Source organism: Nycticebus coucang, chromosome 16, assembly GCF_027406575.1.
Source record: "Nycticebus coucang isolate mNycCou1 chromosome 16, mNycCou1.pri, whole genome shotgun sequence".
Classification (NCBI taxonomy): domain Eukaryota; kingdom Metazoa; phylum Chordata; class Mammalia; order Primates; family Lorisidae; genus Nycticebus; species Nycticebus coucang.
Window position 1 is genome coordinate 29,502,344 of NC_069795.1, and position 144,179 is coordinate 29,646,522.

The window sequence follows — 144,179 nt, forward strand, 5'->3', positions numbered from 1 at the left end:
ACTACGTTGAATAGTAAAGGTGACAGAGGACAACCTTGTCTGGTTCCAGTTCTAAGAGGAAAAGCTTTCAGTTTTACTCCATTCAGTAAAATATTGGCTGTGGGTTTGTCATAGATAGCTTCAATCAGTTTTAGAAATGTGCCACCTATGCCTATACTCTTCAGAGTTCTAATTAGAAAAGGATGCTGGATTTTATCAAATGCTTTTTCTGCATCTATTGAGAGGATCATGTGATCTTTATTTTTGCCTCTGTTAATATGGTGGATAACGTTTATAGACTTGCGTATGTTAAACCAGCCTTGCATCCCTGGGATGAAGCCTACTTGATCATGATGAATGACTTTTTTGATGATAAGCTGTAGTCTATTGGCGAGGATTTTGTTGAGAATTTTTGCGTCTATGTTCATGAGTGAGATTGGTCTGAAATTCTCCTTTTTGTTTGGGTCTTTTCCTGGTTTTGGTATCAGGGTGATGTTTGCTTCATAGAATGTGTTGGGGAAGATTCCTTCTTCCTCAGTTTTTTGGAATAATTTCTGCAGTACAGGAATAAGCTCTTCCTTGAAGGTTTGATAGAATTCTGGAGTGAAGCCATCTGGACCAGGGCATTTTTTAGTTGGAAGCTTTTTTATTGTTTCTTTGATCTCAGTGCTTGAAATTGGTCTGTTCAGGAGGTCTATTTCTTCCTGGCTAAGTCTAGGGAGAGGGTGTGATTCCAAATATTGATCCATTTCCTTCACATTGTCAAATTTCTGGGCATAGAGTTTCTGGTAGTATTCAGAGATGATCTCTTGTATCTCTGTGGGATCAGTTGTTATTTCCCCTTTATCGTTTCTGATTGAGGTTATTAGAGATTTTACTTTTCTATTTCTAGTTAGTCTGGCTAATGGTTTATCTATTTTATTTATTTTTTCAAAAAACCAACTCCTTGTTTCATTAATTTTCTGAATGATTCTTTTGTTTTCAATTTCATTGATCTCTGATTTGATTTTGGATATTTCTTTTCTTCTACTGAGTTTAGGCTTAGATTGTTCTTCTTTTTCCAATTCCATAAGATCTCTTGTGAGATTGTTGATGTGCTCTCTTTCTGTTTTTCGAATGTAGGCATCTAAAGCGATGAATTTTCCTCTCAAAACTGCTTTTGCAGTATCCCACAGGTTTTGGTAGCTTGTGTCTTCATTGTTGTTATGCTCAAGGAAGTTAATGATTTCCTGTTTTATTTCTTCCTTCACCCATCTGTTATTCAACAGAAGATTGTTTAATTTCCATGCCTTTGAGTGGGCTTGAGCATTTTTGTTAGAGTTGAGTTCCACCTTTAGTGCCTTATGGTCTGAAAAGATACAAGGTAAAATTTCAATTCTTCTGATTCTGTTGATATTTGTTTTGTGTCCCAGGATATGATCAATTTTGGAGAATGTTCCATGGGGTGATGAGAAGAATGTATATTCTTTATCTTTGGGGTGGAGTGTTCTATATGCATCTATCAAGCATAGTTGTTCTAGGGTCTCATTTAAATCTCTTACATCTTTGTTTAATTTCTGTTTAGAGGATCTGTCCAGCTCTGTAAGAGGTGTGTTAAAGTCCCCTGTTATGATGGTATTATCAGATATCATATTGCTCAGACTGAGTAAGGTCTGCTTCAAGAATCTGGGAGCATTTAAATTGGGTGCATAAATATTTAGAATTGAAATGTCTTCTTGTTGTAGTTTTCCCTTGACCAATATAAAGTGACCATCTTTGTCTTTTTTGACTTTAGTTGCTTTAAATCCACATGTATCTGAAAATAAGATTGCAACTCCTCTTTTCTTCTGAATTCCGTTTGCCTGAAAAATTGTCTTCCAACCCTTGACTCGGAGCTTTAATTTGTCTTTTGAGGCCAGGTGTGTTTCTTGCAGACAGCAAATGGATGGCTTGTGTTTTTTAATCCAGTCCGCCAATCTATGTCTCTTCAGTGGGGAATTCAAGCCATTAACATTTATTGAGATAATTGATAAGTGTGGTAGTATTCTATTCGTCTTATTTGGTGAGAGTCCATTGCTTAATTTTATCTTTTGCATCAGTGTGGAGGTTAGGTTTTGTCCTTTGATTTCTGAGTTCTTACTTTGCTGCTGATCCATTGTGGTGGTCAGTGTGCAGAACAGGTTGAAGTATTTCCTGTAGAGCTGGTCTTGTTGTGGCGAATTTCCTCAATGTTTGTATATCCGTAAATGATTTGATTTCTCCGTCAATTCTGAAGCTTAGCTTAGCAGGGTACAGAATTCTGGGCTGGAAATTGTTCTGTTTAAGTAGATTAAAGGTAGATGACCATTGTCTTCTTGCTTGGAAAGTTTCATTAGAGAAGTCTGCGGTCACTCTGATGGATTTGCCCCTGTAGGTCAACTGGCGCTTACTCCTGGCAGCTTGCAGAATCTTTTCTTTTGTCTTGACTTTGGACAGGTTCATCACAATGTGTCTTGGAGAAGCTCGGTTAGAGTTGAGGCGACCTGGGGTCCGATATCCCTCTGAAAGCAGTGTGTCAGACTCTTTGGTGATGTTTGGGAAATTTTCTTTTATAATATTCTCTAGTATGGCTTCCATTCCTCTGGGGCATTCTTCTTCCCCTTCTGGAATTCCTATAACTCGTATGTTGGAACGTTTCATAAAGTCCCATAATTCTGACAGTGAACGTTCTGCTTTCTCTCTCTTCTTTTCTGCCTCTTTTACTGTCTGAGTTATCTCAAGAACTTTGTCTTCTACCTCTGAAATTCTTTCTTCTGCATGGTCTAACCTGTTGCTGATACTTTCCATTGTATCTTTAAGTTCCCTAATTGACTGTTTCAGTTCCTTCAGGTCTGCTATATCCTTTTTATATTCTTCATATCGTTCGTCTCTTATTTGATTCTGTTTTTGGATTTCCTTTTGGTTATTTTCCACTTTATTAGCAATTTCCTTCATTGTTTCCATCATTTCTTTCATTGTTTTCAACATGTGTATTCTAAATTCCCTTTCTGTCATTCCTACCATTTCTATACTGGTGGAATCATCTGCAGTAGCTACCTCATGGTCCCTTGGTGGGGTTGTTCTAGACTGGTTCTTCATGTTGCCTGGAGTTTTCTGCTGATTCTTCCTCATGAGTGATTTCTTTTATCTGTTTCCTTGCCCTAATTTTCCTTTCACTTCCTCTTGCTCTTTAAGTTCTTGTGCCTGTGGACTAAGGGTTATAGGACCAGAAGGGTGAGAAGGTTGAAGAGCAAAAAAAGGGGATGAAAGAAAGGAGGACCGAGTGATAAGAAAAAAAGAAAGATAGAGAAAGGAGAGGGGGTGGGTATAAGGAATATTGACAAAAAGAAGAGAGGCACAGAAAGAGGGAGACAGGGCAATATAGGTGTACAGTAGGGTACTTTGACACAACCTTAAAAAACCCCACCTTCTGGGGGTGCCCAGTTGCGTGGTTCCCTTGAGGTCAGCAGCTCTTTGCTAACCTGATCAGACACAGTACCCCACCTCCACCAAGTAGAGAGGAAAGACAAAAATGCTTTAAATCAAACCAAAAGAAGCAAACAGAAAACTTTACGGGGATAAAATTGGGTGAAAAACCAAATTATATCGGTAGAAACACTAGCAAAAATGAAGTTGAAGTTATTAAAAAAGGCAGCAATGGGAAATTATAATTAAACTAGGAAAATTGAGAAAGAAAAAGGGATCTGTGTGGAAAAGATTGAAATTAAAAAAACAAAAGAACATCAGCAACGTCAAAATAAACAAACAAAAAAAACAACCAAACCAAAAAAAAAAAAGAAGAAAAAAATACACAACCAAAAACAAAGCAGTTTGTATATGTTATTGAATATTGTCTGGGCAACACGTGGTCTTCTGGGGTATGAGATGTTAGTCACAGTTCTGATACGACTGGAGGCTGCTGATTTCTCAAACCCCAGCAGGTAGACACCCTAAATCTCTCTTCAGCCTACTTAAAAGGCACTTTGAACTTGTAAACTTGCTGAGCAGAAGCTTTCCCAGCTTTCTCGCTGGAATCGCTGCTGAAGTGGCTATGCACTTACTCAGTGTGCCAAAACCGATCTCACTCTGCCCCTGAGGGTTAGGGCTGCAAGACGGCTCAGACCCCACCCTTAGGCTACTTGGTTGCTGGGTTACCAGCTCCCACCCGTTTCTAGCTCTGCGACCCTGAGGGCAGAGCTTGCCGGGGCAGATCACTGACAATGGATCCGTGTGACCCACCGCCAAACACTATCAGCTCCGTCTGGCTCAGTGGCTCAGACTGGGGCCCTAGACAACGGCCAAAGTTCTCCGCACTCCCGCTCAGGCCTTCCCCAAGGCAGTTCAACTCAGTGCCAAGTCCAAGGACATCAAAACAGTTCACAGGTAAGGCCTTTCTGGTTTGCAGTCTCGCTGCTACTGAACTTACAGTTGTGGGCGGGTTTAGACGGATTGAACACACGCGACCACTTGCCGGCTTTCCACTGTTTTAGTCCTCCTCTTGGGGTCCAGAAGTCTCTCGCTGACTCCCTGTATTTTCATAGGAGTGATGATAGGCAGTTCCCACCAGCCAGAGATGCCTGGAGTCCTATCTCCCCAGACTCACGGTGCCCAGATGCAAGGAAGCTGTTACTCGGCTGCCATCTTGCTCCGCCTCCCGGCGTCCTCCTATCTTTGAACAATTTTTAGTCATTTTAATTATTTTGCTTTCTTTTTATGTAATTATATATGATAAAATTACTATAAATATATTTATTTGCAACTATGAATGCTGTCCAGAAAGTACCCATCTATTATTAATAACTATTTTTCATATTACAAGGCTGGATACTTTTAGATAGCATATATATACATATATATGTGTACACATACATACATATATATGCAGAAAACTGTATAAATCCTGTTCAAAGTGCGAGGCACTAGGGACAGAGTAAACTGGACAAAAGCCAAGCATCACTGGTGGCCCAGAGTACTGAGAATAACACTCACTATTCTACTATCCCAACCCTAAGTCATATTTAGCAGTGATAAGAAAAAGGCAAGGCAGAAGTGCAGTAAACAGAATGCGTTAAGAGTTCAATCATACAACTAAAGATAAACTCCTTGTTTTCACCTTTACCGTCCCCTTGAAGCTTTCCACTATGCTGCATCTTCTCATGCCTGAGATTTCAATAAAATCCCCTGGGAGGATCGTTGGAGGGGCCGTGCCCTGGCATCTCCGCGTGGAGGACTTATTTGGTATAGGCCTCCCAGGGTCTCTCAGTTCAATGCACACAGACTGAGCAGGTGTTACTCATTTGCATTGAGTCACACCAACAATAGCCTAAGTATGCAGTTTGGTAGTTTTCACGAACTGAACCAACACTAAGATTCAAATCAAGGAACAGAACATAACTGTGTTCCTAGAAACCCACCTTCCATGTCCTCTCTGTCATTACCCTCCTCTACCAAGGATAACCAGTATTTCAATTTCTAATATTATAAACTAGTTTTTCCTTTTTTTTGAAAAATGACTTGACTATAAACGGTATCATGAACTCCTACAATATTCATTTGTGGCCTGCTTCTATCCGTCAACATTACGCCTGTGCGATTCAGCATAGTGCCTCCCTGTAGCTGTCATATATTCATTCTTAGAGCTGTATAGAGTTCCATTATGTGAAAATACCACATTTTATCCCAGTTACTTTTGATTTCCCATTAGATTTTAAAGTGATTCAGCTTCTCTGATTTACGGAAAACCAGAGTAGAGAGCTAAAACATTTTTAACTGACATTAATGAAGTATCTTGATCCCTTTCTTAATGGAATTCGACAAATACTTATTTAATTTTTATAAAGCACTTCAGGGATTGGAAAGATAGGGCAACATTCTAAAGGGAAGAGACTTTCAGTAACGAAAGGTTTTATACTTTAAGCCGACTTTTCATGAATACCCCTAGGAAATAAAGCAAGATTATATAAGGTTGAATAGAGAAAAGAAAAAAAGATGCAAGAAATAGTTGATGGGCCTTAAAGAACTGTTTAAATATTTTATTAAAATCAACTTGAAAGAAAAATATTGCTGAAGTTTAAACAGTTTACATTTGAAGGACAATTCAGAGACATCATGTTACTTCTGTTACATAAAACTACTAAATTCAAAAGCCCTTCGAAATAGGATTAGTACTACAAATCAATGATCCCAAGAGTTTATACCATCTGATACATATCTCACTGAGCTTTTCTCACCAGCCAGAAAATGATGTTCCAAGGAAAATATCATTGTTTTACTAAAAGACAAATAGTAAGAACATTATAAAAACATTATTTTCCAATACAGCAGATCATAAAATTCAGTTAATAGAGTTATATAACTCCAAAAAGTAGCTGAATAACTTTTTTCTGTGCTTCCATCAGTTCATAAAATGTACATATAGATATATACACAAATAAATAAGTCTTTAAATTACATGACTCTAAAATCTTTAGTTATTTATTCTACAAACATTTGTTGGGTATCAGTTTTGTGAAAATTACTCTACTAGGAACCAGACATACAAAGACGATGAAAACAGAGGTCTTGCCTTCAGGGACCTTTACTTGGGGAGAGACAGACATTAAAGAATTAAAATAAAGTATGGTTTCAGCTACGACAGAGCTAGCACACGGGGCTAATGGGAATAAAGAAAAGGGGCATCTAGATCATACTGGAAGGCAGAGGGGGTGGGTGCTCAGAGGATACTTCACTGAGAAGGTGGCTCCTGAATCAAGTCAGAGTTAAAGGTTAAGTGACTCTTAGCACTTTGGCCATGCAAAGCAGGCAGACATGGATGGAGGAGGGGAGCCTGGGCACAGGCAAGAACTGTTGGCAACTGTGCTGCTTCCTGGGATGTTGGCGCCGTCCTGGAGCCAGGGTCCTGCCTTTGCGCATTTCCCCCCCACCATTTTTTGTTTTGAAGTATTAATACACTATGTTCTTTTTGAACTCAGTATAATCAACATGCAACGAAAATTAATTTTTTGTCTCTGAGTCTGATGTTATTCCAGCTTCTGTTGTCATTTCAAAGAAAAGTCCTTTCTGAGCTATCAAATTCTGTGGCATGTCAAATTCTACAATCCTTCCAGAGTCTAGAACAAGCACCCTGCAATGGGGGGAAAAAACAAACAAAAACCGTCAGGAACCTATAGTCAGTTTTCCACCCCAGCTTTTTTGATCTTGCTAATGTAAGGTTTCAATTACTCTGTGAATTATTTCAGTACAAAATATAGGCACCAGTTAATTCGGGAAATACATAAATCACGTTTTCTAATTTTTTTTTAGTATTAAATTTTTCTTCTAATTATTTTGGAAAATATTTTCTACACCATTTGGGAAAAGTGTTCCCAGCACAGATAAAACACACTAAACCGTTACTGTGTTATTTTTATGTCCCATATTTAGCTCTGTAGAAATTGTTTTTATTTCTGAAAAGAAAGAAAGCTTACCTGTCTGAGTCAATGATAGAATCCAGTCTATGAGCAATCGTCAGGATGGTGCAATCAGAAAACCCCTTCCTGATTGTGGTCTGCACCAAGTCATCTGTCTCAAAGTCAATGGAGGCTGTTGCCTCATCCAAAATGAGAATTTTTGTTTTTCGAAGCAAAGCGCGAGCAAGACAGACAAGCTGCCGTTGTCCCACACTGTTGGGGGGGGGGGAATATACATATATATAAAACACAAGTTCTAAGAAGAAGTCTAACACACAGAAGGAGGTTTCCAGTGTTGGTAGGGGGTGGACATTCTATTAATAGATAAGCAAGACCTGAAGGAAGGCTGGTGGCAGTGGCTCACGTCCATAATCTTAGCACTCTGGGAGGCCAAATTGCTTGAGCTCAGAAGTTGAAGACCAGACTGAGAAAGAGTGAGACCCTGGCTCTACTGAAAATAATAAAGCTAGCCCTCACACTTTATGGGAACAAGACATGATTGCAAGAGGGACTTTACCTAACAATTGCAATCAGTGTAACCTGGCTTATTGTACCCTCAATGAATCCCCAACAATAAAAAAAAAAAAAAAGGAAAAAAAAAAATAAAGCTAGCCCTGCAGGGTGGCCAGTGCCTGTAGTTCAAGCTGCTCGGGAGGCTGAGGCAAGAGGATTGCATAAGCCTAAGCATTTGAGGTTGCTGTGAGCTATGGCACCACAGCACTGTACTGAAGCTCAAAGTGACGCTCTGTCTCAAAATAAATAAATAAATAAATAAAAAACTGAAGGAAGAGGAGAAAGAGCCATGCAGGTTTCTAGTAGGAAACTTGTTTCAGGCAAAGGTTAACTACAAATGCAAAGTCTCTAAAGCTGCCATGACCTGGCCTGGCAGACTCATGAAACAGTAAGGAGACCAGTGTGGATGGTGGAACCATGGAGAGAGAGGTAGTGAGTTAGAAGTCCTGCCATGCAGGCCGTCAGAGGGATCTAGCAACTCACTTTCCTGGAGTCTCTGATCACAAGACGGGGACTATCTCAGTGACTGAGAGAAAGCAATCCCTTACAATATTTTTAAGTAACTAGGCTATTAGTGCAGCAGTAATGAGAAAAGAAGATTTCAATTAAACAGTGACATTCTGCAGTTTTCTTTTTCTTTTCTTTCCCTTCACCAACATTTCCCCAGCCCTTGGCTATCATTTATTCCTTGTTTCTCTTCCCTTAAGAGAATCAGCAACGTGTTTTAATCAGACCAGACAAGCTCCTTAGTGGTTCAAGAGTTCTTTGCCTTTGAGGTCAATTTCTAAAGAGCTTAGAATGTATAAGCAGGGCAAGCCTCTTCTTGGCAGACTACCTGAGGTTCTCACCACCCTCTGAAATCTCGTAGAGCAGCTTCTCAGGAAGGGACTGTACCAACTCTTTTAAGTGACACAGTTCCAGCACTTCCCACAGCTCACTATCAGAATAGTTATTTAGGGGATCCAGGTTCATTTGAAGGGTTCCAGAAAATAAAACAGGATCCTAGAAAATAAAATAGTCACCTGTAATCTTACTGTCAACTGAGGCATGCATACATTAAAAAAAGAATCAGATTCAGAAAATAAAGAAAAAGCAAAATGATCTAATAAGTCAACAAATACATTTTATATTTAAAACAAAAACAGAAAAGACTAAAAAACAAAATAAACTATAACTTATATTAAATTATCATAAGTCTCTTGATTCTCTTTCTCCTCCTCCTATTATTTACAATTATGTCATCATTATAATAATGGTGATGCCATGTAGTCAGGAATAAGATGTGATATATAATAAATATAAATGTAATATATATTATTATCACTCAGAATACCAACTCAAAAAGATAGAAGCTAATAGTCCCAATTCACAGAGAGCAAACTGGGGGTTCCAAAGTGCACTTTACAAGACCACAGAGAAGATAAGTTGTTGAGTAGAATTCAAAGCAGACTAAGTGCGTTTTATTTCCACTACACCTAGGTGATCGGTGAAACCATATTTTTACTATACTTGCATTTATTTATAGGAGAGGAATGGCTGATGTCTCTTTCTTCCAGTAAAATTGTTTTGCCTGACTGAATTCCAGATTTTATCCATTTGGGGGGGAGAATGGATAGATTCTTTCTCTGTTGCCTTGGCTAGAGTGCAGGGGTCATCATAGCTCACTGCACCCTCAAACTGCAACTGCAGGCATGCACAAGTGTGCCCAGCTAGCTTTTTATTTTTTGTAGACATGAGATCTCACTGTGTAGCTCAGTCTGGCCTCAAATTCTCAGCCTGAGGCAATCTTCCCACTTTGGCCTCCCAAAGTGCTGTAATTACATGCGTGAGCCACTATGGCCAGTCTCAAATTTGTTTTGAAGTAAATCCTCTAATACAAGTATACACTTAAAAAATATGATGAAGAGATTTTATTTTTTAAGATATTTGTAGAAAATAGTACCACAATATTTAATGAATGGTCAGAAAACATCTTATTTTATCAAACTCAACTGAATAAATCATATTTGACTTTACAGACAACATCTTCTTAAGTCAATTTGCATACTTGATAATGATCAAGTTCCTTTTATTCCACAAAGAAACTCAAAGGACTTGAGAAAAGAAATTTAACTAAATTATGAGGGGTTTTTTGCTGTTTCTAAACTTCAAGACAGAAGAATCTAACTACACTCAAACTACCAAAACAAGGCTTCACAATTTTTTTCTTCCAAAACATTCCAAGGCATTTCAGTCTGATTTATTCCCTTGAATTTTATTTGCACTTACTGTTAGGAAAGGAACTTTTTCAAAGAGATATACTAATTCTTCAAACACATAAATGCTCTTAGAAAAAATGCTTTATAGTGAGAGTGTTTAAATAGGGATCAATCAAATATCAAGTTTTCAAAACATATTTAAAATGATATGGCTTCTAAAAATGAATTTATATACTTGAAAGGAACAAATTGTAAAAACAAAAAACAAGCAAACTAACCAAAAAAACCAGTTTACTTGGAGTGAGTTAAGAAAGACTATTGGAAAACACTTTACCTGTGGAATAATATTAAGTTTGCCCCGAAGGTCATGAAGTCCAATAGTCGATATATCAATTCCATCAATGATAATTTTGCCTCCTGATCTCTCCACAATTCTAAATAAGCAATTCGATAGTGTTGATTTGCCTGCTCCAGTCCTTCCCACAATTCCCACCTGTACAGAAATGACCATCAATTATTCATGCTGTGTGCTGTGTAAGGGAGTGGGACCTCGGCACTGACAACAAATACCCTAGTTGCCAGATGAGTGGGATCTAATTTTTCATCTAGACTAACATCTCAAGTAGTAGGAAAAATGTAATGTGACTTCTAAGGGTCAGTCTTTATCCAGATATCCTCTACTCACTGGAAAAGCTCTGGCTAATGTGTATTTTTTCTCTACTTACTGATATTTAGTTATTACCTAACTAGAGAACTGCAGCAGCCCCAGGAAGAGCAGATCACCCTGAACCACCCCTGATCTAGCATCTTAGGCAAGGAAGGGCAAAGGAGGCAGTGATGATAAAATGGTTTTATTGGGATTACTTAAGGTATTGGTCTGGATGAAAAATTAGCTCCCACTCATCTTGCACAAAGGAAGTTTTTTTCCTCCCCTCTTTGCCCCCAAACAAACAAGCAAATAAACCAATAAAAAGCACTCAAACCTTTTGCTAGATGGGCTAGAAAATTTAAAGGAAGGCCAGTAAATTTCCCTGGTGTATCAAATGACTTAACATCAAAACTTGTGGGTGACCACAGATAATGTTTGAGGATTTGAATTCTGGCCAAAATAATTGGCCTGTCATAAATATTCCAGTATTAAACATGTCCCCTTGACCAGGAGAACTAAAACAATTTTTTCCATTTTCTGATGCATGTGTTAGTGTTAATGGGGACATTGGGCAGAGAGAACATGAAGGTTGTTGACTTGCTCTAATGTATAATTTTAAATCTGACAAAGATATCAGAGGGAAAAATCCCTAGGAATCTCTTGAATCAAATCAAAATTCCAAAATTATTTCAATTTTTTCTGAAGAATTTCTATTCCCAAAATACATGTCCTAATGTGTTTATCTGTTTGCTTCTTTTTTTTTTTTTTGTAGAGACAGAGTCTCACTGTACCGCCCTCGGGTAGAGTGCCGTGGCATCACACGGCTCACAGCAACCTCTAACTCTTGGGCTTGCACGATTCTCTTGCCTCAGCCTCCCAAGCAGCTGGGACTACAGGCGCCTGCCACAATGCCCAGCTACTTTTTTGTTGCAGTTTGGCCGGGGCTGGGTTTGAACCCACCACCCTCAGCATATGGGGCCGGCGCCCTACTCACTGAGCCACAGGCGCCGCCCTATCTGTTTGCTTTTTTAAAAACACAAACCTGGAATCATACTATCAACAGTTTTGTAAGTTTCCTGTATTAACTAAATTACAAGCATCTTTCCATCTCTCTAATAGTCTTAGAAACTATTGACTACACCAATAATTCATAACATGAATTTACTATCTTTCAGACAATTTTGCTTATTGTTATAAATCACTTTATAGACAAAGTAAAAATGTACACTAAAATGATGTTTCACAATAGTGCAGGAGCAATTTAAAAAATATATTTTTTCTTTAAAGAGGTAAAACTTATTCTCTACCTATGAACCACACAGATTATTACTTCTATATGAAATTTTAACAAAAGACCACTTTATATTCAATATTACATTGCACGTAATTAATGCATTCAGGAAAAAAAAAGAAAAAGAAACATAAGAAATACATGTGATACCTTCTCGTCTTCATGAGTCTTGAAAGTGATATCTTGTAATGCTAAACCAAGATCATCTCGGTATCGAGCCTGAAAATTAATAAACTCCACTATCCCTTTATTGGGCCACTGTCGTGGAGGCCTTCTAGACATTATCCAAGGTGCCTTGAACAAAGAAATCCCTTTTAAATAACAATTAAAATAAAATACACCCCCGCAAAATAATTCTCATGCATGTAAGCAACGTGGAGAAGAATGATGATAAATGAGACATTTATAGATACTATGATTTCTGAAAATAGTTTTAAATACTATCAGAATAAAACCTCTCATCTAATTATAAGAAAATCTTAGAAATAAATTTTACAGGTAAAAGATTTCCCATCATCTGTCAAGTTGTTAAGAAAAACCTTCTAAAATCCTTTAAAGACCTGAAGGCAACCTGAAATTTTAGCTGAGACGAGGACCATCTGTCAGATGCTCCTTCCCCAAATACTGAACGTTTGCTGTACCTGTCATTGTCTTAGTTGCTGGAGATTTGGCAGTGAAGAAAACAGATAACCATTCTTTCCTTTGTGGAAGGCACATGCTAATGGACAGAGGCAGAAAGAATCCCATAGCATATGCAGAATCTGAGATGATATGAAAGCTTTGGAAGACAAGAAGAAATGAGCAGTGTTGATAGAAGGAGTAGGTGTTATTTTAAATAAGGTGGCTAAGAAGAGTTTTCCTGGTCCTGGTGGAAAGCTTCTACCTGAACTTTGTGGACACTCCTGTAGAGCATTCTAGGCAATAACTAGTTGGAACTAATCACTTTTTTGCCCAGGACCCCGTGACAGGAGGCTTGTCTGGAATACGGGAGGAAACCTGAAGCAGAACATAGAGGGAGGTGTGGAGCCTGGGCAGTGGGTGAAGTGTCCCACAGGACAGGGCGTGAAGGCCAATGTCAAATGATAGGCCAGGTAAAGGCAGGACGAAGAAAGGGTCCTTCTTGATCTTGACAAGGGCAGGTTCAATGGAGCGGTAGGATTGAAAGCCTGTTGGAATCAGGTCCAAAAAGAGTGAGAGAAAAGGAAATGGAGAATCAAATATAGGCAACTTTTCAAAAAAATATTCTTCTGTAAAGGGGAGTGGAGAAACAGAGCTGTAGAGGGGTGAAAAGGGTTACTGTGTGTTGGGACAAATTTACCTCTTCTATATCAAATATTTTTGCAGAAATATTGTTCACAATTTTCATTACATTTTATAGAAGTTTTGTTTATTTTTTAAAGGCATGTGTCTATACATACACATTTTATTATCTTTTTCCAATGTGAAAGAAATATATATTAATAGCAAAAAATTTATAAAAAATATATGTATGCATATGCATTTTTACAGACAGGGTCTTGCTCTGTTGCCTAGGCTGGAGTGCAGTAGTGCCATCACATCTCACTGTAACTTCAAACACCTGGGCTCAGGTGAGCCTCCCACCTCAGCCTTCTGAGTAGCTGAAACTGCATTTGCATGCTATCATGCCTGGCTCATTTACAAATTTTTTTTTGTAGAGACAGGGTCTCAATATGTTGCCCAGACTGCTCTCGAATGCCTAGCCTCAAGCTATTATATATAATATTTCACATGAGTTATCAGATGGAAAATGACTAAATGATTTGAATGTTTGTTACTTTGGATTACTTATTTTGAAGGTAGACTAAACTTTCATGAAATTTATATGAGAAGAAAAGGTAAGACTGGGGAATAATCCAAAGAAGCATCAAAGTTTGGGTAGGAATTCGAGGATATATAAAATACTTATTGGCTGAGTGGAGCAAGAGGGTAGAAGTTGGAAGAAGTAAATAATGGGCTAGGCCCCAGAGAAGACCGGAAGTGACATTACCAAAAATACAACAGAAATGTTAGATTTTTATTTGGAGGAGGGACACCTATTCCTTAGACTTATGAGCAAAAGAGAAAAGATACTTTCATAGTTGGACTAAAAAAGATACAGGCAGTCAAGTTATCTTTACCAGATGCAGTGTTAATGAAACATCGGTTTAGAAGGAACATAGAGTAAAATACATGGCTAACTTAAATATTATGCTGTCCATGGTCAAATTCCTTGCCCCTTGAATTACAGTTCATTAAAAAGAACAAGACAGACTGATTTATTCCCCTCCTCCTTCCCATTCACAGAGTTGTTAATGATGAGTCAATGGAGCAGAAGGTATAGGCAATAAGGATATAATCGATTTAGAAACTGCAGACTCGAAATAATTATGAGACAACTAAATTAAGACACTTTTCTCAACGTAAATCTCCACAAGGTTGTAATTATATGTTGTATATTTTATCCTACACATCAGTAGAAGACAAATCACTGTGTCTTAAAAACAGGTCATTATATTCCCTTCTTATAATTCACAGAAATACGGATGTGACTTATAATTCATGAACTGTCCTAACTAATAAGAAGTGTTTTTATTTCTACTTTAGTGACATATAAAATAATGGTCCATTTTACAATATTTTTTGTTTTAATTTCATTGAAATGTTGAATATTACACGAATTTGGAAATATAGGATTTATAAATTATATTGAGTAAATAATAGTTGTATATCTTTATAGGGTACATGTGATATTTTGATACAGGCATACAATGTGAGTTAATCAAATCAGGGTAATTAGGATACCCATTATCTGAGGCATTTAACATTTCTTTTGTGTTAGTCCCATTTCAATTCTATTCTTATAGTCATGTTAAAGCATGCTCTAACTTATTATCGATTATAATCACTTCGGTGTGCTATCAAATATTGTTCACTTTCTCTAACTAACTAAATGAATTTTTGTACACATTAATTATCCCCACTTTATCCATTCCAAAATGCAGGTTTTGTCTAAAATTTATTTTTTAATTGTCAATTCAAGGTACTTTACAATATCTTAATCGTCCATTTATGTATTGGTTACTCAGGAGTGCTTACCTCTTTATCCATATTTTCATATTCACAAACTCTTTCAATGGAAACTGCATTGTTTTCAATTTCACATACCTTCCTTACCCAAGAATTCAAAGAATGAGTAATCTGGGAAGGGAGATGACGGAGATGGGAACAAGAGCTTAATGCATGATGGTTAGTCTTTTATGTGATCTAAATAATACATTATTTCTGTTAAGTTGCACTTTTTAGTGTTTTAACATACTTTCTTTTGATTATTTAACAGCTCTAGAAGTAAGCATATTTCCTCACATACACACTTGTTTCTGTAAGTATATTAAACTTATTAATATCATAAAGAATGCAATACTTTGGCAGAGGATAGAATGACCATAGTTCAGCATGTACTAAGAAAGTCCATGCTTAGAATAAGGAATGATGAATACTAAGATTGATGAGATATGCCTCAAATATGTACATCCTAAACAAAAGACAAAAAACAGTACACAAACGTTTTGCCATTCTTCACTATTTTCCATCAGAAGGAAGTTTCTCCTATCTTTCTACTTTCTCCTTTCTCTTTCCTTTTCATTTTTTTTAACCATACTTTCTTTTTTTTTTTTTATCGTTGGGGATTCATTGAGGGTACAATAAGCCAGGTTACACTGATTGCAATTGTTAGGTAAAGTCCCTCTTGCAATCATGTCTTGCCCCCATAAAGTGTGACACACACTAAGGCCCTACCCCCCTCCCTCCATCCCTCTTCCTGCTTCCCCCCCCATAACCATAATTGTCATTAATTGTCCTCATATCAAAATTGAGTACATAGGATTCATGCTTCTCCATTCTTGTGATGCTTTACTAAGAATAATGTCTTCCACTTCCATCCACGTTAATACAAAGGATGTAAAGTCTCCATTTTTTTTAATAGCTGAATAGTATTCCATGGTATACATATACCACAGCTTGTTAATCCATTCCTGGGTTGGTGGGCATTTAGGCTGCTTCCACATTTTGGTGATTGTAAATTGAGCTGCAATAAACAGTCTAGTACAAGTGTCCTTATGATAAAAGGATTTCTTTCCTTCTGGGTAGATGCCCAGTAATGGGTTTGCAGGATCAAATGGGAGGTCTAGCTAGAGTGCTTTGAGGTTTCTCCATACTTCCTTCCAGAAAGGTTGTACTAGTTTGCAGTCCCACCAGCAGTGTAAAAGCGTTCCCTTCTCTCCACATCCACGCCAGCATCTGAACTTTTGAGATTTTGTGATGTGGGCCATTCTCACTGGGGTTAGATGATATCTCAGGGTTGTTTTGATTTGCATTTCTCTAATATATAGAGAAGATGAACATTTTTTCATGTGTTTGTTAGCCATTCGTCTGTCGTCTTTAGAGAAAGTTCTATTCATGTCTCTTGCCCATCGATATATGGGATTGTTGGCTTTTTTCATGTGGATTAATTTGAGTACTCTATAGATCCTAGTTATCAAGCTTTTGTCTGATTGAAAATATGCAAATATCCTTTCCCATTGTGTAGGTTGTCTCTTTGCTTTGGTTATTGTCTCCTTAGCTGTACAGAAGCTTTTCAGTTTAATGTAGTCCCATTTGTTTATTTTTGTTGTTGTTGCAATTGCCATGGCAGTCTTCTTCATGAAGTCTTCATGAAGTGTTTTTCCTATGCTTTCTTGGAGGCTTTTTATTGTTTCATGCCTTAAATTTAAGTCCTTTATCCATCTTGAATCAATTTTTGTGAGTGGGGAAAGGTGTGGGTCCAGTTTCAGTCTTTTACATGTAGACATCCAGTTCTCCCAACACCATTTATTGAATAGGGAGTCTTTCCCCCAAGGTATGTTCTTGTTTGGTTTATCAAAGATTAGGTGGTTGTAAAATGTTAGTTTCATTTCTTGGTTTTCAATTCGATTCCAAGTGTCTATGTCTCTGTTTTTGTGCCAGTACCATGCTGTCTTGAGCACTATGGCTTTGTAGTACAGACTAAAATCTGGTATGCTCATGCCCCCAGTTTTATTTTTGTTACAGAGAACTGCCTTAGCTATACAGGGTTTTTTCCGGTTCCATACAAAACGCAGAATCATTTTTTCCAAATCTTGAAAGTACAATGTTGGTATTTTGATAGGAATGGCATTGAATAGGTAGATTGCTTTGGGAAGTATAGACATTTTAACAATGTTGATTCTTCCCATCCATGAGCATGGTATGTTCTTCCATTTGTTAATATCCTCTGCTATTTCCTTTCTGAGGATTTCATAGTTTTCTTTATAGAGGTCCTTCACCTCCTTCGTTAGGTATATTCCTAGGTATTTCATTTTCTTTGAAACTATGGTGAAGGGAGTTGTGTCCTTAATTAGCTTCTCATCTTGACTGTTATTGGTGTACACAAAGGCTACTGACTTGTGGACATTGATTTTATATCCTGAAACATTACTGTATTTTTTGATGACTTCTAGGAGTCTTGTGGTTGAGTCTTTGGGGTTCTCTAAGTATAAGATCATGTCGTCAGCAAAGAGGGAGAGTTTGACCTCCTCTGCTCCCATTTGGATTCCCTTTATTTCCTTGTCTTGCCTAATTGTATTGGCTAGAACTTCCAGCACTACGTTGAATAGTAAAGGTGACAGAGGACAACCTTGTCTGCTTCCAGTTCTAAGAGGAAAAGCTTTCAGTTTTACTCCATTCAGTAAAATATTGGCTGTGGGTTTGTCATAGATAGCTTCAATCAGTTTTAGAAATGTGCCACCTATGCCTATACTCTTCAGTGTTCTAATTAGAAAAGGATGCTGGATTTTATCAAATGCTTTTTCTGCATCTATTGAGAGGATCATATGATCTTTATTTTTGCCTCTGTTAATATGGTGGACAACATTTATAGACTTGCATATGTTAAACCAGCCTTGCATCCCTGGGATGAAGCCTACTTGATCATGATGAATGACTTTTTTGATGATAAGCTGTAATCTATTGGCTAGGATTTTGTTGAGAATTTTTGCATCTATATTCATGTGTGAGATTGGTCTGAAATTCTCCTTTTTGTTTGGGTCTTTTCCTGGTTTTGGTATCAGGGTGATGTTTGCTTCATAGAATGTGTTGGGGGAAGATTCCTTCTTCCTCAATTTTTTGGAATAATTTCTGCAGTACAGGAATAAGCTCTTCCTTGAAGGTTTGATAGAATTCTGGAGTGAAGCCATCTGGACCAGGGCAGTTTTTGGTTGGAAGATTTTTTATTGTTTCTTTGATCTCGGTGCTTGAAATTGGTCTGTTCAGGAGCTCTATTTCTTCCCGGCTGAGTCTAGGGAGAGGGTGTGATTCCAAATATTGATCCATTTCTTACACATTGTCAAATTTCTGGGCATAAAGTTTCTGGTAGTATTCAGAGATGATCTCTTGTATCTCTGCGGGATCAGTTGTTATTTCCCCTTTATCATTTCTGATTGAGGTTACTAGAGATTTTACTTTTCTATTCCTCATTAGTCTGGCCAATGGTTTATCTATTTTATTTATTTTTTCAAAAAACCAACTCCTCTTTCATTAATTTTCTGAATGATTCTTTTGTTTTCAATTTCACTGATCTCTGATTTGATTTTGGAGATTTCTTTTCTTCTACTGAGTTTAGGCTTAGATTGTTCTTCTTTTTCCAATTCCATAAGATCTCTTGTGAGGTTGTTGATGTGCTCTCTTTCTGTTGTTCGAATGTAGGCATCTAAAGCGATGAATTTTCCTCTCAAAACTGCTTTTGCAGTATCCCACAGGTTTTGGTAGCTTGTGTCTTCATTGTTGTTATGCTCAAGGAAGTTAATGATTTCCTGTTTTATTTCTTCCTTCACCCATCTGTTATTCAACAGAAGATTGTTTAATTTCCATGCCTTTGGGTGGGGTCGAGCATTTTTGGTACAGTTGAGTTCCACCTTTAGTGCCTTATGGTCTGAGAAGATACAAGGTAAAATTTCAATTCTTTTGATTCTGTTGATATTTGTTTTGTGTCCCAGGATATGATCAATTTTGGAGAATGTTCCATGGGGTGATGAGAAGAATGTATATTCTTTATCTTTGGGATGGAGTGTTCTATATGCGTCTATCAAGCACAGTTGTTCTAGGGTCTCATTTAAATCTCTTATATCCTTGTTTAATTTCTGTTCAGAGGATCTGTCCAGGTCTGTAAGAGGAGTGTTAAGGTCCCCTGTTATTATGGTATTATCAGATATCATATTGCTCAGACTGAGTAAGGTCTGTTTCAAGAATCTGGGAGCATTTAAATTGGGTGCATAAATATTTAGAATTGAAATGTCTTCATGTTGTATTTTTCCCTTGACCAATATAAAGTGACCATCTTTGTCTTTTTTGACTTTAGTTGCTTTAAATCCACATGTATCTGAAAATAAGATTGCAACTCCTCTTTTCTTCTGAATTCCATTTGCCTGAAAAATTGTCTTCCAACCCCTGACTCGGAGCTTTAATTTGTCTTTTCAAGCCAGGTGTGTTTCTTGCAGACAGCAAATGGATGGCTTGTGTTTTTTAATCCAGTCAACCAATCTATGTCTTTTCAGTGGGGAATTCAAGCATTAACATTTATTGAGATAATTGATAAGTGTGGTAGTATTCTATTCGTCTTATTTTGTGAGAGTCCATTGCTTAGTTTTATCTTTTGCATCAGTGTGGAGGTTAGGTTCTGTCCTTTAATTTCTGAGTTCTTACTTTGCTGCTGATCCATTGTGGTGGTGAGTGTGCAGAACAGGTCGAAGTATTTCCTGTAGAGCTGGTCTTGTTGTGACAAATTTCCTCAATGTTTGTATATCCGTAAATGATTTGATTTCTCCATCAATTTTTAAGCTTAGCTTAGCAGGGTACAGAATTCTGGGCTGGAAATTGTTCTGTTTAAGTAGATTAAAGGTAGATGACCATTGTCTTTTTGCTTGGAAAGTTTCATTAGAGAAGTCTGCGGTCACTCTGATGGATTTGCCCCTGTTGGTCAACTGGCACTTACTCCTGGCAGCTTGCAGAATCTTTTCTTTTGTCTTGACTTTGGACAGGTTCATCACAATGTGTCTTGGAGAAGCTCGGTTACAGTTGAGGCATCCTGGGGTCCGATAGCCCTCTGAAAGCAGTGTGTCAGAATCTTTGGTGATTTTTGGGAAATTTTCTTTTATAATATTCTCTAGTATGGCTTCCATTCCTCTGGGGCATTCTTCTTCCCCTTCTGGAATTCCTATAACTCGTATGTTGGAATGCTTCATAAAGTCCCATAATTCTGACAGTGAACGTTCTGCTTTCTCTCTCTTCTTTTCTGCCTCTTTTACTATCTGAGTTATCTCAAGAACTTTGTCTTCTACCTCTGAAATTCTTTCTTCTTCATGGTCTAACCTGTTGCTGATACTTTCCATTGCATCTTTAAGTTCCCTAATTGACTGTTTCAGTTCCTTCAGCTCTGCTATATCCTTTTTATATTCTTCATATCGTTCATCTCTTATTTGATTCTGTTTTTGGATTTCCTTTTGGTTATTTTCCACTTTATTAGCAGTTTCCTTCATTGTTTCCATCATTTCTTTCATTGTTTTCAACATGTGTATTCTAAGTTCCCTTTCTGTCATTCCTAACATTTCTTTATAGGTGGAATCCTGTGCAGTAGCTACCTCATGGTCCCTTGGCGGGGTTGTTCTGGACTGGTTCTTCATGTTGCTTGGAGTTTTCTGCTGATTCTTTCTCATGAGTGATTTCTTTTATCTGTTTCCTTGCCCTAATTTTCCTTTCACTTCCTCTTGCTCTTTAAGTTCTCGTGCCTGTGGACTAAGGGTTACAGGACCAGAAGGGTTAGAAGGTTGAAGAGCAAAAAAGAGATGAAAGAAAGGAGGAGTGAGTGATAAGAAAAAAAAAAGAAAAATAGAGAAAGGAGAGGGGGTGGGTAAAAGGAATATTGACAAAAAGAAGAGAGGCACAGAAAGAGGGAGACAGAGCAATATAGGTGTACAGTAGGGTACTTTGATACAGCCTTAAAAAAAAAAAACCATCTTCTGAGGGTGCCCAGTTGGGTGGTTCCCTTGAGGTCAGCAGCTCTTTGCTAACCTTATCAGACACAGTACCCCAGCTCCACCAAGTAGAGAGGAAAGACAAAAATGCTATAAATCAAACCAAAACAAGCAAACAGAAAACTTTACGGGATAAAATTGGGTAGAAAACCAAATAATAGCGGTAGAAACACTAACACAAATGAAGTTCTAATTATTGAAATAGGCAGCAATGGGAAATTATAATTAAACTAGAAAAATTGAGAAAGAAAAAGGATCTGTATGGAAAAGGTTGAAATTAAAAAACAAAACAACAATAAACATCATCAAAATAAACAAAAGAAACAACCAAACCAAAAAAAAAAAAAAAACACACAACCAAAAACAATGCAGTATGTATATGTCATTGAATATTGTCTGGGCAGCACGTGGTCTTCTGGGGTATGAGATGTTAATCATAGTTCTGATACGACTGGAGGCTGCTGGTTTCTCAAACCCCAGCAGGTAGATACCCTAAATCTCTCTTCAGCCCACTTAAAAGGCACTTTGAACTTGTTCACTTGCTGAGTAGAAGCTTTCCCAGGGAAGTGCTTGTCGCTGGAATCACTGCTGAAGTGGCTATCCACTTACCCTGTGTGCCAAAACTGGTCTCCCTCTGCCCCCAAGGGTTAGGGCTGCAAGGTGGCTCAGACCCCACCTTAGGCTACTTGGTCGCTGGGTTACGAGCTCCCACCCAATTCTAGCTGTGCGACCCTGAGGGCGGAGCTTGCCGGGGCAGATCGCTCACAATGGCTGCCTGTGACCCAGAGCCAAACACTATTAGCTCCGTCTGGCTCAGCGGCTCAGACTGGGGCCCCAGACAAAGGCCAAAGTTCTCTGCACTCCCGCTCAGGCTCTCCCCAAGGCAGTTCAGCTGAGTGCCAAGTCCAAAGACACCAAAACAGTTCATAGGTAAGGTCTTTCTGGTTTGCAGTCTCGCTGCTACTGAACTTACAGTTGCGGGCGGGTTTAGACAGATTGAACACACGCGACCACTTGCTGGTTTTCCACTGTTTTAGTCCTCCTCTTGGGGTCCAGAAGTCTCTCGCTGACTCCCTGTATCCTCTCAGGGGTGATGATAGGCAGATCCCACCAGCCAGAGTTGCCTGGAGTCCTATCTCCCCAGACTCACGGTGCCCAGATGCAAGGAAGCTGTTACTCGGCTGCCATCTTGCTCCGCCTCCTTTTTTAACCATACTTTCTTCTTCCCTAATCTCCATTGTACGTTCACCAAGGTTATTATTTCTTGTCTGATTCTAAAACTCAGAAAGCTTTTACAGTCTGGTTTTTTTTTTTGAGATTTGTGTCAACCCATTTGATGGCCCACCTGACATGATCTGAACATGGGATCATTAAAATGTTTATTAAACCTATTTAGGGTGATAATAGTATATTTCATTGCACAAAACAGTCCTGTTTGATTGTGGGGTTCAGCCCCAGGTCCTGCTTATAGATATGTGCCATATTCCATTTCTAGAAGCCTAAATCTGAATTCTAAAGTGCAATAGGCCTTGAGGTTTCTGGATAAGGAACTAAGGGTCTACACCAAAATCATCAAGACTTATCTTCTAAATAATGTGAAATTAAATTTAACAGTTTAAAACCCTTGCTATTTTACAAAGGGGGCATGGACACACTCATACCACTAGTTATTTGTAGTATAATAAGATAGGACTTATTAGGGGAAAACTGACAAGCAGAAGAGAAGCAGCACATATACTTGCCCCAGAGCTTGCAGTATTTTCTTGCTGGGCAAATTGGATGCACTTGCTATGGTGGAGAAGGACGATACCCCTGTAACAGGCTATCAATCTATAAAGGTAAGACAGTAGAAATTTCTGCGTAGCTATGGAACAGCAGTAATTTCCTGGTCTCTTAATGTTCAGTCTTGGGTATCAGCCTATTCTTCCTATTAGCTAACTTAAAACTGCTGAGCCAGATTTCTGCTACCATAAAATTACCCAGAGAGAAATAAGCCTCTTGGGTAATTCAGATTTGTCTCTCATTACTTAGTTAATATAATCCATAATTTATACAGGCAAAGAAAAATGTTTAATAAATAGGTTTATAAACATATTATGTCTTATGAAAATCATCAGTACTTACATTTAGGGCATAGGATATAGATAAACCAACTATGGCTGAATCTATGGTGTCTCCAGTCAGCACAGCCAGCAGTGCAGCAAAGAACACCATTGTGTTGCCAAGAAATTCAAGTCTGACAGCCAACCACCTGGGATAAACGGGATGTATGCCTTAGTCACCGACATGGAAAAGTTTCCGTGCGCTTAGTACTAACTCCCTCTGGGAAATCAAGATGTAAACATCAATGACTGCTTTTCTTTTGTTCCCCCACTTACTTGGAAGTCAGTTAAACATAGGATTGTCATATAATGATAATATAAAAAAAATCCTCTGTATAAAAATATGCTTGCAGAACTTTGATTTAAAACTTGATCAGAATTTAAAAGGAAATGAAAAGAACACTAGCTAAAATCCTATGGGAAAATCAATTATCTTTCCAATTACATGCACTTTTTATATGATAAAATTATTCTGTAAAAATTATAATGTGTCCAACTACTATTTAATATTTCATTTATTCTTCTTTAAGTGGAACTATAACTTCAGTTTGTTTTTTTTTTTTTTTTTTTGTAGAGACAGAGTCTCACTGTACCGCCCTCGGGTAGAGTGCCGTGGCGCCACACGGCTCACAGCAACCTCTAACTCTTGGGCTTACGCGATTCTCTTGCCTCAGCCTCCCAAGCAGCTGGGACTACAGGCGCCCGCCACAACGCCCGGCTATTTTTTTGTTGCAGTTTGGCCGGGGCTGGGCTTGAACCCGCCACCCTTGGCATATGGGGCCGGCGCCCTACTCACTGAGCCACAGGCGCCGCCTGGAACTATAACTTCAAATTCAAAAATTGTATAAAATGCTGTATGCAAATAAAATATATTCTAAAAATATAAAATACAATGTAGAATCATGTAATAAGTAATTCTAACAACACCCCATCTATCCTTCGACAACTTGGGACCTTGTTTCACGGCAGTAGTACGTGCCTTTTATACGAATATACATAGATACAATTTAATTGAAATGTACATTAATACCAGAAATATTTAGGACTTACGAATACTTACATTTTTAATTGCATGAAATACCATTACAAAAGACTCCTCTGTTTAGAAGTCAGTGAACAGGATAGCTAAGAAAGGTAATGTTAAGTTAGGTGTATGAATGTGACTTGCCTGTTTGAAATTACATTATTGTAGAAACAGACCAAGTTCTCATTCACCACCTCTTTGTTTTGCTGGATGAATCTGTGCTCATGGCCAAATGCTCTGATAGTGGACACACCTGCTAACGTCTCACTAAAGTGGGATATGACAGGAGAATGAGAAGCTTCTGCCATCCGCCGAATCTGCCGAGAGCTTGCCATGTAACGTCTCTAATTGGAAGACAAGAAGAGGAAGTTGCAAAGATGTACTGAAAATCACTTCAGTGTCTAAAAACAGCAAGACCCTTGGGAGGTGATTTAAAGAGTAACCTCCACAAGTCAGGTATAAATCCTAATCCCTACTACCTTTGCATTGTGACCTTATTTGGAAATAGTATCTTTGCATATATAATTAAGATAACATCTCAAGACGTGATGAATCCTAACTCCAAAGCTGAGTGTACTTATAACAGACAGAAAAGAAAACACAGACTCAGGGAGACTGTCCTGTGCAGACAAAGGCAGAGGCTGAACTGATGTGTCTGTCTCTAAGCCAGGGAAAATGCCAGGGGTTGCTGACAGTAAGCAGAAGCTAGCAGAGAAGTGTGAAACAGATTCTCCCCCAGAGCCTCCAGAAGGACCCAACCCTGCCTACGTAACTGAGTTTGGACTTCTGGCCTTTAGAACTGACAGCATACATTTCTATTGTTTTAAGCCATCTAGTTTGTGGTATTTTGTTATAGGAGCCTTAGGAAACTAACATAGTCATGTAACAACAAAAAGGCCAAATTCTGGATAGCACCTCTAGAACCTAATTGGGCAAAATTTTACTTTGACAGCACTCAAATGACCATTATTGAGTACCTACTAGGGAAAAATCTCTGTGTTCCATTTTGAAAATGGGGCAGTTAATCCACTACATGAGGGAAGAAGAGGAAGCAATAGTATTTTTGTACCTACACATAATTATAGAAAAAATATACATATTTTTTTCCACGAGACTTACTAGTGAAATCACAATTTCAATTTGGTTCCTCCTTGGCCTCAGATTGAGGACAATTGGAATGGTGGGGATGGTGGAAAGCCAGAAGGACCAGGCACTGAATGAATGGGGCCATAGTACAGCCCCAGAAAATTGCCATTAACCAAAAATGAAAATGTTAAGGGTTACCAGATCTAGAATGATTTTTAGGAAAGTCTTCAGATTTGAAACTTTGCGTAAAATTCCTGATTTTTAAATGTCTTCGATTGGTTAAAACACTGTACAAGCTAAATAAAAACATGTCTCAATCTATAAACAGCCTGTTAGCTTGCAGCTTATAAATTTGGCTCTGTGCTAAATGCTCGGAGAATATTTAGAATTGTGGCATTCTGAGGCTGCCAGGGATTTAACAGGTTGTCTAGAGCAAGGAATATGTTTCTGGGTTCATAGGCTATCAGAGTAGCTGATTAAGGATTAAACAAACCACTTTTCCATAGATAAATGTAAACACATTCAAGGCTTTTTATAATATTTGAGTGAATTGTAGAAGCCATGGAGTTCTCCCATGAAAAGTCTCCAGGAAATCGAGTTTAAGAACCTTTGATCTACATCAATGCTTCTTTTACTTCAGTAAGAATCACACAGAGGGTTCGTTAAAGTGGAGACTTCTGAGCCCTACCCTGAGGGATCCTGGCTTTGGGGTCCAGGAACCACATGTTATGCAGGTCACAGGAGAAAGACCTGGTATCAGAAAAGTGAGTATGGAAGGTAAGTAGAATTCCAGGTTCTAGAACCCAAATTCAGAGCTTACACTATACCACTCCCTGTAACGATACATGTTTTCTAGACTCTTTTCCACTACTGATCACACTGTTATGGTTTACCAACCATAGGACCATCATAGAAAATTGTATTTGTGATATGAGTGTTTATTTTGAATCCTAAGGAGATATAATTGATTCCCAGTGCCATCTCTCTGTTTACTGATTTAAAAATATATATATTCGACATAGTCTCTGTTCCCAAAGAACTTACAATCTCATTGAGGAGACAATCTGTGATTCCTAAAAAATAGCTTATAATCCTAGTAGTGTAGTAATTCCATAATACATAGGTGAGTCAGATCTTTTCCAAAATTGGTAGAGAATTCTTCACACAGAAAATGGAATATGACCTAGGCCATGAAGTGTAAATAAGATCTAGAAAGACAGAGAATATAGGGAAAACATATGAAGTAAGAGAAATAATGGTGTATAGGTGTAGAAATGAAAAATTTATTAGCATTCTAGCTTGACCAGACTAAATTTCAATATCAATTTAAAAACTTAGGTTTTTGAAAGCATTAAACTTTAATAATATTTTTTGAAAAGATCCTCAGAGTACTTTAAACATATGTTAAATTTGTTTGTTTTCCACTGTGGCCTTACAGTGACAGAATTTTGAAGATTAAATTGGCTGACCACATTTTAATATAAAGATATCATGTAAATATCATGAGAGATAAATTTAGCTCTTCCAGCAATCATGTGCTGATATGTGAGATAATGGGACACAAAGGTAGTAGCTGTTTCTCTCTTGGATATTCAGGCAAATTAATTTTCTGTTAAAATGTAAACAATATGTCGGTTTTGTAGTGGGTATAAATATGCAAGAGTCAGCTCTTCTGTTTCTGGAGCATAGTTAACTAGGATAGCCCAGAAGTTGCATCACTGTAATGCACTGTATTTGCCTGGATGCCACTTTTTCCATGGGTTGTTTGCAGCTAATGACTGAGCATGGCAGGTAGTCCTAAAGCAGAACCATTCAAAAACAAGTGGAATTCTCCCAGGGTAACTTTGAGGAATTACCAGTTGGCTTGAGTGAAGTTGTTATGAAACTGCTCTGTAGTCCAAGGCTCTCACTATCCAAACTTGCTTCTTTTTCTCCCCAACAGGGAGGGATTGGATAGGAACTTACTCAGCCCTGCCTTCCCCTGATCATTTTCCTTTATCTTTGACAGGCATTTCCCTGAAAAATCTCTAGTACATCCAATCCTTTCTTGGATTCTGCTTCTTAGAGAACTTAGACTAGCATGAAGTAGGTTTAAGTGGGTCTGAAACTACACCATATTTGACTTTGGGTTTTGGTTATTAATACAAATCAAAATCCATGTACTTACTTGTATAGAGAAATAAAAGAAAACCAAGGGAATAATCCACAGAATGAAGAGTGGCAAAGCTCCCACAATGACCAAAACTGTCCCAACAACATCCAGTGTATAATTTATCCAGGTTCGTAAATAGTAATGGAAGCGTGTGTCAATTGTATTTATGTCCTGAAAAATTTGATTATCAGGTCACTTTATTTTTAACTTTTCATGCTTTACAATGAAGGAAAAGAGAAATATATCATTCAATGAAAAAATTTAAAAATGTTTATTCAGATATCACAATCTGTTGATTAAATGAGTCCAACTACATGATCTTTGCTCACCCTGGCATATTTATCCCCTAAAGTCAACTGTAACAATTAAAAGCCTGTTCTAGTAGCCAGAGGCCTATGATCAAGCAATTTATATCTCCCAGTGATGACTACATAGCAATTAATTATATAACTAAAGTCAGACCCTAACAACAACAAAATATATATATATAAATTTATATATATATAAATTTAGTAGAGGGGCTGGCTGTGGTGGCTTGTGCCTGCAATCCTAGCACTTGTGAGGCAAAAGTAGGTGGATTGCCTGAGCTCACGGCTTGAAGACCATCCTGAGCCAGAGCAAGACCTTGTCTCTAAAAATAACCAGGCATTGTGGCAGGTGCCTACAGTCCCAGGTACTTGGGAGGCTGAGGCAAGAGGATTGCTTGAGCCCAAGAGTTAGAGGTTGCTGTGAGTATGACACCCAGTACACGACTAAGGGCAACAAAGTGAGACTGTCTCTCTCAAAAAGAAAAACAAGTAGTAGAGGAATTTTCAAGATTTGGTATTTGGGTGTGGGCTACCATTATTCACTACTCAAAAATTATAAAACACTCATGGGACACTGTTATCAACTAAAGACATTCCCAGTGGCCTTCTTGGATAGCGGGGTCCTACCTGTATCAGAAAGGCAGAAAAACAAAATAATCATCATTTCCATAATTAGAAACTGAAAGATGGAGATGGGCAATAGTTGTGAGAGAAGGATACTGGGAAGGCAATGCATTAATTCATACTCTGTTGCATATAACTTAATCAAATCTATGTTTGTGGTACAAAAAGCATGACCTAAGATAGCTCAAGGAAGACAAAGACACTGAATCTGGAATTGGATGAACTACTCAGTTTAGGACAAATTGGATGCAAAGTGTAGAGATGACATTTTATTAATTCTACCCTGCTTTGAGGTTTCCCTGAGTATTGTATATACCCCAAAGTGTAACAATATCATATTCATATGAAATTTCCTACCTATTTTTAGAGTATAATGTTCCATATTCTCATTTGTTCATTTTAAATTTTACTTTATAAAATTGATTGTTATTCAATAGGGTCATAGTAGGAAATGTCCACTGGGAAGGAAGAATACTGGTGACCAAATTCTTCTTTAAGTTTTCAAAGAACAATGTGAACATTGGTATGATTAAGCATGATTTAATACTACATGAAGAATTTATTTTATTTATTTTTTTATTTTTTTTTTGTGGTTTTTGGCCGGGGCTGGGTTTGAACCCGCCACCTCCTGCATATGGGACTGGTGCCCTACTCCTTGAGCCACAGGCGTCGCCCGACACGAAGAATTTATTATGCGAGGAATTTTCATTTTTATTTCCCTGCATTATTTTCACTTTCCCTTATACATATACCATTTTCTTGACATAGAGATATAAAAAAACTAGCATATTTTAAAGTTACAGGCCTGCACTAACACAGGAACAACTAGCAATACATGGCTACTGAGCACTTGAGATGTGGCTACTCTTAGTTGAAATGTACTGTTAAGTACATAATAAAAACCAGATTTCAAATACTTTTTACAAAAAATGTAAGATGTTTTGTATATAGAACAGTTTTAGAATAATATTTTGAATATACTTTGTTAAATAAAATGTTACTATATACAATTAGTTATTTTGACATTTTCCTCTTAACTATTTACTGTGGCTGTCAGATAATTTAAAATGTGGTCTGCATTATATTTATATTGATTGGGCAGTGCAATCGTAAGTGCTTAATAGTAAACACATTGGGGAAACTCCTATGTATGAGCAGAGACATTCTGAAAATCTCCAACCATATCCCATTTACCACAAATTATTTCATAAATTTTCTTAGAGGCAGAGCGTTTTCAAGTCCAGATATCTTCATGGTAACTTAAATTTTCACCTCCTTCTTAGCCTAAACCAGAGATTCTAAACTCAATATGTATAAGAATTAGAAACATAGACATCAAAGCTCACATGTTCCTTGCATTTTTAAGTGTCCTTTTAATTATATAAGACACGATTCTGTTACACATGAGTTATAAATTTCCCAAGGTCTAGAAATGTATCTAATAATTAAGTCTCTTCTAAATACATGATATTTTGTACAAGTGAGATCATAAGGTACTGAAATAAATGCAGGTCATCATTTTTAGGAATGCTATTTAGTAAGTTACATCTTTCCTTACCTTGGTGAAGCGACTGATGATTTGGCCTATGGGGGTAGTTTCAAAAAACTGTAGTGGGAGGTGTAGCACGTTATCCAACAGCTGCATGTACATGGACCGAGAGGCAGTCAGGGATCCTCTGGTGGTTACATAGGCTCCAGAGCAGACAAAGAGACCTAAACACACAATGTTATCAGGGTCAGATTAACATCACAAAAAGAATTTTGTACTGTTACTATCAGAAGGTTGCTTGTAATAACAGTTTTTAAAATTGAAAACCCAAATATCATACTTAAAATGTGTAACTGTGGGCTGAACTACATATACATGTATATGTGTACGAAATTTCTGATGGTGTTCTTGTTTTTTCTTTTTCCTATTTTTTCTTTTTTTTGAGACAGAGTCTTACTTTGTCATCCTCAGTACAGTGCCGTGGCAGAAGATCCTAAGGGGACCCCTTATTGCAAAGGGGAAAGTACAAATGGCAAGAGAGTATATAGCTCACAGCAACCTCAAACTCTTGGGCTCAAATGATCCTCTAGCCTCCCGAGTAGCTCTGACTCTAGGCACCCAGCTATTTTTTTTTTTTTTTTTTTTTTTAGAGACAGGGTCTCACTTTCACTCAGGCTGCTCTTGAACTGCTGAGCTCAGGCAATCCACCTGCCTCAGCCTCCCAGATTACTAGGATTACAGGTGTAAGCCACTGAGCGTGGCTACTTCTGATGGTTTTCCATGCCACCAGAGCAGAGCACTCCTCACTTATGATGCTAGGTTCTATTCAGAAATACACAGAAGATAAAAGATCAATCCACCACCTGGAATTTTCGCAACTTATTCACTTTATGAATAAGATGGCACTCACTATTGCTTTTGGCCAAATAATTTCAGTTCTCCAAACTTCTTGGTGCCTAGAAGAGTTGAACTTCCTGGCCCTCTTGTGGGTGACAAGAACAGATGAACAGTTCTAACCAAGGAATTATGAGAGAAATGACATAGGACACTTCCAGATTAGAACATGTAATTGCTGGTGGCAGACTTCCTTCTGCACAGTGCCTGCAAACATTTGAAATGGTGGTTGGATTTCCACTTGGGTCCCTAGGACAAGCAGAGTACCTTTCCCAACCCTCTGTGGACCTATGGTCTGAGTGAGGAATTAACTTCATTTGGTTAATGTTAAGCTTTTGGTGTGTTAAGCTACTAACACACCAGGAAGATTGGCAGAAAGACTGTTCTTGCAATAACTAAAAAGACAGATGATATATACAATAAACTTGTAGTTTTAGTGGAAGAATTTGGAAAACAGTTATTAGCGGTTATAAGTTGTTTGATAAAATATGATAAGAAAGAGGCAAGCTCAGAAAAGAGCTATCTGGTATGTAAGAAGAAATGGAAGAAAAAAAAAGAGCCCCCAAATTGGGCAACTTGTAGGGCTGGAAGAAGAAGTGCTTTGTAAGATTGATTGGCTCAGTGACAGAGATGTGATCTCAATTGCTTCAAGCAGAGTAATTACATAGACTTCTATAGAAAGAAGTTCTTTAGAAGATATAATTTTATCTCCATGTGAAGTCTGAAAATAAAACCATGGTAGATCTGACACATTAAAAGACTCATAGAACTTTATTTGAGCCTCTGGATCAAGTGTGTTTAAAGATTCATGCCTGGGCTTTCCAGTTTTAGTTGTCAATAAATTTCCATGTTACTTAAGCCAGTTTACTTTTAAGTCTTAATAGATACCAGATAGCTCCATTGTATACTAGTATACAGAATTGCTAATCAAATATGTATTTCTAGCCTGATCCTTGTTCTTTCATAGGCATGCCATTTAAAACAAAACAAAACAAAACAAAAATAATTGACCCTCACCACCTTATATTCTGTAAGTTTCTTTATATTTTTAAATAATATTACATTATTGCTCTTGACTGATTTCTCTGTTTTAAGTATTCTCAATAATTTTTCTTCATCCCTCCCCCCTTCTTCCCTTTCTTTCCCCCTTCCAAAAATAGGTTATTCTTTTCCTCTGAAATAAGTATTCAATGTTGGTGTTACTGCTCAACACATAGTAGTGATGAAGTCCACTAAATTTATAGTTCTTGTGTCACTATTTTTCCATATGCTTAGTTTTCTATGTAACCAGCACTAATTTATTCCCAAACACTTCAATGGCAGCAAATCTCTTCTGAATATATCCAGACTCATCAGATATCCTAGTGTTTATTTCATCCTATTTGTATCTCCCCTTTGCAACACAAGGGATCCCCTTATGATCTTCTAACTCTCTGCTCAAAATGGTATTGAAAAGGGCATTTATATTTTTTTTTTGTTATGGGAAATATTTTTAAATACTATATGCTTAATATTTTTTCTCCTCCATTTTCTGAAACTCCTTTTATATAAATGTTGAACTTCTTGAACTCTTCCTTTAATTTTTTTCTTATCTCTCATTTTCTTCTCTGTTTTTACTGTTACAAAATTGGGATAATTTCTTCTAATTTATCTTCTCACACATGTATAATATTTTTAAAATTCTTTACTTTTTTCGAAAACTTGCTTGTTCTCAAACTGGACTTATTTTAGCACATTTAGTACTTGCTTTATGGAGGCAATATTTTATATCTCTGAAGTAGCTAATTAGACCTATTTATGATCTAATCCTAGTCCAAATATCATTATTTTACTTCTGGGCTAGACTGCTGTATTTGTTCATTTTTATTTATGTGGTCGATTTTATTAAAATTTATGACCATCCAATAGTTTAAAACAGTTTAATACAGGTACCTGGTATGGTTCTTGTCTGCCCTCTCCTGCATTAGTTTTCCCCAACATTTCTCTCACCTGAATTGAAGGGTTTGGTTCAAGTTCCCTGTAAGTGGGTGGTTATACCGTGCCAGTCTCCTTACCAGGTTCTAGACATATATGTAGGCTGGGGCATCTCCAAAAGCCACAATAAGGAGGCTTTCTTTTATGTCTGTCATGCTAGAAACCTTAATTTCTTCCTTAAACATCAGCTTGCTAGTTTTCACTGCACTGCAACTGTGTCCGTGGCTGTATACATTGGTGGTGGGGGAGGGTCTCTAGGAGGGGCTGACAGACAAGGTTTTACTGATTTACTCTGATCACTTCGATGCATCCCAGTTCTGCTCCCTGTACCTGTGACGGTAGGTTTAGAGTTTTTCTGCAGCTCTGCCGACACCGCCCTCCTCTGTTCCAGCTTCTCCACTCTCTGCACCTAGCTCTAGATTTTCTTCTACTCTTCCTTTTCTATCAGTATAATCACATATATAGAAATTTATTACTTTGAAATACCCTGAAGCCCTCCCTTTTATATTTATTCACTGTCATTTCAGTGGAATTTAGTGAGGTAAGGAAAGTAAATGATCCACTCAGCCACCTTAAACTGGAAGCAGCAGTGTACTCACTCCTTAAACGTTACACTTGGAAAGTAAGGTGCCCATATTTTACACATTAGATAAAAGAAGTTCCTAACAGTGAGACATAAAACACAATAGACTAGCGATGTTCTGAATGTCCTAGAGATTCAAAAGCAAATAGCTGAGACCCAAGGAAAAAAAAATATTCAAGGCTATTTCATTTTTGGGAAATGAGGTAAGATCTTTATTATTGTCATAAAATACAGATGTAGTATTTTCTGCTTCAGTACTCAAGTTTTATTTGAATGTTAGCCTTCTAAATTATCAAAGCGGGCCTCTGATATTAACATATGAAAGTGCTGTTTATGCTTTAAAGTTCAAAAAAAAAATGTGGGCTACAAAGATGTCAGTGATTCAGCCTGTGCTTGATTGGATCAGATTTGTAAAGACTTAAGTGTGCTCTTTTGAAAAAAATCTGAAATTATAGATTTTCATTGTTTGGGGGCTCACTTACTTATAGAAGAATAACTTATAATCACATTTAATAAAGCTTGACAAATATTTAAATTTGTTTTAAATGTAGAAAATTGAAAGTGAAGAAGAAAAAATATTAGAGAAAATATATATTCTAATGAATTCAGGTCACTTCAAACAAATATCTAATCAGAAAAAAATCTTTATGATCAAACTATACATAACTTGTTGCCTTAGTTATAAAATATTCCCCATATTTACTTACAGTCAATTTAAATTAAGATTTTATGTAGTAATATGGTAGACACTAAACTTGCATGCTTTATACATTATGGAAATGATAACTGCTCACTTAAAATGTTCTTCAAAGGCTATTGAATCTACTTTAAAGTTGTAACATAAATTCATTGTGTTGGTATGAATTTAACCTTCATATGTATATGCAACGTATAGATAGATAGATGAAGAAATTCAGGTATATAGATGTTTCTATTGCTGCTAAGAGTTTTAGACCTGTACATGTATTTTTTCTCACTGTATTGAATGCTGCATGCCAATAAACTTGACTCTCTAGCTGAATCAAAAACAAGGATATCGTAAAGTCCTTTTATTTCATACAACAGAATAATAGATAATCCTTACATCTTATTTTAATTATTAACATCTCTTTCCCCCATTCTGTTTGCCAGTGCAATGACAGAGCAAACATAAATCTGTCTCACAGGTCTAAGGAGAACTACAGAGATATGGAATGTTAGAACTTGGAGGAAACGCGGACATTATCTTTTGTACGTACGCCCTTTGATTTTATAGACAAAGAAGTCTACTGTCCAGACTTTTGGATGAGTTTTAACTTGTCTACTGAAGAAAGTATCAACACTTATTAGATGTATCCATTCTTACTGATCCCTCATTTCCCTGTTCCATTAGTTAAGGCTTCCTTCTTGTTTCCTTATTTTTTTAACATTGCTCTTCCAACCTTGACCACAAAATCGTGACTGAGGGATACCCTTTTCTTACCCTCAAATCAGCAATTCTCATGTATATGTTCACTGCAGCATCTTTGCTACCCATCACTTCTATCCAACCCCATTGCAGCTCTCTGACCATTCTTGTGCTCAGAGCTCTTCTGCTTCTTACCCCCTGTTAGTATTCAACTCAGTGTTGTGGGCAGCCACACAGACATGGACCAGATCAGACATCTGCCTATATCAGCTTCCCTTCCACCCAGACTCCTGGATATATTTGATTATTTTTTTCCTGCTGTCACCAACTTCTCTCTGGACTTTCCAACTATAGTTTTCCTAATAAAAACACTTTTTAACATCACTGCTGATTTATTCTTTGCCTTAAATACAACTCCAATGATACCATTTCTTTACTCAATTTCCCAAAGATTTGCCTTTCTGTCTCCATGGTTAATCGTAGTTTCTGAACTACTTTCCCAGCTTTAGCTCCCCTACTTCCTTACTAACATGAAGACCACTTTAAGTGGCAGCCACACTTTTGCCTAAATCTCTTCTTATTTTCTGCAAACCTGCCTTTATTCACCATTCTATACTCCTCTTTACCCCCTCTTTGTGATCTCAATCTGACAAAATTCTATACATTCTTTTAGTGTCAACCTCAAATGACAAGTATACCTTAGAAATCACAATAATATCCTAACCAAATATGGCCTTCGCTGGCATCCCCATAGTGATTTTTTATCCTTACACCCCTTATAGCACTTTCTGCTGTTCATGCAGTTTGACTGTGCACCTGACCTGGCCTCCTTGGTCTTTAAACTCCTTAACACGCTCAACTCTTGGTCTTCAGATCGCTCACGACCTTCACAAATGTAGAGAGAAGTCAGGACTTTTAAATTTACAGTTTCTGCAACTGTAAAATGGGGAGAATAGCACCTTTCTCAATAATTAATGACAATATTTAATGAGACAAATATGTGAATTATTTAATGTGGGCCATGTAGCAGGTACCTGACACCTACAAATTTTGGTTTGCTCTCTCAAACAAGGTGAACTGCAAACATACACATTTGAGGGATGCCTACATATCTGAAAATTATGGCATAGATATTATTTGAAATAAGATGATACCATATGCTGTATTTAAATCAATTAGGTCAGAAAAAGAAAAGAGAAACAGCTGGATATTTTTTTACCTTGTATTAATCCCAATAAGCCATAGATAGTAAGTTTAAAGCTTCTTGTTTGCTTCCATTCTGTGAGCTCATTCGCGTGTTTGGCTTCCTTTGCCCAGGCACTAAGCCACAGATTCTGTCCAATGTCCATCAAATTCTGCCCTAGGTAAGTGGCCACAACCAGCCATACCCAGGGCCAGTTGCAGGCACGGAGATACTTCAGAATGACTGAGAACTTCACCTGAAGGCAAAATTGGTATAATATCAGGTTACTGAGACATATGAGAATGTGACCTGCCTTTTCTGAGGGAGTTTCATTACATCCATTAAATAAATAATATGATACAGGACCTCAGAACTGTATTTTAAAGTCAAGCTAGATTTAAACTCTCTCTGTTCCTAAGCTTTGTGATCTTGGTCAAGTGACTAACTTCTCTAACTCTCAGATTACTCATTTATAAATCTCAATATTATCAGTAACTATGTGATACATACATATACAGTGTCAAGTACAGCCCTGAACACTTAAACATGCTCAAAAAATGTTAGGTACTATCATTAGTTAAAAATATATGTACATGCAAAATAACATGTAAAACTAACTAAATATGACCACATTATCCAACAAACCATTTAATTTAGTATCATAAAACTATGACATAGCAACCCCCCTCAAATTCAATGAGAAACATATAGTATTTATAGATGATGCAAGGTAATCTTTTTTTTTTTTTTTTTTGGTTTTTGGCCAAGGCTGGGTTTGAACCCACCACCTCCGGCATGTGGGACCGGCGCCCTACTCCTTGAGCCACAGGCACCGCCCAGCAAGGTAATCTTTTAAATTGGGGTGGGAAAAACAAATAAATTCTTCTGGTGCTTACCCCATCAATAGGAATATTTTCTTTTTTCATTGAAAATTGTTTTCCTTGATCCAAAGAAGGCCTGATAAAGTAATAAAATGTTTGCTTTTAGATTTTAGGAGGACAAAACATTTTTTAAAGCATACACATTGTTGCCCTTTCAGTGAACCCCCCTCTTCTTACTTTAATGCACCTTGGCTTCCCCATTGTCATGAGGATGACATTGGTCCTACAGTCTTATCCAAGAGAGTTTGTTTATTTTCTCTTATCCATTTGTGGCTATAGCATGTTGTCTGAGTTTTTCACTGTTTCTTTTAAATAATTATCTTTCAAATTTGAATCAACTCCCTGGATTATTGAAGCTGTACCCTCTGACCGTATCATAATCTATCCCTTCTCACCCACTCACTTCTGGACATGACACAAGAGTAGCATTATGCTTAGTGTTCCCACTTTGCTCCCACCATTCTGGGTGATTTTTTATTTTTTATTTATTTATTTATTTTTTTTGGATTTTTTTTTTTTTTTTTTATTGTTGGGGATTCATTGAGGGTACAATAAGCCAGTTACACTGATTGCAATTGTTAGGTAAAGTCCCTCTTGCAATCATGTCTTGCCCCCATAAAATGTGACACACACTAAGGCCCCACCCTCCTCCCTCCATCCCTCTTTCTGCTTCCCCCCCCATAACCTTAATTGTCATTAATTGTCCTCATATCAAGATTGAGTACATAGGATTCATGCTTCTCCATTTTTGTGATGCTTTACTAAGAATAATGTCTTCCACTTCCATCCAGGTTAATACGAAGGATGTAAAGTCTCCATTTTTTTTAATGGCTGAATAGTATTCCATGGTATACATATACCACAGCTTGTTAATCCATTCCTGGGTTGGTGGGCATTTAGGCTCTTTCCACATTTTGGCAATGGTAAATTGAGCTGCAATAAACAGTCTAGTACAAGTGTCCTTATGATAAAAGGATTTTTTTCCTTCTGGGTAGATGCCCAGTAATGGGATTGCAGGATCGAATGGGAGGTCTAGGTTGAGTGCTTTGAGGTTTCTCCATACTTCCTTCCAGAAAGGTTGTACTAGTTTGCAGTCCCACCAGCAGTGTAAAAGTGTTCCCTTCTCTCCACATCCACGCCAGCATCTGCAGTTTTGAGATTTTGTGATGTGGGCCATTCTCACTGGGGTTAGATGATATCTCAGGGTTGTTTTGATTTGCATTTCTCTAATATATAGAGATGATGCACATTTTTTCATGCGTTTGTTAGCCATTCGTCTGTCGTCTTTAGAGAAAGTTCTATTCATGTCTCTTGCCCATTGATATAAGGGATTGTTGGCTTTTTTCATGTGGATTAATTTGAGTTCTCTATAGATCCTGGTTATCAAGCTTTTGTCTGATTGAAAATATGCAAATATCCTTTCCCATTGTGTAGGTTGTCTCTTTGCTTTGGTTATTGTCTCCTTAGCTGTACAGAAGCTTGTCAGTTTAATGAGGTCCCATTTGTTTATTTTTGTTGTTGTTGCCATTGCCATGGCAGTCTTCTTCATGAAGTCTTCCCCCAGGCCAATATCTTCCAGTGTTTTTCCTATGCTTTCTTGGAGGATTTTTATTGTTTCATGCCTTAAATTTAAGTCCTTTATCCATCTTGAATCAATTTTTGTGAGTGGGGAAAGGTGTGGGTCCAGTTTCAGTCTTTTACATGTAGACATCCAGTTCTCCCAACACCATTTATTGAATAGGGAGTCTTTCCCCCAAGGTAAGTTCTTGTTTGGTTTATCAAAGATTAGGTGGTTGTAAGATGTTAGTTTCATTTCTTGGTGTTCAATTCGATTCCAAGTGTCTATGTCTCTGTTTTTGTGCCAGTAGCATGCTGTCTTGAGCACTAGGGCTTTGTAGTACAGACTAAAATCTGGTATGCTGATGCCCCCAGCTTTATTTTTGTTACTAAGAACTGCCTTAGCTATACGGGGTTTTTTCCGGTTCCATACAAAACGCAGAATCATTTTTTCCAAATCTTGAAAGTACGATGTAGGTACTTTGATAGGAATGGCATTGAATAGGTAGATTGCTTTGGGAAGTATAGACATTTTAACAATGTTGATTCTTCCCATCCATGAGCATGGTATGTTCTTCCATTTGTTAATATCCTCTGCTATTTCCTTTCTGAGGATTTCATAGTTTTCTTTATAGAGGTCCTTCACCTCCTTCGTTAGGTATATTCCTAGGTATTTCATTTTCTTTGAAACTATGGTGAAGGGAGTTGTGTCCTTAATTAGCTTCTCATCTTGACTGTTATTGGTGTATACAAAGGCTACTGACTTGTGGACATTGATTTTATATCCTGAAACATTACTGTATTTTCTGATGACTTCTAGGAGTCTTGTGGTTGACTCTTTGGGGTTCTCTAAGTATAAGATCATGTCGTCAGCAAAGAGGGAGAGTTTGACCTCCTCTGCTCCCATTTGGATTCCCTTTATTTCCTTGTCTTGCCTAATTGTATTGGCTAGAACTTCCAGCACTACGTTGAATAGTAAAGGTGACAGAGGACAACCTTGTCTGCTTCCAGTTCTAAGAGGAAAAGCTTTCAGTTTTACTCCATTCAGTAAAATATTGGCTGTGGGTTTGTCATAGATAGCTTCAATCAGTTTTAGAAATGTGCCACCTATGCCTATACTCTTCAGTGTTCTAATTAGAAAAGGATGCTGGATTTTATCAAATGCTTTTTCTGCATCTATTGAGAGGATCATGTGATCTTTATTTTTGCCTCTGTTAATATGGTGGATAACGTTTATGGACTTACGTATGTTAAACCAGCCTTGCATCCCTGGGATGAAGCCTACTTGATCATGATGAATGACTTTTTTGATGATAAGCTGTAATCTATTGGCTAGGATTTTGTTGAGAATTTTTCCATCTATATTCATGAGTGAGATTGGTCTGAAATTCTCCTTTTTGCTTGGGTCTTTTCCTGGTTTTGGTATCAGGGTGATGTTTGCTTCATAGAATGTGTTGGGGAAGATTCCTTCTTCCTCAATTTTTTGGAATAATTTCTGCAGTACAGGAATAAGCTCTTCCTTGAAGGTTTGATAGAATTCTGGAGTGAAGCCATCTGGACCAGGGCATTTTTTAGTTGGAAGCTTTTTTATTGTTTCTTTGATCTCAGTGCTTGAAATTGGTCTGTTCAGGAGGTCTATTTCTTCCTGGCTAAGTCTAGGGAGAGGGTGTGATTCCAAATATTGATCCATTTCCTTCACATTGTCAAATTTCTGGGCATAGAGTTTCTGGTAGTATTCAGAGATGATCTCTTGTATCTCTGTGGGATCAGTTGTTATTTCCCCTTTATCGTTTCTGATTGAGGTTATTAGAGATTTTACTTTTCTATTTCTAGTTAGTCTGGCCAATGGTTTATCTATTTTATTTATTTTTTCAAAAAACCAACTCCTTGTTTCATTAATTTTCTGAATGATTCTTTTGTTTTCAATTTCATTGATCTCTGATTTGATTTTGGATATTTCTTTTCTTCTACTGGGTTTAGGCTTAGATTGTTCTTCTTTTTCCAATTCCATAAGATCTCTTGTGAGATTGTTGATGTGCTCTCTTTCTGTTTTTTGAATGTAGGCATCTAAAGCGATGAATTTTCCTCTCAAAACTGCTTTTGCAGTATCCCACAGGTTTTGGTAGCTTGTGTCTTCATTGTTGTTATGCTCAAGGAAGTAAATGATTTCCTGTTTTATTTCTTCCTTCACCCATCTGTTATTCAACAGAAGATTGTTTAATTTCCATGCCTTTGGGTGGGGTTGAGCATTTTTGTTAGAGTTGAGTTCCATCTTTAGTGCCTTATGGTCTGAAAAGATACAAGGTAAAATTTCAATTCTTTTGATTCTGTTGATATTTGTTTTGTGTCCCAGGATATGATCAATTTTGGAGAATGTTCCATGGGGTGATGAGAAGAATGTATATTCTTTATCTTTGGGGTGGAGTGTTCTATACATGTCTATCAAGCATAGTTGGTCTAGGGTCTCATTTAATTCTCTTACATCTTTGTTTAATTTCTGTTTAGAGGATCTGTCCAGCTCTGTAAGAGGTGTGTTAAAGTCCCCTGTTATGATGGTATTATCAGATATCATATTGCTCAGACTGAGTAAGGTCTGCTTCAAGAATCTGGGAGCATTTAAATTGGGTGCATAAATATTTAGAATGGAAATGTCTTCTTGTTGTAGTTTTCCCTTGACCAATATAAAGTGACCATCTTTGTCTTTTTTGACTTTAGTTGCTTTAAATCCACATGTATCTGAAAATAAGATTGCAACTCCTCTTTTCTTCTGAATTCCATTTGCCTGAAAAATTGTCTTCCAACCCTTGACTCGGAGCTTTAATTTGTCTTTTGAAGCCAGGTGTGTTTCTTGCAGACAGCAAATGGATGGCTTGTGTTTTTTAATCCAGTCAGCCAATCTATGTCTCTTCAGTGGGGAATTCAAGCCATTAACATTTATTGAGATAATGGATAAGTGTGGTAGTATTCTATTCGTCTTATTTGGTGAGATTCCATTGCTTAGTTTTATCTTTTGCATCAGTGTGGAGGTTAGGTTCTGTCCTTTGGTTTCTGAGTTCTTACTTTGCTGCTGATCCATTGTGGTGGTCAGTGTGCAGAACAGGTTGAAGTATTTCCTGTAGAGCTGGTCTTGTTGTGGCGAATTTCCTCAATGTTTGTATATCCGTAAATGATTTGATTTCTCCGTCAATTTTGAAGCTTAGCTTAGCAGGGTACAGAATTCTGGGCTGAAAATTGTTCTGTTTAAGTAGATTAAAGGTAGATGACCATTGTCTTCTTGCTTGGAAAGTTTCATTAGAGAAGTCTGTGGTAACTCTGATGGATTTGCCCCTGTAGGTCAACTGGCGCTTACTCCTGGCAGCTTGCAGAATCTTTTCTTTTGTCTTGACTTTGGACAGGTTCATCACAATGTGTCTTGGAGAAGCTCGGTTAGAGTTGAGGCGACCCGGGGTCCGATATCCCTCTGAAAGCAGTGTGTCAGAATCTTTGGTGATGTTTGGGAAATTTTCTTTTATAATATTCTCTAGTATGGCTTCCATTCCTCTGGGGCATTCTTCTTCCCCTTCTGGAATTCCTATAACTCGTATGTTGGAACGCTTCATAAAGTCCCATAATTCTGACAGTGAACGTTCTGCTTTCTCTCTCTTCTTTTCTGCCTCTTTTACTGTCTGAGTTATCTCAAGAACTTTGTCTTCTACCTCTGAAATTCTTTCTTCTGCATGGTCTAACTTGTTGCTGATACTTTCCATTGCATCTTTAAGTTCCCTAATTGACTGTTTCAGTTCCTTCAGGTCTGCTATATCCTTTTTATATTCTTCATATCGTTCATCTCTTATTTGATTCTGTTTTTGGATTTCCTTTTGGTTATTTTCCACTTTATTAGCAATTTCCTTCATTGTTTCCATCATTTCTTTCATTGTTTTCAACATGTGTATTCTAAATTCCCTTTCTGTCATTCCTAACATTTCTATACTGGTGGAATCATCTGCAGTAGCTACCTCATGGTCCCTTGGTGGGGTTGTTCTAGACTGGTTCTTCATGTTGCCTGGAGTTTTCTGCTGATTCTTCCTCATGAGTGATTTCTTTTATCTGTTTGCTTGCCCTAATTTTCCTTTCACTTCCTCTTGCTCTTTAAGTTCTTGTGCCTGTGGAAGTTGTGGGCGGGTTTAGACGGATTGAACACACGCGACCACTTGCCGATTTTCCACGGATTTAGTCCTCCTCTTGGGGTCCAGAAGTCTCTCGCTGACTCCCTGTATCCTCATAGGAGTGATGATAGGCAGTTCTCACCAGCCAGAGACGCCTGGAGTCCTATCTCCCCAGACTCACGGTGCCCAGATGCAAGGAAGCTGTTACTCGGCTGCCATCTTGCTCCCTGTTCTCTCTGGGTGATTTTTTAAATTACATGGATAAGTGTGTTAAATTTAGTCTCTTTCCAACTTCGTACTTTCAGAGCCCTTCATCTGTATTCTGTTTTGATCATCAACTTTCATGACCTTAAACCATAAATCTTATTAAATAGAACTAACTTACCTCAGAAAATCCAACTCTAAATATTTCAATCTCTGGCAGTAACTTCTATTGTAATTTGGAAATGCAGTTACCCTCCTTACATTTGTTTCTCATTTCATCTAGGTTCTCAGTTCCAAAATACAACTTTCTATCATCTTTCCCCTTTTGCTAGTTATTTATTTAGACAGAGTCTCACTCAGTCATCCTGGGGTTGAATGCTATGGTGTCACAGCTCGGCAACCTTAAACTCTTGGTCTCAAGCCATTCTCTTGCCTCAGATTCTCAAGTAGCTGGGACTACATGCGCCCACCACAACACTCAGCTAGTTTTTTTTCAGAGATGGGGTTTTGCTCTTTCTCAGGCTGGTCTCAAACTCCTGAGCTCAGGCAATCCACCCACTTCAGCCTCCCAGAGTGCTAGGAGTAACCATGTGTGGCCTCATCTTTCCCCTCTTGGATAATCAGTGATCCTTGTTTACCTAGAATTTTCTTGGTTTTAATATTTACTGTCCCAGATTCTGGGGAATTCCTTAGTTCCAGGCAAACTTATACCCTCTCTCTTTTCCCTTCAAAAGTGGTGAATCGACCTATTCACCATCATTATCATTTCATCCATCCAAACCGGAGTAATATTCTGAACACTCATCCCCTGTTTTCTTCCCATTAAACCTCTCTGTTAGAACTCATGTGTCAATCTTGGTCATATCTATTCTTGTGGATTGTTGCTTCAAAAAATTATGTAGACCTCAAAATTGGTTTCTTTATAAATTAATATATTCCTTCCACCTGGGCATTGCTAGTGCCTAGAAATCCTTGCATCACTCTCAGAAGGGACTCACTTTCTCCTTCATCCAGAAAATAGAAGCAGAGAGGACATCTGTCATCAAACATTTACATCTATCTGTGTTTCTACCGGTCTTTTCCAATGCTTTTTTTTGTAACAAACACAGGTAGTTAAAATACAGGTTATAAGAGTTCTCCTCTAGAAATATTCCTTTTAAACAAATGTCTATTAAATTTCAGACAAGACTAAAAAACACTGGATTGTTCTCTCTTTTCTAATCTTCCTCTTCTTCACTTTTATGGGCTCCTTCCCATCAGCCCATCAGAGAACAATACATTCTTCTCATTTTAAAACTTTTACCTCAAAACAATCCTACTCTCAATTCTATGTCCTCCTTTAGTTCCTATCTCTTGCTTTACTATTAAACCTTCTTTATCTCCTTAAGATTTTTGGCACCTAGCTTAACTATTTTCATCAAGGATACTAGCAAACTACTTTTTGCTATATCCATTAGGTATTTTGAAAATCACTTAATCTCTTCATGACATTTAACACTTAATGTGTCTAAAGGACTCTTCCTTTCATATCCTCTCACCACCAACCTTTGATATTTTAGCCCATCTCTATGGCCCTCCATTAGTTTCTTTTTCTATGTCTTCTTTTTAATATTCATGTTTCCTCAGGCCCAGGCCTACTCCTTATTTCCTTTGTATTCCTTACATTCTCCTAAGCAATCTCATCACTCCTACAGTTTCATAGATCTTCTTTGTGGATGACTCTCAAAGTGATATCTCTAATCCACATCTTTTCCCTAGGCTCCAAATCCATGTCAAATGCCTGCTTGACATCTTCTTTATCTTTCTGCTTGTCTGTCTCATACACATCCTGAACTGAGCCAGTCATCCACCCATCTCCTCTCACATTTTCTCAGGCTTCACAAACAGCTGTAACACGTCCTCTGTCTTAATCATGGCACATTTCTAACCAATCAACAAATAATGGTCAACTCCATCTTCTAAAAATCTCTGCAATATTATTTGAGAAGTATCTGTGATATGCCAAAAAAGCATGAAAAAGAGTAAGAAGAAAGGAAGAGGAGAAGATGAAGGAGAAAACAAGAAGGTTTACAACCCTGTGTTTCAGAGACAACCTGTGCTAGCACGCTGGCCTAGTCTTCTCACTACCTGTGTGTGATACAATCACAGAAACGCTGTTCTATAATTAAAAACGCTGGTCTTTAATTTTCTTTTTTTTTTTCATTATTAAAAAATCTTTTATTTATAAAGGGAAGAGTTAGAAATTAGTCAAAGTAAACTTTCCTTTTTAAAGGACAATTCCTAGAATATTTTATTATAAAGTATAACTTCCAGTCTCACAATAGCCATTTTCCCTATAGACTTGTGGTTTTGTAAACCAGTCAGGGACATATTTTAGATTCTTGCTATTTCTGAAAATACAAACTGTAATAAAATCATATAAATTAATAATTACATCAATGCTAATGTTAATATTTTATATGTCCCCTAAAATCTATTCATTTATTATCTATAAATAATTATCACCTTTTCTTAATTTTTTTCTTTCTTTTTTTATTAAATCATAGATGTGTACATAAATATGATCATGGGGCATCATTCACTAGCTTCACTAATTTTCAAAAGTAATTATACATGATTTTTGTAACTCAATATGTAATGAGCAAATATTCTCCTGTAATAGCATTGTATTTTATAATATAACATTATATCATTTTATCTTAATATGATTTGCTTAACAAAGTCCATGCTTACACTGATTACAGTTATTTTTTTACCTTAATTTTTACTGTAATGACTGTTCTTTTTAAACATCTCTCATTGTCCCTTGTAATAAATTCCCACACAAAGAGTATGGAGTATGCTAAAGTGCGAGTCATTTGACATATCTACTATTAAACTGACTTTGTGAGTTACTGAACTGATGTGCACACCTTCAGCAGATTATAAGAAGCTCTTACTTCTGTATGGTTCCATTTTATTTATCAGAACAAGAAACGCCTTATTTGGTGAGCCTAGTGCTTCTTCTCTCCCTGTCTCTGGCACTAGTATCAAGAAATCTTCTAGGAGAGGTTGAGTGCATGTCCTTTGTAGGGTCAGCATCAGCATCAGGGAAAGATATACTGTTTAACAGACACTTTCATTGGAATGGCTCCTGGTATATGGCTTGGGTTAATTATTGTCATCATCCTTCTAGCCTTTGGCATGGCTTGTGTTTGGATAAGCAAATTTAGCATTGGTATCAAGCCAAAAAATGAATTCTTAATGTAGCTGGACATAAAATGCTGTGAAATCCAACTGTTAAAAGGGAATTAGAGCTTTCTAATTAGACATAACTAACAAATACCAATAATTTTTTGGACACTGTACAGAAAGGTACTACTTTTTCAAACTAAAGTGTTATTTACTCATTTTTCCACAAAAACACTACATTTGGTTCTGGGCATCTTGTTGTCAATAACAGGTTTTATCTGAGTCCCTTAAAAGAGGAAATTATTTTATGCTAGTTGAGAAGTTTTGAAAATACTAATCTGCATATTTTTGTATAAAAGATAGAAAAGTAATAAATTGCAACCATTATCTCTGAGCTGAGCACATATCACCTGTGTATGGAGTCTTAAATTAAGAATGTTTGGCATGAGAGCCAGAAGGGGGCAGTCTAGGTACTACAATAACATTTCCAATTTATTCAGGGAAGATAGTACTAAAGATTTAAGAAAGTAATTAAATAGCATAATATAGATTTAGACAAAAATATAAAAACAGTTCAAAATATTTCAGTCCTTGTTAGAATACTAATATCATTAAACTAACTCTAATTCTTAAATTTCAAAGAAAGGAAATTTCAGAAATTATTTCATCCAGTTCCCTTCTTTTTCATCTCATTCCCCATTAGCAGTTAGCCAGTTTTTCTCATGAATTTTTCCATTAGGAAGACTTATTGTATTCCATACTACTACATCTAATTGTGGAGAGACTCTAGCTGCAGAAAATGTCTTGCCTGCTTATATCTTCCTATCTTGAGTCTACTGTAATTCTGCACTAATTGGAAATAAGTGAGTAATTCTAAGAAAGACAAAAGTAGATCAAAAAGTCAGAAAGATTCTCTTCATGTATTTTTACCAAATAGGAAAGTAGATTAAACAACTGAAAGTGAGAACAGAAGATGGCATAGAAAGTAATAAATTTCACTAGCCATTTTCCATTTTTAAATTTGGAAAAATTAAAAAATGGTGCTCAAATATAAAATTTAAAAATTATTGACTTATTTGAAATTACTTGTCCAGAAAAACAAGAAAAGGTCATCATGGATGGATTTATAGACTGTTGATAAGGTTAGAACCAATTAGTGTTTTATCACACTCCTTAAAAAACAAACTTGCTTCTGGGTTATGCTGATAAGAATGTGACATTGAAAGTGCTTCCCAGTGTATTATTCATTGAAGAAGTAAGTTTCAGAATTCTGGTTCCAGTTTGAGCCTCTAATACTTAGAAATTTTTAGAATACAATTGTGCAAACAAGTCTTTATAGAGACTAGTGTTCTTTTTTCAAGAAAAAAAGGGGAGATTGGTTCCCCCAAAGTGGTTCACTGATACTTTAAGGGGTTCAATTTAGATGATCAACAGTGATTTTAAAAGTAAGGAAAATTAATTTGTTGTAAAGAAAAGTGGTGATTAAATTTATAGCAATACTTATTGGGTTTAAGTTTTAAGCTTTTATAAAGCTATTTACTGAATGCATGGTGAGGCTAAACATAGCTACAAACCCTTTTTATAATATAGACATGTATTTACCCCATGGAAAATGAATTTCAAGGCATGTACTTTTAGATTAGCTTTTTTTGGACATCTTTTAAAACTGATATTCATTGAAACAAAAGATATTACCTTATTATGGCCAAAAAATAAAAATAAAATAAACAATGAAGGAGAAGACTTTTGAGTGTTCTTTGTCTAGTTATTTATTAATCCATTCAACAAATATTTTTTAATGTTAATTTATGTGCCATTCAGTGTTCTAGTTGATGGCAGTAGAATAGTGAATAAACAGACAAAAATTCCTGCTCTTATAAAAGCTTATAACCCAGAGGCAAGAGAAAGACCAAAAAAAAAAAAAAAAAGTAAATAAACAAATTTTCCATTGCGGTGGATAGTGGCAAGGCTTGTGAAAGAAAAATAAGCTGGGGAAAAAGGGAGGAGGTGTTGAGATAGAAAATAGGGTGGCTAAGCAAGTCTTCATTGATGAGAAGCTATCTGAGTAAAAACTATCAATATGCTGTTAAGCAAGCCATGTGGTTATCTGGGAAAAAGTATATCCTAAGTAGTGGATCAGAAAGTGCAAAGGCCCTGGGCTAGGCTCCAAAGAGTCAGTGTTTCTAAAGCAGAATAGTAGGGAAGGGGGACTTCAGAAAGTTCTGAGATCAGATAGATAAAAAGGTTCAGGCACTGTAGGGCTTACAGGTCATTATGAGCCCCTGGGGTTTTACTCTGAGATGTGAATCTTTTGGATGTTTTGAGCAGAAGAGTGATATAATATGACTTGTATTTTCAAAAGAAATAACTCTGGATACTATGTTATGAACAGCCTCTATGGGACAAGGGTGGCACCAGGAAGTCCTGTAAGAAGGGAAATTATGAGAATACAGGCAGAAAGAATAGTGATTTGGACAAAGATGGCAGTTGGGAAGGTGATGTGTAGTAGTTGGATTCTGGATTACTGGATATATTTTGAAGGTATAGCTAATGGAGTTGGATGATGGATTGAATGAATGTAGAGGTCAAGGATAACTGCAATATATTTTTCCTGAGCAATGAGAAGAATGGTGTTCCTGTTAGCTGAAATGCAGAAGACTGAATACAGGGCAGGTTTATGTGTGGTGGGGGGGAATCAAGAATCCTGTTTTTGACACATAGGTTGGAGGTGTCATTTAGACACTGAAGGAGAGACACTGAGAGGGTCAGTTGCCTATCCATTGTTGGAGTTCAGAGGACAGATCCAGACTAGAGATAGTAACTTGAAGGTTAGTATATGGAAAGTATTCTTAAAGTCATGAGATAGGATGGGAACCCAAGAGATAAAACACCAGGATAGCAGATAAAGGGAGTAGTCCAAGTTCCTTATGATCAACAAGAAATGCTATTGGATCCTAAAATGCCTGCTTCCCTTTAATCCATCCCAGTTATCTATTTTACCAATTTTGACCAGTGGCTGTTCCCTATAACTCTATCCATTTTTTTGTTAATACCTATATTCCTATTATTTCCTTTGTCTTTCAGGTCCCTGTTTAGACAAGTACTGGGTGAAAAATTGGAGGGGGACACTGATTAGGTGACTTTGCCACAGTTAGTACTCACATAGTCACAAAAAAAGTGAAACATAACAAAATCCAATCAAGGCCAAAATTTATCCATTTTTAAATTTCTCTCCCTCCCTCCCCCTTCCTTTTCTCCCTCTTTCCAACTTTCCATTCCTTTCCTTTTTCCTTTCTTTCTACCACTTGTTTACTAAGCAGATTCTTAGGTCCTATACCAAGTCCATATTTCTCGGTCACATATCTTGTTTTGATGAGGATCTCAGTACATTGCAAAACTTTCATGTCCAAAGCCTATTTTCACATTATTATCTGTACAGTGTATGAAAGCTATGGCCTGGGGATATTTTTGGCACAAAAACAATCAGATTAGATTTCTACTACCAGAATTTGGCTAGCAATAGCTGAGAGTTTAATGAGCATATGTTTCCAAAACTAAGTCTCATTCATCTCACTTATAATTTTAGACATATCCATTTCACTTATAGTTCAGAATAGGAAACCACTAAATACATTTATATTCAGTATAATGTATGTGCATTTTTTATAGAATACATTTTAAATGCTTAAAACCATAATTAATTAGTCCATAATCCCAGTTAGCCTGCTATTATATTATACTAATACTCACCTATGTTTTTGCTCCAGGATTTGGTCTTTCAGCATAGTTCTTGAGTTGATTATACTGACTTGGTTTAGAGCATGAGCTGGAGAAGAAGATGATGAGTGCTTACATAAACAATTCACAAAGTAGAGAAAAATTATGACAGATTACATAATTGCAAATATATTTGAGGTTTGGATCTATAGGTAAGTTGGGAGCACATTTGTGTTCCCCACTATTTCCACTTACCCTGAGATATGTTGACATGTCTTAGTAAAACTATGAAGCCATAATGAAAAGGCTTGTAATTTTTTTATATATTAGAGGGTTGATAACTTATTTGGGATCTTCCATAGAAGAGTTAACTATTACTTAAAGGAGCACAACTCTAGCCTCTAAAAGAAATATGTAATTTCACCAAGCCTTATATACAGATGTGATTATGTGAAGATTAGTAAGGAAACATAAAGGCAAATTCCTCAAATTTGCCCTCTTATATATGTTACTAATAGTAATAATAGCTTCCTTTATGGTAGGCACTGTTCTAACTATTTTAATTTTTAAGAACTGCCCCTATGAGAAAGTTGCTACAGTTATTCTTACCCTTATCTCACAGATATAAAGACTGAGGCATTGAGAGCTTAAGCAGGTCACATAAACCAAGGTCACAAACCTAGAACTAGTAGAGACTGAGGTTCAAGTAATTGTTAGTGAATTTGATGGTAAACATCTCAGAGCTAGAAGATTGTCTTTTTTTTTTTTTTACAATATTATAAACTTGAATTTCAGACATCATATTTCCAAAACAGGAGGAATTGGATTTGAAGGGTTGGGCACTCTGTGGCCTTAAAACGACACATAGCCTTCTAAGTCCTTAAGTGCAGCCTTTTAACTGCATCCACATTTTACAGAACAAATCTTTTTGTTGAAAGGGTGCAGCAGAGAAAGATGGAGCTTTTCTTATCTGCTTTGGTGCTTACAAAAGAACAATCTTACAATCAGAAGGCCACAAGTTCTCCACCCTCAATTCAGCCTCTCCTCCTAAGGCACACTCTCATCTTCATAACTTCTCATAATATTTAAGTGTACATTATGATTTAAAGAGTACTTTCATATGAATTATATAAATTGAGCCCACAAAAGAGCTGATAAGACAAAGGGAATGGGAAAACTCTCCTGCATCTTACAGGGAAAAAAATGTAGAGAGGATAAGTGACTTTCTTGAAATTTGGAATCTTCAAAGAGAGAATGGGGTAAGTGGGAGTCAGGTCAAGTGGGACATGTGAAGGGGAAAAAGTAAGTGCAAACAAACAAAAAAGAGTGAGAGGGGCCCCCAACCCTGTCTCTTCACATTAAGTCAATATTCAGTCAATTTATAATACTTGTTTACACATTTAGTATGATGTTTGAGAGCTAGGTTGTTCTCTACCATGAATCAGGCAGCATGGATTCAAATTCTGATGCTTACCATCTGCCTTAACTTGAGTAAGATACTTCATATTGTTGTAAAATTAGGAAGTTTTGGAAAGAATTAAGTAAATACAAAACTCATGAATATATTTAGTTAATACACAAAACATACTAGCTATTATCACTGTTATTAGTGTGTATAAGAATTAGCTTAGACTAAATCTTCAAATACGTAAAATTTATCTTTAGTTTTCTTACAGCTTTCTTTCTAAACCCCTTTCTCACCCCTAATTTATTATCTTATGTAACACTCCCAGAAAGTAAGACATGCAAATTTTTTAGGCTAGATGGAATATTAGAGATATACTGCAATCTACTATTTAGATCTATCTAAACTTAAATTGTGCTATAGAAAGTACTTTTTGCTGCTGTCTCTCAGTTATCTGTTATCAACTTCAACAATGAGAACGCTTGGGAAAGAAGAAAGAGTGGCTGAGTCATAAGCAGTTTGGGGGGCAAGGGAGAGAAAATAACATGCATCGTTCATTTCCATGTTTGCCACTAGCAAAAAATGAGCTAGTTCATGCCCTGTATTTCATAAATGAGGAAGAATCAAAGAAGTTAAGTCATTTCTGTGAAGGCTGAAATAATAGGTATTACTTGTGAAAACTAGATTCTAGGCCCCCTGACAATTAGCCCACTGTTTTTTCCCCACAATGTTGTGTTGACTTTTACTGTAATTACCCGCTTACCTGAAATTCTGCTTCCCAAGGTTTCAGGAACCTGCAGTCGACCTTGGTCCAAAAATATTAAAAGGAAAATTCCAGAGAAAATAATTCTTAAGTTTTAAATTGTGCACTAGTTTGAGTAGTAAGAGAAATCATGCACCATTCAGCTCTGGCCTGCCTGGGACCTGAATAATCTTTTGTACAATGAGTCCCCATTTTAGATGTTCCCACCCCTTAGTCACTTGGGAGCCCTCTGGGTGATCAGATCCACTTTTGTGATATCATGGTTCTTGTGTTGAAGTTACCTTTATTTTACTTCATGATGGCCCCAGAATGCAAGAGTAGGGATGCTAGCATATCATTATAATTATTCAATTTTATTATTAGTTATTATTGTTAATCTCTTACTGTGTCTAATTTATAAATTAAACTTTATCATAGGTATGTATGTATAGGAAAAAATATAACACATTTATAATTTGCTGTTATCTGTGGTTATATACATCCACAGAGGTTCCTGGAACATCACATACCCTGCAGTAAGGGTTGGAGGAATTACTGCATCCCCATTGTAATGTCACATAAATTAACAAGAATGTTTAATGACAGAATTTTGTATATGTGAAGGAATCTTTGAATATACTCAAGAGCCAAAAAAAAAATGTATTATAAAGTAAATTACAGATTACAGCATGCTTTTACAATGGGAAACAATACCTCTCATATCCCACTCCCGACAGGGAATTCCTTGCCCTTAAATCTTAGCAAAAATGCCCTCAAACAGAATTTAATCTTCTGCTATTACCCATGCAAATAAGAAAAATAAATTCCCCACAGGGACAAGCTTGCACCTAACATCTGTGGAACCAGGGAAAGAGGACAACATCTATTAATACATGCTGTATTTCTAATTATTTTTAAAAGTTATAGATGGAACTAACAGACTCTTAAATAAGTTCTGTTGCTTATTCTGACAAATATGGCTTCACAACTACCTGGAAGACAAGGCTTAGAGGAGAATGCTTGGATTCCTAAGGCTTCCTTTGGGGCTTCCTCTGGGCTCATGGAGCCCTTAGTGAGGTGGTTCCAGTCAAGGCCTGAGAACCCCTCCTCTCCCACCCCAAACCCACACTGCCCAGTGACAGGCTCTGCACATGTGTGGACACATCATCACACATGTCCATGCTCTGCTCATCACCCACCTTGGGAGGGTAGACCTGAAAATTTGCAGTGGTCAAAAAGTGATGGTGAGGGAGGATACTGCGGATGGAGAGGGCACAAGCCCTTGGACTCTAAGCCAGAGAGTCAGGCAGAGAAGGCCAGAGTGGGGACTCTCTAAAGCATGGAGTGTAGGACCAGCTTAGGCTGGCCCAGATCTAAGGAACTGCAAGAATGTTACACTGAATCTTACCCAATTTAATGCTATTGTTTAATAGGGTGTTTTAGATCACCAAATCCTATGTTTCCTTTCCTCTCCATGGTGGCTAAAGAAATTACACTATATAATGCTAACCTTTTACAGATCACTGTCATCTATCTATCTGGTGTTTATTGTGAGTAAAGTAAAGTTTATTGTGGGGCTGATTTTTAAAGTCCTATATGTTTTTTGAACCTAGCATTCAAAACTTCAAAATCCCAGAAATAATTTAGTTTCAAAAACATATTTTATTTCTCATATAAATTTTTCTGTACTTTCCATCTTCCAGAATTTTAACAGAAAGACAGAAATATTGAAGTCATTAGAAAAAAGTTCAAGGTAAACATTTTTCTAATTCTGGCACATTTCTGATGGTAACGTAGGAACATCTTTTACTGTCAGTCCAACTTCAAAAATATTATTACTTTTGATCTGTTACAGTAGAGGGCATGTGTACATAAGAAGTTATATAAATGTAAGAAAGGTGGGATTTGTTTCTCAAACAGGGATTTAAACAATAGTAAATTCTACAACTTTCAAAAGATAAAGTGTTCATATTTTATGGTAAACAAAATATTAAATTTAAAACTTACATGCCTCCTGTTTTGGGAGCTGTATTTTTTCCAAAATAATGCAATCTGTATTTCACATTTCCTTTAAAATAAATGGCCAAGAAAAGGCCATTCTTCTTTTTTTTTTTTTCGTAGAGACAGAGTCTCACTGTACCGCCCTTGGGTAGAGTGCCATGGCGTCACACGGCTCACAGCAACCTCTAACTCTTGGGCTTACGCGATTCTCTTGCCTCAGCCTCATGAGCAGCTGGGACTACAGGCGCCCGCCACAATGCCCGTCTAGAAAAGGCCATTCTAAATCATCCTGTTACCCCTGAAGAGACACACTTCTAGATTCACCTGATTAAAAAACATCTACTGAGCACCTGTTATCTTTCCTTTTTTTTTTTTTTTAGAGACAGAGCCTCACTTTATTGCCCTCAGTAGAGTGCTGTGGCATCACACAGATCACAGCAGCCTCCATCTCCTGGGCTTAGGTGATTCTCTTGCCTCAGCCAGTAGTTGGGACTACAGGCCCCCGCCACATTGCCTGACTATTTTTAGTTGCTGTTTGGCCAGGGTCAGGTTTGAACCCGCCACCCTCCGTATATGGGGCCGGTGCACCACCCAGTGAGCCACAGGTGCCACCCAAGCACCTGTTATCTTTCTAGGATGAGACTTCATAAGTGCTGGAGATAGAGACAGTGGCAGACTCCATGCTCTCTCTAGTCCTAGGAGACACTCCCAGCTATCTCTTTCCCACATGGGAAGCATGAATTATTATTAACAATTAACCTGTGTGAGAAGGCAAGGAATCATCTCCAAAGTTGCTAGCTATTGAGAAAAGAGGAGGTGCTTCCTTTACTAAGAATGGTTACTGTCACTTGAGGATGCATTGTGTATTTTTGGAGGTAACTACAAATAGAATATTTATAAGAAAGGAGTGAAAATAAGGAATAATAAATAGTAGTATACAACTAATGTGTGTGACCTTAGGTTCCAAAAAGAAACAGATCAGTAAAATAACTTTGTTTTTAAGATCTCATGACATCGAAGTAATCAGTTGCCCTGAGCTTGGTATAGACTAATTTCATATTTTTATGACCTTTACATCCAGGTACAGTATAAAGTGAGTTAACAGTACATGTAGGAAATGCTGAGACATAGATCTATGTTTCTTCTTTCATCCTGACATTACAAAATGGTTAACTGCTTTTAGAGTAAGTTCACAAAAGTATTCTGGAAAGGTGTGAGAAAAAAATTGTGATTTAATGGTCTACTTGAGAAGACCTCTATATTTGTGAAGAAGTGACGGTGCATCATCCAACGTTCAGAGCAGAAAAGGAACATTCTCTGTGGAATATTTAGATGATGCAGATTTCAAACATCCCTTTGTCCTATATATCAGGTAAAGACAAAACCATTTTATTTATTTTAAAAAGTCTATGAATCTTAATTTAAAATTCTAGGACTATGATAACAAAAATTAATAAATAAAACCAATTGTTAATGTTTTAAATTCGGGCAGTTATTTTCCCCTGTGCCTTTTCCCCAGGTAGTTTTTTCTTATTTCTTTTCTTCAACTCACTGTATGAACTTATATGTTTAAAATATGTATTGTAATATTTATTGCCCATGGATTTATGCTCCCACTTCTTAATTTAAAAGTAGGTAGAATGGGGCGGCACCTGTGGCTCAAAGGATAGGGCACGGGCCCCATATGCCGGAGGTGGCGGGTTCAAACCAGGCCCTGGCCAAAAAAAAAAAAAAAAGTAGGTAGAATGTTGAGATCCATTATATTCTAGGCCTGGAATAGAGTTTAAAAATCATCTGATCTCTTATTTCATAGATGAAGAAACATATTTGGGGCGTTCGAAACTTAAAAAAAAACATAAATGAGCTAGATTTTTAGCTGATGCATCACAAGGCAATTGTTTCTTTCCTGTTGAAAGGCAGATACCCAGCCCTTGACTTTAGCAGGATAAATGAAAATTTATAGCAAGAGGAAAGGCAGTTAGTGGACTTTCAAAATGGTTAGGCATAATGGGTAGGTTTGTTTTTCTTTGTGTCCTTACTTTGTTCATGTTCACTGAAGACCTGAAGCAAATTAGTGAAGCTTTTGGTCTTAGAGAGCAGCTCCTGGTAGGTTCCCATTTGCTCTATCCTCCCACTTTCCATTACAACAATAAGATCCATTTGTGGCAGAAGTGTGAGGTTGTTTGTCACTAAAACGCGGGTCTGTAAAATAAAGTGTTTTATTCCGTAGGTTACAAAAGATATCGCAAATAATCTGTTTTAAAGAAAGTTGCAGTCCTTTTTTTTTTTTTTTTTTATCTTTACTCTTTCAGTGTGTAATTTTGGGCAAATGCCAGTGTAAGGCAGCATCTATATATTTCACAATGAATGACAAATGACCTGAGGATAGAGGAAAATATAGTTTGCAAATGTGATTTAAAACCTTGCTTCAGGTATTTTTCATTCATTAGAAATAAATTAATTTCATAGCAAATTCAAGATAGGCCCACATATGTAATTCTTGCCAATTTTTTAGAATTGTATGGTTCCATTACAAAAGTGTTTGATCCAAGTTGTAACTCATAATCTTTATTTTATTTATTTTATTTTTTTGCAGTTTTTGGCCAGGGCTGGGTTTGAACCCAGCACCTCCGGCATATGGGGCTGGTGCCCTACTCCTTTGAGCCACAGGCGCCATCCCTTCTTTATTTTTAACTCACTCATATTATTTTATACATGCAAGGAGACATTTGTAACCTTAGATTCATCTCAGTAAGTTAAGACAAGTGAATATTATTTACTGAGGCACACATTTTATAATTATATACACTAATTTTTTCCAGAGTGCTTGATATCAGTAAATTCATAAACCTAAAGGAATGAGTATGGCTTCTTTGTCATACTATTAAAAAAATCTCTGCTGTTCTTAAGTTGAGCAGCCAATATCAAGTGATTTTGTTCCTCAACTCCTTCAAATGTAAAAGAATAATGATTTGCTGTAAGAACTAAATGAACTAATTTAAGGTGTTGAATATGGCATGCTGTTGGTAAATATTAATTCCTATCTTCTTGGCCCCTTCATAAAGCAGTTGAATCCTTATTACTGCTATATTAACAGTAGCAGATTTTAAGTAATCAATAAGATGATTCTATTTTTTTAGAAAGCAGTGTGCCTTGAATATAACTTCCAAAAAGATCAGGTAAATTATAAACAATTCATTATGACACATAAGTCACCTGAGGGTATGGTATCAGTCAATGAGGTAATAATCATATAAAATTTAACCAGAGTCAACTTATAGGTAAAACTTTACAAAATATTCATAGAAAATTTTCTATAAATAAGCAATATAAGCATCCTATTTTTAATGTGAAATTTGACTACTTAGCTTAAACAAATGAAAAAAATAGACTTTTAGGCACAAAGCTAGGCAGAGTATCTCCCCTGGACCTCCAACAAAGCAAAAATGGTACTTTGGCTACCTTATCTTTCAAAAGGCCTAAGGACCCTATCACTTTTTCAAAAAGCTGCTTTCCAACATGAACATCCACGGCAGATAAGGGATCATCCAGGAGGTAGATGTCAGCCCCACTGTAGACAGCTCTGGCCAGACTGACTCGATGCTTCTGGCCCCCACTTACAGTCACACCCTGAAAATGGAGCAGGAGAAAAACAAGACAGAAGGAGAGTTTGTAAATATCAAAACACACGTGGTTACATTCAAATGCTACCCACACTTCATAGCAGGCATAGAAAACAACCCGAAATGAACGCTCTAACTTGTCTTTATTCCTGATTTCCTGGACCTACTCCCTTTCCACTTCTTAGCACTATTAATTTGTACAGATTAGCAGATATATCTGCTTTCTCTTGACTGCTTACTGTCAAAACAAGATGCTAACAATTAGGGAGAAAAGAATTTCCAAATCCCAAACTCTGAAAAGTCATGCCTGTGGAATATTAAACAAGACTTTGGCTGCCAACCTTATTCTGACACTGACACTTGTGATTATTTTTAAATCGACACATAGGAAATTGAGAATAATAGCTAAATTACCGAAGCAGTAATAAACATGTCCTATTTTCTCCTGTAGAAAGATTAGTACAAGTCTTGTTGGCAAAAGTACAGCACTGAAAAGTAAGAATAGGGAATATTCATCACTCCATGTGGGAATTAAAGTTGACATGTACAGCCATGTATGGAGAATTATGGGTCCAGGCCCAATTTGCTTGATTTATTTTATATTTAATGTTTACAGATCTGGCTTAAAAGCTCTCAGTGCAGCACAGAACTTAGCCAATGACTTATAATTGTAAAATACCATTGCTTCTTTGCATTTTTCACCCTCTTCCTACTCAACAAACATCTCCCGAGTATGACTATATTCTTGGTGCTATACTGGCACTTGGGATTCAAAGATAAGTGAAGCAGAGTCTGTGTCACGAGGAGGTTTAGCAAAGGAGAGAGGCATAGATATGTTTGTGTGTTATGCATATGAATCAATAAAGAAATGGGATGTGTGTGTGATTGTAATAGCATCCAACTCATAGGTCTGTTGAGAGCATTTAATCTGTTTCCAAATAGTCAGTTATATAAAATTATTTGTCCTTAATACTACTGTCTCTTTTGTATAGTGTAGCAAAGTTATACAGTTCCCCAAGACCTCAGTAAAAGGACTAGAAACATTTGATTAGAGCAGCTGAATGGAATCTTATTCCTGCACATGATAAACTGTATTCTCCTCACTCTTTCTCCAATCTCAGTTTGATCTCCATTTGGTAACTGCTCCAAATCGGGAAGGAGAGCACAGGCTTCCAATACTCGCTCATAAAACTGCTTCTGCATGATGGAGCCAAAGAGAATGTTTTCTTGCAAACTGCAATTCTGAATCCAGGCCTGCTGAGAAACATAAGCCACAGAGCCCTAAAAGAGAAAGAGTAAGAGAAAAAAAATTCTTAACAAGAGACAAAGAGAAGCTGCATGCGCTTACTATATGGAAGGAACATGTTTAGTCTCTAGTTTGCCTTCTTTAATATTGAAACAGAATTTTTAGGTAAGGTCATCATGATGCAATGGTACATTTCAAAACTATTAAGAAATGAGTATAATTGTGATAGATGTGTTACTTAGTTATATATAAACATTTCACATTGTATATCAAAGCAGTACCCTGAACCCCATAAATGCATCAGTGTACAAAGTTATGATTTAATAAAAATAATTAATTAAAAAAAGAAATTTAAAAAAATAAACAGAATTTTTAACTAAAAAAATATAGACCATGGTATTCTATTTTAATTTTATATATGTTTATTCGAGTTTCCTTCAAATAAGTTAATTTGTGCTTTTTATTTACTTTCATTATAGCATCTATCAAATTTATCTACGTCTGGCAGTGTTCTCTGGAAGCAGGTGCTGAGTGTATCAGTTTACTGGGGCTGCAATAACTTTTGGGTGGGTGGCTAAAATAGAAGAAATTTATTTTCTTATAGTTCTGAAGGCTAGAAGTCTGAAATTAGGGTATCGGCAGGGCTGATTTTGTCTGAGGCTGCTCTTCTCAGCTTGTAGATGTTTGTCAGCTGCCCGTTTTTCACATGGTCTTCCCTCTGTGTGAGCATCTGTGTCCTAATTTCCTTTTCTCTTAAGAACACCAGTCATACAGGGTTGGGCCCTATTCTAATGAGCTTATTTTAACTTAACTCTATAAAGACCCTATCTTCAAATACAGTTACAGTCTGAGGTACTGGGGATTAGAACTTAATATATAAGTTTTGGGGGAACGCGATTCAGTCTATAGCATTGAGACAGAGTTTGGGGTGCAGGTTATTTATTGGGAATCGATGAAGGAAAGGAGGAAGATTAGGTAGAAGGAAAAGTAACACTGTGATGTAGACCCAACAGGGCTTTGGCCATCCCTCCAGAGAACCATGGAAGAATATCACCCATCAGAATTGTCCTGTGTTAGGCTAAACAAAAGCAGGACCCCGGTTGTTGTCTTCAGCAAAAGCCAATCTTTAAGAGGGTGACTTGCTGCTGATTGTACTGCTATAGTTGGGTGGCAAGTCCTTAATAGAAGAGGGATTGGATGGTACTTCCTGTATCTTCTATATTAATCACTGCTCCCAAATTCATTATTTGATGATTTTCTGGCTCGAAATGATTACTCAATATGTGACAGTCAGCTGCATAAACTATCCTCTTAACTAACCCTTCTTTCCCTGAGAAGAACCTATGGTACTTTAACTAGAGCCCTACTTCTCCATAGGCCCCACAGACTACACCCAAATATTGAATGAGGAGCATGTTCCCTACTCTGTAACAATACCAGACATTTAAAGTACTTCCTGATGTAGGCATGTATGTAAGAATTATTAACACTTTGATTTGAATACTTTAAAGATCAAAGATTAACTTTCCATTCTTCTTTGTTGAGTATGTAAGACACAGAATGGCTTCTGATCAAAAACAATATAATTCTGATCTGACCTCATCTTGAACGCAAAAGTAATTGCCCTTGAATTGCCTTGTGAAGTGAATGATCTAACCTTTGCTTAAAATCACATATTAAATCAGTCCAGGGTTGATACATATTTTGAATACTAGCTACATATTAAGCAAGTTAAGCAGAATAAAGGAGAAAGAACACAGGCAGAAAAGACTGAAGAATATGATATATGACATAAATGATACACAATATAAAACAGAAACTAAATACTATGTTGAGAGTGATAGCCTTGTATTGGTATTATCTGAGTTGAAAAAAAGCTGATCAATTTTCACAGAGATGTATTTGTTTCTTTTGTTATTATTATTACAATTATTATTTGCCTTTCACATACAAATGAAAATATGTTTTTGTTGCATTCTTAACAATGAAATGACAATAGAAGTGTTGCTAGTCCAAAAATGCTGTCCAGGGCGGCACCTGTGGCTCAAAGGAGTAGGGCGCTGGCCCCATATGCTGGAGGTGGCAGGTTCAAACCCAGCCCCGGCCAAAAACTGCAAAAAAAAAAAAAAAAAACCAAAACCAAAACAAACAAAAAACCACGCCAAAAATGCTGTCCAAATCTATGATGTTCTATCACAGAACACTGATTACTGAACACTTTTTATAAATAATGCCTAGTCTCAGCCCTTGATATTAAGAGCAAGCGGTCCTTAGAGAAAGCTTAGGGAAAATAGGCAGTCGTAGAGTGTAAACACTGTGATACAAACTATACCTCAAAAAATGATCATCTGAAACATTGAAAAACAGGAAGATGTGCACACAACCACCTAAAAAACTTTAAATGTGAAGTTGGTCATGCCATTGTTATGATAACTTAACTAGGGATGTTATGGATGACATAATTTCTGGATAAAAAATATTTGGTGAAACAAATGAGAATGTGATACTTCAAATCCTGCCACTGATCTAGCAAAAGCTTTCCTGAAGGTCAAAGTGATCAGTAATAGAGACAGTTAATGTCTTCTGACTTAGACATCTATAATTTTAACATAAAGAAAGGGTGTTCGCTCTGCTTTTTACCATTAGCAATGGAATTGTTATGGTTCCTTTCATGACTGTGAACACTTTCTTACTTATAAACATTCAAAGATATAAAAAATGATTTCTAAACCTTACCATGAGAGCCTCAGCAATCAGAATAAAGATGGTGATAATCATGCATATTCATAGGCAGCTAGCTAACTCGGTGCCAGGAACTAGGCGAGGTCTTTGTGCATTATCTTACGCGATCCTCACCCCAGCCTCTTCAGCTCATTACCATTATTAATGCATCAAGGCATCTCTAGAACTGACATCATTTTTATCTTTACAGATTCCTAATTATTTTTCAAGATCAAATAAAAGGCTATCTCCTTTCTGAATCATTTTCTAACTACTCAAAGCAAAATTTATGTTTTATCCTTTAATTTTTCATGTATGATTTAAACATTTCTCATAATTGATCTTGATATTCTTTCACTAGATTATAAAAGGGGAGGAGCATATTTTATGCATGTTTGTTTTTTTGCTAAATATTAGGCACATAGTATGTGTGCAATAATTGCTTTGTGAAAATAGCTGAAAAAATTTAGTGAAAATAAAAATATGCTATGACTCTTACTAGGTTTTTAAAGGATATTCACTGGTCTAGGGAAAGTTACAGTCATCTTCAGTGATAGAGAAATGTCTGATTGCAATCATTATGAACAACATAGAGATACAAAGACAGTATATTTTAGGTTAAAAAGTACTGGTTTTCATCAAGTGTAATCTCATCAGAAAAAGTCATAGGAGTGATATTTGTGTACTTGATCTTAAACTAGGTATCAGTAGTGCTGAAAAAAAATAATAAATCACAAAAGGATTGGTATCAGGAAAGATATAAGGGTATAAGGAAACATATATCCTAAGAAAAGAAAAAGGAAGTTAGAGTTGATTTTTCCCAAAAAGTTGGGTAAAGGAAATTGGTTGCAGATACATAGAGCTGCTTAATTTTGCCACTAGTGAGAAGGATGGATTGGACTCTAAGGAAAAACTCATTGGGTAGCCTAGTGGTTCAAAAAGGAAACACTTTTATATTAAGAAATTGTTGAATTTTTATTCTTATTAATATTTAAGAAAAGGACAATTAACTAACAGTAGACCTCCCCACAGTCCAAAGGCTCATTCTTAAATGTAAGTCATTAATACTATTATTTTTGAGATTTCTTCTAGGTTGAAGATCCTACCTGTGAGCAGTTCTAAGACTTCTTAGAAATGAAATGACTGTAATTAACAAGGGAACCTTGCTGACTGACAATTAGAAACCCAATGAAATTACAATATAAATCACCTTTGTTTCTTTGTTATTAATTGGTTGAAATTCAGTTAATAACATCAAACAATTACCATAAGCATTCATAAATGATTTGCCGAAGCATTTGGCAGACAGAATTCTGTTCTTAATCCATCTGTAGTTAATTGATTCTATGGAATTGAAATGCTTGTTATAAACTAAAAATGCCCATTAAATTCTTGCATTTTCAGTTTAATTTGATAAATTTTTATTGGCACTAATGATGAGTTGGCTACAGCCTCTAACAGTAGGAAATCTTGAAGGAACGTATTGTTGTTTTTACCTTTCTTTGGACAACTCCTGTAAGCTTCTCCATTTCTCCCAGAATGGCAGAAAGAAAAGATGATTTTCCAGACCCAACTTGCCCTACAATAGCCACTAAAGCTCCTTCTGGAATCTTTATGTTCAATCTGTGTGACAAAAAAGAGAGAGATGATAGTGGAAATTTTTGTTATGGTTGTTTTTAATGTGTGTTCCTAGGTAAGTCACTGTACACAGCAATGAGTGTCATCCCTGAAATTGTTGCTTTTCGCATTTTTCTACAAACACGTAGCCTTCAAAAACGCAAACAAATGCCCAGTCTAGTGCTGCAGATAGTAGAAATGAAAATCTTTTTCATTTACTATCACTCAGTGCCAGGAAATAAGCTAGGTCTTTGCACGTTATCTTATTCAATCCTCAGCTGGTGACAATAAAATCACCAGGAAAACAAAAGATACAGTGAGAGGTTTAAAATAAAACAGTCTTACTAATGTAAATATATTCATCTTATTTAAAAATGCAAAACATAAAAATATGAAATATTATAGAACCAATATTAAAAGTTTAAAAAAATTCACTAATTCACAACTTACTCTTTTAGTGCTAGAATCCCTGTTTTATCCCAGGAGAAAGATGCATTTGTGAACCCAATGGCATAATCTAGGAAGCAGAAAAAATACAAAGATGCATTTTAGAAGCAATTACCTTCAACTCCGAAGTGAAATAAATATTGAATGCAAAGGGCTGACCTCCTATGTAGTTCATTTCAGTGTTTTGAGGAAGAAGCTCCTCAGCATTGAGAAAGCCTTCCAAACGACCCAACGATATTCTTGTCTATGAAAATAAACACAGATGGAATTTATTTGGAGTTCACGTAGAAATTACTTGACCTTTTAAACCCATCTTAAAAGCATCACATCAATAGTCTTCCATGCCCTCTGTTGGTTATTATAAGTTAAAAAAAAAAAAAAGTGTGATGTAAAAAAAAGGCTTAATTTCTTTTTACTGATCTATTATGTTCTGATTAAAACTTTTTATGAAAACTAAAGATATTTGTATAAAGACATGTCTAATAGGTATAGTCGAAATTGTTTTAATGTTATGAATAAGTTTATTCCTAAAGAGAAAGAGCAGTTTTAAGATCAAAACTAATGTCATCTATGCTGGGAACTATGAGAAGAAACAAAAATTCCTTGTTATCCTAGAAAAAACATAATAACTGCTTAATTGATAATTATAGGAAGATTAGTTTTTACAGTTTTAGTGAGGTATCCTTGACAAAATTGCCTATATTTAAGGTGTACAATATATTTTGATGTATATTTTGAAACAATGTTTACAAACAATTAACATATCATCACCTCACATAGCTATCTTTTGTTCCTTGTGTGTGGTGAGAATGTTTAACATTTACTTTCTTAGGTATTTTTAAGTGTACAGCACATTATTACTAACTACAGTCACCATGATATATATTAAGTCTCCTGAACTTACAACTGAAATTTGTGCTATTTGATCAATATCTCTCCATTTCCTCTAACTTCCGAGCTACTCTTTCCCTGTTTCTATGACTTTAGACATTTTTAGATTCCCTATGTAAGTATTTTTCTTTCTCTGTCTGAATTACTTCACTTAGTTTAATATTCTGCCATTTGTCACACATGGCGGGATATCCTTTATGGAGGCTGAAACATTGTGTGTGTGTGTTTACATTTTCTTTATTCACTTGTCTGTTAACGGACACAGGTTGATTTTATATGCTGGTTACTGAATAATGTTGTAGTGAGCATCAGACAACATATATCTTTTCAAGATAGTGAATTTATTACCATTATATATACACCCAGAAGTGGGATTGCTGGATCATATAGTACTGCTATTTTAAATTTTTTGAGGAACACTGATACTTTTTCCATAAATGACTGTACCAATTTACATTTACCCACAGAATATAAAAATTCCCAGGTTCCCTTCTCTTCATTTCCTTGCCAGCACTTGTGATCTTTTGACTTCTTGATATAGCCATCCTATTAGCAGATACAATGTGATATATTACTGTAATTTAGAAGGATTAGGCTTTAAAAGCAATTTTGAGATTGAGGAATGAATTATGCTGCTAATGATAAACAGAATTAACGATTTTAGTAAGAAAAATATTAACTTAAAATAGCTATAAAATGTTTAACTACTATTAGGATAAATAAAATCACACTTATTTTGCTGAAACTGACTTATAAGAAAGTTATAGTACATTTCTATTTACTTTGAACTGGGAGATTTTTATTGTTAACAAAAAAGACGTAATTAGTTTGTAGTTTTTTATCAAGTGTGTCATTCATATTAGTACAGCTTATTCCTTTTTTTTTTTCATTTAGGAAAATTGGCCTCATCATTTATTAAGTGAAGGCAGCAGTATATCAGTGGGAGTTGAGAAACACTTTCAGAAACCAGACCTTTACCTGGATTCTAATTAAAACAAACAACAACAAAAAAAACCCCTCCTAACTGACATTTTTGGGAGAAGTGTTCTGTGAAAACAAGTGTTAAAAGCATCACATGAATAGTTCTTCCACGCCCTCTGTTGGTTATTATAAGTAAAAAAAAAAAAAAAAAGGAAGTGTGATGTAACAAAATGGCTTAGTTTGTTTTTACTGTTCAATTATGTTTTATGTTCAATTATGTTATTATTCAAATAATAACAATAAGACAAAGGCAAAGATCTTAGATCAAAAAACTGAATCATAAGCAAAGATTCACTTTGTTCATGAATCTAGACTTGAGGAAAAGGACTCAGTGGCGAATGCCCAGACAACTGTTATAAAACTTGCCATCCAAGAAATTTAACTATGTAGATCTCAGGACAAAAGTATCAACAAAATAGCTTTTTTTGATTCTCTGTGGCTTTACAGCCATCCAATTATTGTATATAGATTGGAGATTATAGCTATAAGCAGGCATGGTACAGGTGATTTGCTGGCAGTCTGATTTTATCAAGGCTCTTTTCTCCCTGCTTATTTATTCAGTAGAAATGAAATGCTGCTGGATCAAATGGGAGGTCTAGCTAGAGTGCTTTGAGGTTTCTCCATACTTCCTTCCAGAAAGGTTGTACTAGTTTGCAGTCCCACCAGCAGTGTAAAAGTGTTCCCTTCTCTCCACATCCACGCCAGCATCTGAACTTTTGAGATTTTGTGATGTGGGCCATTCTCACTGGGGTTAGATGATATCTCAGGGTTGTTTTGATTTGCATTTCTCTAATATATAGAGATGATGAACATTTTTTCATGTGTTTGTTAGCCATTCGTCTGTCGTCTTTAGAGAAAGTTCTATTCATGTCTCTTGCCCATCGATATATGGGATTGTTGGCTTTTTTCATGTGGATTAATTTGAGTTCTCTATAGATCCTACTTATCAAGCTTTTGTCTGATTGAAAATATGCAAATATCCTTTCCCATTGTGTAGGTTGTCTCTTTCCTTTGTTATTGTCTCCTTAGGTGTACAGAAGCTTTTCAGTTTAATGAAGTCCCATTTGTTTATTTTTGTTGTTGTTGCAATGGCCATGGCAGTCTTCTTCATGAAGTCTTTCCCCAGGCCAATATCTTCCAGTGTTTTTCCTATGCTTTCTTGGAGGATTTTTATTGTTTCATGCCTTAAATTTAAGTCCTTTATCCATCTTGAATCAATTTTTGTGAGTGGGGAAAGGTGTGGGTCCAGTTTCAGTCTTTTACATGTAGACATCCAGTTCTCCCAACACCATTTATTGAATAGGGAGTCTTTCCCCCAAGGTACGTTCTTATTTGTCCTGCAATCCCATTACTGGGCATCTACCCAGAAGGAAAAAAATCCTTTTATCATAAGGACACTTGTACTAGACTGTTTATTGCAGCTCAATTTACAATCGCCAAAATGTGGAAACAGCCTAAAGGCCCACCAACCCAGGAACGGATTAACAAGCTATGGTATATGTATACAATGGAATACTATTCAGCCATTAAAAAAAATGGAGACTTTACATCCTTCGTATTAACCTGGATGGACGTGGAAGACATTATTCTTAGTAAAGCATCACAAGAATGGAGAAGCGTGAATTCTATGTACTCAATTTTGATATGAGGACAATTAATGACAATTATGGTTATGGGGGGGAAACAGAAAGAGGGAAGGAGGGAGGGGGGTGGGGCCTTGGTGTGTGTCACACTTTATGGGGGCAACACATGATTGCAAGAGGGACTTTACCTAACAATTGCAATCAGTGTAACCTGGCTTATTGTACCCTCAATGAATCCCCAACAATAAAAAAAAAAGTTAAAAAAAAATGCATTCTCTGTGCCCAGGAAGAACCTGTATAAATATTCTCAATAAATAAATAACAGTTGTCATTTTCAGAAAAAAAAGAAAAAAAAGAAATGAAATGCTGCTGAAGTTTGGGGAAATATTCAATCCAGTTTTGTACAAATTTCCTAATTATAAATGTTTAGCTGAAAACAGAAAATGAATCTTGTGATGGCATAGTTGTTAACACCAACTTTTAAAAAACTAAGTAAAAAAAAAATAAAACTTAACAAGCAAAGCAATAGAACATATTGAAATATTTAAAAGACACATTGATGGGGAAAAAAGCATAAGCATGGAAGACAAGATTCCTTCCATTCTATACTGTTCTTTATTACTCATTAATTCAGGGAGACTGACTTTCCAGGCAGCATTAAATAACCACAAAAGGTGAAATAAGTAAAGAACCAAGGCAAAGAAATATCCAAAACATAGATTTCCTCAAAGGAATGATCCTTAGTTTAAGGAAACTCAGTATGTACCTGGGCCACCGTTGAGATCACCCCTGGCAATTCAAACAGAGGAATCCTTAAAATATTAAACAAAGACACAGATGTAAACACTTTTGTGGCTGTTAAAATATTTTCTTCATCCAGGAATAAATAAACCTGAAAGATCACCAGAGACACCTGAAAAATAGAGATATTTTTCAAATATTGACTGACAATAATGAGTTACAGTCCTCCACATTAGAAAAGAATCTTAATATGATTGTTTTATTTACTGAGATTCAGTATTCTTATTGAAGAACATAAAATATATGTGTAGTACAGACCATAAAATTGTGGACAATGACATCCTTGAGTCTATGTGGGCCAGCTCTTTTCTATAAGATGTGTCATATTTTTACTTGAATTAGTATTCCCATTTAAATGCATATCAGTTTGTTTTTCTTTAAAATGCAGAAGTTTTAGGTAAACTTATTTTCCTGTTGTGTGTGCATACATTCTAACTTATATATAATAATTATGCTTTCCTTGTGTCATTATATTAACTGAAGTAGATCTGAATACATCACGGCTTATAAGAGTTAGACTTGCTCTTATAAGTTTCATTTAGAAAAGACAGAAAAATTCACTCATGCACGGGAGTATATAACTATCGTGTAACTGGCTTAAGCTAACACTTCTTGGACATTTTTACCACATTGTTCCAAATGCAAATGTTGCTTTTACTTCAACAATACTCAATGTTTGGTTAAATGAAAAAAATATATATAATGATATTTGAAATTATCAAGGGAGACATAGAGGACTTTCCGTGACTCCCATCATCTCCTGGAGTGATAATTTTGATTAGAAATGACACTGTAGTTATATGTGGCTTGCCTGTCCTTTGGTTTTTGCCCAGGGCTTCATATCCTAAGGTGATTCATACTCTAAACTACATGGGATTCTCGATGTCAACATGGTGGAGTAGAAAGAGAATAAGCTTATTTCATATCAATTTATCTCTAAATCCTAATTCTTTAACTGTGAACATGTTTTTAGACTAGTGTGGACTTCCTTTTGCTCTCGTGAAATGAGAAAAATAATGCCTTATTATTGTGAGAATGAAATGAGACAATGTTGATAACTTGTCTGATATGCAGTGAAAACAATAAATGTTATTTCTCTTCCCAATTCCATATAATGCAGACTTGACCACCGCTTAAAGGGGATTTATTAAATTTTAGAGCTGGAATTAAACTCTGAAATATTCTTAATATTTTTAAGAAATATATATGTTCAATCTGTGAGAAAATTACAAAGAAGAAAAATCTTACTATATACAAAAAATACACACCAATGAAAACATACATATTTCCTCTTCTTTAAAGCTTTTGTTCTCTAATCTACATAAATAAATAAATGTATTTCCTGAAAATTTCAATTCATATATAGAAAACTTCACTTTGTATACCTTAATCCCAGATCATTTGGAAGTGAATCTGTAAATCAAAGTTGAAAATGAAAACAGGAAATACATATACTCACCAAGAATGGAATGCAAGTTAATGCCATCCTAGAAAATACGGCAAGATACCCAGCGGATTTTTGAAATTCCAATTCCTGATCTCGAATTTTAATAATCTTATTTTGATAGAAGGGTTCCCAAACATAAAGCTTGAGGATCTGTAAAAAATTCAGACAATGATTCTTTGGCAGTCCATACCATAGAAGAAAAAAATGCACAAATATATACACCACACATACACGTGAAGGTAAAAAATAATGGTGCACTCATAAATAGGAGTAAACTGCTTCTACTATAAGTCAGAATATCCCCTTGAATTACAGATTTTGGAGCTTGAGGGTAGGACAGGAGGAAGGAATCATCCCTCTCCAGCCTTATGCCCCTCAAACCCTTCAGTAACTTATTTCTGAGCGGGACTCTGGTAACATTCTAGCTCTAGGCACGAGCTCCATAGCAGTTTCTGCCTAGCCCAATTCTGTCACTCTTCCTCCTAGTGCAATCCCCCATTGCTGTCTACTTCCCATTTCTTCATAGCTACACTTTTCCCCTGGCATCCCAATTTCTTCAAGACAGATGCCTTGGGACCTTAAACTATTCTCGGAAAGGTGACTGGTGTTTTGAGATTGTGAACTGTTGTCTGAGACAAAAAAATGTCAGGGAGCAGGATCATCTACTGGCTACCACATGTATTTTAGAATGAGATAGACTATATTCAACTTCCAGCTCTAGTGACTGGACTCTGGTGGCCAGTTGTTTGGTCAAGCAATAGTCTAGATGTGGCCGTGAGGTATTTCTTTGATGTAATTAACATTTAAACCAGTAAATTCTGAATTAAGCTGATTTACCTACCATCTGTAATACGGATGAGCTTTGTCAGATCAGGTGAAGGTCTTAAGAAGAAAGATGGAGGGCCCTTACGGAGGAAGTAATTCTGCCTTTAGACTCAAGACTGCAGCATCAATTCCTGAAGAATCTCCCGTTGGCAAGAATAGAGTCTGAATTTTGCTACTTTCACACTTGCCAGCCCCCTCAATCAGATGAGCCAATTCCTTAAAATAAATCTCTCTCCCAAATCTTAATATACTCTCACTGTCTCTGTACACTTAGTCCTGAGGCTCAACTGTTTTGTGTCTCTGTTGCCTAATTTGTTAAATGGGAATGAGAAATATTTTTCTTGGGAATTATGAGAATTATATGAAAAATAGATATAAAATGATAAGTATAGTATTTCAAAAAAATTGATAAATAATAGCAATTATCAGTATTACCCAAGAGATAATTATGACAGATGTTATCAAACCCCAAGGATGCCAACTCTTTGCACTTTCAAAGTATCCTAATTGCCATTTGGACCACCTCTAACAATTTTCTGGTCTATTCCCCAATGAGACTACTACTATTTCAAGTCTTGGACTTTGCTCAGATCTTGAAGAAACGTTCTGCTATTTTACAGACAATGTATGTCCTACTAATAATACAAATTTTCTTTTATGAATATAAGTATTTAAAATCTATAAACATTGCATTTTTGTACTTTTTCCATGCAAGGTCTATCAACTAACCACTGAGAGTTGCATTAGAATTATATTACTTTGGAGTGTGTGACCTCGTTAAATCATTGAAGTTAAATTTCAGAGCTATGTTATGGAATTTCATATAAATAAGTGGCTACCAGTCCCTTCTTAAGGCTTCTTTAATGTAACAATTTCTTTCACTTCAGTAATTTATAATTTTGTGAAAGTTCTACATAGCACTACAAAAGAGCCATTGTTGATTATAAGGTGAATCAAAGCGTACACATGATTGGTGTATACAGTGCTACTGACAAATCCGCAAAGAAATTGCACATGGGCTTTGTAAACGTTGCCTCTTAGAAAAATCTGATAAAGCATAATCTAAGTGCAGTAGAATTTGAAATTAAGGATACGAAAGTTCATGAGGTTTCATTCATTTTGCTACAGAGAAAATATTAGTGGCATGGATAAGGTCACTTTCCCATGGAAAATAACGATTTGAACCATATTTGTAGAATAGCATTTATAGGATCATTTGTATCTCACATAAATTAGCTAACTGACATCACTTCTCCCTTAGACATCTGCCTTTACATGCATGGTAAGATTATTGTCACTTTCGCCTGTCCCAGCTCTTCCATATTATTCCTTAAAATGAGAAATATTTTGTGTCTTTTAAGTATTTATTTTTAATTTTGGGGCAAGAAACAAAAAGAAAATGTCTACATTTTATTTGGCTTTACATTTAAATTTATAATTTAAATGCTTTACATTTATTTGGCTTTACATTTAAATTTATAATTTAAATGCTATTTTAGCAAAAAGGATTCCTACAGATCTGGAATCTGAAACTCCCTCCCAATAATTATACATACATCATCACTTTGAGATACTGAACATCGTACAAACTTCATTTATTAACTAACTTATTACTGGACTCTAAATAGTCAATTCAAAAACATATCCTTTTTACATGTATTACCTTAATTCCATGTAAGATTTCTTTGAGTAGTTTTATCTGTTTATCTTTGCTCTCTTTTTGGCTTTTCTATATAATGGAAAGAAAATAAGAACATATTTGACAAAATTGATAGTACTTATATGCCATAGCCACTTCTTCAATATAGTCTATTTTCTCTATTTTATATAAGACTTAGTTGAGAAAACCATCTTATAAAACATATACAATATTGGAAATAATGCTGGAAAATAGTTGTAAGGAGGTAACGTAAAAGAAACCAGCAGTAATCAAAAGCAGCATAAAAATAGTAAAGGGTGGCACCCGTGGCTCAAAGGAGTAGGGCACCGGCCCCATATGCTGGAGGTGGTGGGTTCAAACCCAGCCCCAGCCAAAAACTGCGAAAAAAAAAAATAGTAGAAAATATTTATTTAAATCCAATGTGTTTAAAAAACACCACCATCCACATACATACTATTAAAATGTAATAATTTCCCAATACTTTATCAGCTGTCTCTATATCTATATATACATGAATATATACACACACACATATGGTTACATACATACATGTATATGTATACACACATATATTTATAACAAAAACGTTCCAGGAATAAAAATGAAGCTCTCCATAAGTTAGATTAATTATTTGGAATTAGAGTAAGTAAAATGTGTATTTTTAAATACCAGCTCTTTTCTTTTTATAAATACTATGTAATTGTTCCGTGTTTATTCAAATATTTAACTATTATCATATTCATATTGTTTGGGTATTGCTTATTAAGCATATCTTCCTCCGACATTGTCAATCAATATTATATGTCAAGTGTTTGTATATCTTGTGAAGAACACAGGGATGAGTTAAGACTCGTAACATTAGTTGCATAATTTAAAGGCATATTTTCTGTTTCATATCTTTGCGCATAATCTTGAAATCTCTAGGAAAGTTCTGGGACTCTAAAACTCAGAAAATGTATTTCCATTTTTCATAATTATACTTTAGGTGACATTATTTAAAACCAGAATATTTTTTTAAAAACTGGTTTGAAAAAGTATTCATTATAGTTATAACCAAAACTGTTATTTTAAACACTAGCATCTTTAATACTTCTCCTTCATAATCATATGCTATTTTCTAGTTTTTATCTTTAAAGATCAGTCATCTTTGAAAATTTTAGAAAAATATAACAAAGGTGTCATTTTTCTCACTTAAATGTATTTGAATAATGAGTAAAAATCTCCCTTCTAATTCCATTCTACAGATAACTATTCTTAAAAGACTGCTATTATCTCTAGATTACTTCTATGTGCCTATGAGCACATTTATAGCTGGATATTTTTATTATTTATATCATACACATGTACATAGGTATAGCTACAATAAAAAATGGGATTAATTATATACATACATACATGCATGACACACATAGATGTACATATGTGCTTTTTCCTCTAATATATGATTAATACATTCCTAGATGAGTACATAGATATTGTCAATATTTGATTGCTTGAAAATAATGAAATAGAGTTTCATAGACAATGCATCTGTGTCTGTGCATGTTGATTTAATGTGTGAAGTCCTGTGTCATTGTAGTGGGCCCATCTCCTTCAGAACCGAGTGCTATTCTGTTTCTCCATCCCTACAGCACAGCATTGTGCACACTGACACATGGTGAGAGGTCAAAACACATCCACAGTATTGATAGTAAGATGAATGACTGAACGTAAAGGAAGAATGTTAAAAATTATTCTGTGAAGCATCTACCACCCACTGGCTGCATGCAGTCCAAATACCCTGCAGACATCCCAGCACACCCCACCTTTGGCTGCATGTGGACTGTTCTCTCAGCTTGAAATACATTTTTTTCAGACACCCACCTTTACCCTGTTGTTATACATTTCCTTTCTTTCCCTTGTATGTAACATGGCACCCTTTCCTCCTCTATCAACATATCCTTACTTATTTTTCTTCAGATACAAATTGCCACAAAGTATAATGTTATGTATCTGTTTATTTGATGCCGGTGTCCCCCACCGGCCCCCAGAGAGGTGGAATTTGTGAGTTCTCCTCACTGCTGTATTTCTTTGCCTAGAGCAATGACTATACAGGATAGATGCCCAGTCATTGCACTCATTAAATGCGTACACTAATGGTAAATTTGGATGATTTCCATTTTCAACCTCTATTTTCCATGTAGAGAGAGTTAGCTAGATGTTATTGTTGACAAGTCAGAAAACTCAGCTTCAGTTTGAAACATGTAACGTGAGGCAGTCATTTTCTTACCTTCAGCTTTTTAATTTTAGTAGCAGCTAAAGTATTTATTGGTATGACAAACACAAGGACTGCCACCCCTGCTAATACTGCTGAACCCAGCTCTTGCCAAAGGAGAACTATGGCCAACAGGATTCGAACAGGGCCTGACCAGAGGAGACTGAGGTTTTCCGTCAAGTCCATGAGCTGCGGGGCATCTGCTGACATCAAGTTAATAATTTCCCCAGTAGAAAACTTTTTTCGAGAGACATTTGATAAAAGCAGAGACTGTAAAAAGAGAAGCAAAATATTTAAGACTTCCATAGCTTATGGAGCATCTTTTAATCAAACAATAGTAAATTTTAATGTCAACTTTTAATAAGTTTGTGAAAATATACAAGGTTATTTATGTATTGGGATGATAAAATATCAAGAGAGGTAAATTTTACGTGAGAAACATAATGACTCATCAAAGTACATAGTTTTGGAATTCCCTGCATATTGGTAGAAAGTAATGTTTTAGTTTCCAAGCAAATAACACTTCATAATCTGTTAATTACAAACTTGCAAAAATAAATCTATTCTAGTTAGATTAAGGCTTTCCTCCATTTGTATCCACATAATACTCAATTGTCTCAGTTTTATCAGCACAAAAATACATGAATGAATCAACGCACATCAAGTGCATGCTGATGAACAGCACCATGCAAAAAATTTATGGAAAATTAAAAAAGGACATGGTTCCCATTCTTGAGGTGATTACAGTCTGCCTGTGGAGCTACACACACAAACAGGCCAATTCTAAGTGCAGAAGCAACTAATAAGGGCCATGGGAACTTAGTATGGGAAAGGTCTCATGGAGCAGATGGAAATAGATCTTTTGTTCCAGGGTCCAATTCTCACTTTTTACTTGTGCTCACTATTTAATATTTATATTTTCAACCCAACAGTCCCTAAAATATGTATTGTAAGTTCTTACTGATTATGCTGAAAGAAATCCATTTATTCAATTCTCTATCCATTTAACATTTCCAGTGAAACATATACTATTCCACTGTATGTATATGGCACATATCTTTATCATTCATCTGTTGATTGATTAGGTTATTTCTACATCTTAGATATTATGGATAGGGGTGCAAAGCATAGAGTGCAGGTATCTCTTCCAGATCCTGATATTAATTCTTTTGTGTATATACCCAGAAATAGGACTTCTGGATCTTATAGTAGTTCTATTTTTAATTTTTTGAGGCACCCCCATATTGTTTTCCAAGTGGCTGCACTATTTTGCAATCCTACCAACAGTGTGCAAGGATTCTGTTTTCCCCATGTTCTTGTCAAGACTTGTCCTTTGTTTTTTTTGATAATAGCCATCTTGGCAGGTGCGAGGTGATAGCTCACAACTTTGATTTAAATTCCATGATGATTAGTGATAATGGGTATTTTTTTCATCTATATATATACCTGTTGGCCATTTGTGTATCTTCTTTGGAGAAATAAGCATTCAGTTTAAAAAAAGAAGGAAATTCTGTAATATGTGACACTAAGGTAGATGAAATAATCCAGACACAGACAAATTTTGCACGAGTTTACTGAAAGAAGGTATCTAAAATGGTAAAATTCATAAAATGAAATACTGGAATGGTGGTTACCAGGGGCTGAAGAGGAAGGAAAATCGGGGAGTTATTAATCAATAGGTACGAAGTTTCAATTAACCACATAAGATGAATAAGGTTTAGAAATCTGCTGTATAATATTTTACCTACAATCAACAACAATGTATTTTACCCTTATAATGTGTTAAGAAGTGTCCTGACAATAAAAGAAAAAAATTACTTCAGAATATTAAAGAAAAGACTAAAAATCACCATATAATTGAATATATTTTACATGGCATTTCTAATGTTAGGAGAACCGATTTTTGTTTTTAGTTTTTTTCTGACCAATAAACCTTTCCATTTTTGTAAAAGACAAAATTCACAATTCATGAAGGGTACCTTAGTTCCCATTTATTGCTAAATTGTACAATCGAACTGCCTTTGTTATATGCAGCAATTTGACAGAATACTGCAAAAGGCAGCAAGATTACAGGGGATGGCGCAACCTGTGTACAATTGTCTGACAGGGAGTGTTTTCATCTGATAAAAGAGAAACTGTAACTTGGATGAAAAGAAAACACCCATCTTTAAAATCTTAAATGATGGGAAAAGTTTGGGAGTTTTTAAATACTCTAAGATATATTGTTACCTCAATCGTTTTTCTAAGAAACATAAAGTTCTATCCAAGTTTGAGATTTCCTTTCCACGGTATTTTCATAGAAGCCCTCGTCTTCTCACATGCACAATGTATAACTGTGTGACTCATCCATTGTTTTCGAAACTTAATTCGTTTCACTTACTGAATTAGGCTCTGAGAAGATCCTGATGAACCAGGTACAGTGCCAAGCCTCAACTCCTCCCACTGACTGGAAACACCTTGATTATCACTGAGTTCAATGCACTATTACTTCATTTTATTGATCATAAGATTTGATTCACTTCTTCACATTCTCCCTGACATGTATTTGTTTGTTTCTAGACTCATGCCTTGATGCTAGTTCATATCTTTATTTCCCAAAGTACTGCACAGCTGCTTCTCCTTTCCAGCTTCACTTGTTTTCAAACTTTTTGTTCTGATCATCCACCCTTTGTCTCAACTGGATCCCAATTGCCTATAGCATTAAAGTACCTTTTTACAATATATCCTTCAAGGTTCTTTAAAAAAAAAAAAAACTGAAGACGCAATCTCTTCCGTCTCTACTATCACTCCTCACCATCCTGCACATGAAATATTGTTTCTCGTCAGACAGAATCTACTCAGGATTTTCTGAGCAGGCTTTGTAGGAATTTTTGTACTTTTTTTCTCATTATTCCAATAGCAGAGACTTTGCCTCATGCTATTCATCCGTCAGCCCCACACTGTGCAGTATTAACAGTGGAACTTTCCTGACCACTCAGCTGGAAGCCGTGCACTTCATGAATGTAGAGCTGGAAGGGTCATAAATTCCCAATCCTGATGATTGGTGAGCCCGACGGTGGGGTCATAAAACATTTACAAAAACATTTTTTAATTTCTCCTTGTGTGCCGAGAAGTGTTACAGGATTCACATTTCTATAAGGCTCTCCATTTTTTATCAAACCTAAGCGTAAAAATGGACAGTTTTCCTAGGGCTTTGGGGTCTTTATCTCTAAAGGCTCCTGTATCAGGTAAAACTTAGATTAAATACACTTGTTAAATCTGTATTGAGTCTCACATATTTATTACATATGCTGACACTTTCCCGTAATTTCTTAAAGGCAAGAGCTCATTCATTTATTCACTCATTCATCCAAATGTTAACAAAAATTTTAAAAAGCCACTGTCTTGAATGGTAAGGATACAGTAAGTAAACAAGTTCCTGTTTTGTTTGTTTGTTTTTGTTGCTTTTAGTTTTGTTTTTCAGACAGAATCTCACTCTTTCGCCCTGAGTAGAGTGCCATGGTGTCATAGCTCACAACAACCTGAAACTCTTGGGCCAAAGCCATCCTCTTGCCTCAGTCTCCTAAATAGCCAGGCGTACAGGCACTAGGCCACCACATTGGCTAGTTTTTCTATTTTTGGTAGAGATGGGTCTTGCTTTTGCTCAGGCTGGTCTCAAATGCTTGAGCTCTATCAATCCACCTGCCTCAGCCTCCCAAAGTGTTAGGGTTACAGGACTGCGCCAGCATGCCTGGCTTAAGTTCCTAACTATTCTGAATCTTGAAGAACCTACAAGGTACAGAGGAGCACAAAGTAAGAACATGATACTCATATTAATTAAATAACTAGTTGATAAGTAGGGGAAGAAGGAAATTCTTTAACTGTTAATAATTAGGATGTAAATAAAAGGCTGTGGATGGTAAAGAGGTGCCATTTAAAATTGTATTTTAAGGAAAGGACAAAGTAAAGTTTAAGGTTACATAAGGAATAAGGATTAGTCCAGTTTGGAGTACAAGGCTTAGAATGAAAGAAAAGCTCATAATGATTGAATAGAAAAGGATGGCTTTGTTGCATGAAAAAATAAGGTAGTTTGAGCAGAGGGAGATGGAAAACGTAGTATGTGGAATGAAAATGACTGTTGAAAAGAGGAAATTTTACTGATACATCAAGATAGACAACCATTTAGACATTCAATTCCATTCAGTTTCTGAAGGTCAGATAAATGACATAACGTAAGACAAGGATCATCATTTAATTTCATGTATTAGGGCTGAAGGGACTATAGAGAAATTAATGTAGCCAATATGGAGTCAAAGTTCTTCTAAAGTAAAGTGAACCCATATGCAAAGACACCTTAATAACTTTTTAGTATACTATCCTATCTTTCTAGTCCCCTTCTTTTTTCTTTTTTTCTTTCTTTCTTTCTTTTTTTTGAGACAGAGTCTCACTTTGTCTCCCTTGGTAGAGTGCTGTGGCATCACAGCTCACAGCAACTGCCAACTCTTGGGCTCAAGCAATTCTCTTGGCTCAGCCTCCCAAGTAGCTGGGACTCCAGGTGCCTGCCACAAGACCTGGCTGGTTTTTTTTTTTTTGTGTGTGTGGGGGTGGGGTGGGGGGAGTGATGGGGTCTTGCTCTGGCTTAAGCTAGCCTTCAACCTGTGATCTCAGGCAATCCACCTGCCTCGGCCTCCTAAGTGCTGGGATTACAGGCATGAACCACCGAGTCCAGCTAGTCCCCTTATTTTAAAGTACATAAGGAAACATTCCATTTAGAAATTGGGAATTACTTACATTTTTTTTTTTTTACCTTTTTGTAGATCAGTCCAATTATAGCTGTTTTAATTTTTGCTGAGGTGAGCATGTTAAAACGTTGATATTGCTGAAGGATCAGGGTTTGCAAAAAGACTACAACAAAAAGTGCCACCGCATAACCATAGCCAATCCAGCCAAAATCTAAACTGTGTTCACATAAAATGATAATTTGCCTGAATATCATAAAAATTGAGAAAGGGGAAGACAGGTTAAACATCTGAAGTAGTTAAAGGCTTATGAGAGTCGAGTATTGCCAAAATGTTGCACATGCACACACACACACACACACACAGATACAGCCTGCACTCTCACATGCATATAACCCCACCTCTTCATTTTCCGTATTTGTTCAATTTAACAACTTTACACCCCTACCCCATTTATTTTAACTTAAGCATTAGATGATAAAGTAAATAAGCCAACAATTATTTTCATAGACTTGTGGGTAAGAAATTATTTTCTGGTTTTCAGATGCAATCTCATCAAAAATAAACTGTCCTAGTTAACTTCATCAGAAAAGCTGAGACATGGAGACATATAAAACCATTTTTGTTTTCTTTTCTTCTGGGCACAAGTTCCAGCTACTTGAGAGCCTCAGGCAGGAGGATTGCATTAGTTGAGGAGCTGGAGACTGCAGTGTGACATGGTTGATCACACCTGTGAATAGCCACTGCACTCCAGCGGGGGCAACATAGTGAGACCCAATTTCTTTAAAAGAAAAAAACCCAAAACAAAACCCACAACTTTTTTCTCAAAATTATGCACTTTTGTCAAATGTAAAGAAATACAACAATCAGAACTGAAGTAGGGGATCTATTAAGATGGCAAATTGATATCATTTTTAAAGGCTTAATTTCTATCTCATCTTTTTATTGCACTTTTATTCATAAGCAATTTCCCCATTTTCTACCTTTGCATATTTCCTCTTAAGTTTGGTGTCAGCACAGTTATAATGATGAGGGTCACTGCTGGGGTACAGGACAACCGTGAGGATGGTTCTGAACATAACTATCTTGGCTGCTTATTGTCTCTCAGCTCTGAACATCGATTAAAACTCAGTGCCTGATGTTCACTGTTAATAACAATTTACATGTGATCTCACCCTTTTATACACTGCATCTCAGCGAAATCATACTTTTAAAGAACTATATGTATGGTGCAAAAGGATGAAAAAATAAGCATATACTCAGAGATACTATAAATTTGTATGTCATTTATTTTTGCATGCATACGGTTCTTGGCTTATTTAAGTAGTTTTTTTTTCTATTTCATCAGTGACAGGTATAGTAATAGAGGCTTTATAAATGGGCCTTTTTCATTGTGAACTCTGGAGATGCAAAAATGTTCTATGTCATTATAAATGGCCGTTATGAGTCAATTTGGTTGTAAGAACAAGTAGGCAATCCTATGTAATTAGGTATGACAATATCACTATCATTTTCCCCAAAGGATACTGACTTTACAAACTCATTCTTATTGCAGTCATGTCACACTGCAGCCTCCAACTCCTCAGCCAAAGCAATCCTCCTGCCTTAGGCTCCCAAGTAGCTGGAACTTTGTGCCCAGAGGAAAAGAAAATAAAAAAGGTTTATATGTCTCCATTTTTCAACTTTTCTGATGACGTTAAACTAGAACAGTTAATTTTTGGTGAAATTGCTATCTGAAATTTAAACATATATGTTTAAATTTTTAAGTGATGACTAAAACATAGATTTCTAGGCTTTGATCTATTTTATAGATGGCTTAGCTAATATGTGAACCACTTAAAGCAATTTGTATTGCCCAAATGTATATGTAGGGTATGGAATGTGGAGTAACGTGTACGTGGACTATCACCAGGTACTATAGTGGTTCTACACATATTAATCAAGAATTATTAAAAATAATTCATAGTCAAGGCATAGTAAAGACTGTAAAATAACATGTAGAATATGTAATATAAACATTCATTTATTTGTTTGATTTTACAATAAGGTATATAAATGGAAGAAAAGAGCAAACAATGATCAATAAGAGACATATCTGGTCAATATCCAAAGTATTATTCTACTAGTAAATTAATAAAAACAATATTTTATATGCTTTATAACACATGTGAGTCAGAATAATAGGATAATGCATATTCATCCCTTTAACTCCTTCCCTAATACCTTTCTTTTGCATTTTGGCTTAGAGATTTGCTTAGCTAAAATAATTTGGCACAAGTGACATTCTAAGATTTACAAGCCTAGGTCACAAAACAACTTGTCTGAGACTCCTGAATGTTCGCTCTGAGGAAACACAGCTTCCATAAAAGAAGTGCAACTATCTGAGACCTGTATGCTCAAACGAACTATTCAGAGAAGGTGTGTGTGTATGTGTGTGTGTGAAAGACAGAAAGAGAGATTTCTTATATTATGATGGCATTTTAGCCATCATTATAGGCATCAGACATATAATTAAAAAGCTGTCTCGGACAATGCAGCAGCAGCACACATGGAGAAGAACCAAGGTGACCAGTTAACAGCCAGAACCCGAGCAGCAGCCACACATCTCACACCAGCCGGACGAGATGGCTCCAGCTGGACCTATCTCCAGCTTTCCCACATACTCAGCTGAGGTCCCAAACATTGTGCAGCAGAGAAAAGCAATCTGTGTGAAGTTCTGCCCCTCCAAACTGTGAAGGTAATAGAAGTGTTTTATTTCTATAAATTTTGACATGGCTAATTTTACAGAATTAGATAATCAGAATATAGTGAGGTGGGGGGTAGAAGCAAGGGGTGGGATGGTTCTGAGATTTCATTTAGGCTCATGCCTGTAATCCTAGCACTTTGGGAGGCCGAGGTGGATGGATTGATTGATCTCACAGGTTCGAGACCAGCCTGAGCAAGAGCGAGACCCCATTGCTATTAAAAATAGAAAAACTGAGGTAAGAGGATCACTTGAGCTCATGAGTTAGAGGTTACTGTGAGCTATGATGCCACAGCACTCTACCCAATGTGAAAGCTTGAGACTCTGTCTCAAAAAAAAAAAAAAAAAAAGATGAAACAACAAAAAAACATTCCAACAGCTTGGAAATATTTTCGATAATAAAATAATATGTTTCTCTGTATTTCCTTCACACGAGAGTTAAAGATAAGGCTACATGTCCTTGAAAAAACAGCACACAGTCAAGACCACAATTTCATTGTCTTCCTGCAGCCCTCTTGCAGATAAATATTACAAAAATGCTTCAAGTCACTTTAATATATATATACATATATATGTATTTTATATATGTATATATGTGTATGTATATTTTTATTTTACAGACATCTATACATAATTATAACATATTTTAATATGCATCATATATAGTAATTTATTTATTTAGTTACATTGGCTGATAAAGTTTAATTCTCAAAAGATCACAGCTAATAAACATAATGAATATATCTATCATTTCCTTTTCTAAACATAACATTTGAGCAAGATATCCTAAATTTCAGTCATGACTCTTGGTTCTTTTCTAGCCATGTAACCTTGGGAAAATTACTTCAACTTCTCTGTCTCTGTATCTGCATTATAATAATGAGTGTCATAATGTTCCTACTTCATGGCAATGTTGTAAAGATTAAATAAGGTAACTAATGTGATGATTAATTTTATGTGTCAAATTAACTGGGTGAAGATATCCAAGACACCTGGTAAAACATAACTTCTGGGTATGTCTGTGGGGGTGTTTTTAGAAGAGATTAGCATTTTAATTAGTAGACTGAGGAAAGAAGATCCCAGGGCATAGAGGCCTATCCAATCTGTTGAGGGCCTGGATAGAATAAAATAGTGGAGAATAATTGATCCTATTTATTCTGGAGCTGTGATATCCATCTTCTCCTGCTTTTAGACATCAGAGTGCCACATTCTCTGGTTGTGAGACTCAGGCTGAATTACACCATTAGCCTTCCTGGGTCTCCAATTTGCTGACAATATGATTATGGGACTTCTCGGCCTGAGCCAATTCATAATAAATTGTCTCTACATACCTATAAATATTCTATTGGTTCTGCTTGTCTGGAGAATACTGATTTTATATAATTATCATACAATTTTAGAACACTGCTTAATACTTAGTTGGCTTCATCAAATATTATCCATGTTACCATAATTCCCATTTGTATTACAGACAACCTTGATAGAATGCCCATCCACTAAATAAAATTCACAAGAAGCACATTATCCACTCTTTTTTAGTAGAACTTTTATAGTAGAACAATTGCTTGCTGTTTACCTATAGGAAGGAAAGCAAACACATAAGACCAACTTACTTCATTATGAATGGGCTAGTGAAAAATAAAACATCAGCAAACACTTTGAATAAAGCCACTTGAACCAGGGCAGACTTAAAGGTGTTCCACAATGCATAGAGGAGAGATGGTTTCCCAACATGTGCCTCTTTGTGAGAAGACACCTTTATAATTAAAGAAAATAAAAACAATTAAAATTGGATAGAATTTATATTAGTACAAATGCTATATATGTACACACACACACATATATATATATCATGAAGTTAATGTACTCCAAAGACAGTAAAAAGAAAGGAATAACAAAGGAATAAATTCAGTTAAACTTTAAATTATGACCCATGTTATTGTCATGGTTTGTACTCAGACTAGTTGCTGATTTTTATACCACATAGCATAAATGGTAAGAGTAATAATCATATTTTATAACTTTTGCAAGTTTTGAAATGATTTCATTAATATAAATATACTTTTTATCTCCAAATTATATTTCTTGTTTCTAGAAAAGGTATTCATTTGTGTGTGTGTGTTTACGGGGTGAACATAAAGTTCATGTAAAATTTCACACTATTTTAAATTGCATGCAAACTTTTGGCCACCCTATTTACGATGCTGGATGTAGAGTATCTCTCCCTCTTCTCTTAGGCTTTGGCCTTGGCCACCATAAAGTTAACTTGGACCAATACTATGTAGATGCAGATTTTGAGATGTAGAAGTTACCTCAGTCACCATTTATTGAGAAGCCAAGGATATACGTATATGTCAACACTAAAGAGATCTTGCTGTATTGATCATTTCCCAGAACTGTACAGATCAAAGGAAAAATGGATATGACATGTCTAGGTACACTTAAGCAATAACATAATAACTTCAATTCAACTTTGAAAAGTATTACAGAGAAAATGTCTCTTAAAATGTATGTAAACTTTTTGGCTTCATATTTGCTCTTGAATATTGAAAGGAAGTGATGAAGTAATACTGAATAATCTGAAGACAGGAAGAGTTCCAATAACAACCAAATGTACTTAGAGAAATGGGTTGTCATTTCACATTTCTTAGGGATTTTCTGTAGTAAAATAAACATAATATCTCATATTTGGAAAAAGTCTTATTGAGTTGTAGGTAGTAATTAACTACTTTAGGATTTAAAAATCAATTACCTTGATTTTTTGCTTCTCTTGATTCCTCAAAATTTCTTTCCTCCATTGTTTTTCAAAGATGGGACATACAATGTAGGAGGAATCACTTTCATTCAGTTCAAAAAGATCTTCTCTTTCCAAAGATTTCTTATAGCCTAAAGTAATTAGTCTAAAAATGAAAGAGTAAGTTAAACAAAATAGTAAAACAATTAATCAACTTGAAAAGAATTGTGTATGCATTTGTTTCTTAATTTATAAATTATTTTATTGATCGGTATATAATGGCTAGATTTTGTTTGAAAAATCATAAAACTTAATTCTGGAGTTCAATATTGCATAATAATCATTTGTGGAAAGTCTGTTTAGACATCCAATTATTCAGTGAAACACTAACTTCATTTCTTCATCTCTTTAGAGAAAGTACTACTCACCTATCTCACTTCACTTACTGAAATTTAAATAGCAAAATTCACAGTAATATATTCACTCAACCACCCAAAAACCCACCTTTGCTTTTAGACTTGTATCAAATGAAAAATAGATCCAGCTCTTGTATTTGCAACTTTTCTTCTGTTGCACTAGGACGTTAGATACTGCTTTTTCCTTTGCCACTTGACTTTAGAGATAGTCCAACTAGATGTAGAGTGCTGTCCTTACCCCATCAACTTTAGCTTGGGTCAGATGACCTATTATCATCAATACGCAATAAAATAAGAGGTAACATGACAGTGCCATTTCTGAGTTGATTTCTTAAGAGCTATGGAAAGTTTCTGCCAGCTTTTTTGTTGTTTCCACCCTCCTCCATTTAAAGAGCTTGACGCAGGGGACATTGTGAGTAATTATGCCAAGAACAATGAGTCCAAACAGAGAGACAAACTCATATGCATGGTCTACTTATACCACAAAAGCTATTGAGGTAGGCAATGGATTGTATTTACCCACAACTATCACTCTGCCTATCATGTTCTTTCTGATAAGAATCTGATATTTATTCAGTTGAAACTCTCTTAGACTCAGGTAAGCCCTTATCCGAAGCACAGAGCTATGGCTTGCGACTGGTCCAAACCAGCCCTGGGAATCTCATTATCCTTTGCTTGGAATCAAGCACATAATTCAGAGATGGCTCATGATACCTAACAATAATCTGCTAAGAGAACTTTCTTTTTCAAATGAAAGCACAAAACTTCAAAAGGTGAGAACATTCAATTTCCCACATTTTCCTGCTCTTCCTTCCTGCATTACAGGAGGGCAGGATGCTCTGATAAAAGCCATTTGCCACCATGGATGAAAAGTCAAAGAATAAGTATCAGAAATAGAAGGAAAAAGGACTCTTTATAACATTTCTGATTCATCACTATATTCTCAGGCCTCTTCCCAATAACTTAAGAAAATAGAAACGTTTGTTTAAGCTAATATTATTTGTCTATTTCCTTACTTGAAGCTAAACACTCCCAAGGGATAGAGTTCAGATATATGATATATTCTGTGAACTTGGTGACATGATTTGTTCAGTGGGAAATTAAACTCATATTTAAACTCATGTCTTCTGACTCTATAGTCTCAGTTCTTTCCATTACAAATAATAAGAGTATTATACTACTCCAAATTTTGGGAGTATTGTTATTGTTACTGAATAATCTCAATTGATTGACCATGGGGTGAATTTTAAACCCTTTGGTAAATTTTACTTTTATTGTAATAAATGATATCCTACACAATTCTTATTTTAAAAAAAGTCTTTAAGGTAATAAGAAAAGACCTTCAGTAATTATGTATCAGTTGGCTCAAATAAGCTGGATATTTTCCTGCAGTGCACTTTAAAAAACATATTGATCAATAAATGACTTACGTGTGTCATATTAAGTCTTTCCATTTAATTTCATAAAATAAATATTCACCTTCAAAATAAGACTGCATTGATTTCCACAAAAGCATTTTTAATAACATTTCCTACCTCAGCATTTTGAGTTAGAACTGTGCAAAACTCAGCGGTTTTGGTTCAGGGTAAGACCCCTGGCTTTCATGCTGAGTCTCCAAATAATGTAGCATCTGAAAGTGACACTTAAGCTGAATTGATTGTGATTCCCATGGCTTGGTGGTTTACCTCCCTTGACTTTTCTTTTCCCAGGTGTGAGCTCCCTCCTCTACCTTTTGTTCTCTTCTGGTAGACTCTGATCATAGGGGCTGGTTTATCTTCTCACATAAAAGTTTTAAAAAAGAGGAAGCAAGGAAATGGTATTTCTTTAAATCAAAAGTTGATTTAAATAACTAAGATCAACAGTTGACCCTTCCAATAAATAAAATATACCACATGTACCAGGTCCCATTAACTTACAGACTATTCCTAAAGTAATCATAAGGTTCATACATGAATTTCACTTTTTAGAATGCTATTAATTTTCAAAGGACATTCACTTTAATTAATTTGATCCTAATAACACCCTAAAGAAGGGAAAGCAGTATTACTTTCTCATTGTTACAAGCAGTTAAACACCAAAAATTCCAGAGACTGGTCACTTGTTTAAATTCATGATGTAAACCACTGCAAACTTAACAAACGTCAGATAGTGCCTGAAATAAAATACTTCCACTTTGTTTTTAGTTTTTGTTGTCTTAGAATTTTGAATATATTTAGTACTGACAAGTGTGCATGAATATGTCATCTAGCTGATGTGAAGAGAGTAGAAGATGAAATCAGTCTCCAAAAATTGTAGTTTAGTTAATGTATAAATTTTATTAATATGGGAGGAAAAGTTAGGACATAATGAGAAGTGTATATCTGATTAAAATAATGATTCAACTGTGATTTATACAAATTTTAACTAAACTTTTTCATGTATCAAGGGAATCATTCTATGACCATGATCATTATACACTGATGGGAGATTATATTTTCTAATAAAGACTCGGTAATTTTTGATCATCAAAATAATCTAGATAGGTACTATCTTAGGAATTAAATCTCATAAGCATATAATTTTCTAATTATTCTCTCATCTGAACACATTTAATTGAATTATTCATATAATTATGGTTGCTTGAATTTGGCCTAGGAAATAATTTCTGACTTCACTCTGCAACTCCAAAAACAGATCTAAGAATACAATTAACTACTATCTTCAAAGGGACATTGTCTTAAACAATAGTTATGTTTCAATTGCATTGTTTAATCACCCCATCAGAAATCAAATTAGATTCATGCCAATGACAGTGCCCATAACAACATGCTATGAAATCCTTTATATCTAGTTTTGAGATGTTATATTTAAACATAAAATAAAAATGATATTTATCAATTAATACTTGATACTTTGTTTGATTGACCTAAGACACAGATTTGAAGATAGTAGGTTGTCATATTTTTAAATTTACTAGTAATAACAGGAATCTGCATACTCATACAAAAACATGGAAACTGAGGAGGGGCAAGATGGCCTACTGGATGCAGCCTCTGACATAAGCTCCTGTCCAGAGAGAAGGATAATGTCTTGAGGGTATCCAATTGAGCTGAAGACAGGAAGCCCAACCGAGAGAGAAGAGAGATAACTACAGGTCACCCTTGCTGAGGCAAGCTGCAATTCCAAGACAACAATCTCCAGGTACAAAACTCAACCGAAAAGAAAAATGCCCAACCCGTCCCCCAAGAAAGCTGTGGGTTCTTTTTTTCCTTTTCCTTTTGCTCTTCGTTTGCTCCTGTGGGATTTCTACAGGCAAGTAGTGAACTGAGGATCTCTTGTCTCAACCCATGGGTGAGAGCAGTAAGAAGTGGGGACTTCTTCCTCCAGAGGGACCCTGTGGTGACTCTGATCATTCTCTTACCAGGCAGAAAAACTGAACTTACATTTTCCCTGCCATTCTGAACTTTCAGTTCACCCTTCCCCACTAACCGGATAAACCAGATCCCTAACCACTGCAGAGACTGAGGGAGGAGGCTCATGAGCAGCGCCTTTCCCCAGACTACCTGAACGAGTACCCCACCAGCTGGCTGGTCAGTCCCCCATTCCCTCCCTGCCACTGTGCAGCTCTCCGCCACCTAGAGACCTCGGAGGCTGGCACCGTGCCCCGCCCACCCAGAGACCCCTGAGGTGGCTCACTGTACCCCACCCACCTGGACCACTGAGGTGCACGCAGCACCCTGCCTGCCGGGAGTCTGCGGAGGCCGCGGGCTGTGCCACGCCCATCAGGAGACCACTGAAGCTGTGCTGCTGCCCTGCCTCCACACCAGGTCCCTGCCCAACCAGAATCGCCAGGGGAGTAGTGTTCTTGCTGAAGTCACTGGGCACTGGATATTGCCAGAATCTGTGCAGTGTACCCTGCCCTGCTGCCAGATCCATGTGCAGCATGCTCCTAGAGCTGCTCCTACAGCCAGAATTCTCTGGATTTGGCAATAGTAGTGGAACTGTGCAGGGGCACATCCCACAAAGATCCAGCAACAATAGAGTGATCATGCAGGGGTCCAATCTTGGAGAAACACCCCCTCACTTCTGCGCACTGCCAGAGGAAACTACAAGTCACTCTATAGAGATACTGGTGCTGTAGAGCAGCAGGGACAAAGGCGTAGTGGCTGAGGGAGATAAGCATTTGCAGGCCTGGTACCCCCAGGATTAGACTGAGCCCAAGTGGAACACTCACCAGTGGAAATTGAACACCCAAGATAGGCAGGCCTCAGCTCCCAGAGCTGGCTGGTAGCCAAGGGCAGTGGCCAAGACTTGGGGGGCATTGACCTTCCTTTCACTCTGACAGGTGCTAAGCCGTGGCACTTTGCATTATTGGAGGAAACAGGACTGCAGCCCTATGGGGTCACCAGTGATTAGGTGTGAAAAAGGAACAAAGTGGAGAAAGAGACTCAGCCCCCTGGTCCTACTGTGCTACTGGGAGGGCCTTTCTGACTCTGTAGAACACCAGAGAGAGCCAAATCTGAGCAGCCAGTAGACCTCTGCTATCTAGCTGCTGGAGGCCTTTCAAACTCTCCCAACCTGAGAGTTCGTACTGACAGAGTCAATTGTTAGGAACCCCTAACTTGGGACAATCACCCAAGCACCCTCTAGGGGGATACCCTGGTTGTGTAGTAACAGGAAGGGTCGATTTTCCCATTCCAGTTGTTGTCTGGGGAGGTGGGGTTTCTTAATTGCTTGTATTTCTTCACAGCTAAAACTTCACCAGAGTCACTGATCCACCAAGATAAAACAAAAACCAGTTGAATACAAGACTAACCCACCTAACCCCACCACACCAAGCAGGTTTCCCCAGCATTAAACTGTAATAATGTACAGGTCCTTTGCAAAGCTAAAGGGGGAAAAGCTGCAGTCATCAGTCCTATATCCTTAACAAAGGGCTGGTTAACCACAACCCCAGGAAACCCCGATCCAATCTCACCTTACCAGACCACCTAGGCAACAGTGAAAAACAATCATGAGGTGGAATCAGCAGAAAAACTCTGGCAACATGAACAATCAGAACAGATCAACTTACCCAAGAAACAATAAAGCAGATACAGTACAAGATCCTATTCCCTAACAAATGGCTGAGATGACAGAAATCAAGTTGAGAATTTGGATAGCAAATAGGATCAACAACATGGAGGAAATGATGGAATTAGAATTTAAAGCAGAAATTCAAAAGATGTCTCAAGAATTTAATGAATTTGAAGACAAAATGACCAAAGACTTTGACACATTAAAGCAAGAATTTGCAACCCTCAAAGATCTAAAAAATATGGTAGAATCCCTCAGTAACAGAATTGAGCAGGCAGAAGAAAGAATCTCCGATATCAAAGATAAAACTTTTGAATGCTCCCAAACACTCAAAGAGGAAAAAAAGTGGAGAACAAAAACGGATCATTCTCTCAGAGAGCTCTGGGATAATTTGAAGAGGTCTAATATCCGCCTTATAGGAATATCTGAAAGTGATGAGGTTGCTGCAAAGAATACATATCCTTTGCTTCATGAAATAATTAAAGAGAATTTTCCAGACATGCCCAGAGATTCTGAAATTCAGATAGCAGACAGTTTCAGAACACTGGCACAACTCAACCTATAAAAATTCTCATAGACACATTATAATTAATTTCGCTAAAGTTAATATGAAAGAGAAAATTCTGAAAGCTGGAAAAAGTAAGAAAACCATTACATACAAGGGGAAGAGCATTAGAATGACTGCAGATCTCTCCACTGAAACCTTTCAAGCTAGAAGAGGGTGGTCATCGACCTTTTTTTTTTTTTTTTTTTGTAGAGACAGAGTCTCACTTTATGGCCCTCGGTAGAGTGCCGTGGCCTCACGCAGCTCACAGCAACCTCCAACTCCTGGGCGTAAGTGATTCTCTTGCCTCAGCCTCCCGAGCAGCTGGGACTACAGGCGCCCGCCACAACGCCCGGCTATTTTTTGGTTGCAGTTTGGCCAGGGCCGGGTTTGAACCCACCACCCTTGGTACATGGGGCCGGCACCCTACCGACTGAGCCACAGGCGCCGCCCAGGAAGAGGGTGGTCATCGACCTTTAATCTCCTTAAACAAAATAAATTTCAATCCAGGATCCTGTATCCAGCCAAACTGAGTTTCATATATGATGGAGAAATTAAATACTTTAATGACATTCACATGTTGAAGAAATTTGCCATAACTAAACCAGCTCTTCAGGAAATTCTCAGACCTATCCTCCATAATGAACAACACAATCCTCCACCACCAAAGTAAAATCACTCAGAAACTTGATCAAATTCTAACTTCCATAGTGGCAAAAGGATTAAAAATGTCCGCTGGTCTTTCGAAAAACTCGATACCCAAAACTCTGTCGGGTTTATCATTACTCTCAATTAATATGAATGGCTTAAATTGCCCTCTAAAGAGACACAGGGTGGCTGAATGGATACAAAAACTCAGGCCAGACATCTGTTGCATTCAAGAATCTCACCTTACCTTAAAAGTTAAATATAGACTCAGGGTGAAGGGATGGCCATCTATAATTCAGGCAAATGGAAATCAGAAAAAAGCAGGTGTTGCAATTTGATTCACAGATACAATAGGCTTTAAACCAATCAAAGTAAGAAAAGACAATGATGGTCACTTCTTATTTGCTAAGGGCAACACTCAAAATGATGAGATTTCAATTATCAACATCTATGCATACAACCAGAATGCGCCTCAATTTATAAGAGAAACTAACTGACATGAGCAATTTGATTTCCCCCAGCACCATAATTGTTGGAGACTTTAACACTCCTCTGGCAGTGTTGGATAGATCCTCAAAAAAGAAGCTAAGCAAAGAAATTTTAGAATTAAACTTAACCATTCAACATTTGCATCCAATAGACATCTATAGAACATTCATCCTAACAAAACTGGATACACATTCTTCTCATCAGCCCATGGATCATCCTCCAAAATTAATCACATCTTAGGTCACAAGTCTAACCTCAGCAAATTTAAAAGAAAAGAAATCATTCCTTGTATTTTCTTGGACCACCATGGAATAAAAGTTGAACTCAGTAACAACAGGAATTTCCTCACACATATAAAAACATGGAAACTAAATAACCTCATGCTGAATGATAGCTGGATCATAGACAAGATTAAGAAGGAAATTACAAAATTTTTGGAACAAAACAATAATGAAGAAACAAACCATCAGAACCTCCCCTTTCGGGATACAGCAAAAGCAGTCCTAAGAGGAAAATTTATAGCATTGTAAGCCTTCCTCAAGAGAACGGAAAGAGAGGAAGTCAATAACTTAATGGGTCATCTCAAGCAGCTGGAAAAGGAAAAATCTTTCCAACCCTAAATCCAGCAGAAGAAAAGAAATAACTAAAATTAGAGCAGAACTTAATGAAATTGAAAACTAAAGAATCATACAACAGATCAACCAATCAAAGAGTTGGTTTTTTGAAAAGGTCTATAAAATAGATAAACCATTAGCTAACCTAACCAAAAGTAGAAGAGTAAAATCCCTAATTTCATCAATCAGAAATGATAAAGGCAAAATAACAACAGACTTCTCAGAAATTCAGCAAATACTTAATGAATACTACATAAAACTCTACTCTCAGAAGTATGAAAATCTGAAGGAAATAGATCAATACTTGGAAACATGTTACCCACCCAGACTTAGCCAGAAAGAAGTGGAAATGTTGAACAAGCCTATAACAAGCTCTGAAATAGCATCAACTATAAAATATCTCCCCCAAAAGAAAAGCCCGGGACCAGATGGCTTCACATCAGAATTCCACCAAACCTTTAAAGAGGAACTAGTACCTATAGTACTTAATCTTTTCCAAACATAGAAAAAGAAGGAATATTTTCCAACTAATTCTATGAAGCAAATATCACCCTGATACCCAAACCAGGAAAAGACCCAACAAGAAAAGAAAATTATAGACCAATATCTCTAATGAATATTGATGCAAAAATATTCAATAAGATCCTAGCAAACAGAATCCAACAACACATCAAACAAATTATACACCACGACCAGGTGGGTTTCATCCCAGGATCCCAAGGATGATTCAATATACATAAATCTATAAATATAATACATCACATAAACAAATTAAAAAACAAAGACCATATGATTCTTTCAATTGATGAAGAAAAAGCTTTTGACAATATCCAGCATCGTTTCTTGATCAGAACACTTAAGAAAATAGGTATAGAAAGAACATTTCTTAAACTGATAGAGGCCATCTACAGCAAACCCACAGCCAATATCATAGTGAATGGAGTAAAATTGAAAACATTTCCACTCAGTTCAGGAACCAGGCAAGGATGCCCACTGTCTCCACTGCTTTTTAACATTGTAATGGAAGTCTTAGCCACCACAATCAGGCAAGAAAAGGCAATCAAGGGGATCCAAATAGGACCAGAGGAGATCAAATTGTCACTCTTCTCAGATGATATGATTATAGATCTGGAAAATCCCAGGGAATCAACCACAAAACTCCTGGAAGTGATCAAGGAATATAGTAACGTCTCAGGATACAAAATTAACACTCATAAATCTGTAGCCTTTATATACACCAACAATAGTCAAGGGGAAAAAACAATCAAAGATTCTATTCCCTTTACAATTGTGCCAAAGAAGATGAAATATCTGGGAGTGTATCTAACTAAGGACGTGAAAGATCTCTATAAAGAGAACTATGAAACTCTGAGAAAAGAAATAGCTGAAGATGTTAACAAATGGAAAAATACACCATGCTCATGGCTGGGAAGAATCAACATTGTTAAAATGTCCATACTACCTAAAGCATTTTACAGATTTAACACGATCCCTATTAAAGCACCTCTCTCATATTTTAAAGACCTGGAAAAATTAGTACTCCATTTTATATGGAAACAGGAAAAACCTCGAATAGCCAATACATTACTCAGAAATAAAAACAAATTGGGAGGAATCATGCTTCCACACTTCAGACTTTATTATAAATTGATAGTGATCAAAACAGCATGGTACTTTTTTTTTTTTATTGTTGGGGATTCAATGAGGGTACAATAAGCCAGGTTACACTAATTGCAATTGTTAGGTACTGTTTTGATGAAGGAGGGAAGGAGGGGGAGGGATGGGAAGGGGGTGGGAGGGATAGTAGGGGATAGTAGGGGGACCACAACTATGGAGCACATTGCAAGTAAAAGTTGGCTCTATCAAGTCAGAACACAAATGTCCTAATGCTATAATTGGGTAAATGAGATGAAAGGTATGCTGATTAGTATGATGTAAGCACTCCAATTTGGACAAATAATCAACACACTGAAATGGGCATAAATGTATTTATGATCTATGTACAAAAGACAATAAAAAATAAAATTATTAAAAAACAAAAACATGGAAATTAAATAACCTTATGCTGAATAATAGCTGGGTCATAGATGAGATAAGAAGGAAATTACCAAATTTGGGGGACAAAACAATAATGAAAACACAAATTACAAGAACATCTGGGATAATGCAAAAGCATTCCTAAGAGGGAAATTTATAGCATTGCAAGCCTTCCTCAAGAGAACACAAAGAGAGGAAGTTAACAACTTAATGGGACATCTCAAGCAACAGGAAAAGGAAGAACATTCCAATCCCAAACCCAGCAGAAGAAAAGAAATAACCAAAATTAAAGCAGAATTAAATAAAATTGAAAACAAAAGGATTATACAACTGATTAATGAATCAAAAAGTTGGTTTTTTGAAAAGGTCAATAACATAGATAAAAATTTGGAAAACCTAATCAGAAATAAAAGATTAAAATCTCTAATTTCATCAATCAAAAATGACAAAGACGAAATAACAACAGACTCCTCAGAAATTCAAAAAACCCTTAATGAATATTATAAGAAACTCTATTCTCAGAAATGTGAAAATCTGAAGGAAATAAACCAATACTTGGAAGCAAACTACCCTCCTAGACTTAGTCAGAATGAAGTGGAAATGTTGAACAGGCCTATATCAAGCTCTGAAATAGCATCAACTATCCAAAATCTCCCCAAAAAGAAAAGTCTGGGACCAGATGGCTTCACATCAGAATTCTACTAAACCTTTAAAGAGGAACTAGTACATATATTACTTAACCTTTTCCAAAACATAGAAAAAGAAGGAAAACTACCCAACACATTCTATAAAGCAAACATCACCTTAATCCCCAAACCAGGAAAAGACCCAACAAGAAAAGAAAATTATAGACCAATATCTCTAATGAATGTTGATGCAAAAATATTCAATAAGATCCTAGCAAACAAAATCCAGCAACACATCAGACAAATTATACACCATGACCAAGTGGGTTTTATCCCAGGGTCTCAAGGCTGGTTTAATATACATCAATCTGTAAATATAATTTATCACATAAACAAAATAAAAAACAAAGACCATATGATTCTCTCAATTGATGCAGAAAAAGCTTTTGATGATATACAGCATCTTTTCATGATCAAAACACTTAAGAAAATAGGTATAGAAGGGACATTTCTTAAACTGATAGAGTCCATCTACAGCAAACCCACAACCAATATTGTATTGAATGGAGTTAAATTGAAATCATTTCCACTCAGATCAGGAACCAGGCAAGGTTGCCCATTGTCTCCACTGCTTTTTAACATTGTAATGGAAGTCTTAGCCATTGCAATTAGGCAGGAAGTCGATCAAGGGTATCCATATAGGGGCAGAGGAGATCAAACTTTCAGTCTTTGCTGATGACACAACTGTATATTTGGAAACCCCCAGGGATTCAACTACAAAACTCTTAGAGGTGATCAAGAAATACAGCAACGTCTCAGGTTACAAAATCAATACCACAAATCTGTAGCTTTTATACATAACAATAGTCAAGCTAAAAAAAAACAGTCAAGGACTCTATTCTTTTTACAGTAGTGCTAAAGAAGATGAAATATTTGGGAGTTTACCTAACAAAGGATGTGAAAGATCTCTATAAAGAGAACTATGAAACTCTAAGAAAAGAAATAGCTAAAGATGTTAACAAATGGAAAAACATACCATGCTCATGGCTGGGAAGAATCAACATTGTTAAAATGTCCATAATGCCCAAAGCAATATACAATTTTAATGCAATCCCTATTAAAGCACCACTGTCATACTTTACAGACCTTGAAAAAGTAATACTTTGTTTTATATGGAATAAAAAAAAACCTTGACTAGCCAAGACATTACTCAGAAATAAAATCAAAACAGGAGGAATCACACTACCGGACCTCACCAGTATGGTACTGGTACAAAAGCAGAGAGGTGGATGTATGGAGCAGAATAGAGAACCAAGAGATGAACTCAGCTACTCACCATCATTTGATCTTTGATAAGCCAATTAAAAACATTCACTGTTTTTAAAAGATTCTGATTGTAAAAGATTCCCTATTTAACAAGTGGTGCTGGGTGAACTGGCTGGCGACCTGTAGAAGACTGAAACTGGACCCACATTTTTCACTATTAACTAAGATAGACTCTCACTGGATTAAAGATTTAAATTTAAGACTTGAAACTATAAAAATACTAGAAGAAAGTACAGGAAAAACACTTGCAGAAATTGGCCTGGGCGAATATTTTATGAGCAGGACCCCCCGGGCAATTGAAACAACACCAAAAATCATTACTGGGACCTGATCAAACTAAAAAGCTTCTGCACAGCCAAGAACATAGTAAGTAAAGCAAGCAGACAACCCTCAGAATGGGAGAAGATATGTGCAGGTTATGTCTCTGATAAAGGTTTAATAACCAGAATCTACAGAGAACTCAAACGTATTAGCAAGAAAAGAACAAGTAATCCCATCTCAGTGTGGGCAAGGGACTTGAAGAGAAACTTCTTCTGTAGAAGACAGGCGCACAGCCTACGGACACATGAAAAAAATGCTCTTCATCCTTAATCATCAGAGAAATGCAAATCAAAACCACTTTGAGATATCATCTAACTTCAGTAAAATTAGTCCACATCACAAAATCCCCAAACCATAGATGTTGGTGTGGATGTGGAGAAAAGGGAACACTTTTGCACTGCTGGTAGGAATGCAAACTAATACATTCCTTTTGGAAAGATGTTTAGAGATCACTTAGGAATCTAAAAATAAACCTGCCATTCCATCTTTCAATCCGTCTATTAGTTATATATCCAGAGGACCAAAAATCACATTATAACGAAGACATTTGCACCAGAATGTTTATTGCAGCTCAATTCATAATTGCTAAGTCATGGAAGAAACCCAAGTGCCCATCCACCCATGAAGGGATTAATAAATTGTGGTATATGTGATGCAGGACAAGGCAGCACCACCACCTGCTGCCTTAACCCTGAAGGTATTGATGCTCTTGCAGATGGAGGAACCAGCTTCCTGGAAGGGCGGACACCTGCAGGGGAGATGCTGGTACCTTGCTGTCTCCTCTATGTGGACTTCTGAGTGGATGGTGCCTTCCTGTCTCTTTCAAGTGGACTTTGGACTGGTCAATTTCATGGATGGCACCTTGCTGTCTCCTCCATTGGCACTTCTGACTGGTAAATTTCCTGTCAGTTTCCAAGGCCTGAGAGTTCACTGGACAGCTGGCTGTAACTGACAAGATTCACATCCTAGCAGAACAACCCCCTGCCACTATATAAATCCCTGAGCAGATAGCCAAAGACAGACCTCAAAGAGGGAGCAGGAGAGCTTGTTCCCCTCCTGGGTTCTCTCTGCCCGGAGGTCTGGTTTTTGTAGTTGTTGTAATTTTGTTTCTGTAAATAAATCCTGACCTACCACTGATCCTGTGGTCCATCGATTTATTCTTCAAATCGCAGAGACCAAGAACCTGAAATTCCAGTATCATATGTACACCGTGGAATATTATGCAGACTTAAAGCAAAATATCTCAAGAATAGAAGAAAAAATATCCAATATACTCAGCCCTACTATGAAACTAATTTATAAGCACCTACACTTTTATATGAAAGCTAAAACCCAACTATACCCCAAGAGAAGGGGAAAGAGTAAAGGGAGGGTTAGGGAGGAGAGAGGATGGTTGAAGGGAGGGTAATAGGTGGGACCACACCTATGGTGCATTTTACAAGGGTATGTGTTAAATCTACTAAGGGTAGAATATAAATATCTTAACACAGTAACTAAGAAAATGTGGTGAAGGCTATGTTAACCAATTTGATGAAAGTATTTCAAATTGTATATAAATCCAGCACATTGTACCCCATAATTGCATTAATGTACACAGCTATGACTTAATAAAAAATATGTATATTTACTATGCTTTATCTTGCTTATTAAAGTTAATTTCAACATCTTATGTTAAGACACCTAACAAGATGTTGGCAATATTTAATACATATATATGTTGTATTTATAGTTTGATTATCAAAGCCTTAAAATGACATTTATTTAAAATTAATTTCATTTGCATTATTTAAATTCCATGACTTTAAAATGTCACCGAAATTTCTTAAAGCCAGAGCAAACCTCACTCTCATCTTGTGTATGAAGCAAAAGGAATTTACCTACCAAATTCAATCAATATAATATAATTCTTTGAACCCTCAATGAATCCCAAACAATGATAAAAATAAATAAATAAAAATGAATGAATAAATAAAAAGAAAATATTTCTATACAAATTTGAAGAATCAAAATAATTAACTATAAATAGCTCAGATTTACATAATTTCTAGCCAAGCTTTCTTTTTTCTAGTGTGAAGCTTAAGGTTACATGGTAGCATAAAATTTTCGTCATCCTCCTTAAGTGATTACTAGATTTGTGTAACTTGGAAATCTTATCATATCTCAGCTTCTCTGCCCAAGAATTTGCTCAAAAGTATGTAAATTTTCTATTTAAGTCACTTTCATAAAACCCACTAATGATCTTCATGTTGCCAAATTTAATGAAGAATATTTAGCTCTTATTTCAATTTACCCCTTTTTAGTATTTGCTCCTATTAACCATTTTATTTTTCTTTTTTCTTGACAGTTTCTCTTTTCTTAGCTGTCAATTACTGCTTTCCTTGGCTATTTCTCTTAAATTCTGAACACCTTTATATCTTGTTGACTCCAACTTTTGCCATTTAAATATCGATTCTTATTGTTCCACTTGTTTAATCTAGTCAATGGACTTTTCTTCTGGGTTGTTTTATTCATATTCATGGCTTCAATTACTGACTTCAACTATTGACTATAGTCAATGAGTTCCAAATACATAGGTTGGGGATTCATTCTAAGCCCAAGAACCACATATCCAAACACTCATTCACGTGATACTTCACAGGCATCTCATAATAAATCTTTTCCAAAGTGAACCCACAACTTTTTTTACTTCAGAAATAAAATTTAATGACTTAATTTTGTTTTTACTAGTACAAACTAGGTTAACAGTTTAAATATAATATACTCTGGACAATGATATATAGGTTCTATTTTTAGCAGAAGCTTAAAGAAAATGTTTAATAAGGTACAGATTTATTCAACCCTATAGTTTGCACAAATACAAAAGCAGAGTCATGATTAAAAGTAAAAATTGTGTAACAGTTCTGCATACTAAAATATTAATAATGCAGTTTCTGAGAACTAAAATATCATCTGGCTGATTTTGCTCTTATGATATATATATATTAATAACTTCTTCTACCATGACAAGGCCACTAACAAAATGTTCACTATTCTTCCAATACCTTTGATTCCCAACATGCTTACCAGTTGGCAAATTCATTTTAGTGGCAGCAAGATAAGAATTCAGAATACAAAGAGCAAAGATTCAAGATTCATTTTGATGAGCTATTTTATCATAAAACATGCAGCAATGAATTTTCAATTCATAAACTATTTCTATCATTCAGTGAATGTACACAGCTATAATTTAATAATAAAAAAAGCATTCACCATTACCATTAGATCAGCTCTGGCATGCAAGAGATCCAGTAACTCTGATAAGAGTATGGCAATAACCTCACCAGCGTGATTGGTTCATATATTACTGGCTGCCTTGATTAAGCTTCAACACGAAACATCACACACTTCTAGAAAACACATCTCCACAGAACCTCTGATCTTCTTCACCAGCTCACCAGACACAGGTTGTCCATCATTGCCTAGCCTGACTTCTTCCTTCAACAGCAGGTTCATCACAACCTTTTTCAAGTAGCTGCATGGACCTCTTTTCCTCAGCAGGGGAGTGTTGTAAAAGGAAGTCACATCATCTTGTTTTTCAGTTTCCTTTAGCTGACTCTCATTTTTTTGAAATTCATGAAAAGTGTCTTTTACCAGTCTGTCTAGATCCACTTGGTCTTGAAATTCTAGCTCAGGGTTTATTTCCAGTATGATGGATATAACCATTAATAACTCCACAACCATCTGTCTGTACTTCAGCTGGTCAATATTTCCCAAAGTGTCTTCAACAAGAAGAGAGAAATTCATCTCATACCTGGTCATATCTGACAGTGTTGCTTGCCCACCATGATGCCACTGGTTTGTGCTCAAGGATCAACCATACTATTGAGGCTGGAGAATATCCAACAGAGTTGTTTAACTTCACTGGGTACAGCTGATATAAGTCCATGGTTAGCTTGTCTCCACTACAGATCTATAGCTCATATTCTTTAGCATGAATGATCCACACAATTTGTATTTTCAGCATGACCCTGAATAATTCAGGGCTATTGGAGATAATCCAGCCAATGTGGATGACCAATTCTTGCTGGAGGACTGCCTCCCTCTCATCATGAATATTATACTTGTAATAGATAATGTTCTTAATCATGCTTGAAGACAAAGGATTAGAGATAACCTCTTCTTCTTGGCCAAAGGCACTCAGAGTTACCTGTTTGCCCTGCATTAAAACATTAGTAATGTTGGGGCCAGGCTGTCCACTACTTTACTTAAAAGACTCGCTGCTTGGTGCACAACTGACCAAAGTTTTTTGCTATCAGCTCTTCTATAGACTCTCTCAATGTGATCAGAAATGGTACTCCCTTTGTTGAAGTTGGGGCCTTCTCTTTTGAGTTGTATACCCAGAAGGATGGCTTGCCTTGCAAGACACCTGCAGTCATTCAGCTTTTGAAGAGTATCATGGATGAGTTTGTCTTTCCCCAGCCATGTTGACATCTGGTTGCTGTTCCAGCTTAGGAGCATCAGAGCTGCTGCTTTAACATTTGACTTTTGAATGTTTGAGAAGTTCTAGTTCCTCAAAACTCTTAAATTCTGGAAGGTCTTTTGGGTCACTGATTCATAGGAAGTCCAGTTGTTCTACTACAGCTCCAGATATTAGTGTCTGTAGACAATTAACATGAACTTTGACTCCTCCGATCATTCCTTTTTTAAAGGCTGCCAGCATATATAATATACGGTTGAACTGTTTCCCTCTTTCCTTGTATTCCCGGATGAGAACAAGGAAAAGTGGACATCCAGGCATTTTCCAATATTGCTTCGTGAACTGTAGTGAGTTCTTTATGTTATCTATCAGCAGCAAAACATCTTGAGACATGTAGAAATCACTAAGGTCAAAGATAATAGGTTAACAAACCAGGCTTTCCTAGAATATGTTGAATCTTTGATGTACTGAGGCAGCCAATGGGCCTATTTGGTCTTTCAGAGAGTCTTAACTTTTCACTGATACCCAGGTAAAAATACACTTTCACAAGCTCCTGCTGAGCCCAAATCTGAATGGGCTCTACTTGCTCAGGAGTTTGAGTCTGGATACTATATGTGTTGAGAAAAACTTAAAGGTGCTGGCTTTCTCTACAAGTATACATGAAGTACCAGATCATTTACCAGCAGGCCTGATTGGAAAACCTCATGCTCACTAATGCTGACTCTTTAGTGGGGCATAGCTGGACAGCATCAATATCTTTAGGACTGATTAGTTCATCAGCTGAGAGTTTTGCAGTGATATGGGGTTGACCCCAAATAAATAGTTTTCCATCACAGCCACAGTTGCTAGAAGTTTCTTTTGACTATCTTTTTTTTTTTTTCATATTCTATAAAATCAGCTTACACACAATAGTACTTTGGTATGACAGGACAGCCTTCTGTGGTCTGAGGCAGCACTATAGTCAAAAGATTCTGATACTCCTTTACTTGTTGGGATTCTCTCTAAAAATTCCATTGATCATCATGTAAAGGAAAAATATAGAAAATTCACATTCAATGCCATCAAATAGCTTAATTTTAGCTAGCTTGTAGCATTTATTGGAATCTTCAAATGATGTTATATACCTGTCTCATCAAGAAATGCCTAAATCATATTTTCCTTTTAATTTTATAATCACTTTGTGAAGTGTCTGGCTAAACAGAACATCATCCATGTGTGATCTTGACTTGGTAACAGCGAGCACAAAGTTTGCCTGTTTGTGTCAGACAGATAAGGTCCAGCATTTTTAAGCAGGACCTGTGCCCAAAAACATCTCTTCATTCTGTTTTCAATGTGCACCTGGGAGTGAGTCTCTCTCCTATAATAAATGCAATGTCATTGTATCTCCTTTACCTTGTGGAGATGAGTTCTTCAGGACTCCAGATTATCTAAAACACTTATGAGGTCCCTTTTATTCAAAACCTTGTATTTGGCAGAGAAAGGGTTTACTGGATTCCTGACTTTGGTATCTGGGAAAGAGAAAGCAAATATAATAATGGCAGCACAGAGCTACATTCAAGCTCTGTCGGCTTGGCTAAAGTAATGGATGAGGTGAGGCTATCCATTATTTTACTTAAAAGAGTAGAAACCATTAATGGATTTGACGTCTTTGGCAACCAGGGCTATTCTTGGTTAGTTATATTTGTGGATCTCAATGCTCACAATTGCGACAGGCAAACTTTGTGCTCGCTGTTACCAAGTCAAGATCACACAATACAGATGCTGCCATCCTTCCCTACATCAGTTATCTTGCATTTGCCATAAAAATGATGGAGACTTTACATCTTTTATGTTTACCCGGATGGAGTTGGAACATATTCTTCTTCGTAAAGTATCTCAAGACTGGGGGGGAAAAGTATCCAATGTACTCAATACTATTATGAAACCAATATATAGTCACATACACATTCATACAAATGATAAATCACAATTATACTTCAGCTGGAGGAGGGAGGGCATTTGGAAGGTTCTTGCTTAATGTGCACAAAGCAAGGGTGCACTTCAAAACAACTAAGAGTAAATTATACATGTTCCAGCACAAAAAATAAGTGAATTTATGGTTATATCAATCAGTTTGATTTAAGCATTCCACATACTACATTGTACCCTATAAATGTATATAGTTGTGATTTAACAAGAAATTAAATAAAAAAAAATCTTTGCTTAAAAAAATGGATACTAAATACTCTAAATTCTGATAACCTTTAAAAATGTGGAGATAAATGACTTCCTTTCTGTTGTTCAGGCATTCATAGTTAATTCCTGGATGTGGAGAAAAAGGAACATTTCTACACTGCTAGTAGGGTTTTAAGTTGTACATCTACTCTTAAGAGCATATCTGTAGATCAAATTGGGGAATTTTGTTTCTACCATCTGTAGAAGAAAAATCATAAAGGTAAGAAGACAGACTTAATTGCCATTATCATGAACTTTCTGTTATGGGAGCATTTCCAAAGAAAGCTTCTGAATCTCTAAAATAAGAAAAAGTCAACTCTTCACATTTACTATGATTTAATTCCTATGTTAAAGTCAGAGGTCACATTGGCATCTTCTTTAGGAGAACATCTGAGCTTTCACTGTAAATTATAGATGAGTGATTCTATGCGATAAACCATAATATATCTTATTAAAATGATTAGTTGTGTGTATGTGTGGATATGTATATGCTTTAATACTAGCATATTAAGTATATATAAGAGCATTCCTTGTAAAGAGTAGAATGAAATAGGAAAAAAGAAAGAAAGAAAGAAAAAATCATGAAATATAGACTCATCAGAAATTGGTTTACAACATTTATTTGTTTCTACCTGGGTATCAATGGACAGATTCTTTCTCTCCCTTAGACTAAATTTGCTAATCTGTGAATACCTATGTCATAGTGCTTGGAGAATTGAATGAAAGAATAGACATAAAGTGGGTAGCATATACTTGATGCTAAAAAAGAAGATCATTTTTCGGTTCCTCCCTAGTTCTCAGTACACTTTCTATAAGATATTTAGTACATTTCTGAAGGTATTTACCCTTTCTGTGGAAACTAGTATGTTATTACCTGTGATTTCTGTGCAACAAATAATATAACAAATCTTTACAATGTCATTTTGCAAAAATATTCATATTGAGAGTAAAAGAATATCATTCAGAAGTTATTTCCCTTGGAGTCTTCCTCAGTATAGTATGCTACAAATAAATTGGTAAAATTCTTACCTGGTGAACCAGGAATATGTCATCTTACTGAAGAATGAAGCATTTTTTTCTGAACTGTATTTCTGGAAAAGAAAACATATACCAAACAGTATATAAAGAAAATGTCTTTAATTTACATTTGAAATGCTTTTGTCAGTAGACAGAAAAGTAAACATGAAATAAATTTTTCTACTAATAGTTACAGATGTGTTGATACTATAATCATTAAGAAAGATAAGTGGATATTCTTGGATGGTGAACTAGAGGAATTTTAAGATTTCTCCCAATATTACAACTGGACACATAGCAATAAATCATATTGGAAAGAAAAATCATTCCTTAAGTTCCTATTTGTTTTTTTTCCTCTGTGTGTGTGTGTGTGTGTATGTATGTGTATGTATGTGCAGGTATTTATATGTATAAGCTAAATTTAAAACGTTTTAATTGCTAAATAAAAGACAGTTTTGCCTTTTTTCTGAAAAATACGAGATACTATCAGAGGTATTTGGTGTATGTCTGTGTGTTTACATAATTTCCCAAATATATATTTTCATAATTACATATTATTTGGAGGTAAATTATAATATTTTATAAAATTCTTCCTATTTCTTGGTTGGGTTCAACCAAGAAAAGAAAAGTTTTAAAAAGGAAGGCCTCAAAAATTATCATTTTACATTTTTATAATCATTGTCACTCTCTTTGCATTTTAAAAAGAACGGACGGAGTCAAATTTGATTTTTAGAAACTCTCCTGAATTTAACAACTTTTGCACTGGTCTTCTCTAACTCATTTCTGATTCCATACTCAAAAAGTGTTTACTACATGTTAAAAATTCTCAAACTATGCTGCAAAATATCCAAAGTATAGAAGAAAACAGTATGGTATTGACTCCAAATCTGTTTTCTGCAGTATATAGCAAATGGTATAATGTAAGTCATTTAAGATACATGTACTTTACCAAAACAAATTTACCCCTGCAAGATTGTTGTAAGAACTAAGCACAGTGACAGATGACACCTGCGCTCAATGTTTACTGCAGCATTCCAAAGCTGCGGACTCAACCCAAGTGCCCATCAATTCATGAGTGGATTAATAAAATGTAGTACACATATATTACGGAATATGTACTACTAGGTCACGAAGAAGGATGATTAAGGCCTTTTGCAACAATGTGGATGAAACTAGAGATCATTATTCTAAGTAAAGTATCTAAAGAATGGGGAGAGTACATCCCACATGTACTCACTATTAAAGTGGAACTAACTGATGAGCTCACATGTGCACAAAGGGAAGTAAATCTCAGTGGAAATCAAGCATGGGGAGTGGGGAGGTGGGGATGGGAGAAACCTACCCAATGGATGCAATGAACACTATTTGGATGCTGGGCACACTTGCAACCTTGCCTCAAGCATAACAGAATTGATACATGTAATCAAAATCAATTGTGCCCCCAGAATATTTTGAAATAAAAGAAACATTAAAAAAAATTATCAGGGTGGCGCCTGTGGCTCAGTGAGTATGGTGCCGGCCCTGTATACTGAGGGTGGTGGGTTCAAACTCAGCCCCAGCCAAACTGCAACAAAAAAACAGCTGGGCATTGTGGCAGGTGCCTGTAGTCCCAGCTACTGGGGAGGCTGAGGTAAGAGAATCACCTAAGCCCAAGAGCTGGAGGTTGCTTTGAGCTGTGATGCCATGGCACTCTACTGAGGGTGGACAAAGTGATACTCTGTCTCTTAAAAAAAAGAAAAAATTTATCAAACCATGAGCCCCAAACTACAACTCAAATATGTGAGCAATAATATCATCACCACCATTGTTACAGAACATATTATTTGAAAAACAAGTATACAAATTATTTGGGGAAATATTCTAAAATCCTATAATTAACATGGAGGTTATATTTTACTACATATGTTTCAATTATATAGGGAATTGCCAATTTGATAATTTGCCATCAATGAAAGAATCTTATTCATACTCAAAACACATATATTTCTGTGGCAGACTGCAAATGGCTACAAATTCTTTGCAGCTTTTCCCATCAGGAGATACAATCTACTTCTTACCCCTTGAAACTAAGGTGGCATTGTATTTTGATCACGGATATGCAACAGGAGTAGCATTGAAAGAACCCCAATAGTACTTCCATTCTTGCTGTGCTCGAAAACCAGAGTGGGCCATGTGACTGAGGCTCCAAGCCAGGCTGCTGGAGGATGGCAGATGCTGTGGAGAAGTGAGGCACTCATCTGACAGTCTGTCAGGGTGGCCAAGAACTTGAAAATTGCCAGACACATGAGTAAAGTGGCTCTATGTTATCCAGCTCCTGGCCCACCTGCCGGATAATTGTAGATTCATAAAAGACCTCAATAGGTACCATGAACCAAGCGTACCCAAACACGACACAGTCCAACTAATCTACGGAATCATGAATTAAATACAATGGCTGTTGTTTTAAGCACCTAAGTCTTGCAAAGCTAGTATAGATGCCTAATTCAGTAGACCTAGAACTCAATATTTGATTTGACATTCCCTCTAGGACTATCCACTTGAAAACATCTTATATAAAGCCCATGTGCATTCTCTGATAAATAGTTTCCTTAGATGTGGGCCACGCATCTTATAATGAATATATCACAGTAAAGCCAAAGCATATTTTATCTCCCAGAAGGAATAGCAGCCAGGTTTTAAAAAGTAAATAAATAAATATGATGAAGGTAATTAATCCTTTACCAAGCATTAAGAATGTAAAAATGACTTCTCAATGAAGAGGTAATTACTGAATTCATATTATGGATTTCACTGAGTTTATCATTTATGTGTTGTTGCATAGTAATTTCTATGTAAAAAATTACAATCTGAGATTATCTTTCAATGGTATAATTTACTCCTATCTTCTCCATTAAATATTTCTCATCTTTCTAACTCATTCATTCTCATTCTGACCTAAGTGACCCCGGGTGAGTTACTCATTTCTCTGTCTCCCCACATCTATTACAGGCTTTGTTCTCCAAACTAGTTTATCATCTATTGAACTTTTCTACCATTGTGCTTATAGTATGAATTATGCAATCATACATCGACATGGACGATTTAAGAGCAATTTTCATTAGTGTAGAGGTCCTGTTATTTCTAGATTAGCGTAGAGCAGCAGAAGTAGAGCACCAGACCACCACACAGCCAGGGGTTCGTGACTTAGAGAAGTGTGTTGCTTTCAATTTCCCTTGGGTCCAGCCTGAGCTGTGGCCTCAAGGCCTAGCTCAATTGCATGACCGATTATTATGTTTAATATCTCATAACCCGATTTCAGGTGCTTCCTTTGTGAAGGAGTTTGGGAATACTGAAGTTATGAGAAAGTGAAAGTATATGCTCATAAAGAAGGAAAAGCTTTTAGATATCAAAAAGAACTTTTGTTTTCTAATCACTTCAAACGTGCCAGATTTTGTACTACATATATTATCTTTAGGTGTATAAAATAACCTACCTTTAGGATGAAACCATTTCTGTCATCCCAATTTGTAGATATGGAAACTAAGGCCCAGCACTTAAGAAACACCTAAGATCTTCCAACTAAGAAGTTTGAGGGACTAAATCTAATCCAGTTAGTTCATTCTATCTTCCAACCACAGTCCCATACTCTCAACTTTATACCTGTTCGATACTGTTTCCCATAACTTAGAAAGATCTTTTCTCTTGTCCACTTTCTTATACTTCACTTCTCCTGGTTTTGGCTCTTCAATCTTTCTCAGGATTTATTGCCTCTGGTAGTTCTTTCCCTCCCACTGCAGCCTCCAAGGCTCTGACAGATTCTTCACTGCAGCCTCCAAAGCTCAGATACAGGTTCTTATCACGACAGAACTTTCAGCAAATGCCTCAGGGAGTTTCAGGACTCCCCCAGATCTGCACTCACTGAATTTCCCCTCACCTTCCCCAACTATCTCATGATTTTGTGACATCTTCTCTTCTATTAAACTCAGTGTATCTGGAGGACAGAAGCTATATCTATTGCTGTATTTCCTGTTTCAGCCCAAGGCCTAGCTCATAGTAAACAAGTTTTGCATGAATAAATGAATAACTGAATTTATAGGTGGGTGCAAATGACTACCAAAAAATATTGATAAGCATCTATTCTTAGGTCATCATGCCAATCTAGAAACTCAATCAGAAAAGTATATTCTTAGCTGATGGGTTAGGTAGGCATTTTTCCCTGAGCTCTATCCTAGCGAAAATATACTGTAAAATGTAATCACATAAATTTTTGGATATACTTTGAAATGATAAATTTTAAATAATTTTTTTTGACATCGAAGCAGATAGAGAATGCAATTAAAATGAGTATTTTAAACCTGAGCAGATTCAAGCTGGAAAATAATCAAAAATGAAACATTGTTCAAATACTAGAAGAACTGACTAGAATTTGGGGTGACAAAATAGAGTTTGGTAATTTTTCAATCTACAAGTTTGAGATTCACTGCCTTTTGTCACCTGTGTTGTTATACTAATGATATTAAACCAGTTTTACTGATTAAGCCTGTCATCTCTACTGTCTGGTAAAAAGGGGCTATTGTCCTGATGGGGCTTTTTCACATGTTCAAGTCACTTATTTCGCCCCCCTATTTAAGAGGCTTTTAAGAGAGTATTTTACTTTAAAAGAAATTTATAGCTTTGTATATGTGATCAGAAGAATAGCTGTAGTATTCATTTGACTTTTGGGAGTTACTAAAAAAGCAAGGATTCGAACAACTTCCCCTGAATCTGAAATCTTTTTTTTTTTTCCTTCTCTTTGTTAGCACTACGGAATCACTTGCATTAAGAGCTGTTTCTAAACTCCTGTCTTGTATAAAGATAAGTGAAACACAGGGAACTTTTGCTCTGGAAATTGCTCCTAACACACACCTGTGGGGTTCATTGCTTTGACTACTGCCTCAGCAGGTGACTCCAATTGTGCAAAAAGCAGGTGTAAGTAATCAAGGGGCAGGGTTAAGTCTCTGCAGTTTCTGAATTTGCCTCAGACCTCAACTTCCCCAAACCCATGTCAGTTAACACACCGAGTACACTTTATCCTGAATCGCTCCTGAGGTTTTACCGGGATCACCCACTGGTTGTAGAATTCGACCCCAACTTGCACCCCTTCCGTGATGAAGACAGCTCTACTCATTCTCCCCAATGCTCATTTCTGGTTACAGTGGAGTTACTGATCTCTTTGAACAAAGATGCCTCTTCCCTGCTCCAGCACCACCAAGGCTGAGAGCTCCATTGCTCACATTTCACAACATCCTGGAGATTGATCTGGCTCTCCAGATTGAGTGTGTATGTCTATCTGTGCCTGGGTGTGATTCCTACTACAACAAGGTCCTAAGACATCAGCCTCCGTTCAGGGTCCAAGGACGCGGCTCTCGGCACTACCACTTCCCCCCCGACCCCCAGAGGGGCCCAAAGACTTGCCGCGCCTCTCCCCCCCCCCCCTCCCGGGACCAAGGCACTTTACCTGCGTGTCCAGCCTACCCGGGACCTGCTCGTAAGAGTCGCTGGCGCCCCAGCTCCGCAGGCTGGAAAACATGGTACGGGGATCGCCCCGCCACTGGGAAAGAGGTGCTACCGCTGTGACTTCCCCAGCAGGAGAGTGACAGTTCACACTCAGCACCGGAAGGTGGGGAGGAGGACCTGCTTTCAGGGCCGGCCAGTCAGCTGTTCCCTAGTTGGCAGCCTGCCCTTGCCGGGGGTGCGCCTGGGGCGGGGTGGGGTGGAGCCCGCTGCAGGACAGTGCGGAGGGAGAGGGACCCTCTGCAGAATCGGAGATCCCTGCCCTGGACTCAGGAGCTCTCAGCTTCTCCATCTCCCTGGGTAGGTAAGGTGCTCTGTAGAAAACGTGTGCCACTTTTATGACCAGCAAAAAACTTGCTCCTTCCTGTGATGACATTTCCAGCACAACGTTACAGAAAGTTGTGGAATTTAGGGGTGCAAATTAATTGCAATGCCCTTAAGAGTAAAACAAATGAAATGTTCCCCTTAGCATTAGAAAATCCTAACAATACGCCACATCTAAATTTTACTCTTCAAATTAATTATAAAACAAGTAATATATGAAAAACTTCATAGTAATTAGGATTAGCAAAGAACTAACAGGACATAGGCATACAGGCCGATATGAAAACTAAAGATGACATTTTGATTTTTAAAAGGGAATCCAATATTAAGAAACTATGAGTCTTATAGAAAGAAGTGCAGGGATATGCAACAAGTTACTCTAAGGCAGATACTTGATACACGCAGGGGTCACTGGTCTGATGAAGCATTTTATTTCACTTAGAACCTGAAACAACAGAAAAGGAAGGAATCTTAGGATTTCCTACAGTGGGGACAGAGATAAAGCAATGTAATATTTTGCAAGAATAAGCATTACGTTTCAGGACCAAGGAACATCCTTCTGCCTCTTAGGATTGATGTCACAGGTAGATGAGGGGTTAAAACAAGTTCCTGGAGAAACAGGCCCAAAGATGAAACCTGGGTAAGTTTGGGGTAGGCCATAGAATGGGTCAAACTGTGAGGAATCGGTTAGTTTCTGCATAAGAAATAGACCAAATGATACCTCATGGAACTGAAACCCTGGAGAATGCTTAGAATATAATTTATTTGTCTTTGTCTATTTAGACCATATTTATTTGGCCCTATGCAAGGATGAACCTGTAGATTTAATTTTAAAATACGTGTGTCAGTGAGGAGTTGAGAAATAGTCTCAGATCTTCTTTTCATACCTTTCTAGTCTACGTACCAGTTTGGGAACGTCTCACAGTCAGCAACCGCAGCCTGAGTGACCCTCTCAGAATCTATACTGTCAGGCTATTCACTCTATGGAGTTTACATAGAGTAGAAAAGACAAGATCTTGTAGTGATGTTGCTTGCTTTTCAGATATAGTTTCAAAGAAAGAAGAAAAATTGAACCTGTCCCATAGAGATGGAAGCCAGGAAAAACAGAAAGCCTAAAAATAGTTCAGGCTCTAAAACTCACTTTTGTCTTCCTTCCACCTCAGGGAATCAGTCGCCTTTGGAAAGGCTGGATCTAGAACCGGCAGCAGGACTGTTTCTACAGTCCCTCAGCTCTACAGAGATACCTGGCTCTTTGGCTGGCAGGAACGTCTAAGGGAACTGCTTGTGTAGAAGTTGAGGAGCACCATATGTGAGTTGGGGACTTGGTGTGATGGGGCTTTACTCAAAGGGATTAGGGGAAAAATCTCTGGAAAGCTCACACAATACAATAAAAATTAAATTTTACTGTCAAATTTTCCACTTTGCAGCAGGTACACACGAGAAGGAAGATAATAAATAAGATTGTGCAGATGAGAGGGAAGGCACAAAGCTTTGAAAGAAAAACCTTAGTTCAAAATGCTCAAAAATGCTCAATTAAGGAGAACAGGGTAAAATATTCAGATTTTCCTAGGAAATAGAAAGTATATATATAAAAAAAATACCTGACATACGCAAAACCTTACCTCAAAGTTAGCCACTCTGACTCACTGATTTCGCATGTGATCTGGACTGTGAAAAAAATAGTTTCGTTTTCCAGGAAAAAGAAAATCATCGGGTCTGGGAGGGGTGGAATAAAAGTGCATAGAGATTAAATAATGGGTGGGGTGTATTTTATGCCTCAATGGTCAATGTTTCAACTTGTTGGAAAGATTCACGATATCCTCCCAGAGATTCTGTGATGCTTCCCAAGTTCTCTAGCCACAGCCGGTCGTATTTTCTTATTTACGAGTTGTTCGTGAAAAGGGACCGAATCTCTGAGACTGATTAGAAGGCTGAAAGAAACAGCTGACTTTTTTCTACAGTTAGTTGGGCATATTCTTGTCACTAAGGTAGAGAAAGAAGAATCCTTTCATCAGCACAATTATAGGTTATATTTTTATGGGTGGTGAGAGATTGATCAGATGCCATTTTCATTGTTCTTGTTAACTTTGGTATAAAAATTTAACTTAACAATATTATTAAATGCATGGCATACGATCATTGTAATTTTGTGTAGGGCCTTTTAGAATTTTATTTTGTACTATTTATTTATATTTATTTTTCAATACATTTTTTTCTACCATAAGTCATTTATCTGGAGCAACTAATAAGTATCTTTCCAATTTAACTTCTATACATTTATGGAGATACTTGTTTATCCTTGAAAAAGATATAGTGCAATTTTATGTGTTTTTAAAATTTACACAAATAGCATTTTGCTATAAAGTCATGGCAATATGATTTCCTCCTGTCATGTGGCTTTGAAATGATTCCAAACACATGGCTTGCTATGTGAGTGACACATGTTTTGCTGAGATAAGAATGAACGTAGAGTGTGTCCCTCCTTCCCTTGAAAATGTAACATCTTCTCAGACCCCATATGTGAGAATTTGGAGTGAACTCTCGTCCCTCGTGAATATGACATCACACCTTGTCAGATACCATCTGTGAGTTACTGATTTCCACTACTGGGCTTCTAAACTGTGTGTACACTGGAGTTTGACAAACAGTCTGAGAGCTTAGGCTGTGGCAGGCTACACTTTAGGAGCCATCTCTTCTCATGCTACGACAGAGCTATAATGTCAGGGCTTTCCTACAGACTCAGAGCTCGGCCTCCACAGGGACACACTCTGTTAGTGTTCAAGACTAACCTCTGAAGCCCTGCCAACACTGCTCTAGGGAACTTAGATCTCACAACTCTGCTGGGCTAGTCATGCCGTTCTCTCTTGAGAACTATTTCTATCAAAGTACACCTCAAACTTTAGTTAGACTTTATCTTCTAGAGAGACCTGCTTCCATCCTAACTGAGCAACCAGACCTGAGTCATTTTGGAACTGACTTGCCAATGTCCCTCATCTATCAAGTGAATTCCTTGTCGGATTTATTTTCATTCTTTCCCCCTTTTTTCTGAAGTTAAGGGCAAAAAATTCTCCTTGTATGCTGTTTTAGCATATCTTGTGCTGTTATGACAGAATACCACAGCCTGGGTAACGTAGAAACAGATTTGGGGGGTCACAGTTCCAAAGATGGGCACCCAATATCAAGACACTACTAGCAAGTTGGCCAATTTCTGATTTCAAGGTGGTACTTTGAACCTTGTGTCCCCTGGAAGGGAGAAATACCACCATGTCCCCATAAGGTAGAAGGGCAAAGAGACAAAAGGGGGCTGAACTTCTCTTGATAACCACATTAATCCCACCAAGCAAGCAGAAAGTCCTCATAGACTCATTAAATCTTAAAGATCCCGCCTCTTCATACCAGTACACTGAAAATTAGATTTCAACTTGGGCTTTGGAGGGGCAAACATAAATCAATAAACTGTGTGATTCATGATATCCTACTTTGGTCTCCTTATTTCAACCATGCAGAACACCTCCCTTTCCCCATTCTTTTAATTTAGCATTATTTGTAAGGTATCTACCTATATGAGAGGCTATACAGGCCTCACTATCTTGTTCCTGCCTGCTGCAGGGTGCTGTGTTCTATGCTAATACTGCATTCTATAGCAATTCCCATAGCAGAGTGAAAAAGCACATAGATTCTAAGGTCAGATTGTGGATTTAAGTTTTGGGCTTCATTATTTACCATCAAGTCATTAACTCTGGGATTGCTTTCTCATTTGTAAGATAAAAGGAATAGTGCCTTCCTCATAGATTTGCTGTAAGGATTACGTGACTAAACCATGTAATGAGTAAAGCACTTAGAACACCAAGGGCGTATGGTAAATGCTGCAAAATTACTGCGATTATTACTGATCTACTCACCTCATGATCAACATGTAGGCTAACTTTAAAGTTAGTGCTGTGTGTGTATGTGTATTCATTTTAGATGAAGGGTCCTCAATATTTTGGATGTCATCCCCCGTTTCATTCTTGTTCTTGTTCTTCGTTTTTTTGTTTTTTTGTTTTCTTTTTGAGACAGAGTCTCACTGTGTTACCCAGACTAGAGTACAATGACATCAGCCTAGCTCACAGTAACCTCAGACTTCTGGCTTTAAGGAATCCTCTTGCCTCAGCCTCCCAAGTAGGTGGGACTACAGGTGCCTGCCACCATGCACCTGGCTAATTATTCAAATTTAGTAGAGATGGGGTCTTGCTCTTGGTCAGGCTGGTCTTGAGCTCCTGAGCTCCAGGGATCCTCCCACCTCAGCCTCCCCAGGTACTAGGATTACAGGCATGAGCCACAACACCTGGCTTTAAGGCCTACATTCTTCAATATTGTCAAGGACCCAAACAACTTTAGTTTATGTGCTCTATCTATATTTATAATTACTGTATTAGAAATTTTAATTTCAATTTGAAATATTCATTTGTTCACTTATTTAAAGATATTAATAATCCCATTACATGTGTTCATAAATGATAGATTATGTATGAAAAATAGCTGTATTTTCCAAAATCGGGCAGTGCCTGTGGCTCAGTGAGTAGGGTGCCGGCCCCATATGTCGAGGGTGGCGCGTTCAAACCCAGCCCCGGCCAAACTGCAACAAAAAAATAGCCGGGCGTTGTGGCGGGCGCCTGTAGTCCCAGCTGCTGGGGAGGCTGAGGCAAGAGAATCATGTAAGCCCAAGAGTAGAGGTTGCTGTGAGCCGTGTGACGCCACGGCACTCTACCCGAGGGCGGTACAGTGAGACTCTCTCTCTACAAAAAGAAAAAAAATTTTTAGAAGATTAGCATGGTTTTATATATTAATGTCTGGTTTAGTAAAAGATAGCTATGTTCCCAATATCTGCTTCTGTATTCAGTCTGTTGAAATATTTTGTTTTGATTGAAGTAGATGAAGAAAATCTGGCTTTATATATATAAATGGTCTTAGAGGTGGATGAGTTTATTATTTTCCATGTAATTCTGTATATTTTTTTGACATAATACTAAAACTCTAGTAGTTTCTTATTTGTAATGTGGAATCTGAAACCATATCATCAAATTTTTTGCGCTCTGTTACATTAAAATCTATTGGCCTAACTTGTATTTCAAAGACTTTTTTATCCTTGTATGATTTTGCAAGTCCGATATTGGTTATTTGGAAAGTATTGGTTCCCTAAGTTATGAATAATTTCTAAATGTTTGTATTCTTATGCAATATCAAAGATGTATGGGGAATCCTCAAAGAACTTTAATTAGACCTCCCATTTGATCCTGCAGTCCCATTCATTACCAGGCATCTACCCAGAAGAAAAAACATTCTTTAGTCATAGGACATTTGCATGAGACTTTTTATCGCAGCTGAATTTACAATCTCCAAAATGTGGAAATGGCCTAAATGCCCACCAACCCAGGAATGGATTATCAAGTTATGGTATATGTATACCATAGAATACTATTCAGCCATTAAAAAGATGGAGACTTTACATCTTTTGTATTAAACTGGAGGGAAGTGGAACACATTCTCAGTAAAGCATCACAATAATGGAGAAGCAAGAATCCTATATACTCAATTCTGATACGAGGATAATTGATGACCTAGTACATGGTGGGGGTGGGGAAAAGGAGATTCAGGGAGAGGGAAGGAGTGAAGGGAGTCTGGGGTCACAGGGTGTAACACACCTCTTGGAGATGGTTCACAATTATAAGAGGGACTTCACCTAACAAATGTAATCAGTGTAACTTGATTCTTTGTACCTTCAACAAATTCCCAACACTAAAAAAAAAATTAAAAATATTTATTAGTATTTATTATTATCATCACAATATTAATAGAAAAGTCTTTATTGGGAAGCTATCAGGTACATGATGGTGGACACCAATATTCCAAAATTGTAATTTTCTATACAAGCTAAAATTTTTTATTGGAAACAAACACTGCCAGTTGTATTTCTTGAAGTTACGGAAGCACTTGCTTACTTTTGAGAAAACACCTAGCAGATGTCCAGATCTGAACAATCACAGTTTGTTTTCAGTCATGTGAAAATGATATTATACGAAATATCAGCTAATTCAGCTCACAACTCAATCATACGATTGCTTTTCCTCAAGACAACTATTAGACTTCATTATGCAGCAGAAGGGCTATGTGTGTAGTCCCATACCATAAAACAGTGAAAACATAGACTTAAGAGTGAAAATTTAATATTTGTAAGCACACACATGCACACACATTTTAGTTTACTGCGAATATTCAGTAGTGAAGAATATAATGATTACTGGTATCTAGTGCTATTGCATTTTTTTATTCTAAGGAGCCAGTAGTTTCAGACATCATGGCTTTGGTACTATCAGTGAAAATATTAACAAAGTGTGAAAGACAAGTAAAAAAAAGGTGAGGTATGATGTTTGTCCATAGTAAATAATAAGTAAAAAGTAAAGACAAGTAAAAAAAAGGTGAGGTAGATGTTTGCCCATAGTAAATAATAAGACCATCATCCAGGAAACTTTTGAAGAGGATATAAATTAAGTTTACATGTAAATTTAAAATATAATTTTAAATAAAATAATTAACCATTCACTCATATCTATCCACAAGGACATGAATAAAGTTTTATTTTTATTGATACTTTCATTGGATTATTATTTATAATAATTGGAATCATAAATTGAATTTTAAAAATAGAAAAAACGTTTGTGTGTTATATATACATCTGAATGATGGGATATTATCATAAAATTGATTTACAATAAAAGTTAATGACCTCTGACAAGGCTAACAGTATAATGATATAGTTTTTAAAAGGATGTAGCTTTTATATTTGATATATAAATTATGTAAATAAAAATAATTTTTTGTTAAAACATGTCAAGTTAAAGACCTTAAATTATTTAACACTGCAAATAATCAGACATTAATCATAGTCCCCTTTAGGTAGTGAAATGATAAATAATTTTTATTTACTTCTTTGTATATTTTCAGAAATTTCTATAATTAACATATATTTGTTTCAAAAGTAGACAAAAATAACTGGAAAATGACGTTTCTGGATTAGGCTTATGTGTTTTAAAATAGATACGTAATTCTTCAACACATGGTTGAAATTCCTTTGCCAGTACCTTCACACCCCCACTCTGCCAAGCATCTTAGCGGAGCTGATCAAGGGCTTGATTGAAAGCAGGGGCTTGGGTGTGAGAGGCCAGAGACTCTCACTTGGCATTTGCTGTCTGTGTGTAACTAGGCAGAGTACCTAACCTCTTCCTTCTGATCCTGTATTTCCTCAGCCTGGCCTCCTTTTTACTTCACAGGGCATCCAAAGTATCAAATTAGACTTTTTTTTTTCCTTTGAGACAGGGTCTACACAGGCTAGAGTACCATGGTGTCATCATAGCTCAAAACAACTTCAACCTCCTGGTCCCAAGTAGCTGGGACTACAGGCCCAGCCAGAATGCCCAGCTAATTTTTGTCTTTTTAATGGAGATGGTCTCATTCTTCCTCATGCTGGTCTCAAACTTCTGAGCTCAAGTAATCTTCCTACCTCATTCTCCCAGAGTGCTAGGATTATGGACATCGTGCCTGTCCCTAAATTAGATATTGAATGTAATATGCTGAGCACAGCCCCTGCCATGTTGTAGGTACTTAGTAAATACTGCAATCATTACTACATTTACAGCCATATCTTAAATTGTCTAAAGGTTCAGTTTCAGTGGAGGCTGGAAACCACAAATGTAGAGCATACCTGGTAGGCATAAATGTGAGGCTGTCATCCCAGATCTGCTTATAAACATGGGAATAGCAGTAAAAAAAGGAATGATTGGACTTACTCAGCATAGAGACTTTATAAAAGTAAAAAAAAAAAAAAGATGCAGGAATGAAGAGTGCTTATGAGGTCATTTAATTTGGATAGAGATAAAGTTGAAGCTGAGAAACAGATAGCCAACTGGAGACCAGGAGTCAAAGTACTAAACATTCCTGGGAGGGTAGACCTTTATGAATTGTATTTACACAATTAGTCAACAGATTCTAAGTCCAAATATACCCTTAGTGTGACAGGCCTGGCAATGTTCTGCTGTCTCTGCCAACAGAATGTGGCAGGCATGGTAAAGGTGAACTCAGCTTTCTTTTACTGGTCATAAAAAGGGCTTTACGGGCAACCACATGCAGGTCTGTCATCTGGCATTGACAGCTGACTCTTTTATTGAGCATAGCAGCCTATTCTTTCCCCAGTAACAAGTATAACCCCATCTTTTCAGAACTTCCAGCTTCATCATAATAATGGCATTTAGTAGCAAAAGGGCAGGTGCTGATTTCTAGAGGGAAACTCAAACATGTTTTTTAACTTCTTGGTTTATTTCCATTTCATAGGCATGGGCTACTCTCTGCAAAGTCCAGGCATCAGGATTTGGCAGTGTTGGGAAAATCTCCAACTTTTTAACTGTCTATTCCTCCTAAGATGAGCCCTGATAGAAAATGGAGTTAGAAGGGTATTAGCAGCAGTAGCAAAGTCACTTGCTTGATACATTTATTAAAAACAAGTGCAAGTTTGCTGTTTTGGACTCCATGCCAGAAGTTACAAATGAGCACTAGAGAAATAAAAAACAAATAGGAGAGAAACTACAGAATTCTCAGGATTGATGTCAAACCTACCATGTCACAGGGTAGAGGAGACCTAGACAGTTCAATGGTTGCCAACATTATAGATAGAAGAAAGGCCAGAGAGAAATATCAGGTTTCCTTGAGTCTAGGATATTTTGGTGTTTGTGCTAATCTAATAATCTTTTCTTTTGTGTAGAATAATGATTTGCAAATGTGAGAGAGTATATAAAGTCTGCTCATTTTTATAGTAACAATATATTTATGATCATTTTTGTTGTAAACCCAGAGTTGCATTCACATGATTTAGGAAATGGAAATTTCCAAATATTTTTCATAGAATTTCTATAGGTCTCCATTTTGGGGAATCTGGTTCTTTTTTTGTTTGTTTTTTGCAGTTTTTTTTTTTTTTTGGCCAAGGCCGAGTTTGAACTCACCACCTCCAGTATATGGGGCTGGCGCCCTGCTCTTTTGAGCCACAAGTGCCTCCCCAGGGGAATCCGGTTCTTTATATAACTGATGTATCTAACAAGTATTAATTGAATATCTTCTGTGTGTCAAGTCTCTTTTGAGGGTGCTGTAAATGTGATTTGTTCCTGTCCTCATTGAAAGAAACAAGTAAACCAAAATAATAGTAATAATAAATGTACAATGCTCTAAAGAAAATGAGTAGGTTGTAGTATTAGAAAAAGAGTTTGTCAAGCCTCAACCTTCCAGATTAATTAGGGAGGGCTCACTGGAAAGGATATAACATGATGAATAAAGTACAGCGAGCCATAGAATATTCAGAGGCAAACCATTTTGGGTATAGGAATAATATGGGCAGAAGCCTGAAGACTTCTTTTTTGTTTTTCAATTCTTTTTGTGATGTACGTTACTTGAAAACGTATGATCTATCCATGGCTAAATATTGCTAACCCTGCAGCAGACTCTCTATCTCTATCCATTTTGAATCATTATGTGCTTTCCAAGGATAAATAAAGTCCACATTTAAACCATTTAATAGAACATTGATTGAGCCCTGCCCCATGAATCTGTGTGTGCTCCTTTCTCTACATGATGCATTTCAAATAGATCTGAAGACTGGTGATCAAACTAATGTAGGACATGAGAACCAGACCCCAAGGACTTCAAGGACAAAACTTAATAAGGGCTAATACTTACAATGCATGTGGTAAGTGTCAGATGGCATACCAAGCTATTTACATTAGTATCTAATTGAATTCACACAAGCAAATTCATGAGAAATTAAATAACTTGAAAAGAGTCATGTGGGTGATAATCCAAGAGTTGACTATAAGAAGTTTTACAGTCCAGCCATTCAGAGTGGAGGGAGATGGTGCACTCTCAGCCCAGGAGCTGTGGAAGGTTTCATGCATGTCAGTAGTGACACAGCTACAGAGAGAGTCAACTGAAAGTGTTAGCATAGAACAGAGGTCAGAGAGAAATACACGTCCTCAGTGTGAGCACCCTGCCTTTGGAAGGGAGGGAAGTTGCTGTGAATTAGGAATAGTTTTCTGAATTTTCTGTAGTTTAGGTAAGTAGTCATTTATTCATGAATCAGGTGTTTATTATATTCTTATTACGTGATAGGCACTGTGGGAAGTGCTGGGAGAAAAGGAAAAACAGGAAGAGCAATCCTTCCCATATAAAACTTACTGTCTGTCGTATTTGGGGGAATGGAATACGCACACTTAAATAATGAAGTATTTTGAGGTCACAAACCAATAAGTGCAATGGAGAAAATTAATGAGGGGAAGAGGGATAGGAATATGGGTGATGTTACCACAGTTTATATATCGTGGTCAGGAAAGGACTCACTGCAAGGGTTGAAGGCAGAAAAGACTTTCCCTCTAGGGCCCTAGGAGTGACTGCTGGGATTACAAAATAAACTGACAACAGGCAGATTAACAGGAGGAAAGGTATCAGCATTTCTTAATTTTTTACATAATGGGCACAGGGACATTTCAAGAAAAAAGAGAATATAAAAAAAAGCAGTAAGACTTAAGGGCTTCTAGGAGTTTATAGGGAAGAGGAGGAAGGACATAGGCAAGTTGGGGAAGGGTGAATGATTTTTAGGGAAGATGAGTGGACTCTCAGAAGAACAGGGGGGAGATATAATAGTGACAAAGTTTATCTGCCTGTAAGGTCAACTTCTAGTCTTCTATTGCATGAGTCAATCTTTCCTGGTTGATGAAACTCACAGGGAAGGGATTGATGATAATTGAGTTTCTCCTGGAGTATTTGTCTTTAGGCAGATAAAGGGAGTTCAGCAAAACTTTTTTTTTTTTTTTTTGAATTGCTGTTTATCAAGAGACTTCAGCTCAAAATAATCAATATACTAAAATAGAGTATTTTGTGACAGCATGTTCTAAATTTCTTTTTTTTTTTCATTTTCTAAATTTCTTGAGGGTCTTTCAGCAAATAACTAAGAAAGAAAGGGAGCAAGAAATGTGGTTATTTGGTAATTTTCAAGGAAACCCTGGCATCAAAACTTCTAGAACAGGTATTAGCAATTTGGAAGAAACCCACAACAACAATGCTTGTTTAGACTTCAGAATTATTCTGTCTAAAATCTAAATAAGCACTCTTAACAAGTATAAATAATGTGTATACAAGCAAAATATTTTTCATCATTCAATTTGTACTATATTTTTTCGTAGTGGTCCATTAAATAATGCTACAGTGTACAATCATTAACATCTTAGATGCAATGAATTGCAGTATTAGGGACAGCAGATGGTGGAATTCAGTCAAGGTTAAAGATTCGCAAGAGCCTTCTCATTAAGAAATCAGTTCGAAATAAGGCTTATATAATTTAAGTACCTAGAAGTAGACAAAATAAAATTATGTGAACTTTAAAGCTTTACACAAAGGTTATAGCAAGTTGGTGCATGATTTCCATTTCATTTCCGGCATCCTTTTTGGCCAATATTCTTATCCTTAGAATCACCATCAATCTTCATGTATTAAAATAAGGATGGCGGTTATGACACAAGAGTATAGTCATTATCTTCTCATTAGTATTAAGGAAGATGAATTTATGCGAAAAGGAAGAGCTACACAAGGAAAAGTTTCATAAATTTGGCTTTTAAAATGGTGCATTAATGAGCAGAGGAAAGACAGAAAAGCCTTTAGTTTCTTCACAATGTACTAAAGTGATTGGCTGTAATTACAGTAGATTCCTATAAAAATAAGACGTGGTTTCTCCCCACCCCCACCATTGCTATTAATGTGGAACTAATTTAAAGATTAAAAAGGAACAAATCTTTCCAAATTTGGACAAAGAGGAAGAGGAATATGAATATTATTTAACATGTTAAACTTCTCTCATTATAATAGTTAAAACCATCTAATTAAAGCTCATATTCCTTAACTTTAAGTAATAAAAGTATTTATGTTTATATTTAGAAATAATAGTTATACTCATGATTAAGCAAATTATCTATATGCGTTATCTCTTATTTTATAAATTTAAAAACATGAAAATGATAATTAAAAAGAGAAAAGAAAAGAGTTACCTGAATTCCACCCCTAGACTCAACTCATGGCAACTCTATGTGTGATTTTCTTTGCTCTAGTTTTCCTATAACCCCTGTCGTTGTAGTCACAATTTGATTATGATTACCTTTATTTCATCCTTTTTAGATTTCATAATGGTTTTCCTTTGCTGTATTACTTCCATAATTGTCATTTTTCAAATAAATACCTATTGTGCTATTGTAGTGTAATTTAAGTAATCAATCTTGATTCTTCAACATTTTATTATTTCCAAATTTTTACTGTCGCATAAACATCTTTGTGCAAAAATGTCTTTTACCCACTTCTTTCTACTACACTGAAATGAATTACAAAGAATTGTTATCTCAGGAGGTTTAAACATTTTAAAGATTCCAGCTAACTTTTGGCAACATTACCCAAAGAATGCTACATATTTACATTGTAATTTATTTGTTTCTAAATGGTATTTATTTATAATTGATTTCAATTATAAATTGATTATAATCCTACACCCCTCCTCCTGCTCTGTGGATAATGATAGTAACGGTTACATCACCATCAACAATAATAAACTTACATACTCCAATACATACAAGGCATAATTCTAAGCAATTTATATAGAATTTTAATGGACAATTATAGACTCTGTATTCACATGAACTTGTATTTGATTCCTTGCTCTTGTACTAATTAACACTGAGACCTTGCACATATTACTTAACCTCCTTCAGATAAACTTTTCCAATCATACTATGCAAATAGGGCTACAAATCTTGCAGGATTTTTGAGAGGATTGATTTCCTTAGCACTTCCATTTAAAAAAATAGTTTCCCCTTTAATATTTCTGGACTACTTTTTAGCATGTTAAATTGTGTGCTTTTCTATACAACATTACTTACTGAATATTATCCTGCTTAATATTTAGTGATATGTACTTTCTTATAGTCTAAATTATAATAGTCAATTATATCTAATTCTGAACTCTCTATTCTTTTTCATTGTTGAATTTTCAGGACAATACAATAAATAATAATTATTGAATTAAATCATGTTTCTTTCTTTGGTAAATTATACTTTTTCCTGAATTTATGTTTTTTTGTGTCTTTATTTTACTATATTCTTTTATAGTCTCGATGATTTATTTTTGTCAGAAAATTTTAGAATTACCTTGTTGAATTGCAAATAAGTGTACAGTGCTAGATTTTGTTAATTTCAGGAGTATTCATGCCTTTCAATATAGGAAATTGTTTATGCTTTGTATGTAACATTGTCTCAATATAACACAGGTACAGCAACCTTCATAAAAGGGAGTGTTAGGAAGTTAGGAAGAGAGGATTACTTTTCAGGGGTTCCATTAGAGTTAGCTTAAACAAACTTTTGTAATGAGAACAAAACATGTGTCTGATTATAGCAGCAAAATCAACTAATCTATTAATTCCAAGACCTTATTTGAAATACATAAGATGTGAGTTCTAAAATATTTATTACATTTCAATATAAAATTTACAAGTGTACTTTAATTGTCAGTAATATGAATATTTGTCTATGGAACCAGAATGTGTCATTCATAGAAAAGAATGGGCAAATTATATGACTAATAAATTAAATCCCATTTTAATTGAAATCTATTCAAATTTAATTAAATGTATCCTGAGTGTCATGATATTTAAGCTGCAGATAATGTTTCATTCTGTAAAAAAAATAGATGATTTACATAAATATTTAAGTAAGAAAAGAAAAGAACAAATTTGCCTTAAATTAATGGTCCAGATTACACAGGAAAATTTTAAACTGTGTTTAACATTTGTTAAATAATAATGGTAATTAATATTTGTAACATTTAGCACTTCCTATATGCTAGACACGTTCCAAATGTTTTATTTGTACTCATGTTATATCAAAGCAAACCTATGAGGAAGAAACTTTTACCATCTCCATTTTATAGCTGAGGATACAAAGGTTCAGAAAGAAATCTAAGAACTTTGGAGCAAATGATATAAAGCAAGTGTTTGAACCTTGGTTGTCTCAGAGTATTTGTTCTCAATCATTTTGCCAAAAACAATTAAATCCTTTTATATCATAACCTTTCATCAGTTTTGCTTAGCAAATGTTTTTGATTATCTATAGCTTTGTACATTTAAGTTGAAAACACTTTATAGCATCTTGACTATTTCAGCTAATGAGGGATTCCCTATAAAAGATCAACAAGACTTGATAAATTTTCTTACTTATGATTAAAAGGTAACTCTAGAAACTGTGTATAGTATGAATTAAAAATATAGCACACTTTTCAAATCTCATTTTTCAATTAAAAGTGCTATACATGATTATACATTATTGCCCTCATGTTCACTTTTTTATTTCATTTCAAGAATTTATTTTATGGTTCTATAGAGACTGTATCAGTAAAGGTCTATATAGGCTATAAGATAATGGTTTGACCTTTATTCTTTCAAAACCAAAAGTAAAACAAGCAATAATTTCCACTTAGTACATAGGCAGGAGGCTGTCCAGCTGGCTTTCGCAATTGTGAACACGGACTTAACCTTTCCACGGTAAGGAAGGATGGTTGGCAGTGGAAACAAATCTTCATTTGGGGGAGCCTAGAGGAGCCATCAAGTTAACTGTACATGTTACTCGGGCACCACCTACTGGAAATAACAAGCAACTCACTGTTGATTTGTGAATATACCAGATATTCCAGAGAACCCCAGCAATTCAGATTTACTTCTTGTTAAGGCCTTCAAGTAGTAGAAATTCCTTTCTTCTTCCTAATCAGAATTAATCACCCAACTAGCGCATTCTCTCCCTTATTTGCCTGTTGATTTACTAGCAAGTGGCCAGGTGTGGGCTCAATTTTCCATTTGATGGAACAGTATTACTATGTCCCTGGTATGAGCAATATTCCTTTGGGAACCAAGATCACTAAATTAGCAGAACCCCAAATCCCGGGGACCATGAGTTCTCTGCCATTGTAAAGTGAAAGCAACCATAGATGATAGTAGCTTAATGAATATGGCTGTATTATTATGGTAAAGTTTACTTAAACAATAGGCAGCAGGCTGGAGGTGGCCTATGGTTCATAGTTTATGGACCCCTGATAAATACATGACTTAAAACTTTACAGTTGTTAATAACTTGCTTTATGGTGTAATATAAATTCGGCTTTCTGTTAAGTGCTCTTGGATACTAGATTGATGGACATATAGAGGGATAAACAGAGAAAGATAGTTACATTTGATAATTGTGTGATTAGTCCAATTTCTTTATTGTTTTGTGTTTCTGCTTATTCTTTCTATTATAATATAAAGAGGGGTATGTGAATTTTCTCCTTGTAGTTGTAAGTTTTTTTTACTTATAAAAGATTTTAAGTATGTTTTTCATATTTTTGAAAAACACAGCTTTTCTAAAAAGACATTATCTGTCAACGAAGAATATCAGATAAAAATATCCTCTGATAGCTTGATTGACCTTGTCATCTTTCATCGTGATTCATCCTGTTTTATGAAATAATCAATATTAGAAGTTTTAAGGGAGCTGTATTGAGGTTTTTGTGGTTTTTATTTGTTTTGTTTGTGCTAGGAACTGACTTTTACAAGCCATGTGTAAAATTCTGTGGGCCTTAGATGCTGCTTCTACCCTCTATTACAATCAACATAAAATACGCGCGGAAAGGCACAAGTAGGCTCTTGTGAATAGGGGAACAGTATTCAGGGCAAGCTCGGGAATGGAGTAGGGACACAGGCGTGATTCACAGAGATGACGGGTGAGATGACAGTCAGCCACGGCCTAATGATGTTTCCATCAGTGAGGGACTATATATGTGGTGGTAATCCTTTAAGATCATAATACCATATTGTTAATGTTTTTTTCTATGTTTAGATATGCAAACACTACTGTGTTACATTACCTACAATATTCAGTTGAGCAACATGCGTAGAGGTTTGTAGCCCAGGAGCATTTAGTGTAGGGCTGTGGTAGGCCATTAATATTTAGGTCTGTGTAAGTTCAATCTATGATATTCACGCAACATATCTCATTGTTAAGTGAAGCACAACTTTACTTTGACATAGAGCATAGGGAGAGAAGGGAACTAGGACAAGGAGACTTATTGATCAGTCTTTACCACAAGCTTAATGTTCACAGCTCCTTGATTAAGGTTGTCAGAGTGAAGTTTGATTTTGCTTAATAGTTAACTGCTTGTTACTCTACACAGGATTTGATAATTTGGAACAAAAAGAAATTTTCCACACAAGAATTAGATGGATTAATAGCCAAATTTTATTTTTAAGTTTTTTTTTTTTTTTTATAAAATCCTAAAGGTAAGCCAATGGTTGAAATTCAAGATGAAGAGTCATGCTTTTTGGAAGCAGTTTTTAGTTTGTCTTTATAGTTCTTAGGACTGGAATGATTTCCTGAGCCTTCTTTTGAAGTCTTCTAAGAAGGACTGATAGTTCTATATAACCATTCTGTACTCACTTCCACCATTTTTCCTCTCAGAAAGCTGCAGGATTGCAATGTTACAACCCTCAGACACATGCAAAATATATATTTGCCTTTTTTATTTCTCATTACAAAAATGAATTTTGGGAGCTATTTTACACATTGTTATATTCGTGGTAGCAAAGGGGATGACAGATCAAAGCATTTATGTTGTTTTTGCCTAGAGAAAACTGTAGAATAAAGTAACATAGTCCATTGAACACTGGAGCATGTATCCCTCCACCATTGCTGCATGCTATGATATGAAGATAGTTCCTTTGGGTTTTCTAAGAAGGATTTTCATTATCCCTGTGGCCAACTGTCCCTGAAGACTGTAAGGAATATATTGCTATAATAAACAGATAGCCCTTACAATCTGAATATGCTGGTTTGATAATGGATACGCAGTTTAAGAAAATGATATATATTTATTTTCTCCTAATCATGTTTTCTACAGGGCAAAATATATGAAAACTCATGCTTGCACAGATATTCTGAACTGGAGAATTACATGTATATCAATTATCTGTCCAATGGACAAACACAGGCACAGAGATATGAAACAATGAACATAGCTATAGAATATCCTTGCTCTAACATCAAAAACTGTTGAACTGTGCTGCTGTGTTGAATGTTTTCTCATTCTTGAGGAACAGAGATTCGCCTTAAGTGTTTGTACTTACTGAATGTCAGTCTGTACGTATACTTTCATAATTACAACTATGACTCTTGCAATGCATGTGGCCTGTCAGAAGTTTTTGTAGTCCAGAGGGAAAATAATATTTATTCAGCATTTACAAAGTGTTGAGAATAACCTCACTACCTTAACCTTAATATGTGAGATAGATCATTGTTTCCCATGTTGCATATGAAATTGTACAAATTTCGCTGGTCTATGATTCTATATTTAATATTGATTGAATGTAGATTTCAGACATTTAGTTTCACAGGAAAAAATGTTAAAGGATCTATTATATAGAGAATTTAGGAGAGCTAGCGTATTGGTAATTTCTGAAAATATTTTAAGTAATAATGTAAGTCAAATTAAATCCTTGCGGTCACATGATTTATCATTACACATTTGACTTAGGTATTACATATTAATAATCTTTATTATAAATTAATAATTTATATCTTCAACTTAGTGTTAGGAAGAATCAATATCAAGTCTACTTGATTCAAACGTACTATATCACCCCCAGAAATTATAGTAATTGAACAGATGAGTTTATTTCAAAATATAAGGCTGCCATTACATCACTAATGTGATCTTTATAAGATGTTTAGATTTTCTTTGGTGGTATTTTGAAAACAAAATAAATCTTTTATGTGGTATTTTTTCCTCCACCTTCTTGCTTTGGTTTCCTTTTTTACATGTCATGAATAAAAAAGTGTTACTTAATGGTCTCTTGTCTTTTGAAGAAAATAACTCTAGTTAATCAGCCTCACTTAACTTTTAAGATAACCAATAGTAGAAACAGAAGAAAATAAAACTGAAAACGCCCATGCCAGTAAATTTGTCTGAATCTGGAAAAATGTATTACAAACTGCCAAGCTGAGGGAAGTGAGGGGTCAATTGGGCTAGCTGTGGAAAGGGGCAAGTCATCCTCTCTCAATCCATTGCTATTTTCTTCCTGTTTCAGAATCTGAAGATCTTTATCAGATAGAAAACTTGACAGCCATTCTTCTATTTCCTAGACATTACATTGCCATGTTAACTTCTACATCCCAGCTCAATTCTTTCCACATTGAATTAGAGACTGATATTTCTATCTTATTTGTATGAAGATACATATAAGATAGAAACAGGAATTACCCCCAAACCAAACTGGTGGGCTGAGCGCAGTGGTTCACGCCTGTAATCCTAGCACTCTGAGAGGCCAAGGCAGGTGGATTGCCTGAGCTCTGGAGTTTGAGACCAGCTTGAGCAAAGTGAGACACCCTCTCTACTAACTCCCTCCCCACCCTTCCCCCCCAAAAACTGGCTGAGCCTCATGGCGGCCACCTATCGTCCCAGCTATTTACGAGGCTGAGGCAAGAGAATTGCTTGAGCCCAAGAGTTTGAGGTTGCTGTGAGCTATGACATCACAGCATTCTACCTAGGACGACTGAGTTAGATTCTGTCTCAAAAACAAAAAATAAAAACAAACTGGTGGTGGTAGCTGTTACATTACATCTTTTCTGCAAGATGTAATGCCTACAAGTAAAGCAGTAGAAACAGGAATGGGTGAACACAGGGGATTTCACAGATCCACAGACATTATCTGGTCAGAATGTTAAAAAACACAGATGGTGAATGTAGAAAGAGCTCATCTCACTTTTCCAGAACCCAAATTGATAAAAGCCTTCTATATAAGGAAAAAGTCAGCCTGTGCTCTTGACACAGCATTCTACACTTTTTTTTTTTTTTTTTTTTTTTGAGTCAGTCTTACTCTGTTGTTGCCCTGGGTAGAGCACCATGGCATCATAGCCCACAGCAACCTCAAACTTTTGGGCTTGAGCAATCCTCTTGCCTCAGCCTCCTGAGTAACTGAGACTATAGGCACCCACCATGACACTTAGCTAGTTTTTCTATTTTTAGTAGAGACAGGGTCTTATCTTGCTCAGTCTGGTCTCGAACTCCTGAGCTCAAGGGACCCTCACCTCAGCATCCCAGAGTGCTAGGACTACAGGCGTGAGTCACCATGCTTGGCCAAGCTAACCACTTTCAAATAATGACTGGGAACACCAAAAGAGTTCATCCTTCTAAATCCATTAACTCTTGGAAATGTATGTTATTACATAATTCATTAACTACCAGTAATGTGCACAAAGGTGTCTAGAACAGTACTATTTACAAAAGTGAAAAATGTTCAGATTCCTAACAATGCAGTAATGAAGCAATATCATGAAATGTATTTCCTTAGCCTGCATTAGCCCACAGCTCTCACAATTTCTATCTTGCTCTTTACAGCAGTTGGTCAGTAAAAAGTGAGATTTTTGAAATTGAAATAGAGGGTGGACATAAAGTTTATGTGCAATTTAAAATAGTTTAACATAGTAAACTGCACACTAACCCTGTATGGAGACAGTAACTTTTGGTAATGAGGCATTTTTTTTTTTTTTTCATTTATTAAGATAGTCTCACTCTGTTACCCTGGGTAGAGTGCTGTGGTATCATAGCTCACAGAAACCTCGAACTTTTGGGCTCAAGAAATCATCTTGCCTCAGCCTCCTCAGTAGCTGGGACTAAAAGTGTGGGCCACCAAGCACAGTTAGTTTTTCTATTTTTAGTAGAAACCAGGTCTCACTCTTGCTTAGGCTCATCTTGAACACTTGATCCTAAGCAATCCACTTGCCTCAGCCTCCCACAATGCTAAAATTACAGGCAAAAGCCACTGAACCAGGCCAAGGACAAAGTCTTAGACATGACCTTTGGGGTGTTGCCAGACCAAGGAGTCCTTCCACCTGTCACCCAAGCCAATCAACAGAGAAGTAAATGAGAGATTCAGGAGTATGAGGGCTGAGCAATTTGGAAGGAACAGTACAAATTGAAATCACTGAGAATTTTGGCAGTGACAGTGCTGAAAAGACTGAAAAGACTGACAGGGAGTTGTGAGTCAAATTCAAGAAATGGGAGCTCTGCAAATGATACAACTGGGAGGCGTGGCAGGTGATCCTTTCCAAGGGCAGGGAGAAGGAAGAAGGATCTGAAGGTGGCAATGTTGAGTAAAAGGCAAGGCCTCCTCCAGGCTGTGTTGAATGGGGCAGAGGAGGGATGCAGGAGAAAATGACCAGCACTTGAGAGTTACAAGGGAACCAGTGCCATCAGGAGAGAATGTAATTTGAGTAAGAGTAGGAAGGTAAGGGAGCAGAGAAAGGAAATAGAAGATTTTGCTGTTGAGTGACTGTTAAGTTCTGAAAGCACAGCAGGGAAGGTCCAGAAATTGGATGGATCAGAGTAGGGATCCCCCATATCTTATGTTGCCCATGTTCTAGGAGATGGGGGATGACCTAATGTGTTTTTAGAAATAACTAAAGTATAATAAAAACAAATACCAGAATAAGATTGATCTTAATGGTCTTAAGGGAAATCACAAGGGAGAGGCTTTGAGTACAAGGGTTGGAGTTGCCGGGAAGGAGTGGTGAGTCTTTTGCCAGGCACAGAGATTCAGAGCTTCTTTACTCCTGTTCACAGAGGCCAGATGAGGAAGGGTTGTTTTGCAGTCTTGAAAAAATAGAGTACTTGGATTTAACCACATAACAGTTATAGGTTCCAGCCATCCACCTAGATTCTTATTTAATAATTTTAGGAAGTATCGGAGAGCCTGATATCACTTGGACATTTGGAGTTAGAAAGCCTGAGAATACAAGGCTGGATCTGTGTGATAGTCATTGTGCATAAACAGGGGGGATTTAGAAGGAGGATGGAGAGAAAAATAAAAGCTATTTTGTCTGCCTGAAATGTTAAAAAAAAAAGGTATTTATTGAGATAAACAGCGCTTTTGTGTTTTTATTTGACTTGAGAAGATTAAACAAGGTTTGAAGGTTTCTAGGTTATGAAGGTTTCTAGGTTATGCAGCTTTTGGGAGCTGGAGTTTAGGTGTGAGGGAAAAAGTCCAGGAGAGAGCGAGCACACAGATGGGCAAGTCAGAGAGGCCCAAAGCCAAGGGTAAGCAGAATGTGCCAATTCTCAAGAGCAGCTTTAATGTAAATCATTTCCTATGGCTTTTTTAGAGCAAGTTTTAAACATAATCTGTTTATAGATTTAGCATGTTATTAAATTGTTTTTTTTTGTGTTTCAAATCAAATGAGAAGTAAAAATCTTACAGAATAACTCTAAATATTAAAGTTCTGTAATTTTACTCACTCTCTAACCTTAAGGGGGGATAGGTATCCATGTAGATCTAAGCCTCCCAAGTAACAGATAAGTTTCAAAAAGATTAAAGGCAGGTCAATTTGTAGAAGTGCACTTAAATCCTTTAGGAGGCATTTGGAAATTTATCTGAGTTCATTAATCAAACGTGGCAAACAAATGGGTTCTTTCCTTTCCATCTTACTGGTCTTTAAAAGCAAATAAAACCAATCTGATTGCATTACAATTCTGAAAGGTGGGCTTGGCGGAAATATACACATCAATGAAGGGATGAAAAAAAACTCCTTCCTTCATTCCCATATCTCCTTGATTTCTGAAGATAACAGAAATAGGCCTCGTTGCCTACTTTCCATGGCAATGGCATATGCATCTTGTGTCGTAAACTTTCTTACTCTGTAAGCCTCCCTTTCTCATCCTCAATAACCTTTTTTCATACTTGCCTTTAAAAGAGAGAGAGAGAAATAACACGAAAGGGTGGTGGATGAAAGCCAAAACATAGCAATTATTACCAATAAAGCTTGGGAGGAAGATGTAGTTGATATGAGATCCAGATGACATCTACTTACTAGACTTCAAAACTGAAAAAATCTTACTAACTCAGTCAGGATGGTGCTGGTAAGATTTATGGTGTGGGGTGCAGAGAATCCCTATAGACTTTTCCAGAGTTAAATGATAAGGATACGTTTTCTGTATTCTAGCAGCTGGAGCCTGGGATGTGTCACCCCGAAATGTTGTTTCAGTTATCTGTTGTGGTGTAGTACATTATCTGCAAGTAAACATTTTCTCTCATCTCATGAATCTGTTCCTTCTGGTGTTGACTTGGGTCGGTGATATTCAGCTGTGGGGCTGAGTCACAGGATTCACCCACATGCTTGGCCCGAGCAGGGATTGTTGGAAGGCTCAACTCATCTGGCCTCTTCTCTCTCCATGTAGACTCAAGACCTCTCCAATTGGTTCTTCTAGCAAGGTAACTGAATTAATTGTATTTCTTACATGAAGACTTAAGGCTCAAGACTCCAAACTATTCCAAAGTACAAGAAATGCTAATGTTAGTTTCTTAAAGTCTGTGGCCAGGGACTGGCACACCATCATGTTGGTCATATTTTATTTGCTAAAGCTTTCAAAGAATCCATTTGGATTCAAGGTGGGGGTGGGAGGGACGCAAACCCGGTAACTACATGGAAGGAATATCAAGGAATTCACGGCCATCTTTATTGGGCCACAGTCTGACCTCTTCCCACACACAAAATACAATATCCAACCTGTCACAAGACCCCTCCAGAGTTCTCATTGCATTACAGCATCAGCCTAGGCCAGCTTTCAAGTCGTCTAAGTCAGTCACAGGCATGCACGAGCTCTCTGGCTTCCCTCGTGTCTATGGTTCTTCTGTATATGACGAGCTATGAATTAAGGGCAACTTTTTCTACTTTCACACAATGGTGAGAGAAAAGACCCATGCAGCAGAAACTCCAGAGCCAAAGTGGAGGTGTAAGAGGCCCAGCAGTTCCTGGGCATCAGCAGTTCTGCAATCCAGGATTGGGAACCATTCTGCTTCCAGGGTCAGTTGTCTTTGTCTCCTGTCAATGCCTTTTGTGATGTTGGTTCTGCGCTCTGGGTCCTTATCAACAGGGAATGGCCAATTTCTGTAACCAAGTAGCTGCCTTACCCTGCTTCCCACCCTACTAGGTTCCATAGTAATGACAGAGGGTTTGGATCCTAGAATTCTTTCCATTTAGTTTGTAATTTAAAAATCCACGTCGTTAGCATAAACTATACACTTGTCTTTACTGACATGGTCCTTCTCTACTGTGGGTCAAGAATAAGGATGTTGTGTGACCTCATATTCATAAGATTCTTTAAAACCCCAGAATTCATGTCCATACTTTTTTTGAGACCCAAAAAGAGAGTTCCAGCAGCTGCACCCTTGTGATCTTTACCCTGAGCTTCTTTTAGTGTGCTGGATTTTGTATTTGCTGAAGCTATTTCTTTCTTTGAGAATCCTTTGCTTGGAATAATTGGGGATGAAAAGTAATTTTCTTTTCAAACCCACCAATCCCTAGATCCTTTATCTAATTCCTAAAATCTGAATAAAAATGGAACAATTTCTTCTTTAGTTTCTCCTGTCCTTAACCTCTCTCCTGCCACCTATGTTATATTTAAGTACAGAAAACTGGAAGAAGCCTGATGGCATTTTCCCCATCCTGGGTTTTCTGAATATTCTACTCAATTTCTACATTATAATAGGAAGCAAGTGGTGTGACCAAACATCCCAATAACAATTTCTTCACTGTTTTATTTGTACTGTCCTGTCAGGCCCCTCCTACTTCCTTCCTACCATCTTGTCCTGGAGACATTGTCACCGGTTCCAGGTTTTTATTTGTTGTGGCACCTCTCTGCTAGACACCAAACTTTATGGGATACAACCAGGGGAGAACTACCATGACTGCAAAAGAATCGGAATTTATTATAGGGTAGATGTCCACAATTTTTTATCCTGGTAAAGAAGTCTATAGAACAATGTTACCACTGCATTTGGCAGTGAACCTGAAGCTGCTATTGCTCAAAAGGGCCAGAAGTAGGAAAAAGAAAGAAGAACATGAAGTGGAGTGACCTAGGACAAAGTGGAACCCACATCCACTTCTTAATATGTCCAACCATGATAATGTGGGTGACTTGAGCACATAGGTGCTGCCGTCGCTACAGAACTGTGCACGAGTCCACCTCAGGACTCAGAAAAGCTGAAGAGATCCATGGAACATGGAAGGGCTGTGGGTTTGGCTGCTATGCCAATACCACAAGACCAGCAGACCACTAACAAAGGTATGTGAGGTGCAACAGTGTCCGATGTCCTATGTAGAAATTTACAGCCCCATGGCAGCTGCTTCAGGGCTGGCATCCTGATGTTGTTTCCCATGTTGGTGACAGGGAAGAGAATTCTGGAAAATTTAATTTCAGCTTAGTTAAGTTTACCACTACAATACACTGTGTATTTACGCTATGGCCCAAGGTAGCTCTTGTTCTTGCAATGTGTGGCAGAAAAGAACAAGGTTGGACACCCTGACAGAGACTGTCTTAGTTCAGGCTGCTGTAACAAATACATCACAGTTTGGGTAGCTTAAATAATAAATGTTTATTTCTTAGCATGCCAAATGCTGTGAAATCTGAGATCAAGGGGCTGTTAGACCTGCTATCTTATGAAAGCCTGGTTCCTAGTTTGCAGTGTTTTTATATTCTCACTTGGCAGCGAGCAAAGAGAGAGGAAACAAAGTCTGCTTGTGTCTTTTCTTATAAGGACCTAATCCTATTCAGGAGGGTTCCATCTTCATGACCTAATTACCTTCCCAAAACCTCACTTCTAAATACCATCATGTTGGCAATTAGGCTTCAGTGAATGAATGTGGGGGGCATAAACATTCAGCCCACAGCAGACTGGATGCTCCTGAATGGACCAAGTTTCAGCTGGACAAACTCCTCAGCACATTTCTCACGTGAGGCTGCTGTCGATGTTTCTGATGGTCGTGAACCCAGCAGCCTAGAGAGAACCAACACCTCCACAATATGCTCTCACTATGAGTTCTTCTCCATTTTCAAGTCCAGAACTTTCATGCATATGCTCACTTAAGACCTAATTTCTATATGTGAATACACCTGCAATAAATGGGCTACCTTGATTCTCTGCACTAAACACTTAACATTTCCACTTTTTAGCCAAAGGTCATGCTATATATGAATTTCAGAGCAGTCTCTCCCTAGTTTCTGGATACCTGGTTTCTACTCCAATGAAGCTGTCTTCATGATGAAACACTTCTTCAACACAGATAGTGCTGTTCACTAACTATGCAATGTTTAGTCCTTCTGTAAGCATTATGTGTCAATGCCACTGAAAATAGGGTTAAGACTTTTATTATGGGGAAATAATTTAAAAAAAAAATGTTTCCATGGTCCAAGAGCTGTCATTTGAACAAAATGAGAAAGAGAAGAAAAAAGTGAGGGAAGAAAAAAGAAAGCAATTTGGTTTGTTCATCCTCTTTTGTTATTTATTTCTAATGATATATTCACATAAATTTTCAAAAGAACTTATCCTGTTTCATCCTTTTTACCCCCAAAGACTTATTGAGACCTTTTATTAATGGGTAAAACTACTTAATTATAAATTATATTATCACAAAATTTAAAGTATATTGTCACAAGAGGGCAGCCTTTTACATATTTTTAAAATAAGTTGCCAATACTTAAAACAACTCTATATATCTTTTAGTTTAAATTAGAAAAGAGGAGAAATGAATTCAAAACAAAATTAACCCTTAAAGGTGATTATTTTCCTAGGCTCTTTTAAAAATTATTGGTATGAAGTTCTTGAATTTAAAATATTTTACATGAATAAAATAAAACAAGTAGAAAAACACATTTTAATTCTAATACAATTTTTATTATTTTAAATGTTCTATGGAGATGCAAAAGACTGTGAAAATAATACATTATAATGTGGATCCAGAGTAATTGAAATAATGTACAATTGTTGTAAAGCCAGATAGGTTAATGGAATAGAATAAAAAGTACAAAATAGATGTAGGTAATTATTTTATTACAGAAGAGTCATTTTAACTAAATTTTTGAAGAATAAATAAGGATAAATCCTTAACTAATACCATACAATAATGTTAATTCTAATAGACTATACATTTAAATATTAAATGTGAAATGAAATGCCAGACAAAATGCTAGAAATAGTCACATGATTTAATAATAAAAAAGCCTTCTTGAGAAAGTCATGCATATTGTACATCAAAATGTAGAAAATAGACTTAAGTACAACTTAAATTTTCCAATTCAAAGATAAATGAACAAAACTGAAATCAATTGACAAATATGAAAAGTATATTTGCAATAATTATAAATGTCAATCATTATAACGCCTTTTACAAAAGGACTTCTTAAAAATATTTGAGAAAAGTATGAGCCCCCAATAGAAACAATGGACAAAGACATCAATTCACATAGATCGGCAAATAAAAAATAAATAAGAAAAAATATTAACCTTCTTTTTCCTCATAAATTTCATTTATAATGTATGAAAATTTAAACATCAACAAAATAATGTACTTGGCTTATTAGATTGGTGATTGGCAAATATTAAAGAGAATAAATATTTAGTTAAGGTGAGATTGTTGAAAAGTAAGCTGTCTCGTATAGCATGTAGAAACGTAAATTACTATGATATTTCTGAAGTGAAAACCCAGAGAAAAAAATGTTATGCAATTTACACTTCAGATTGGAAGTACTAGAACATATCTTTTAACGGAGATCTTTACCAGCTGGACCCATGATCTTTACAAAAAAAGTTTGTATGTGAGAAGTGTTTTATCTACAACCTGGATCAAAGTCCTAAGGAAAAAGAGAGAATTTACCATAAAATGTCTGGGTCTTCGGAAGATTTTGAACCAGGATCTTAAATGCCTTTACTACAATCTTTTATTTCTGCTTTCCCTACATATCTATGCTAATCTATTCTGTAAAGGATTCCGTTTGTTTCACTTAGTCATAATATGAAAACATAACTATAGAAAGTTCCTGAATTTACATTTTATGAATATAGCCATTCATTCTCTTCCCCTTTTATATTCTCCAACAGAATCAACCACGACTGGCCCACCTTGGCTTGGGTGCCACTCCTGACTAATTACTTTTCATGTGTATTTAGCTGCCTCAAACACCTGTGACCTAAGGACGCTGTGACCTTTTATCAAAATAGTTGTTATACATATGGATCGTGGTGAGATGAGGATTGGTCTTGAAATGAGATTATTTTGTATGAGGCTATTCATAATAAATGGGGAGATATAATCATGTTTCTGAAGTTCAAACTTGAGGACTTCTTGCTAAACCATACTGAATTCAACAATTCTCTCTTGTAAGGCCTCTTGTAAGTAGCTGGCTATGTAGTCTGGGCAACAGTCCTGTCTTTATTTCAAGTTTTAGTACAGTCATGGCTCAATTTTAAATTTCTTTGAGCAAGAGACACAAATTTTATCAAGTAAAAATTTAAGAAGTGAAATGTTTAAAAATTAAGAATGTAGCCTTTCATTAGCACTTATCATTGTAAGTGATAGTTTTTGTGCTCTTAGAATTCATTTAAGTTCTGTTTGTTTTGCTTTGTTTAACTTTACTTGTTTTGTTTCTTTTGATTTTACTTCTGAAGCCTCTCAAAATATACACACACAACCAGTTCTTTTAAAATTGTCTGTGTTTATATGGAACACAAATAGGATGATTAAGTGATCAAAGAACAAAACAATCAGTCTTATAATAAAATGGTTCTTTTGCAGAAAAGTTGTAGGAACACCTCCATTTAATTTACCCAAAGTTAAGTTTAATATATTTGAAATTTACACTAAGCTAAGGCAGAGCCTTTAAACAAGAGCTTCATTCTTAGTCACATTGAATAGTAGGCATAGGTTTATACCTACCCCATTTCCCTGAAAATAAGACATCCTCCAAAAATAAGACCTACTCACAGGAAAGATAAGACATCCCCTGAAAATAAGACCTAGCGCATCTTTGGGAGCACACCTTAATATAAGACACTGTCTTATTTTCAGGGAAACAGGGTAGAAGTGACAATTAAACCAATTCTAGCAAGACCTAATCATATATGTTAAACAAATTTCCATTGAAAAGCATTGTCTAGTTAGCATCCTGTATATAAATCTTTAGTACCACTGGTGTGGTAATATACTAAGGGTACAGGAACAAGTTCCATGAGAGTCATATTCTAGCTTTTGTTTGTATTTTTAGGCAAGTGAACTTCAGGTTCCTTATCTCTATAGTGTTATTCTCAGGACCAATGTCTGGTATTAAGTACCCTGAATAAATCATTAGTGTGATTATTAACTTCTTACAGTTTTAATCCCTCATTTGTCCATTCTTTCATTCATTCATTTCTACTCCCTAAATTGAGTAATGACCATGTCCAGAAGTAAGGAAAGTTTGATTCATGTTCTTTTCCTGCAATTACCTAAAAATTTAGTTCTTTGAAGCAGTTCAGTGAATTTATCTCCAGTGTTCCCCAGAAAAGGACATTGTGGTTTCCTAAACAAATTCTTTCATTTGGTTCCCAATTACTCCTGGAGTACAGTGAATAAGAATGATTGGCTAAGTTATACTTTGATAGGCATTGAAGGAGAAATTAGCTGATGCCCAGGCAACTGGATGGTCTGTGGGTAGAAGGCGGAGGTGGTACCAGTTAGACAGACAGGCTTGAGATTTTCATCAAAGTGATGGCTATCTCAAAGGAGTAGAACACTGGCCCCATATGACAGAGGTGGTGGGTTCAAACCCAGCGCCAGCCAAAAGCTGCAAAAGAAAAAAAAAAGTGATGGCTATAACTGCCTCTCTTCAATTTTTATGCACAATCCACAAGTTGATCTTTCGGAGCTTCTTATATCATGATTAAATATGATATTTAATTGAACCAGATTTTACTTGTGTGCACATATTTAGAGGGTAGAACTAGAGGCAAATAGTTGGTTTGATTCACACTCAAAATCTTGTGACATGAGCTTTGCCATCACCTAAGGATTTATATATATATATATATATATTTTTAAGAATAAATGTTTATTTATTTATCTCAAATTTTGAACTTTAGGTCTCCAGAGGCAAATAATTTTAAGCCAGAAGATTTGAATTGAATCTTAAAGCAACAGAATTACTAATTTAAGAATATCTGTTTAAAGAAACACATCAATTTTTCAGATCAAAGTATTGTACAGGTATTTGAACAATTAAATAGAGTATGATGCATGCCTGTTTATCCACAGCACCATATATTAGTTGAACCCAAATGCCTTATCTCATAATATATGCAGGTTAAGGACACTAAAATTTTACCAATAACAAAAATTTCATTTAAAAAATATAGCACTAAATTATTTGCAGAAATATAAACACATAACTGTAGAACTGGTCTCAAACTATAAAACTGTAGAAATGGTTTTCAAACCTGGAAAAATGTCTTATTAGATACCTCATTAGACAACCCAGACTTAATTCTATTTTGTGATAATCATTGAAAATGAAATTCTCAGGGAAACATTATGTGATGGTTAATTTTATGTCAGTTTGACTGGCTAAAGGATGCCCAGATTACTGGTAAAATATTATTTGTGGGTGTGTCTGTTAGAGCATTTCTGGAAGAGATTAGCATTTAGACCAGCATTTAGGCTGAGAAAACAGCTGGGCCTCATTGATGACTGATGTGGATTTCATGATAGGAAATCCATTTGTGTATTGCAGCACCAAGTTCCATTCCGTAATCTGAATGTTTTTTGCGAAGGGTTTTTAAAATACTACGATTGAAAAAGAACAATTCTAGGCATTTGCAAAGTAATAGAATAAGTATTCAAGGTCACAGTGTAGTTCTTGGAAGTACACCAATCAAAAGTTTATAGTTTCACTTTTGTTATGCCCCCCAAAGCATTACATCTTGGATTCACGGACAATCCAACAAGGAGGTATTTGTAATCGGTGGTTTGTAAAGTAATCAGTGTTTTTGTAAACCGGACAGGGAGCATAGTGTTTTATCTACACCATATATCCAGAATATGACAATTACTTACACTTCTATTCCTGCCATTTTCTTAACTGGATAACTTCAAGAGTCTGAATATTTTTGCCCTTGTCACATCCTCACTACCTACCCTTTTCCCCTTCACAAAGTCACCTTCACTAAGACAATATGTTGTGGTTTTTAATCCTTAAACATTTCCCTCCATTTTTTCTTAGCAATTATCAGTTATTAAAATCTAACTTTATATTTTATCATTCTTCCACAATAAGCTACACTTCATGAGAGCAAGAATTTTTATCTTTTTATTGCCATACCCCTATCCTTAATATTCTTAAGTGGTTGGGGTGGTCACTAACAAGTGGCAAGCCATTTTCCTCATATATCCTTGACATTTAAAGACACCCATCCAAGGAGGGATGAAGGGCATGGCTGCGGGAGCAGTTGAGAGTCAGTATAGAAGATTTTGAACTCCTAGAACTTCTCTTTTATTCCATATAGTCAGATGATTCCTCTCAGAATTTATTTTCTTGAGGAATGGAGCCTCAACGCACTTCCCTTGTACTCTGTGTTTTCTTCTCTTATGTCATAGGATTATCCTGAAATAATTTATCTTTCCACCAATGCCAGTAGACCAGAAGTTTCTTGAATGCTGAGGCTGCAGCCTCAGTACCAAAACTGGTATTTAGGATGATATTCATTCATGTCGATTAACTTGTTTAATAAATATGCTATGCAGGAAATAAAGAGAGCCTGAGCATGGTCACAATGAGCAGCTACTGACTTCTTAAGAAAAGGAGTAATGGGAAGTTTTCTAGAATAACTCCCAGGATTCTGATTGAAAAGCTTTGATCGATGACTGTATCTGCAATGTTTCTCTTGGTATTAAATTTGGAGGTTGGAATAAAATCACTTAGGATGTTGTCATCCTGGAATAGGCAGCTGGGGTGAGGGCTATTTTTCTATCTAGGATATTACCACTTTTCTCATAGGGAAATAAAAGCAAAAGCCTCATGAGGACTTTCATGAGTATTGGAGTGATCAACACTATTCATTTAAAGTGTTAGTGTCTTAAACAAGGTCAAGTACTTGTGCCAATTATTGATACCTAGATTCTTTGAAATACTTTAACATAGGCTGTTGAACTCAATCATTCTCAAAATTTGGAACACAGAGTACACTGGTTTGCATCCTTACATACTGGTTATATTACCAATTACAATGTAAATATATATATTTCTTAATTTTTCTATACCCTGTTGATAATATAGGAGAATGGCATTAGAAGCTCTACAGGAAATTTTATCAGGAACCAGGTAATAAACCATCTGTCCTTACTTGCTATGGCAGTTTTTACATGCACGTGAAGTAATTTATATGGGCTGGGCATGATTGATTGTGACCAAAAAACCTTAGCCCATAATTTGAGCATTACATGATCTTGTAGAACTAATTCTCAGCAGGGAGAACTGAATCATCATCAACACCTGAGCAAATCTCAAGGCAAACTGGAGAGACTGTTCTCACCAAACGTCCCTTGGTTGGAGGTATGGAAGAAAATATTATCCTTTGTTTAAAAGAGGAATGGTGGGATCACACCTAGGATGTAAGGGTACATGTCGGATCTATTAGTATAGAGTATAAATGTCTTAACACAATAATTAAGTAAACGAGATGAGGTATATAATTAAAAAAATGTTTTTTGAGTTTTCCGATGTGAAATACAATTTCCATATTTACATATTAGTGCTCTTTTTCACCACATCAAAGTCAAATAATTAGTTGATTTTTTAAAATGAGAAATAAATTAATGAGAGACTGATTTACTTTCGATGTAGCTTTAGTGGGATGGTTGTAACAGAATGTGGACACTGTAAAGGCCTGAACTTTGAGCAGAGACCAGAGTGGCGGCAGCTTTTATCCTGTCAGTTACTTAAGATGATATTCCAGGAGCCAAGAGTACTCCTCCAGCCTTCCTTCCTAGGTGCAGGGAGTTAGGGAACCAAATAGCCAAACCATCTTTCAGGAGTAGCCATTTAAACCACATCTCCTGAGTTATCTCTACTGGAAAGAACACAGCCAGCCCTCAGACCCTTCACTGGAGAAGGAGCTGGGCAATTGGTGTCACTGCTGTCTTTTCATCCTGTTCATATTCCCAGTAAATGGGCCCATTTTTTTTTTTTTTTTTTTTTGTAGAGACAGAGTTTCACTTTATGGCCCTCGGTAGAGTGCCGTGGCATCACACAGCTCACAACAACCTCCAACTCCTGGGCCCAAGCGATTCTCTTGCTCAGCCTCCCAAGTAGCTGGGACTACAGGCGCCCGCCACAACACCCGGCTATTTTTTGGTTGCAGTTTGGCCAGGGCCGCGTTTGAACCCGCCACCCTCGGTATATGGGGCTGGTGCCTTACCGACTGAGCCACAGGCACCGCCCAATGGGCCCATTTTTATGCCGTTAAGTACCTGACATCAAGCACTTCATTTTGATTGAAGCATGCAAGTGGTTTAAAAGGCACTGAAACAGTTCTTTATAAGTCACTGAAGCAAGATCACAAGCTTTGAGCAAATGGTCATTAGGCAGAACTAAGCAAAGAAGAAAATGTGGGGAGAAAAATTAGGGTAGGATGGGAAATGTTGAATTTCTAGAGCTACTGAGACATACAAGTGGCATGTTCCATACACAATGGAGGAAAATATTTGGAGAAATTTCACTTTCTAATCACCCACTAGTTTATTAGTATTAGAAACACAGTGACGAGCTTGACTCCGTGTCAGTGCATAATGTTTTTATACCTCCATAAACATGATAGAAAATAGAATAACTTTTTTTGTCATTCAACTGTAAGCAGGTAACCAAGACATTATTACATCAGAATTTTATAAAAATATTATCACAATAAATTAGTTGCTTATCTTATAACAATGGCATTTAAAGCTGAGATGTCAAAGGTGATGCCCTTGTCTAAATAGCTACACATTGGAACAATAGCACAAGGTGTGTCAATTTGCAGAATTCAAGAAGGTGTTTGCCACTCATATTTTTCACTACTTTTATTGTAAAGTTTCTATTGTTTTGCCACTGCTTGATGCATTATAGAGGCTCATTTTTTAGTTACCATTAATCTTCATTAATATTCATATTACTTAATATGAGAGTTTATAAAATGTCTGATTTGTTCTCAAATTCCAAGCTTCTTCTAGCATTTAAAGTAGAATGTGTACATCAGTAAAAAACACAACTATTAAGAGTAGGGAATTAAAATCAGAAAATAAAAACTTCTAAGGCAAATAATTTAAATGATTCTTAACTAAAATATGTAACATTGAGAAAATTGATAACAAAATTATATAGATTGTAGCAAATATTAACAATTTATGGAAAGTTTATATTTTTAACAATAAAAGATACAATGTCAAATATGTAAATTTCTTAGCTTTCTGCTTGGTTCAACTTGATTTGTTAAAACTCATAGTGAGGTACTTCCTGCCTGTGTTGAAAGGAGTGACAATTCTTTTTCAGTCTGTTTTAGTTCATGTTATAATATTTCAGGATAATTCTCAAACACATTAGTCTTAATTGCTAAGAGACATTCCTTATATACACATATATATCAATCAGAAAGTAATTTGGAACTCAGTTAAACTTTAGAAGAACTGAAGAAGGCTGAGGTGAAGTTAATGTGTTTAAAGACGTATTATTTTCTAATTATATGCAAAGTATTTTCCCTTTGGCATGATTCTAACTGGCAAAAATGTGAATTTGAACATAAAAAATTTCATCTCTCCTGTCTGAATACACAAAAATGTGAAACTGTAGATAAAGCATCATAAAGCAAAATTTAGTTTTTCATATTGATCAGATGGAGATAGACTAATATTTATGTTTTAAACCCCACTACTCTAAGTATTTATAATCAAGATTTAAATTCAGTTGTTCCTTTTGTTAAAAGCAGATTTTATTCTTTTAAATAATATGTATCTATAAAGTGCTAGGTAAGATGCTAAAGAAACATTCAAGCATGGCTTTTACTGTTGGACTGGGTGGTTAACCCCAATGGACTTACATGATTCTTTCAATTAGCTTTAGGTTAAATATGTGATTTTCACCATTCCAGTTTATGATAAGCCATAAAGTTGTCTAAATAAGCCATTAATTTTACATGTAGCCTATTTATTTTCTAAAATAAATGAACCAATAGTAGAAAACTTGATTTGGACAGTATGTATTACAAATCCTACATTAATGAAATATTTTATTTACTTGTCAATTTTTAAGCTTTAAATATGTTAAATACATCCTCTCAAATCCTGCTGTCTGAAGAAGTGAATAAATATTGACATAAACAACTAATTTTCACAACATACAATTATTAAGTGAGAAGTAAAGAGGGAAGTATCACTATTTATATACAATTGTATAAAAAGGGAATGATCCAAGAGCTGCTGTCATGATAATTATCTTTCCTTTGGTATCACTACCATATA

At 36.4% G+C, this 144,179-nt stretch overlaps 2 protein-coding genes across 2 annotated transcripts in view; both read right to left on the bottom strand.

Annotated features, from left to right (window-relative positions):
• Nucleotides 1-6,016: 6,016 nt before the first annotated feature.
• LOC128567666 (multidrug resistance-associated protein 1-like) lies at nucleotides 6,017-109,436 on the bottom strand. The gene is made up of 29 exons (XM_053565080.1): nucleotides 109,315-109,436; nucleotides 103,851-103,912; nucleotides 84,094-84,241; nucleotides 82,955-83,097; nucleotides 78,667-78,844; nucleotides 73,896-74,150; nucleotides 71,630-71,695; nucleotides 69,154-69,291; nucleotides 67,660-67,806; nucleotides 63,598-63,682; nucleotides 63,442-63,508; nucleotides 62,871-62,997; nucleotides 58,512-58,688; nucleotides 57,247-57,414; nucleotides 55,824-55,986; nucleotides 49,670-49,745; nucleotides 36,858-36,918; nucleotides 35,998-36,217; nucleotides 30,010-30,164; nucleotides 27,535-27,690; nucleotides 24,426-24,625; nucleotides 23,280-23,406; nucleotides 15,172-15,273; nucleotides 12,226-12,369; nucleotides 10,470-10,628; nucleotides 8,773-8,939; nucleotides 7,443-7,637; nucleotides 6,937-7,099; nucleotides 6,017-6,598 (listed from the first exon to the last, which is right to left on the bottom strand). Exons 1-28 carry the CDS (start codon nucleotides 109,384-109,386, stop codon nucleotides 6,970-6,972), a joined length of 3,888 nt encoding a protein of 1,295 aa, XP_053421055.1. The 5' UTR covers nucleotides 109,387-109,436; the 3' UTR covers nucleotides 6,017-6,598; nucleotides 6,937-6,969.
• Nucleotides 109,437-142,441: 33,005 nt separating this feature from the next.
• Nucleotides 142,442-144,179, bottom strand: part of RBM11 (RNA binding motif protein 11) — a 12,918-nt gene continuing 11,180 nt past the window's right edge. Inside the window, exon 5 of the mRNA XM_053565082.1 lies at nucleotides 142,442-144,179. This exon is cut by the window's right edge and continues 840 nt beyond it. The gene's annotated coding sequence lies outside the window, so the exon portion shown is untranslated.

Excerpts from the sequence above, each read along its gene's own strand:
- LOC128567666 (XM_053565080.1), bottom strand. The coding sequence starts at position 109,386 with ATGTTTTCCAGCCTGCGGAGCTGGGGCGCCAGCGACTCTTACGAGCAG. Across the intron at positions 57,415-58,511 it reads AAACTGAGATTGGAGAAAGA|GGTGTGACTGTAAGTGGGGG; the intron begins GTGAGGAGAATA and ends CTCCATTTTCAG. Across the intron at positions 8,940-10,469 it reads AACTTAATATTATTCCACAG|GATCCTGTTTTATTTTCTGG; the intron begins GTAAAGTGTTTT and ends TTTATTTTCTAG.